Source organism: Taudactylus pleione, unplaced genomic scaffold, assembly GCF_031769625.1.
Source record: "Taudactylus pleione unplaced genomic scaffold, aTauple2 ptg000525l, whole genome shotgun sequence".
Classification (NCBI taxonomy): domain Eukaryota; kingdom Metazoa; phylum Chordata; class Amphibia; order Anura; family Myobatrachidae; genus Taudactylus; species Taudactylus pleione.
Window position 1 is genome coordinate 18,435 of NW_028284927.1, and position 144,179 is coordinate 162,613.

Consider the following 144,179-nt stretch of genomic DNA (forward strand, 5'->3'; position numbering starts at 1 on the left):
AAAAAACATACATAGTAGAGTACAATATGTACAGTATGCATACAATATAAAGAGTACATAAAACATGCATAGTAGAGTACAATATGTACAGTATACACGCAATATGTAGAGTACATAAAACATACATAGTAGAGTACAAAATGTAAAGTACACACACAATATGTAGAGTACATAAAACATGCATAGTAGAGTACAAAATGTACAGTACACACACAATATGTAGAGTTCATAAAACATACATAGTAGAGTACAAAATGTACAGTACACACACAATATGTAGAGTAAATAAAACATACATAGTAGAGTACAAAATGTACAGTACACACACAATATGTAGAGTACATAAAACATACATAGTAGAGTACAAAATGTACAGTACACACACAATATGTAGAGTACTTAAAACATACATAGTAGAGTACAAAATGTACAGTACACACACAATATGTAGAGTACATAAAACATACATAATAGAGTACAAAATGTACAGTACACACACAATATGTAGAGTAAATAAAACATACATAGAGTACAAAATGTACAGTACACACACAATATGTAGAGTACATAAAACATGCATAGTAGAGTACAAAATGTACAGTACACACACAATATGAAGAGTACATAAAACATACACAGTAGAATATAATATGTACAGTACACACACAATATGCAGAGTACATAAAACATGCATAGTAGAGTAGAATATGCACAGTACACAAACAATATTTAGAGTACATAAAACATGCATAGTAGAGTCCAATATGCACAGTACACACACAATATGTAGAGTACATAAAACATGCTTAGTATAGTACAATATGCACAGTACACATATAATATGTAGAGTACATAAAACATGCATAGTAGAATACAATATGCACTGTACATACACAACATGTAGAGTACATAAAACATGCTTAGTATAGTACAATATGCACAGTACACATATAATATGTAGAGTATATAAAACATACATAGTAGAGTACAATATGCACAGTACATCTGACATTTAGAATACATAAAACATGCATAGTAGTATAAAATTTGCACAGTACACAAACAATATGTAGAGTACATAAAATATGCATAGTAAAGTACAATATGCACAGTACACACACATATTGCAGAGTACATAAAATATTCATAGTAAAGTACAATATGCACAGTACGCACACAATATGTAGAGTACATAAAATATACATAGTAGAGTACAATATGTAAAGTACACACACAATATGTAGAGTTCATAAAACATGCATAGTACAGTACAATATGCACAGTACACACTCAATATGTAGAGTACATAAAACATGCATAGTACACTACAATATGCACATTGCACAAACAATATTTAGAGTATATAAAACATTCAGAGTAGAGTAAAATATGTACAGTACACAACAATATGTAGAATATTAAAACATACACAGTGGAATATAATATGTACAGTACACACACAATCTGCAGAGTACATAAAACATGCATCGTAGAGTAGAATATGCACAGTACACAAACAATATGTAGAGTACATAAAACATGCATAGTATAGTACAATATGCACAGTACACACACAATATGTAGAGTACATAAAACATGCTTAGTATAGTACAATATGCACAGTACACATATAATATGTAGAGTACATAAAACATGCATAGTAGAGTACAATATGCACTGTACATACACAACATGTAGAGTACATAAAACATGCTTAGTATAGTACAATATGCACAGTACACATATAATATGTAGAGTATATAAAACATACATAGTAGAGTACAATATGCACAGTACATCTGACATTTAGAATACATAAAACATGCATAGTAGTATAAAATTTGCACAGTACACAAACAATATGTAGAGTACATAAAATATGCATAGTAGAGTACAATATGCACAGTACATACACAATTTGAAAAGTACACAAAACATGCATAATAGAGTACAATATGCACAGTACACACACAAATTGCAGAGTACATAAAACATTCATAGTAAAGTACAATATGCACAGTACGCACACAATATGTAGAGTACATAAAATATACATAGTAGAGTACAATATGTAAAGTACACACACAATATGTAGAGTTCATAAAACATGCATAGTACAGTACAATATGCACAGTACACACTCAATATGTAGAGTACATAAAACATGCATAGTAGAGTAAATTATGCGCAGCACACACACACAATATGTAGAGTACATAAAACATGCATAGTACAGTACAATATGCACATTGCACAAACAATATTTAGAGTATATAAAACATTCAGAGTAGAGTAGAATATGCACAGTACACAAACAATATGTAGAGTACATAAAACATGCATAGTAGAGTCCAATATGCACAGTACACACACAATATGTAGAATATTAAAACATACACAGTAGAATATAATATGTACAGTACACACACAATCTGCAGAGTACATAAAACATGCATAGTAAAGTAGAATATGCACAGTACACAAACAATATGTAGAGTACATAAAACATGCATAGTAGAGTCCAATATGCACAGTACACACACAATATGTAGAGTACATAAAACATGCTTAGTATAGTACAATATGCACAGTACACATATAATATGTAGAGTACATAAAACATGCATAGTAGAGTACAATATGCACTGTACATACACATCATTTAGAGTACATAAAACATGCTTAGTATAGTACAATATGCACAGTACACATATAATATGTAGAGTATATAAAACATACATAGTAGAGTACAATATGCACAGTACATCTGACATTTAGAATACATAAAACATGCATAGTAGTATAAAATGTGCACAGTACACAAACAATATGTAGAGTACATAAAATATGCATAGTAGAGTACAATATGCACAGTACATCTGACATGTAGAGTACATAAATCATGCTTAGTAGAGTACAATGTGCACAGTACTCAATGTGTAGAGTAAATAAAACATGCATAGTAGAGTACAATATGCACAGTACACACACAAATTGCAGAGTACATAAAACATTCATAGTAAAGTACAATATGCACAGTACACACACAATATGGAGAGTACATAAAACATGCATAGTAGAGTACAATATGCACAGTACACACACAATATGTAGAGTACATAAAACATGCATAGTAGAGTACAATATGTAAAGTACACACACAATATGTAGAGTACATAAAACATGCATAGTAGAGTACAATATGCACAGTACACACACAAATTGCAGAGTACATAAAACATTCATAGTAAAGTACAATATGCACAGTACACACACAATATGGAGAGTACATAAAACATGCATAGTAGAGTACAATATGCACAGTACACACACAATATTTAGAGTTCATAAAACATGCACAGTAGAGCACAATATGTACAGTACACATACAATATGTAGAGTACATAAAATATGCATAGTAGAGTACAATATGTAGAGTACATAAAACATGCACAGTAGAGTACAATATGCACAGTACACACACAATATTTAGAGTTCATAAAACATGCACAGTAGAGCACAATATATACAGTACACACACAATATGTAGAGTACATAAAATATGCATAGTAGAGTACAATATGTAGAGTACATAAAACATGCACAGTAGAGTACAATATGCACAGTACACACACAATATTTAGAGTTCATAAAACATACATAGTAGAGTACAATATGCACAGTACACACACAATATTTAGAGTTCATAAAACATGCACAGTAGAGCACAATATATACAGTACACACACAATATGTAGAGTACATAAAACATGCATAGTGGAGTACAATATGCACAGTACATAAGACATGTAGAGTACATAAAACATGCATAGTAGAGTACAATATGCACAGTACACAAACAATATGTAGAGTATATAAAACATGCATAGTAGAGTACAATATGTACAGTACTCAACAATATGTAGAGTACTTAAAACATATACAGTAGAATATAATATGTACAGTACACACACAATATGCAGAGTACATAAAACATGCATAGTACAGTACAATATGCACAGTACATACACAATATGTACAGTATATAAAACATGCATAGTAGAGTTAATATGTACAGTACACACACAATATGTAGAGTACATAAAATATGCATAGTAGAGTACAATATGCACAGTACACAAACAATATTTAGAGTTCATAAAACTTGCACAGTAGAGTACAAAATGCACAGTAAATACACAATATGTAGAGTACATTAAACATTCATAGTAGAGTACAAAATGCACAGTACACACACAATATGTAGAGTACATAAAACATGCATAGTAGAGTACAATATGCACAGTACACACACAATGTGAAGAGTACATAAAACATTCATAGTAGAGTACAATATGTACAGTACACACACAATATGTAGAGTACATAAAACATACATAGTGGAGTACAATATGCACAGAACATACACAATATGTATAGTACATAAAACATGCATAGTAGAGTACAATATGCACATTGCACAAACAATATTTAGAGTATATAAAACATTCAGAGTAGAGTACAATATGCACAGTACACAAACAATATGTAGAGTATATAAAACATGCATAGTAGAGTACAATATGTACAGTACTCAACAATATGTAGAGTACTTAAAACATATACAGTAGAATATAATATGTACAGTACACACACAATATGCAGAGTACATAAAACATGCATAGTAGAGTAGAATATGCACAGTACACAAACAATATGCAGAGTACATAAAACATGCATAGTAGAGTACAATATGCTCAGTACATACACAATATGTACAGTATATAAAACATGCATAGTAGAGTAAATATGTACAGTACACACACAATATGTAGAGTACATAAAATATGCATAGTAGAGTACAATATGCACAGTACACAAACAATATTTAGAGTTCATAAAACTTGCACAGTAGAGTACAAAATGCACAGTACATACACAATATGTAGAGTACATTAAACATTCATAGTAGAGTACAAAATGCACAGTACACACACAATATGTAGAGTACATAAAACATGCATAGTAGAGTACAATATGCACAGTACACACACAATGTGAAGAGTACATAAAACATGCATAGTAGAGTACAATATGCACTGTACATACACAACATGTAGAGTACATAAAACATGCATAGTAGAGTACAATATGCACAGTACACATATAATATGTAGAGTATATATAACATACATAGTAGAGTACAATATGCACAGTACATCTGACATTTAGAATACATAAAACATGCATAGTAGTATAAAATTTGCACAGTACACAAACAATATGTAGAGTACATAAAATATGCATAGTAGAGTACAATATGCACAGTACATACACAATTTGAAAAGTACACAAAACATGCATAATAGAGTACAATATGCACAGTACACACACAAATTGCAGAGTACATAAAACATTCATAGTAAAGTACAATATGCACAGTACACACACAATATGTAGAGTACATAACATATACAAAGTAGAGTACAATATGCACAGTACACACACAATATGTAGAGTACATAAAACATGCATAGTAGAGTACAATATGCACAGTACACACACAATATGTAGAGTTCATAAAACATGCATAGTAGAATAAAATATGCACAGTACATCTGACATGTAGAGTACATAAATCATGCTTAGTAGAGTACAATATGCACAGTACACACACACAATATGTAGAGTACATAAAATATACATAGTAGAGTACAATATGTAAAGTACACACACAATATATAGAGTACATAAAACATGCATAGTAGAGTACATACCTGCACAGTACATAGAATATTCAGTATCCCCAGGAGAGACTGACTGCTGTGCAGGACGCTTGCAGAGGTACAGTGGGTCTGCAGATATAATTACAGATCAGTCATCCAGACAGAAAAAAAGAACCCAGATGTTTATGTAAATAACATTATTACACAAGGGACCTCCCTGTATATTAAAACATGAATCTTATTTTGCCATTACAGTAAGTGTGTCCCTATAACCGTAATACTGAGTCTGTGCAGGAACTGCCAGTGTGTCATTCAGTAATCAATCATTACCTATAGCTGTGACTGCCGCCTACGTCACATGACAGTTGTCACCTTTGTCACCATAGGTAGGATGGTTAAAGTCCCCTGACGGATGGATACTAGAAGATTAATGTGATAAACTGGCCAGGATTTCCACTAGGCAATGTTAGGATTACAGTGAAGTGTACTGAAGTCATGTAGAAGGTTATTACTGACATTAATGATAGGTGTATATCATACTTTTCGGGAGGGAGCTGATTGCCCGCAAACAGCAGGCGGTGTGGCTGGGCTATGACACCAAAAATAAAGGCATTGTAAAGCAGGGGGCGGGGGTTTCTAGTAGTAGTCCGGGGGGCAGGTGGCAGCCGGGAAGCTTGCCTGCCTTTCCGGGGGGTCAGGAGTGGCACCTGATATTTAGGAAGCTCCCAATCAAATCGGGAGGGTAGGCTAGCCTGGTATATATGCAGGTATGTGTATATGAATGTCTGTGTATATGTCTATGTATGTGTGTACAAGTGTGTGTTTTTGTGTGTGTGTATATATTATAAGGGCGCAGTTGGGCCCTTATATTAACCCTGAATTGAAAAAAATTGCATTCTCCTATAGAGAACTGCCAAGGGGGGGCATGGTGTTTAAGGGGCTACACCTCAAAAGCTATTGGAGGTGCCGAGCTGAAATTTGGTATGGACGGGTAGAACTGTCTCTCGGTGCTCTATGCCACATTTCAGGGCAAAAACATAATAAATGAAAGTTCCAACTGTAATTTTTTTCTGACACTGTCAGTTAGGACCACTTTTCTGCTATTATATACTATACGATAGGGCATTTTTGGGAAGGAATAACTCAGGGTAGGGGGTGAATTTAGACTTGGGGTTTGATTTATTAGGTAGCTCCTGTTCCAGGTTAGGGCCTTTTGGGGGATCAGGTAATTGAGAAAGTTACAGTTTTGAAACTATTACCTCACATTACTTGTGCCATTATACAGATAGGAAGCTTCAACTAGTTGCACAGCCTCAGTAGGTGCCTCCAGCAGAGGGGTGTACTCACTGTGGCTTCACTCGGGTGCACCAAGATGGCTGTCCTTTGTGGGTGGTAGCAGCGGTGGGACTTAGGGAGAGGAAGCGGGCGTTAGCTGCTGCCGGTACCCAGGGAAAGTAGTGGGCACTAGTTGCATTGGTGGGCACTGCAGACACTGCGAGAGGTAGCTGACGTTAGCAGCGGCGGTGCGGGCATTAGTGACAGTGCAGGTGGTGGTGGTGTGAGCTGCTGGTCACGGGGGAGGTAGCGGTCATTATCAGCAGACAGATGTAGGCTCGGATCAGGAAGATCTGTGATGTCTGCATCTGTGTATAAATAAAACACAGAAGCACAGACAGAGTCAGTCAGGTCCATCTGTGTTTCTGTTAATAAAAAAATGAAAACCTGTGTAAAAAAAAAACTCACCCCCCCCCCAAAAAAAAACAGCCATCCCGAGCTTTGAAGGCCCAGTGCTGGTTATGCTAAATACAGGGGACAAACGACATAGGGGTCCCACGTTTGCTGCAAAAATAGCACCGGGCTTTTCAGAACCAGTCCTGGTTGCCAAAATACAGAGGACAAATGATGTAGGGGTCCCCTGTGTTAAACGCAACCAGCACTGGGCTCTGAGCCCATCCTGGTTCTGGAAATGCAGGGGGAAAAAAAAAACATAAGTTTTCTCATCTATGGAATATATAAATGTGTGTGTGTGTTTGTTGTGTAGAGTTTGTATGTATGTATGTGTCTGTGTCTGTGTATTTTTGTATGTGTGTGTATATAATATATATATATATATATATATATATAAATCCCATCAAATTATGCCTTTATCTTGCGCTAGATTGATAATACTGCACCTCAAGCAGATCCCCCGGTTAGTAGGAACCAAGATACCATATAATATACAAATAGTACTTAGAGGGCACTTATAAATAAAAAGTCCTTGATCATTACACTGATTTGACACAGATGTATGACATGTCCCAGTGAAGCTTCAATGCTGGAACTTGATATAATTCTCCTTTCACTGTTGATTAATGTGAGCCTTCAATGGAGTTGATGAAAATTTTAAATCCTAAAGTATTCTAGAAAAGACCCCCTCACCAAAAGATACCCAGACAATTGGCCCAGTGGCCCACCATTAGAATCGGTAGAAAAATTTATTTTTATTAAAATTTAATTTGGCATAAAATTAATGTACCATTAAAAATTGCTTACATCATAAATTTTCCATATAGGAAGATGGTTCAAAAAATTGGTTTCGTACACGTTTCGTCCATATGGACTTCATCAGGGGTATAGAATTTCTTAAAATAGAAAAATACATACAAAATAAAACTAAATGGGGTGTACAAATTATGTATTATAAATGGTAAAAATAAGTGAATGGTCTGAGTACATAGAGAAAACACATACATCACCAGCATAGTACATACCCATCTGATAGATATAGACAGTCCAAATACAGAGTTAATACAGTTTGATCCTTAAACTGGATACAGAGTGAGCAAAGTAATGTCCTTAGACCACATTGAACCTATATATTAGCAAAATGGCTATCATATAATACAATATAAACTGAATATCTCACAAATGATCATATGTGTTTGTGTATGTATGTGTGTATGTATGTGTGTATGTATATGTATGTGTATGTATATGTATATGTGTGTGTCATACTTGTTGACTTTTGATCTGTACTTAGGGATGGACATCAGAAGCCGATGGTTAGCAACCATCGATGTCTCCAATTCGATGGAAATACTTTTTCCATGGAATACTTGGAATTTTATGGTTACCAGCCATCGGATGCAGCTTTCCGATGCCAAATCCGATGGCTGGCTGTGGAGGGAGGACACACCGTTGAGCAGCAGGTGAACAGCACATGGCATACTTATTCTCAGTGTAGGGGGAACCCAGGGGGCAGCCCAGCCTCTTGGAGAGATGCTAGGCATGCCCCCACAGTTACTTGGACAGGGGTGCCGCGAGGTTCCTTTTCACCCATAAGTATAACCATCACTATAATAAATAAAATCTATACAGGGGTTAACGTGGGCCAGAATGGGGTGGAACTGCGTTCCGTCACTTCTATTTGGAGACGGAACCAGTTCCTCCTCCGACGACCCACCTCATCCCTGCACCGCAGGGAGGCTCCATTTCCCGGGCATCCACTGAGATTTTGTTACCAGCGGGCACCCAGCTCCCTCCCAGCAGTGCCAGTGGCAGCTGGAGGCTGGAGCTCACTCCTGAGCAGTGTGCAGTGCACTATGGGAGAGACATCATGACATCTCTCCCATAGTTCAGAGGAGCAGCCAGGCAGACTGGAGGCAGCGGACGCAGGATCGGGGCTTATGGTACACAATTTTTTTGTGTAAGTGGCTACAATATAGGGGGCACTACTACTGTGGGCATTATTCAGAGGGCATTACTACTGGGGGCACTACTACAGGGAGCATTACTACAGGGGTCATTACTACTGGGGGCATAACTTTTACAGTGGAAATTACTACAGGGGTCACCACTACTGGGGGCACTACTACTGTGGCCTCTGCATAAGGAGCACTACTACTACTGGGGGGGCACTGCTTAAGGGGCAACACTACTGGGGTCACTGCATAAGGGGCACTACTTCATAAGGGGCATTACCACTACAGTGGCACTGCATAAGGGGCACTACCACTGTGGGCACTGCAGAAGGGGCACTACCACTACTAGGGGCAATGCCTAAGAGGTATTACCACTACTGGGGGCACTGCATAAGGGGCACTACTACTGTGGGCACTGCATAAGGGGCACTACTACTGGGGGCACTGCATAAGGGGCACTACTACTGTGGGCACTGCATAAGAGGCACTACCACTGTGAGCACTACATAAGGGGCACTACTACTGTGGGCATTTCATAAGGGGCACTACTACTGGGGGCACTACATAAGGGACACTGCATATGGGGTACTACTCCTGTGGGCACTGTATAAGGGGCACTAATACTGTGGGCATTATGTGTATTTAGAGGCACTACTACTGTGGGCATTGTGTGTATAAGGGGTACTACTACTGTGGGCATTATGTGTATTAGGGGCACTACTACTGTGGACATTGTGTAAAAGGGGTACTACTATTGAGGGCACTGCATAAGAGACACTGCAAAAGGGGCACTGTAAAAGGGGCACTGCTATTGTGGACATTATGTGTTTAGGGGCACTATTACTGTGGGGATTGTGTGTATTAGGGGCACTACTACTGTGGGCATTGTGTTTATTAGGGGCAATACTACTGTGGGCATTATGTGTATTAGGGGCACTACTACTGTGGGCATTGTGTAAAAGGGACACTCCTATTGAGGGCACTACATAAGGGACACCGCATAAGGGGTACTACTACTGTGGGCATTGTAAAAGGGGCACTACTACTGTGGGCATTATGTATTTAGGGGTACTACTACTGTGGGCATTATGTATATTAGGGTTACTACTACTGTGGGCATTATGTGTATTAGGGGCACTACTACTGTGGGCATTGTGTAAAAAGGGGCACTACTACTGTGGACATTGTGTGTATTAGGGGCACTACTACTGTGGGCATTGTGTAAAAGGGGCACTGCTGTGTGACATACATGAATAAGGGACACTATGTGGTGTAATATAAATTGGGAATACTATTGTGTGACCACGCCCCTTCCAGCACTTCTGTAGGACCACTTTAAGCACTGAATATATATATATATATATATATATATATATATATATATATACACACTGTATATAGGGATGGGTACACGATCCCGACTCACTGGGTATCCCGGCGGTCAAAATACCAATGCTGGCAGCCTGACAGGGTTAGTATACAGACACCTGTTGGTAGATATCCTAACTCCCCCTCTCCCTACCCCTTCCTCCCCGGGGTCTAAACCTAATCCACTCTCCCTAACCCTGCTACTTACCTTCGGGATGCTGGTGGTCAGGATGCCAGCGCGGGGATTGTGATAGTTATTCTAAGCACCAGCATCCCCTGAGCCGGGTTACTGTACGTATCATATATATATATATATATATATATATACTGTATATATGTGTGTGTGAGACCACATTTATATACTCCAGCAACCAGCAGCCCTGAGTATCAGTACATATAACTATGTGGATAGTAAATGAGGGAGGAAGTGACGGGGTGAGAGAGAATGAGGTAGAATTAATTGTCCTTTCATCTCATGACCCTGAATAACCAGTGTGCAGACATCACAGAGGGGAAATCATATATATGATTCAGACACACTGCTGGGCGATAAAGTGAAGAATATCGTTCATATCATCCAGAGTGTATGCACTGACCGATCTACGATGCGCGCTCCCGCGGGACGATGACAATATTCCCCGACGACTGAACATACAGCTCAATCTGGGGATATCGTTAGCGATGCCATGGTGCCGAATGCCGCCTGGCCCTGCTCCCCCCACCTCCGCCTTCGTTCATCGTGGCCGACATTACCAAGTGTGTATTCACTTACTGATATGGCCCCCACTGCTGTGCCCGCCGCGCATAACATCGCTCATCACACACATTGCGCAGTATGTATGAGTCTTAAGACTATTACTGATTTATACCAATATATGTGACTAATAATCAGACTGACCTACCTGGGTGCGTCCTCTCCCGTCTCTTCCCACAGGCACACTGCAGAGACACCGTGTACCTATAATCACTGGGATCTGTACTAAGGACCTCATGGACTCCACCTATCAGCCCCACAGGCTTCTCTAGTACCAGCCTCTGGGACTACATCTAACCCTGTGTATCTATCACTCAGAGCACATGAGGCCACAAGAACCTTACACTGTGCAGCTGTCCATAGATAAGGGACAAGTACAGATAGCAAGTAGCCACATGTACCTGCTACTGCGCACATGTATATTGTTAAAATAAAGTTAATTGAAACCTATTTTGGGATTTATGCACAATTAGCCAGAGTTACTTTCTCATGCTCTAACTGATCAGAGTAAAGCTGCTTTTTATTGGTTACCTGAAGAAAGGCCGCCTCGGATTTAGATTAGCCCAAAGTTTATATCAATCTTCTTTAATTATACTACAATGAACAGCAGCAAATCTATAATGGGTGTAGGCCAGAGGTTCCCAAACGCAGTCCTCAAGGCTCCCCAACAGTTCAGTTTTACAGATAGACATGGTTGAGCACAGGCGACTTAATTAGTACCTCAGTCAATTTGATTTAACCACCTGTGCTCAACCATGGAGATCTCTAAAACCTGAACTGTTGGGGAGCCTAGAGAACCGCGATGGGGAACCTCTGCTGTAAGCATTAGGGAGGAGAGGAAAAAGACATCCATGAAAAATGGATACATCACCCCCCAATCTTTGTCATGCATGTGGCATGCCCAGTGTTTCAGGGCAGTAGGGAGGTCTGTTATTGGACAAGGATTCTCAACTCCAGTCCTCAAGTACCACCAATAGGCCATGTTTTGTGGATTTCTTTAATCATGCACAGATGAGTTAATCTAATTTGCTGGTTCAGTAATTATCCCGACTGCTGCCACAGACAGAAATCCTGAAAACATGACCTGTTGGGGATAATTGAGGGTTGAGAGCCACCGGTGAAGGGTGTTCTGTACACATGGGCCCCTGAACACACCCTGCACCCATTCATTTTATCCACCTTTTACTGGGGATGTTGCGCAGTGCCACAATGATCAACGCATGCGCCAGCATGACGGGTGGTGTGTGTGTCTGTGGTGGGGTGAACAGAGATTGTATATGGCCCCCTCCTCGACCAAATGACTCAGTAATTAGCCAATCAGAGTTAATAAATTATCCTCCACTACCCCTGCTGAGAGGTAATTTCTTGCTAATATACTTTCAGTAAAGTAATTTCACTGCAGACATTCCCTAATGCTGATATATTCTAGTCTTCAGCGGCTGGATGGCAAATTAATTGTGTGTTGGGTGTAATAGATGAAACAGCCACAGAGATGCTTCTGTAATTGTATAATGCCTGCATTACAGTAGGTGCACAGTGGTCACCTATGTGTGTGGGATATTTCACTTCTCCTTAATACATTTTAGCAGAGCTCCCCCCAGTGGCTGCAGGGAAAGGTGCGCAGGGACAGTGTCTGTGTTCCTGGAAAGCAGATCCCATTTTCTATCATTTCCTAGTTTTGAGAACTTTCTTCTTTTCTCGATAAAATATCCGGGGGCCTGATTCAAAGATGGACGCAGTGCTGATATTTACTCACTTGAGCGATGTTTTCCTACTGCACATGTGCGAAAAGTCCAGGAAACCCTTTCTGCACAAATGCGAACCTAAGTGTCCTATGGCGTTCACAACTGCGTACAGAGGGCTTCATTCAGAGCCACTCGTAAGCGGCCGCTCGTTCGTTCTGACCGATGTTCGCTCATCTGCGCATGCGTACGGATTGTAATAAGCATGCGCGAACCAGTCAGTGCGGCCGAATATCGTTTGTTCGCTATATAGCGAATGCCTGCTAATTTGAGTGACAGGAGGAGGCGTATGTGGGTGGTAACAGGGGAAGGTGCTTGAAAACGGGGAGTGGAATTCAGAACGCAGGCGTGCTTAAAGGTCAAACCGGGCGATTTAAGGGTGTGCATAATTTTAACAGCAGCGTCATTGACCACGTCACTGGGTTATTTTATAGCCAGAACTGCTCGCAAATTTGTGGTAGGAAAAACCAACCACAAGAATAGCGAGCAGTTCATACCCTGGTCGATGTACTCGATTAATCTAAAAAATAGCGGACATGACGTAGGATGCGAGCGGCCAGGGGGTGTTTTTATCAAAATTTCGACCGCAAGTTTTGCTCGCTCGTTCAGACCTAGAGGCGTGAACAGACCGCAAAGAGTGAACGGTTCATTTGAATAGCCACCCCTATTTTTTGAACGACTGACCGCAATTAGCGAGCGGCTCTGAATCAGGCCAAGAATCAGTAACACTTGACAAGCGGTTTGCGATTCCTGGGTGTTTCAAGGTAGAGACTGGGAGGTGACCTAAAGTGATCGTAAAATGGGGCCGTTTCATGGGCGTGTTAGGGGAATGTCATGGGCGTGTTAGGAGAGTGTCATGGGCGTGTTATGGGCGTGTTAGGGGACTGTCATGGGCGTGTTAGGAGAGTGTCATGGGCGTGTTAGTGGAGTGTCATGGGCGTGTTAGGGGAGTGTCATGGGTGTGTTAGGAGAGTGTCATGGGCATGTTATGGGCGTGTTAGGGGAGTGTCATGGGCGTGTTAGGGGAGTGTCATGGGCGTGTTGTGGGCATGTTAGGAGAATGTCATGGACATGTTAGGGGAGTGTCATGGGCGTGTTAGGGGAGTGTTATGGGCGTGTTATGGGCGTGTTAGGGGAGTGTCATGGGCGTGTTAGGGGAGTGTCATGGGTGTGTTGTGGGTGTGTTAGGGGACTGTCATGGGCGTGTTAGGGGAGTGTCATGGGCGTGTTAGGGGAGTGTCATGGGCGTGTTATGGGCGTGTTGGGGAGTGTCATGGGCGTGTTAGGGGAGTGTCATGGGTGTGTTGTGGGCATGTTAGGAGAATGTCATGGACATGTTAGGGGAGTGTCATGGGCGTGTTAGGGGAGTGTTATGGGCATGTTAGGGGAGTGTCACAGGCATAACTGGAAATGCTGCTTCATTCCCAATCGCTAATGGAATGCTTCAGAGGTCATGTTTAGTTGGATTAGAGGAGAGTAGCTGGAGTAGACCCTAAGCTACCGCAAATGTGGATGATGCGACCAATGTTGCAGTGTTTATAACCTGCACCTTAAATGCACGGAACATGGAGCCTGGAAATTGGGCGTCTCATCGCTCGTTCACCCCATCGCACCGTCCCGTGTAAAAGGAAGGCTGAGATTAACATTTGCATATTCCTTAAACTGCTATTGTCATTCCAGGCTCATTGCATTCTCATTCTATATAAAATAACAAAGTTAATGATACAGGAGTGATGAGGATCTGTTGGTCTAGTACAAGTGTCTATAATATATTTATTCAGCTGCTGAACCCATTGAGATCATGTCACTTGTTTTTGCCATCTTGGTTTGGCTGCTGGATCCAATAAGCTCCGCTGTCAGTATTTCGGGTCATCTGTCCCAGCTGCAGAGGCTGCTCACTGCCTTACCCAAGCCAGGGGCTGGCAATGGTATCTCCATCTCCACCACCACCTAGCACAACTTGGGTCCATTGTTCCACCTCACTAAAGTATTCAGTTCATGGGCAGTCCTGTGTGAGCCCCCCAAGCGTGGGGGCCCATGGGCTACCCCTCCAGTCATCCTGGCTATTATCCAGTCCTGCTCCATCTGCTACTGTATTCTCCCAGATCTGGAGAGGTACAATGTGGCAGACACGGGATCCAACTTCGTCCATGTTACACTTCATCAAATCCTCCAACCCCTTATCTTTCTATTAAGTGCACATCAACCATCTGTCCTCTGCCCACCACATTACTGTCATTTATCACCTCCAGTTAATGTACTATAGGCAATATTATTTACATTACACAAAGCTTTTCCTGGATAAGGAGGTTCCTTTATTTTACAAGAAGTTTTAAAAACATAATTTCTTGCCTAGGTCTAGTTCGTCAGTTCATAGACATGTCTTCCTGCTCACATGTCTCCAAGCCTAGCCCTAACTACTCTCATACTAGATGAGTTCAACATTCACATTGACCGCTGTTTTGGAGAACACAAAAACTTCTCTAATTTTAGTCTCTTCAGGTGGACTTTATACCCCAACATCAGTGTGTGAAGGAGAGTTCTAGCTGCTGCAGGTGTGCCCGGTGTCTGCAGGGAAATTCCCTGCTGGCTTCCCCCGGGGGGATGGATCCTCCTGGGGATGAGTGTTCCCAATGTCCAGCCCATGGCTCGGGCTCTAAAGCAAAAACCAAAGCAAAGACTCCTGGTGTCCGGATAACTAGTGCGGCAGGCCAGTCCGGATCATCAGGAAGCAGCACGAGTGACAGTGAAGGCAATATCATCAGCCCGGCTTCTGTGCTGTTGGAGTCACAGCTTGTTCCCCCTATGTTTTAAGTGAGCACAACATGCTAATAGTCAGTGTTCTCCTCCTTCTCCCCACCGTCAGCTCTATATCGCTCTGTAATAAGTGTCTGCCTCTCAGGTCCAAATTGCCAAACACCAGAGCACGGGGGAAGACAAGGACTCCCAAAGACGTGGATCAGTTCAGCAGGTCTCTCAATGGCAATGTAAATAGTCAGTGGCTTCCTCAGTCAGCATGTTGACACTGACTATTATTGTGTTGTGTTCACTCCCTGTGCTCACAGCAGGGACACAACTAGCTGTCCCTCTGCTTCCCAGAACTTCTCTACCCCCCGGCACTTCGGTTGTTGGATTGTGGACACAGCCACAGCTATAAGTTACATAGCGGTGGATAAAAGCAAAAGGGAAAAAGAGCTGAAGAACAGCACGATCAATAAACCCTGCTAAATCAGGAGGACGTGGTAAATACTAATTTTTATACATATTTTTCATGGCCATTATTTTTTTAAAATATGTATGTACCAATATAAATGTGAATATCGCGGATGTATTATACTGACTGTTGGAACATAAATAGTCCAATACCAAGAACTTAACCTGTCTTCACAAATAAGGAACTATCTAAAGAGCTCAAAGAAACTATCCATGACTGTGGGGAGTTGTGCTGTCTAAACCACAGCAAGTAAAACTCTGCAGTGACTAAACAAACTGACACTGAAATATCTGCTTCTCTCTACAGGGTTATTAGAAAAACAAATATGACAAAATCATTGTGAAACAGAGTTTCAATTTAATTAAGTGTCTGAGGGGCCTATTCATCAACACTAAAATAACGTTTTTAAGGACATTTTCCTTAAATAACGTTATTTTGGTATTTATGTAGCCACTTAGCACAGGAGATATCACAGATATCTCCTTGCTAAGTTCCCCTGCGTTAATTTCCACACTCCCCATACATTAGTACATTAGTATGGGTACATTAGTATATGGGTACATTAGTACATTAGTATGGGTACATTAGTATATGGGTACATTAGTACATTAGTATGGGTACATTAGTATATGGGTACATTAGTACATTAGTATGGGTACATTAGTATATAGGTACATTAGTACATTAGTATGGGGATATTAGTACATTAGTACATTAGTATGGGTACATTAGTACATTAGTATTAGTACATTAGTATGGGTACATTAGTACATTAGTATATTAGTACATTAGTACATTAGTATGGGTATATTAGTACATTAGTATGGGGATATTAGTACATTAGTACATTAGTACATTAGTATGGGGATGTGGAAATTGTGGTATTCATCAAATTCCGAAAATTATCAATTTTCGGAATTTGATGCAGTTACTATTCGCCACTGTGAGGTGGCGAATAGCAGATGAAACTTACCTGTATCCGCATGTGCAGGTCCCCCGACGAGTCCCTCCGGCGCTCTGCTCCGTCCTCAGGCTCCGGAGGCTGGTCGGACATGTGTGCTCCCCAGCAGAGCACAAGAAAGTTTAGAAAAAGAAAAAAAATTTTTTTTTTCTAATCTGTCATGTGGTCTGCTGGGAAACCACATGACAGACCAGCAGGACGGAGCCGGAGGCTGCTGCGCGGACAGGTAAGTAGGGGGGGGGGGAAGGTTAGCGGAGGGTGGAGGGGGGGTACACAAACTTACCGCTTCTGTAGGCAGTGCTGCGCGTGTGCTGGTATTACAGATGTAACTGCGCATGCGCAGCACTGTTTCCAGATGCGATAAGGTAGTGTAGGCAGGAAAAGTGTCTATTTCCCGAAAAGCTGTCATCGCAAAAATGACAGGTACCGGAATAGATACTTATGGAGAGGAGGAATGATGAATTCCACCTATAATTAGCTAGAACTCCATGAGAGTTCTAAAGCTAATTATCTCCAGAGAAGTTTTATGTTTAATGAATAGGCCCCATAGTATCCAATTTTTACAACCACAGTAGTGCTTAATATCTAGATGTAACAGTCTAATATATAGGTTTTTTTTTACCTGTTTGATTAGAGTTATATGTGGCCGTGAGAATCTTGATTGTCATAATAATTTTTAATTGTATGTTTTGATTTACAACATTGGTCTATTAATATTGGTATATATGTGCTTAAGAGCTGATAATTCCTATATAAGAAAGGTATCAATAAATGTCATATTTTTACTTTTAAACTGTGTGTTAGCGCTCTCTAATCTTTTATTGTTTTAAGCACATACAACCCAGAATCAATGATAAGAAGAAAAAAAAAATGAGAAATATCTGCTACAAGTGGGAGAAATCGGTGTTAAAAGAAGTAATTGACACCGTTTCTGTGACTCTGTGAAGGGTTAAAAGTAAACTGCAAGAAAAGCGCTTGGAAAGAAAGGAAAATCACATGCAGGCAGCAGTGAAAGGGTTACCAGATCATACAAAGATCCAGCTAAAGCCGACGCCTATGGAGACAGCTGTACCAAGTATAACTGGTGATCACAGCAGGACCCCAGAGCCTGTCTGTGCAAGTGAAAGTTTAACAAACCTACAGCACCAGGTGATGTCCAGGTAACTGGGGAGATGCTGGACAAAGCAAATGATTAGATTACACAGATGTCAGAGGTGCCGACCAGAAGCCGATGGTAATGAGGTGCTTCTTACTGCACTGACTAATACCCCTTTTCCACCTAAATTCCGGGTCTGACCCGGAGTTGGAACAATGGCCCTCATTCAGAGCCACTCGTTAGCGGCAGTACGCTCGTTCTGAGCGATATTTGCACATCTGCGCATGCGTACGGTTTATAATACGCATGCGCGAACCAGTCAGTGCGGCCGAAAATCGTTTGTTCGCTATATAGCGAATGCCTGCTATTTTGAGTGACAGAATGAGGCGTATGTGGGTGGTAACAGGGGAAGGTGCTTGAAAACGGGGAGTGGAGATCAGAACGCAGGCGTGCTTAAAGGTCAAAGCGGGCGTTTTATGGGTGTGCATAATTAATACAGCAGCGTCATTGACCACGTCACTGGGTTATTTTATAGTCAGAACTGCTCGCAATATAGTGGTAGGAAAAACCAACCACAAGAATAGCGAGCAGTTCATTCGCTGTTCGATGTACTCGATTAATCTAATAAATAGTGGACATGACGTATGGTGCGAGCGGCCAGGGATCGTTTTTACCAAAAAAAAGTGCCTATGTTTTGCTCGCTCGTTCAGACTTAGAGGTGTGAACAGACCGCAATGTGTGAACGGATCATTTGAATAGCCACCCTTTGTTTTTGAACGAACGACCGCAAATAGCGAACGGCTCTGAATTAGGGCCAAAGTTCCTGTCCAGATCAGACCCGGAATTTTGCCGACTCGGGATATTCCCGAGTCAACGCCGATCACACCGCAGTCGGGTCTGCATAGACCCGGCTTTTGCGGAGTGAAAGTGGTCGCTTGGAGATGACGTCATCTCAAAGCGCCACTGAAGCCGGACCAATCGGCCGGCTAGCAGCGCACTCCAGGTCAACACCCCTGTTAAACCCTGCTAGTTACCTGGGTTGGATCACTCGACCCAGCGATCCAACCCTCTGCCCTTTTACACCAGGGAGCTGCCCGGGTTAACCCTTCAAAAACCCGGGTTTTAGCTCTGGTGTAAAAGGGGTATCAGTGTGCCAGCGATCCCTGCATAATACAGGCTGCTGTGGATGAACTGACAGAGGAGGATAAAACAATAGATTTCCAGTTACAAATGCAACTAATAAAAGCAGAATTAGCAATATCTGAGAATGAAGAAAGGATAAAGCTTAAATAGATGAATGTGAATAGTAATTCAGTAAGTGAGGAGACTGGGATGAACAATACACAAAATGTTGTTTCTAATACTGTAAATGTGACAATGCAGCTTGCACAAGGTATGCCTGTAGATAGGAGTACCTTATCTGATGGGGCAAAGGAGTGATTTAGTCTGTGTATGGGCAGACAGATGCCAGGTTATGATCTGCAGCTGAATTAATCAGCAATGAACAGAAGAGATGAGAAGGGACCAATATGACTGTGTCTAATTCTGTACATAAAACTACAAATGATAATGTGCAAACTGTCTTATGCTAATATGGTGGCAGGTCCAAGTGTGACTAGGAATGTTCCCCTGATAACAGCTGGTCCTGGTCAGGTCAGTAAAAGGAGAAACCTCTTAAGCTGCATACACACGTAATGATTTTTTTGAACGATTTGTCGGTAACGATGTCATAATCGTTCAAGCGCGCTCCCGTTTGTAGTTTGTAGCTCATCGTCCATTTCAGACTGTCCAACATAACGATTTTCATTAAGGGAAGGATCATTTTTCGTTTATCATTGTAAAAATCGCTCATTACACTTAAAAAAATCGTTCACTTTTCAAGGGAAAATTTGACAGAAAATCATTGGTTACCAAATTGTCACGTGTGTACGCACCTTTACAGTTTAAATGGGCAGGGACAGGGGAGATTCCAACTAAAGAAGGTTTTTTAGAAAAGATATTTAGGGGGGTATTCAATTTGGGTGCGAAAACCCGTTATCACTGATAATTTATCACCGATGACGTCATTTTCGCCTGTTTTAATTATCCACGTATTCAATTTCAAAGGCTATTCGCCGGGCGAAAAAAAAGTGCAGAATTGGGCTTTAGGGATGCAGACTTAAAAAAAATAGCCTGCACCCCTGGGAATGTCCCCTAAAATCAATGTGTCTAAAAATAAATAAAAAAATCTGGACACCCCAAAAATATAACTTTATTTTTGGGGGTGAAAAAAAAAAATGGGGAACAAACTTCTAAAATAGCCACAATGATTACAGAGGGGTTCCCATATATGCGACAGGTGTTTTTTTTCATTGTGGGTAGTAGCGGCAGGTGTATTTTTGAAGAATTAAAAAAAATCATTTTTGGGACTTAAAAATATGCTTGCACCCGTTTTCATGTACCCCAAATTTGATGGGCATAGTTATACCCCCCCCAAAAAAAAATAAGCTAAGTGCTATTCTTCATCACCTTCTTCCAGGTGCATTTATGCACCTGCCGTGGCTATTTAAAAACCCTGACTCCCTTCAGCAGGCAAAATGGAGGAACATTTCCTGAAAATTCCCTATTTTTTGCGATACTTATCATTCTGCCGGCTTCCGTTTTCACTGACTCCTAATTGAATATGGGGATAAAGCGGGAATGCACCCGATACTTTATCCCTGTCAAACCTCCGATGTGAATACCCCCGTTAGTCTTTTCCATGCCTCAGACCTGTATGCCTGCATCCATCCTATAAAGACACCACACTGATGTAAGCTTCTTGTCCTACCAGGGCCTACAGGTTTTTTGGGCTAAGTGGCAGGCATGCAGGTCCTCAGCACCATATAGTAGCTATAAAACAAACCTTGCTACTAAACAAGACAAAGTTAAACTAACACTCTTGGTGAGTAATGAATCAATACTTGCCCAGGACATTCTGTTCTGGTTGTCCAGATTTTGTAATGTTCAATCCAATCTAATTAAAGTTGGGTTTACAATGGGAGTCTGGGGAGGTGCTTGGTCAGCCATGGTACAGCTAAAATGTACTGATGAAGGTTTTTTACATGTGCCTTCTGCAGCTTATATTGGCCGTGATCGCGTCCAATGTTTTTACTCTGGTCTCTGGCCTCACACTTGCTTTAGATATGGAGACTTTCACCACATGAGTAGCGAGTGTAATGTCACCAAATGTACATTATGCGGGAAAATTGGACATGTGTCTAGAGATTGTAATTATGTGAAATGCAACTTTATGTGGGGAGGAAGCCACCGCTACAGCAGGTGCCCCTGGGCAAGTCACAACATAGAGAATGAGCGAGAGCAGAGGGAGGAGACCACTAGGAAAGAGAAAAGGGTCCAATGAAAGAAAAATAAATGATTGTTGTGGGAGTAAAAACCAGGGCTGCTAAGGAAGTAGATAAGGAAGATTTCCAAAAGGTGAAGAAAGGGGAGAAAAGAAAGAGGAAGGGTGATGGTGAGTAATTCATTCTCATTAATAGATTTGATGCCTTTTCCACTGATGAAGAAGAAGAGGGGAGGTGGTAAGAAATGGTGGATAGTTAACATTTGTCCCCACAAATAGTAAGAGGAAGGTAAAGCAGGGGGAAAAACATCTGTAGGTGACAAAGGTAAAAGAAGGAAATGGGTAGAACAGTCAGCGAGTGAGGAAAGTAGTGTGGAAGAGGGATTATGATGGGACCCGATGGGCACAGAGGTGATTAGAGACTTAAGGGTAAATAACAGGGATTGCCCTGTTGACAAAAAGTAGTAGAGGAAACACCACAAGTAGAGGAGGAGGAAGAGATTGATATAGACTCCTCAGGGTCAATAATCAAACCAAGTGGAGTACCTTCAGGTGATCTGTTGGAAGTTCCAGGATTGCCTCCCAGGTCTGAGTGCAATCCACCAGATCCTGAATCCTCGCTAAGGTGATGCTAATACAGGGTACCATTGGAGTGAGGGAGACCTCTCTCAAAGAGAAGGAGTCTAGAAGATCTAGGTCTTCAAATAGGGGCGCAGGGAAGGATGTAAATGAAAAGTGAGCAAGGTCTTGCTCCTACAGTATAACCCCAAAAAACATGCTTGTTTAATGGCTTTTGATTTATTCAATACAATTGAGATTGATATTATGTTTTTGCAAGAGACTAGAATATGTAGGTTGGACATCCTCCACAGGGCAAAGAGTGAGTGGAGGCATGGGCCTTCCTACTGGTCTCTTGCAGCCGAGCTGTACGGTGGGGTGGCAGCAGAGTCGTCATAATGGGGATGCGAGAGGTGCGGTCCACACCCGGGTGCCACCCACCGAGGGGTGACACCAAGGTGCAGACTCCCCTTCACTGACAGGAGCCTGGTGCTGCACTGTACCATTAATGGAGCCGTCGGCACTCCACACAGGGACCTCCTGCACCCCCCCTTCCCTCACTAAGTAATATGCACGGGAGTTCAGGCTGCAAGGTGACACCCCCTTTCCACGAGGCCACACCCCTTCCCATGTGACCACACCTCTTTTTATTGGTGCCCAGAGACTCCACGTGCACAGTGTCCCTCCCCACACCAGGTGACACCAAGGGGAGGGACACCACTGGCTGGTAGTACTTTTTACTGGTATGAAAGCTGTGCACAGGGTTATAGAATTACAGGCAGGTAGGTGTATGACTTTAGATGTCAACCTGAGGGGACATGACCTGAGACTCATTAACATCTATGGGCCGCAGTCATCATGGGACAGGAAATGTCTCTTCAGGGAGATAAAACTGTTCCTTTTTACAGCCCAGCAGATTGTCTTTGGATGTGACTTTAACACTGTTATTAGGCCAAAAGACAGGGGAGGTTCAAAGACAACCCTTTTGTCCTGATTCTAATTTTTTAGTTAGTATGGTTAGACAGGCAGGTCTGGTGGATGTGCACGTTTGCCATTTCCCAGACCTCACGGGTAACACCTATTTTAGTGGTAGTCATAGGTCTAGGATAGATAGGATTTTTGTTAAGGGGTCCTCCAAATCTTGCCTCCAGAGGTAAGGCTAGTAGAGTTCTCCGATCACGCTTTTCTCTCTGTCACTTTGCTTCAAAATACACTCAGAAAGGTCGAGGCCTATGGCGCTTGAACACTGAGCTCCTAAAGGAAGAAAGGATTAGACAATCCATTAGGGACGACTTTCAATCACAAAAAACACTTTTGGAGGCAGGTTGGAGTCAATCTGAGTGGTGGGAAGAAATTAAAAAGAACTTGATAAGACAGAATATCTATCAGAGTCTGAGAAGGAAATTAGATTTCTTGATCTCTGAGCATGGAGATAGTGGGGAAATCTCCCGGGTGAAGGCTCAGAGGAAGGAATATCAGTATAACTGGCTGACTTCCCTGGTTCTGGAGAGGAATTTTGGAATGTACCACTCACCTGATCCCTACCAGAGCTGTGAAAAATCAGGTGAAGGAGGTGAGGGGTCTTGATGATGGACAGGGTGTCTTTCATGAGGATAGGGAGGGCATCTTGAATGTTATTAGATCCTATTACTCTGATCTTTTGTCTGAGCGGCCACTCATCAGAGAAAGGATGGAAGGGGGGACGCCTGGACTTTGTAAACCGGATACCTCTATGGAAACCTTGGGTAATGATGTGACAGCAGAGGAGTTCAGCAAGGTGATTGACGAGTTAAACTTAATAAAATCTCCATGCCCAGATGGCTTAACATCTGAGATTTATAAGGTATTTGCAGACCTCTTGATTCCTCGCCTTGTAGAAGTGTTTAACGAGTGCCTGGTTGAGGGAATTCTCCCTCCTTCTATGAGGTTATCTGCTCTCATTTTATTGTCCAAGGGTAAGGATCCATCTCGTATTGAGAACTGGTGCCCCATTGCCCTTCTCAATACTGATAGAAAGATTTTGGCAAAGGTTCTATTTAATAGGTTGTCAGAATTCTCTGAGCAACTGCTTTCCCCATCTCAGCACTGCACGGTAAAGGGCCGTAGCACCTTTAGTGCTGTCCTTGGCGTCCAGGAGGCCATAGAGCGGTGCCGTGCTCGGAAGTGGGGAAAGTACTTGTTGGCATTGGATCAGGCTAAGGCTTTTGACCGAGTGAACCATGAGTACCTATGGGCCATGCTTGAAAGGTATGGTTTTCCAGTGAGGGTGGTGAATTTGTTAAGAATAATTTATAGTCAAGCCGAGAGCTTTCTGCTTGTTAATGGTTGGGTGGGTCCTACTTTTGGGGTGAGCTCTGGTGTTAATCAGGGATGTCCCTTGAGCCCCCTCCTATATGTATTCGTGATCGATTCCTTCATCAGAAGGGTAAAAAATGGTGCAGTGGGGGGGTGCAGCTGGGCACAGAGTTACCTCTAAAGGTAGTGGCCTACACAGCTGAAGTCACGATAGTCTTGTCATCGGTGGCAGAGGCACGTGACATGGAAGAGCTCATCTGTGAATATTCTGAAGCTTTGTGCTCCAGAGTAAACCGTGAAAAGTGTGAAGCTTTATGGATGGGGGAGGAGGGTGAAGAACTTTACCTTCCAGATAGCCTTCCCCGGGCCAGTTCACAGATAAAGATTCTAGTCAACTTTTTTGACCATGGCGATTATGCCACCCTAAATTGGGAGAAGAAACTGGAAAATGCTACCCGAAAAATAGAGTGCTGTAAAATAAGGAAATGTGATTTGTGCAAAACTTACCTGATCCCAATCTTTTTATATGTCAGCTAAGTGTGTTTTTTGCCTCAATCTGTATGGACCAGAATGAATTCACTGTTTTTCCTGTTATTTTGGGGAAACAGGATGAATTTAATCAAGAGAGGTATTACTTACAAATCGAGGAAGGATGTGGGGTTGGGTATGGTCAATCATGTTGTAATTTTTTGGAACCACTTTTCTAAAACTTAACCTTGGGAGTTTTTTTTAGAGACTCCCCCTCGATGTGTAAGTGGATTTGGGGTCTGGGTGTCTCCATTCCTCAGGCTCTGGTTAGATGGCGGTCAAGTGAAGAGTCCTTAAATTAGGTGTGGGTATCTTCCGATCTACGTTATCCAGTGCTTGAAAGTTACTGGAGGTGGGGGAAGTCAAAAATCTTTCCAGGAAGGAGATGGGGGAGAGGATTTTGCGAACTCACTTTTATGTTCCACTGTCACTAAGGGATTGCCCGAGCAGTGTCTCTTCAGCAGGGTTGGCTCTGATTAATTCAGAGAGAATACCGCTGAAGTTCAAAGATATTGCTTGGCTATCTTTCCATGGGATGCTTTACGTAACGGGTAACATGATGTGGAAAAATGCCAGTGATCGTGGTTGTCCATGGGAGGAATGTCTATCCTACTCCTACCTATACTACTCACACTGGTACACCCTAACACCTACCCTACTCCCACCTGTACTACTCGCACTGGTACACCCTCACACCTACCCTACTCCCACCTATCCTGGGGGCGGAGACTCTGCAGTGTGTGCTGTCTGAGCTGTGAGGAGGTTGTGTGGAGGATTGCTCTATCTGCTGCAGGTGTGTCCCGTGTCTGGGGGAGAGTGCTCCCGACGTTCAGCCCGTGGCTCGGGCTCTAAAGCAAAAGCCAAAGCAAAGACTCCTGGTGTCTGGATAACTAGTGCAACAGGCCAGTCCGGATCATCAGGACTGCATGAGCGACCGTGGAGGTAAGGATACTGAATTCTTTTTCTAACCTCTACATGCTCCTACCTATACCTTCTAAAACCTGCCTATAAACCTCTAAAATTGACGCTATTTGCGTACGCAGTCATACAGTAAATAAATGCCTTCAGACCTTGAACATGTGTTTCCAAAGCACAAAGTATGATTCAAGTAAAGTACAGATAGTTACACGCTGTGATCTAAGTACAATTTAGCGTAAAGAATTATACAGACCCAAGATAGTTATACATACGCACGCGCTCTGGGACCAGATACCAGCATCAGCAAGAAACCTCCGTCAATCAGCAATCAGCAAAAAGACTCCAGACTGGGGTCACAACACACACATTTATACCCTTACAGAAACCGACAACACAATAGAGAGGTTCGTTGTGATCCCATTGGTTCTCTGTCATAGTGCGTTTGTTACAGGACATTTAACAGGTTGATTCAAATGGACACAGAACAGTCTCTAACAGCTTGTTGCCTCTATTTCCCCTGCATGCAAATCTAGGCTGTTGGGTTCACAAAATATATTTTTGTGCTTTATATCTCTATGGTCCATAAGTTGAGAATGCATGTTGCGATCTTCACACCGATGATACCGGAAAGCTGTTGAGAAAGTGCAGATTAGTATAACACCAAACACGGCTTACTTATCACATATTAAACCTTAGATACCATATAGCCTTTATTTCACAGCATTTGTAATAAATGAATAAAACTTGGATCTTATACTTTAAAGCTACGGAACCTTTTATGTGAGTGTGCATTGTGTAAGTATTAGGGGTTTGGGTAAAGACGCTAGTTAGATTTATGTGACTTGGGGCAGATGTGCATGCATGCAGCTAATAAACAGCGTTCGCATGACGGATCTTGTGCATTCGCTAATATGCGTATTTACTGTGCAAATGGGATAAGGGGAAATATGCGTTCGCATAATGCTAATAATATGCGTTCGTACGATGTTAATTATAGCATCGCCATATGTACTTAAATGTGTTTCTCTAAAATGGCGCTGGATGGCCATTCGCAAAATGGCGTCGTGCAGATACTTATTTTTAAGATGGAGTCTGATTCTGTCTCAGCCACTAAACCAGCTTCGACAGAGGCAATATCATCAGCCCGGCTTCTGTGCAGTTGGAACCACAGCTTGTTCCCCCTATGTCTGAGGGTGCTCCTCTGTGTGATGGAACAAAGGATGAGCAGTGCTGGAAGCTACCTACCCTGTCGCTGTGGCCCAAGTGAAGAAACTGGAGTCACAGACGGATTCCCAAAAAACTCTCCCTGGGTGCTCCCTTGTGTGATGTAACACAGGGTGGAGTGACAGCAGCTACTGTCTGCCCAGGGGGTAGTAAAGTACATGGGGGGGTGAAGCCCCTTGATGCCTTGGAGAATGTTCCTGGATCCCCTGGTGATACTGGGCATGAAGAGGAAGATGAGGAGGAGGATGAGGAATCATTTGATTGCCTCTCTTTGTAATTCCTCAATAGAGAAGCAAAGCGTATACAGACCAGAATTAATGATAAGAAAAAAAAGAGAAATACCTGCTATAAATGGGAGAAACCAGTGTTAAAAGAAGTGATTGAAACCCTTTCTGTGACCCTGGAAAGGGTTAAAAATAAGCTGCAAGAAAAGCGCTTGGAAAGAAAAGAAAAGCAGATGCAAGCAGCAGTGAAAGGGTTACCAGTTCATGCAAAGGTCCAATCAAGGCCGACACCCATGGAAACAGATGTTACCAGTGTACCTGGTGATTGCAGCAGCAGCATCCCACAGCCTGTTTCTGCAACTGAAAGTGAAACAAACCTACGAGCTGATGACCAGGCAGAGAGTATACAGCTGGAGGCAGCAGTAGCTGAGTCTAATACAGCTGATGACCAGGCAGAGAGTATACAGCTGGAGGCAGCAGTAGCTGAGTATAATACAGCTGATGACCAGGCAGAGAGTATGCAGCTGGGGGCAGCAGCAGTAGCTGAGTCTAATACAGCTGATGACCAGGCAGAGAGTATACAGCTGGAGGCAGCAGCTGAGTCTAATACAGCTGATGACCAGGCAGAGAGTATGCAGCTGGGGGCAGCAGCAGTAGCTGAGTCTAATACAGCTGATGACCAGGCAGAGAGTATGCAGCTGGGGGCAGCAGCAGTAGCTGAGTCTAATACAGCTGATGACCAGGCAGAGAGTATGCAGCTGGGGGCAGCAGCAGTAGCTGAGTCTAATACAGCTGATGACCAGGCAGAGAGTATACAGCTGGAGGCAGCAGCTGAGTCTAATACAGCTGATGACCAGGCAGAGAGTATGCAGCTGGGGGCAGCAGCAGTAGCTGAGTCTAATACAGCTGATGACCAGGCAGAGAGTATGCAGCTGGGGGCAGCAGCTGAGTCTAATACAGCTGATGACCAGGCAGAGTATGCAGCTGGAGGCAGCAGCAGTAGCTGAGTCTAATACAGCTGATAACCAGGCAGAGAGTATAAAGCTGGAGGCAGCAGCTGAGTCTAATACAGCTGATGACCAGGCAGAGTATGCAGCTGGAGGCAGCAGCAGTAGCTGAGTCTAATACAGCTGATGACCAGGCAGAGAGTATACAGCTGGAGGCAGCAGCAGTAGCTGAGTCTAATACAGCTGATGTCAAGGCAGAGAGTATGCAGCTGGGGGCAGCAGCAGTAGCTGAGTCTAATACAGCTGATGTCCAGGCAGAGAGTATGCAGCTGGGGGCAGCAGCTGAGTCTAATACAACTGATGACCAGGCAGATAGTATGCAGCTGGGGGCAGTAGATGAGTCTAATACAGCTGATGACCAGGCAGAGAGTATGCAGCTGGGGGCAGTAGCTGAGTATAATACAGCTGATGACCAGGAAGAGAGTATACAGCTGGAGGCAGCAGTAGCTGAGTATAATACAGCTGATGTCCAGGCAGAGAGTATACAGCTGGGGGCAGCAGTAGCTGAGTATAATACAGCTGATGACCAGGCAGAGAGTATACAGCTGGAGGCAGCAGCAGTAGCTGAGTCTAATACAGCTGATGTCCAGGCAGAGAGTATGCAGCTGGAGGCAGCAGCTGAGTCTAATACAGCTGATGACCAGGCAGAGAGTATACAGCTGGAGGCAGCAGCAGTAGCTGAGTCTAATACAGCTGATGTCCAGGCAGAGAGTATGCAGCTGGAGGCAGCAGCTGAGTCTAATACAGCTGATGACCAGGCAGAGAGTATGCAGCTGGAGGCAGCAGCAGTAGCTGAGTGTAAGACAGCTGATGACCAGGCAGAGTATGCAGCTGGGGGTAGCAGCAGCAGCTGAGTCTAATACAGCTGATGACCAGGCAGAGAGTATGCAGCTGGAGGCAGCAGCTGAGTCTAATACAGCTGATGTCCAGGCAGAGAGTATGCAGCTGGGGGCAGCAGCAGTAGCTGAGTCTAATACAGCTGATGACCAGGCAGAGAGTATGCAGCTGGAGGCAGCAGCTGAGTCTAATACAGCTGATGACCAGGCAGAGAGTATGCAGCTGGAGGCAGCAGCAGCAGCTGAGTCTAATACAGCTGATGACCAGGCAGAGAGTATGCAGCTGGAGGCAGCAGCAGTAGCTGAGTGTAATACAGCTGATGTCCAGGCAGAGAGTATGCAGCTGGAGGCAGCAGCAGTACCTGAGTCTAATACAGCTGATGACCAGGCAGAGAGTATACAGCTGGAGGCAGCAGCAGTAGCTGAGTCTAGTACAGCTGATGACCAGGAGAGAGTATGCAGCTGGAGGCAGCAGCAGTAGCTGAGTGTAAGACAGCTGATGACCAGGCAGAGAGTATACAGCTGGAGGCAGCAGCAGTAAGTGAGTGTAATACAGCTGATGTCCAGGCAGAGAGTATGCAGCTGGAGGCAGCAGCAGTAGCTGAGTGTAATACAGCTGATGTCCAGGCAGAGAGTATGCAGCTGGAGGCAGCAGCAGTAGCTGAGTGTAAGACAACTGATGTCCAGGCAGAGAGTATGCAGCTGGAGGCAGCAGCAGTAGCTGAGTCTAATACAGCTGATGACCAGGCAGAGAGTATGCAGCTGGAGGCAGCAGCAGCAGCAGCTGAGTCTAATACAGCTGATGATGCAGTAAATATGGAGGATAAAGTTATGACAGAGGTGGTGGTGTCTGGAGCTGTGATTGCTGATTCCCAGGAGAAGTCCGTGACTGGGAACACAGTGGAGATGTCTTGCGAGCCTGAGGTGGAGGATGGTGCAGAAAAGGGCACTTTCGGTGAGATGGCTGTCCTGCAGGTGAGTAACAGTGTGCTGGGGAGAAGGCAGGTAAGAAGTGGCCGGTGATGGCTGAGCCCGATAGTGCCCGGCATGGACTGTTTCCACCTGTAGTGATGGCAGACAGTGGAGCCAGGAACACAGAGGGCATGGTATTCCAGGCTCAAATGGAGGTTGTTCTGGTGAAATTAAGGCTTGAGGAAGCTTTACTGAAAAGTGGCACTGAGGGGGATCTCCAGGTGAATCTGCAGTGGCAGGTGAATTACCTGTTGCTGGGGAGGCTCTGGGGATTGTTCCCGGAGACGTGCAGGGCGAGAAGGTTATAGGTACAAGGAGGTTTCCGCATGGTAGTGGTTTAGGAGGGAGCATAAAGGAAAGACAATTTGCACGAGGAATGCTTGCATTAGAAAAGACTGGGCTGCCGGAGGAGCAGATTAAAGTAATAGAAACTGTTTATGGAGATAAGATGCTTGTACCAGCCAGGGCTGCAGAGGCTGCCAAAATTATTTGTGATGATGTAAGAAGGAGAGAGGGTGGGGGGAGTGTGGTAACAAATGTATCGGACAAACAAACTGTTCCTAGAAGTATATCGTATGCTAAAATGGTGACAAGATCTAATGTTTTCAATATGAATGTGAATAATGCTGGTCCACAAATGCCGGGTGCAGCAGGCCAGGTTGGAAAAAGGAGAAATTTAATCCTGTTCCGATGGGCAGGAGAGGGGGAAGTTCCTACAAAGGAGACTTTCTTAAAAATTATTTTTGGTCTGGGGTTTAAACCCTCAGATTTATATGCTTGCATACACCTGGTCACATCTGCAGAGTTTGATTTGAGTTTTTTGTCCTACCAGGGACTACAAGTGTTCTGGACAAAATGGCAGGCATGTAAAATGTCAAAACCATATGATATGTACAGAGTAAATTTGGTTACAAAGCATGATAAAGTGAAGGTGCATATTCTAGTGAGGAATGAGTCCATTCCTGTACAAGATATTGCGTACTGGTTGTCCAGATATTGTGATATACAGTCTGACCTAAGCAAATCTGGATATACAATGGGGGTATGGGGGGGAGCTTGGGAGGCCCTGGTAAAGCTGCGTCATTCTGACAGAGGATTCATCCATGTACCGTCCGTTGCATACATTGGCAGGGATCGAATACAATGCTTCTACCAGGGTCAACCAAGAGCCTGCTTTAAGTGCGGGGATTTTAGGCATCTGAGCAGTGAATGTAATGTGATAAAATGTTCATTGTGTAATAAGATCGGCCATGTATCCAGAGAATGTGGGGTGGTCAAATGTAATTTATGTGGGGAAGAAGGCCACCCGTATAGCAGGTGTCCTCGGGCCAGCCATAATAGTGGGCAGGAGGATAGGCCAGAACCAAGAAGGGAGGAGGAGGAGGTGAGACAAAAAGAACCACTAGGTGTAGATGAACATGTAAAGCAGGTGCAAGGGAAACAGGTAGAGGAGACACCTTTTCAGGAGGTAAGGAGAGGAAATAAGAAAAAGAGGAAAGGTGAAGATGTGCAAGTTGTGCTAAGCAAAAAATTTGATGTATTTTCCTCTGATGAGGAGGAAGTAATGAGGAGTGGCGGAGAATTGATTTTGGTAACAGGGAAGGATAAGAAGCAAGCAAGGACAGTGACAAAGAAAGTTAATAAAATTGGAGGGGGGAGGACAGGAATAAAAGGAGGAGAAAGAGAGCAGATCAGGAGGAAGGTGATGGGGAGGGATTAGAGTGTTGCCCTGCTGGAACTCAGCTGGAAGAGGAAAATATGTGCTGTTTAGGGAGTGTGGTGGAGGAAGTGACGGTGATAGAGGAGACCCAGGGTACGGAGGAGGATAGGGTGGCTCAAGGTGTGTCCCAAGGCTCCTATGTAGGGCCGAGTCAGGTACAGGTACCTGGTACTGAGCATCAGGTTATCAAGTTTGTAACCAAACCTCCTGATCCTGGGCCTTCTCGTATGGGGGAGAAGGTCCCTGTAGACTGTCAGGGAGTAAGGGAGGAACGGGTAGTGACAGTTGTTGCTATGGAAGAGAAGGCTAGCCTGAGTAGGGTTAGCTTGTAGTTTTGTGGTGGATTTGGTGCTGGGAACTGTGCAAGGTAAAAGTAAGCAAGGTCTTGCATTTAATAATCTATACATCATGGATCCCCAACCCATACGATGTGCCACAATTAATGTGGCTTCCGTAGTTTCTGAACGTGCTCGTATAATGGCTTTTGATTTTTTTCAACACGGTTGAGGTTGATTTTTTGTTTCTGCAGGAGACTAGGATTAGTAAGTTGGATTTCCTCCACAAAGCGAACCATAAGTGCAGGAGGGGTCCTTCTTACTGGTCTCTTGCGGCCGAGCCGTACGGTGGGGTGGCAGTGCTTTTTACTGACATGGTAACTGTGTACAAGGTTATAGAGTTGCAAGCAGGTAGATGTATGATTTTGGATATCAACATGAAGGGACAGGACCTTAGGTTAATTAATATTTATGGTCCTCAGTCACAGTGGGATAGGAAATGTCTCTTCATGGAGATAAAACCTTTTCTTTTTACGGCCCAGCAAGTTATCTTTGGTGGTGATTTTAATACCATAATTAGGCCAAAAGATAGGGGAGGCTCAAAGAAAACTCTGGGCTATGACTCCAATTTTTTAGTTAGCATGATTAGACAGGCGGGTCTGGTAGATGTGCATATTTGGCATTTCCAAGACCTCACAGGTTTCACCTCTTTTAGTGGTAGTCATAGATCTAGAATAGATAGGTTTTTTGTTAAGGAATCTTCAAAGAACTCATCTTAAGGGGTGAGGTTAGTGGAGTTTTCCGATCACGCTTTTCTCTCAGTAACTTTGAATGCCTCAGAAACCCCTCAGAAAGGGCGGGGCCTGTGGCGATTGAACTCAGAGCTTCTGGAAGAAGAGAGCGTTAGACAATCCTTTAGGGTCTTCTTTCAATTTCAGGAGACACTTTTGGAGGCAGGTTGGAGTAGATCTGAGTGGTGGGAGGTGATTAAAAAGAGAATCCGAAAGTTTTTCCGTGGGTCTATTGCTAAAAAAAACTTGTTAAGACGTAACATCTACCATAGCCTGAGAAAGAAATTGATTCTCTTGATCTCTGAGGAGGGAGATAGTGGGGAAATCTCCCGGGTGAAGGCTCAGATGAAGGAGTTTCAGTACAACCAACTGGCATCCTTGGTTCTGGAGAGGGATTATGGAACATACCACTTGCCAGATCCCTACCAGAGCTGTAGGAGGTCAGTTGATGCCAATGAGATCAGGGGACTGAAGGATGGACAGGGTGTTTTTCATATTGATAAGAAGGGCATTCTGGAAGTGATTGAGTTCTATTATTCAGATCTTTTATCTGAGCATTCACTCATCAGGGAGAGGATGGAGGAATTTCTGAGGAGGACACCAGGTTTGGGTTCTCAGGTTGTTTCTTCTGAATCTTTGGAGAGTGATATAATGGCAGAGGAAGTTAAGGTAGCGATAGAGGGCTTAAACTCCAAAAAATCTCCAGGACCGGATGGTTTAACATCTGAATTCTATAAGACCTATAAGGTCTGAAAAGACCTCTTAATTCCTCGCCTTGTGGAAGTATTTAATGAGAGCCTGGATGAGGGAGTCCTCCCTCCTTCCATGAGGTTATCTGCACTTATACTACTGTCTAAAGGAAAGGATCCATCCCGTATTGAGAACTGGTGCCCCATTGCCCTTCTTAATACAGACAGGAAGGTTTTGGCAAAGGTACTGTTCAATAGGCTATCTGAATTTTCTGAGCTGTTGCTTTCCCCCTCTCAGCACTGTACGGTGAAGGGCCGTAGCACCTTTAGTGCCGTCCTAGGTGTCCGGGAGGTCATTGAGCGGTGCAGGGCTGAGAAGTGTGGAAAGTATTTACTGGCATTGGATCAATCTAAGGCTTTTGATCGGGTAAACCATGAGTACCTTTGGGCCCTACTGAAAAGGTATGGTCTTCCAGAGCTGGTGGTGAATTGGCTGCAGGCTATTTATCGTCAGGCCGAGAACTTCCCACTTGTAAATGGTTGGGTGGGTCCCACTTTTGGGGTAGGCTCTGGTGTTCGTCAGGGATGCCCCCTGAGCCCCCTCCTATATGTTTTTGTGATTGACCCCTTTGTCAGAAGGGTAGAGAGTGGAACTGTGGGTGGGGTGCAGCTGAGCCCAGAGTTTCCGCTAAAGGTGGTGGCCTACGCAGATGATGTCACGGTGGTTCTCTCCTCACGGACAGAGGCCCGTGATGTGGAACATCTTATCTGTGAATACTCTGAAGCCTCGTGCTCCAGGGTAAACCGTGAAAAGTGTGACGTTTTCTGGATGGGGGAGGAGGGTGATGAATTTTGCCTTCCGGACAGCTTCCCTCGGGCCAGTCAGCAGATTAAATTCTAGGCATAACATTTGACCATGGTGACTATGCCTTCCTAAATTGGGATAAGAAGCTGGAAGATGCTACCAAGAAGGTAGAGAGCTGGAAGAGATGGAAGTTATCTCTGAGGGAAAGGGTTGACTTGTGTAAGACTTGATTCCGATTTTTTTATATGTCAGTTATGTGTGTTTTTTGCCTCAATCTATGTGGTCCAGATTGAATTCCTTGTTTTTCCTTCTTTTGTGGGGAAACGGGGTCAATATTGTCAGGAGAAACATCACCTACAGACCGAGGAAAGACGGGGGTTTAAATATGGTAAACCCCGTTGTCTTTATTGTAACAGCCTTTTTAAAATTTAATCTTGGGAGTTTGATTTTAGATGCTCCCCCTCGGTGGGTAGAGGGATTTAGATTCTGGATGTTCCCCTTCCTCAGGTTGTGGCTAGAGGGTGGCCAGGTGAAAAGCTTTCGGATTCGGTGTGGTTACCTCCCGATCTACGTCATCCAGAGTTTGAAGGTGAAGAGGCGTTTTGGCATGGTGGTGAGTGAAGTCAAAAACTTCTCTAGAAGGGAGTTGGAGAGAAGAATTTTGCAGACTCACTTCCATGACCAGCTGTCCCTGAGGGACTGTCCGAGTGATGTCGCTTCGGCCGGTTTAGCTCTGTTAAATTCACAGAGGATACCGCAGAAGTTTAGAGACATTGCTTGGCTCTTTTTTCATGGAAGACTTTATGTTGGGGAGAATCTCAGGTGGAAGAGTGTCAATGATCGTGGTTGCCCACGGGAGGAGTGTCCAGGGGGTGGTGGAGACGATGGACCACTTTCTGCTTGAGTGTCCCTTTAATGTAAAGGTTTATGAGGAGGTGTCAAAAGCCATTGGTATTCCCTGCCTTTCGGGGCTTAGGTACCCTGAGTGGGATTATGGGGTAGTCAGAAGATACGGTGGATTTAATTTAGTCACGATTTATTTAGTTAGTTTAGCAGTTAGATTTCACACGTGGAGCGCACGGTGTCAGGTGTCCATAAGGAAAAAGGTCCTCCCCTATAGGAATGTGGTGGGTTTGATTCTTCAAGAGGTGAGAAGGATGATGGATCTGGATAGGGAGGGGTTGGATGCTGTCGGCTGGTCTCGTCGGTGGGGCCAGTTGAAACCCCCTTGAGTGGGTGGCAAACAGTCTCTCTGAATTCCAGCTTTGGGTTTTCTTTTCTCTTTTTTCACTCCCTTGTAGATGGTTTTTTGAAGTATTTTGTTTTATTTATGGAAAGGTTTGCATACATCTGCCTGTAGGTGTTGGTGATGGGTAATATAGTTTAGGGTTTGATGTATGATTTAGATAGTTTCCTTTTACTTGAGGTGGTTTCTAAATCCTTGCTTAGTTTTCCCTTGCAGGTGGTGGATTGTATATAGGTAGTAGGGTAGATAAGTGTTTGTATTAGGTTAGGAAAAGTATAATATGAAGTAATATTATGTATTTTTTTTGCCTTTTTTATTAAGTTTTTGATTTTATGTAATTATTTATTTAAATTTTATGTATTTATTATTATACGTGTTGCAAGTTTTAGTAAAACGAAGCATGACCTATACTGCTCACACTGGTACTCCCTCACACCTCCTCTACTCACACTGGTACACCCTCGCACTTCACCTACTCCCACCTATACTACTCACACTGGTACACCTCACACCTACCCTACTCCTACCTATACTACTCACACTGGTACACCCTCACACCTACCCTACCACCTATACTACTCCCACTGGTACACCCTCACACCTCCCCTACTCCCACCTATACTACTCCCACTGGTACACCCTCACACCTACCCTACCACCTATACTACTCACACCCGTACACCCTCACACCTACCCTACTCCCACCTATACTACTCACACTGGTACACCCTCACATCTATCCTACTCCCATCTATACTACTCACACTGGTACACCCTCACACCTACCCCAATCCCATCTATACTACTCACACTGGTACACCCTCACACCTACCCCACTCCTACCTATACTACTCACACTGGTACACCCTCACACCAACCCTACTCCCACCTATGCTACTCACAGTGGTACATCCTCACACCTACCCTACTCCCACCTATACTACTCACACTGGTACACCCTCACACCTACCCTACTCCCACCAATACTACTCACACTGGTACACCCTCACACCTACCCTACTCCCACCTGTACTACTCACACTGGTACACCCTCACACATCCCCCTACTCACACTGGTACACCCTCACACCTCCCCTACTCCCACCTATACTACTCACACTGGTACACCCTCACACCTACCCTACTCCCACCTATACTACTCACACTGGTACACCCTCACACCTCCCCTACTCCCACCTATATTACTCACACTGGTACAGCCTCACACCTACCCTACTCCCACCTATACTACTCACACTGGTACACCCTCACACCTCCCCTACTCCAACCTGTACTACTCACACTGGTACAGCCTCACACCTCCCCTACTCCCACCTGTACTACTCAAACTGGTACACCCTCACACCTCCCCTACTCCCACCTGTACTACTCAAACTGGTACACCCTCACACCTCCCCTACTCCCATGTTACTGCTCACACTGGTACACCCTCACACCTACACTACTCCCACCTATACTACTCACAATGGTACACCCTCACACCTCCCCTACTCCCACCTACACTACTCACACTGGTACACCCTCACACCTCCCCTACTACCTATACTACTCACACTAGTACACCCTCACACCTCCCCTACTCCCACCTGTACTACTCACACTGATACACCCTCACACCTACCCTACTCCTACCTATACTACTCACACTGGTACACCCTCACACCTCCCCTACTCCCACCTACACTACTCACACTGGTACACCCTCACACCTACCCTACTCACACTGGTACACCCTCACACCTCCCCTACTCCCATGTTACTGCTCACACTGGTACACCCTCACACCTATTCATATTATTGTATAAGGATCTCCCTGATCTTCTGTTTTATGTATATCCTTATTTCCCTTACTCTCAGGTGCTGCAAACACTGTTTCCTTACAAATCAATTAAAATAGTACTTATAATAAGAAGAACTTTATTATAGATTTATAAAGTGCTGCAGTTCTTTATGAACAGTGTATCTCTCTGTTTATTGATCTTTAATCCTATATTCATAAGTCTTGATAGAGAAATTAGCAAATTTCCCAAACAACGATGGAAGGATCCTGGTATCTGTGTTCTGGAAACCCAGTTTTTCATATAATTTGTGAGATGCCATTTGTATCATTGAGGTTTCCAGCCTCACAACCTTGTATCCACGCTGACAAGCAAAGTCTATCACTTTCAGGCACAGAGCCTTGGCGATGCCTTGGTGTCGCCAGTCCTTTGCCACGGACAAGCGCCTTAGTGTCATAACGTCACCAGAACGTGGGACTGACTGAACGGCCACCATGCCTATAATCCTGCCATTGGACTCCACCACCCAAAAGCAGGAGTTGTTGCTTGCCATGTAGTACTCTTCAATGTCAAGTAGGTCCCCTCGCTGACTCTCCTCCACATACTGATGGAACTCGGACAGCAACAGCCGCCGGCCTGCAGTGAACACAACAGCCAGACTTATCAGGGACAGCAGGTAGGACCTTGATATTAGAAGCAGGGTGATAAAAGATATAAAGAGAACAAACTGGACACGGGGAAGCTTCAGCACGTAGGCACAGGTAGCGGGAACATGCTCCATCATCCCTTCCGAAAACAACATACGAACTGCATTGTAGTCTTTGTTCTTGTAGATCCGTACGGTGTACTCAGCCATCGCCTGTACTCACAGCAGAGCCTACGGTGACATGGGAAGACAGAGATAAGTGTTGTATGTTCTATGTTACAGTCATAGTGGTATATGCAGGGGCGGAAAGGGCCGCCGGGACAGCGGGAAGGTTCCCGCTGGGCCGGTTCCATTCTCCCCCCTGCAGGGCCAGTTCACAGTACCTTGCAGGCCGTCTCACACTGCCTGCCGGCCCGGGCTCGCGGCTGTGCTTCCGGAATTTGCGTTCCAGTCTAGAGCGCATGCCGAAAGCTTCAGCCTTCCTGCCTGCCTCGCTGGACTATTGACTGGCCAGCGCAGCGGCTCCCCTTCACCCGCGGCGGCATCAGCAACAGCGCCTGGAGCTGGGTGACATCAGCAAGAGATGAGGTGGTATACTGATGGCCAGGCACTCTGTAAACCCCAATCGGGGGTATGTACCTTGCTCCAGGTGCCCTCACAGGTCGAGTTCACTCCCCTTAATACAAACAGCAAAAGATCAGCGGCACTCAGTAGTCTTCCATATTGGTGAAAAAGGTGTCTTTATTTCGGGGTTAGGTGACCCCATCTTCAGAACACGTGTGTGTTCCTGAAGACGGGGTCCCCTAACCCCGAAATGGGGTTGGAGGATCAATCCCGCCCCCTTAACAAACAACACCCCCTCAAAAGACCCCGCCTCCATTTGGGCGGCTTCCAGAAATTTCCCGGGATGGTTTTCCATCCCAATCCGCCCCTGGGTATATGTAATACGGAGTGATTTCTGCCATCATTCTGGAGAGTAAGCCTTTAGATTTTATGCAGCAATAATTTAAGAGGCAAAACCAGATCTGTTTCACTGTATAATAATAATGTAACACTGTGTATAGGGTGTGGTAATGATGGGACACTGTATAATAATAATAATGTAACACTGTAGTGTGTGGTAATGATGGGACACTGTATAATAATAATAATAATAATGTAACACTGTAGTGTGTGGTAATGATGGGACACTGTATACTAATAATAATGTAACACTGTAGTGTGTGGTAATGATGGGAAACTGTATAATAATAATAATAATGTAACACTGTAGTGTGTGGTAATGATGGGACACTGTATAATAATAATAATGTAACACTGTGTAATGTGTGATAATGATGTGACACTGTATAATAATAATAATAATGTAACATTGTGTAGTGTGTGGTAATGATGGGACACTGTATACTAATAATAATGTAACACTGTAGTGTGTGGTAATGATGGGACACTGTATAATAATAATAATAATAATGTAACACTGTAGTGTGTGGTAATGATGGGACACTGTATACTAATAATAATGTAACACTGTAGTGTGTGGTAATGATGGGAAACTGTATAATAATAATAATGTAACACTGTAGTGTGTGGTAATGATGGGACACTGTATAATAATAATAATGTAACACTGTGTAATGTGTGATAATGATGTGACACTGTATAATAATAATAATAATAATGTAACATTGTGTAGTGTGTGGTAATGATGGGACACTGTATACTAATAATAATGTAACACTGTGTAGTGTGTGGTAATGATGGGACACTGTGTACTAATAATAATGTAACATTGTGTAGTGTGTGGTAATGATGGGACACTGTATACTAATAATAATGTAACATTGTGTAGTGTGTGGTAATGATGGGACACTGTATACTAATAATAATGCAACACTGTGTAGTGTGTGGTAATGATGTGACACTGTATAATAATAATAATGTAACATTGTGTAGTGTATGGTAATGATGGGACACTGTGTACTAATAATAATGTAACACTGTGTAGTGTGTGGTAATGATGGGACACTGTATATTAATAATAATGTAACACTGTGTAGTGTGTGGTAATGATGGGACACTGTATATTAATAATAATGTAACACTGTGTAGTGTGTGGTAATGATGGGACACTGTATACTAATAATAATGTAACACTGTGTAGTGTGTGGTAATGATGGGACACTGTATAATAATAATAATGTAACATTGTGTAGTGTGTGGTAATGATGGGACACTGTATAATAATAATAATGTAACACTTTGTAGTGTGTGGTAATGATGTGACACTGTATAATAATAATAATGTAACATTGTGTAGTGTGTGGTAATGATGGGACACTGTTAATAATAATAATAATAATAATAATAATAATAATAATAATAATAATAATAATAATAATAATAATAATGTAACACTGTGTAGTGTGTGGTAATGATGGGACACTGTATAATAATAATGTAACACTGTGTAGTGTGTGGTAATGATGGGACACTGTATAATAATAATGTAACACTGTGTAGTGTGTGGTAATGATGGGACACTGTATACTAATAATAATGTAACACTGTGTAGTGTGAGGTAATGATGGGACACTGTATACTAATAATAATGTAACACTGTGTAGTGTGAGGTAATGATGGGACACTGTATACTAATAATAATGTAACACTGTGTAGTGTGTGGTAATGATGGGACACTGTATAATAATAATAATGTAACACTGTTTAGTGTGTGGTAATGAAGGGACACTGTATATTAATAATAATGTAACACTGTGTAGTGTGTGGTAATGATGGGACACTGTATACTAATAATAATGTAAGACTGTGTAGTGTGTGGTAATGAGGGGACACTGTATAATAATAATGTAACACTGTGTAGTGTGTGGTAATGATGGGACACTGTATACTAATAATAATGTAACTGTGTAGTGTGTGGTAATGATGGGACACTGTATAATAATAATAATGTAACACTGTGTAGTGTGAGGTAATGATGGGACACTGTATATTAATAATAATGTAACACTGTGTAGTGTGTGGTAATGATGGGACACTGTATACTAATAATAATGTAACACTGTGTAGTGTGTGGTAATGATGGGACACTGTATACGAATAATAATGTAACACTGTGTAGTGTGTGGTAATGATGGGACACTGTATACTAATAATAATGTAACACTGTGTAGTGTGAGGTAATGATGGGACACTGTATATTAATAATAATGTAACACTGTGTAGTGTGTGGTAATGATGGGACACTGTATACGAATAATAATGTAACACTGTGTAGTGTGTGGTAATGATGGGACACTGTATATTAATAATAATGTAACACTGTGTAGTGTGTGGTAATGATGGGACACTGTATACTAATAATAATGTAACACTGTGTAGTGTGTGGTAATGATGGGACACTGTATACTAATAATAATGTAACACTGTGTAGTGTGTGGTAATGATGGGACACTGTATAATAATAATAATGTAACACTGTGTAGTGTGTGGTAATGATGGGACACTGTATACTAATAATAATGTAACACTGTGTAGTGTGTGGTAATGATGGGACACTGTATACTAATAATAATGTAACACTGTGTGGTAATGATGGAACACTGTATACTAATAATAATGTAACACTGTGTAGTGTGTGGTAATGATGGAACACTGTATACTAATAATAATGTAACACTGTGTAGTGTGTGGTAATGATGGGACACTGTATAATAATAATAATAATGTAACACTGTGTAGTGTGTGGTAATGATGGAACACTGTATACTAATAATAATGTAACACTGTGTAGTATGTGGTAATGATGGAACACTGTATACTAATAATAATGTAACACTGTGTAGTGTGTGGTAATGATGGGACACTGTATACTAATAATAATGTAACACTGTGTAGTATGTGGTAATGATGGAACACTGTATACTAATAATTATGTAACACTGTGTAGTGTGTGATAATGATGTGACACTGTATAATAATAATGTAACACTGTGTAGTGTGTGGTAATGATGGGACACTGTATACTAATAATAATGTAACATTGTGTAGTGTGTGATAATGATGGGACACTGTATACTAATAATAATGTAACACTGTGTAGTGTGTAATAATGATGTGACACTGTATACTAATAATAATGTAACACTGTGTAGTGTGTGGTAATGATGGGACACTGTATAATAATAATGTAACACTGTGTAGTGTGTGGTAATGATGGGACACTGTATAATAATAATAATGTAACACTGTGTAATGAGGGGACACTGTGTAATAATAATGAAGCACTGTGTAGTGTGTGGTAATGATGGGACACTGTATACTAATAATAATGTAACACTGTGTAGTGTGTGATAATGATGGGACACTGTATACTAATAATAATGTAACACTGTGTAGTGTGTGGTAATAATGGGACACTGTATAATAATGTAACACTGTGTAGTGTGTGGTAATGATGTGACACTGTATAATAATAATGTAACACTATGTAGTGTGTGGTAATGATGTGACACTGTATACTAATAATAATGTAACAATGTGTAGTGTGTGGTAATGATGTGACACTGTATAATAATAATAATGTAACACTGTGTAGTGTGTGGTAATGAGGGGACACTGTATAATAATAATAATGTAACACTGTGAAGTATGTAGTAATGATGTGACACTGTATAATAATAATAATAATGTAACACTGTGTAGTGTGTGGTAATGATGGGACACTGTATACTAATAATAATGTAACACTGTGTAGTGTGTGGTAATGATGGGACACTGTATACTAATAATAATGTAACACTGTGTAGTGTGTCGTAATGATGGGACACTGTATACTAATGATAATGTAACACTGTGTAGTGTGTCGTAATGATGGGACACTGTATACTAATAATAATGTAGCACTGTAGTGTGTGGTAATGATGGGACACTGTATACTACTAATAACGTAACACTGTGTAGTGTGTGGTAGTGATGGGACACTGTATAATAATAATGTAACACTGTGTATAGGGTGTGGTAATGATGGGAAACTGTATAATAATAATAATGTAACACTGTAGTGTGTGGTAATGATGGGACACTGTATAATAATAATAATGTAACACTGTGTAATGTGTGATAATGATGTGACACTGTATAATAATAATAATGTAACACTGTGTAGTGTGTCGTAATGATGGGACACTGTATACTAATAATAATGTAACACTGTGTAGTGTGTGGTAATGATGGGACACTGTATACTAATAATAATGTAACACTGTGTAGTGTGTGGTAATGATGGGACACTGTATACTAATAATAATGTAACACTGTGTAGTGTGTGGTAATGATGTGACACTGTATAATAATAATAATAATGTAACATTGTGTAGTGTGTGGTAATGATGGGACACTGTATAATAATAATAATGTAACACTTTGTAGTGTGTGGTAATGATGTGACACTGTATAATAATAATAATGTAACATTGTGTAGTGTGTGGTAATGATGGGACACTGTATAATAATAATAATAATAATAATAATAATGTAACACTGTGTAGTGTGTGGTAATGATGGGACACTGTATAATAATAATAATAATAATAATAATAATAATAATAATAATAATAATAATAATGTAACATTGTGTAGTGTGAGGTAATGATGGGACACTGTATAATAATAATGTAACACTGTGTAGTGTGTGGTAATGATGGGACACTGTATAATAATAATAATGTAACACTGTGTGGTAATGATGGGACACTGTATACTAATAATAATGTAACACTGTGTAGTGTGTGGTAATGATGGGACACTGTATAATAATAATGTAACACTGTGTAGTGTGTGGTAATGATGGGACACTGTATAATAATAATAATAATAATGTAACACTGTGTAGTGTGTGATAATGATGGGACACTGTATACTAATAATAATGTAACACTGTGTAGTGTGTGGTATACTAATAATAATGTAACACTGTGTAGTGTGTGGTAATGATGGGACACTGTATACTAATAATAATGTAACACTGTGTAGTGTGTGGTAATGATGGGACACTGTATACTAATAATAATGTAACACTGTGTAGTGTGAGGTAATGATGGGACACTGTATACTAATAATAATGTAACACTGTGTAGTGTGTGGTAATGATGGGACACTGTATACTAATGATAATGTAACACTGTGTAGTGTGTGGTAATGATGGGACACTGTATAATAATAATAATGTAACACTGTTTAGTGTGTGGTAATGAAGGGACACTGTATATTAATAATAATGTAACACTGTGTAGTGTGTGGTAATGATGGGACACTGTATATTAATAATAATGTAACACTGTGTAGTGTGTGGTAATGATGGGACACTGTATAATAATAATAATGTAACACTGTGTAGTGTGAGGTAATGATGGGACACTGTATATTAATAATAATGTAACACTGTGTAGTGTGTGGTAATGATGGGACACTGTATACTAATAATAATGTAACACTGTGTAGTGTGTGGTAATGATGGGACACTGTATACTAATAATAATGTAACACTGTGTAGTGTGTGGTAATGATGGGACACTGTATACTAATAATAATGTAACACTGTGTGGTAATGATGGAACACTGTATACTAATAATAATGTAACACTGTGTAGTGTGTGGTAATGATGGAACACTGTATACTAATAATAATGTAACACTGTGTAGTGTGTGGTAATGATGGGACACTGTATAATAATAATAATAATGTAACACTGTGTAGTGTGTGGTAATGATGGAACACTGTATACTAATAATAATGTAACACTGTGTAGTATGTGGTAATGATGGAACACTGTATACTAATAATAATGTAACACTGTGTAGTGTGTGGTAATGATGGGACACTGTATACTAATAATAATGTAACACTGTGTAGTATGTGGTAATGATGGAACACTGTATACTAATAATTATGTAACACTGTGTAGTGTGTGATAATGATGTGACACTGTATAATAATAATGTAACACTGTGTAGTGTGTGGTAATGATGGGACACTGTATACTAATAATAATGTAACATTGTGTAGTGTGTGATAATGATGGGACACTGTATACTAATAATAATGTAACACTGTGTAGTGTGTAATAATGATGTGACACTGTATACTAATAATAATGTAACACTGTGTAGTGTGTGGTAATGATGGGACACTGTATAATAATAATGTAACACTGTGTAGTGTGTGGTAATGATGGGACACTGTATAATAATAATAATGTAACACTGTGTAATGAGGGGACACTGTGTAATAATAATGAAGCACTGTGTAGTGTGTGGTAATGATGGGACACTGTATACTAATAATAATGTAACACTGTGTAGTGTGTGATAATGATGGGACACTGTATACTAATAATAATGTAACACTGTGTAGTGTGTGGTAATAATGGGACACTGTATAATAATGTAACACTGTGTAGTGTGTGGTAATGATGTGACACTGTATAATAATAATGTAACACTATGTAGTGTGTGGTAATGATGTGACACTGTATACTAATAATAATGTAACAATGTGTAGTGTGTGGTAATGATGTGACACTGTATAATAATAATAATGTAACACTGTGTAGTGTGTGGTAATGAGGGGACACTGTATAATAATAATAATGTAACACTGTGAAGTATGTAGTAATGATGTGACACTGTATAATAATAATAATAATGTAACACTGTGTAGTGTGTGGTAATGATGGGACACTGTATACTAATAATAATGTAACACTGTGTAGTGTGTGGTAATGATGGGACACTGTATACTAATAATAATGTAACACTGTGTAGTGTGTCGTAATGATGGGACACTGTATACTAATGATAATGTAACACTGTGTAGTGTGTCGTAATGATGGGACACTGTATACTAATAATAATGTAGCACTGTAGTGTGTGGTAATGATGGGACACTGTATACTACTAATAACGTAACACTGTGTAGTGTGTGGTAGTGATGGGACACTGTATAATAATAATGTAACACTGTGTATAGGGTGTGGTAATGATGGGAAACTGTATAATAATAATAATGTAACACTGTAGTGTGTGGTAATGATGGGACACTGTATAATAATAATAATGTAACACTGTGTAATGTGTGATAATGATGTGACACTGTATAATAATAATAATGTAACACTGTGTAGTGTGTCGTAATGATGGGACACTGTATACTAATAATAATGTAACACTGTGTAGTGTGTGGTAATGATGGGACACTGTATACTAATAATAATGTAACACTGTGTAGTGTGTGGTAATGATGGGACACTGTATACTAATAATAATGTAACACTGTGTAGTGTGTGGTAATGATGTGACACTGTATAATAATAATAATAATGTAACATTGTGTAGTGTGTGGTAATGATGGGACACTGTATAATAATAATAATGTAACACTTTGTAGTGTGTGGTAATGATGTGACACTGTATAATAATAATAATGTAACATTGTGTAGTGTGTGGTAATGATGGGACACTGTATAATAATAATAATAATAATAATAATAATAATAATAATAATAATAATAATGTAACACTGTGTAGTGTGTGGTAATGATGGGACACTGTATAATAATAATAATAATAATAATAATAATAATAATAATAATAATAATAATGTAACATTGTGTAGTGTGAGGTAATGATGGGACACTGTATAATAATAATGTAACACTGTGTAGTGTGTGGTAATGATGGGACACTGTATAATAATAATAATGTAACACTGTGTGGTAATGATGGGACACTGTATACTAATAATAATGTAACACTGTGTAGTGTGTGGTAATGATGGGACACTGTATAATAATAATGTAACACTGTGTAGTGTGTGGTAATGATGGGACACTGTATAATAATAATAATAATAATGTAACACTGTGTAGTGTGTGATAATGATGGGACACTGTATACTAATAATAATGTAACACTGTGTAGTGTGTGGTAATGATGGGACACTGTATATTAATAATAATGTAACACTGTGTAGTGTGTGGTAATGATGGGACACTGTATACTAATAATAATGTAACACTGTGTAGTGTGTGGTAATGATGGGACACTGTATACTAATAATAATGTAACACTGTGTAGTGTGTGGTAATGATGGGACACTGTATACTAATGATAATGTAACACTGTGTAGTGTGTGGTAATGATGGGACACTGTATAATAATAATAATGTAACACTGTTTAGTGTGTGGTAATGAAGGGACACTGTATATTAATAATAATGTAACACTGTGTAGTGTGTGGTAATGATGGGACACTGTATATTAATAATAATGTAACACTGTGTAGTGTGTGGTAATGATGGGACACTGTATAATAATAATAATGTAACACTGTGTAGTGTGAGGTAATGATGGGACACTGTATATTAATAATAATGTAACACTGTGTAGTGTGTGGTAATGATGGGACACTGTATACTAATAATAATGTAACACTGTGTAGTGTGTGGTAATGATGGGACACTGTATACTAATAATAATGTAACACTGTGTAGTGTGTGGTAATGATGGGACACTGTATACTAATAATAATGTAACACTGTGTGGTAATGATGGAACACTGTATACTAATAATAATGTAACACTGTGTAGTGTGTGGTAATGATGGAACACTGTATACTAATAATAATGTAACACTGTGTAGTGTGTGGTAATGATGGGACACTGTATAATAATAATAATAATGTAACACTGTGTAGTGTGTGGTAATGATGGAACACTGTATACTAATAATAATGTAACACTGTGTAGTATGTGGTAATGATGGAACACTGTATACTAATAATAATGTAACACTGTGTAGTGTGTGGTAATGATGGGACACTGTATACTAATAATAATGTAACACTGTGTAGTATGTGGTAATGATGGAACACTGTATACTAATAATAATGTAACACTGTGTAGTGTGTGGTAATGATGGGACACTGTATAATAATAATAATGTAACACTGTGTGGTAATGATGGGACACTGTATACTAATAATAATGTAACACTGTGTAGTGTGTGGTAATGATGGGACACTGTATAATAATAATGTAACACTGTGTAGTGTGTGGTAATGATGGGACACTGTATAATAATAATAATAATAATGTAACACTGTGTAGTGTGTGATAATGATGGGACACTGTATACTAATAATAATGTAACACTGTGTAGTGTGTGGTAATGATGGGACACTGTATATTAATAATAATGTAACACTGTGTAGTGTGTGGTAATGATGGGACACTGTATACTAATAATAATGTAACACTGTGTAGTGTGTGGTAATGATGGGACACTGTATACTAATAATAATGTAACACTGTGTAGTGTGTGGTAATGATGGGACACTGTATACTAATGATAATGTAACACTGTGTAGTGTGTGGTAATGATGGGACACTGTATAATAATAATAATGTAACACTGTTTAGTGTGTGGTAATGAAGGGACACTGTATATTAATAATAATGTAACACTGTGTAGTGTGTGGTAATGATGGGACACTGTATATTAATAATAATGTAACACTGTGTAGTGTGTGGTAATGATGGGACACTGTATAATAATAATAATGTAACACTGTGTAGTGTGAGGTAATGATGGGACACTGTATATTAATAATAATGTAACACTGTGTAGTGTGTGGTAATGATGGGACACTGTATACTAATAATAATGTAACACTGTGTAGTGTGTGGTAATGATGGGACACTGTATACTAATAATAATGTAACACTGTGTAGTGTGTGGTAATGATGGGACACTGTATACTAATAATAATGTAACACTGTGTGGTAATGATGGAACACTGTATACTAATAATAATGTAACACTGTGTAGTGTGTGGTAATGATGGAACACTGTATACTAATAATAATGTAACACTGTGTAGTGTGTGGTAATGATGGGACACTGTATAATAATAATAATAATGTAACACTGTGTAGTGTGTGGTAATGATGGAACACTGTATACTAATAATAATGTAACACTGTGTAGTATGTGGTAATGATGGAACACTGTATACTAATAATAATGTAACACTGTGTAGTGTGTGGTAATGATGGGACACTGTATACTAATAATAATGTAACACTGTGTAGTATGTGGTAATGATGGAACACTGTATACTAATAATTATGTAACACTGTGTAGTGTGTGATAATGATGTGACACTGTATAATAATAATGTAACACTGTGTAGTGTGTGGTAATGATGGGACACTGTATACTAATAATAATGTAACATTGTGTAGTGTGTGATAATGATGGGACACTGTATACTAATAATAATGTAACACTGTGTAGTGTGTAATAATGATGTGACACTGTATACTAATAATAATGTAACACTGTGTAGTGTGTGGTAATGATGGGACACTTTATAATAATAATGTAACACTGTGTAGTGTGTGGTAATGATGGGACACTGTATAATAATAATAATGTAACACTGTGTAATGAGGGGACACTGTGTAATAATAATGAAGCACTGTGTAGTGTGTGGTAATGATGGGACACTGTATACTAATAATAATGTAACACTGTGTAGTGTGTGATAATGATGGGACACTGTATACTAATAATAATGTAACACTGTGTAGTGTGTGGTAATAATGGGACACTGTATAATAATGTAACACTGTGTAGTGTGTGGTAATGATGTGACACTGTATAATAATAATGTAACACTATGTAGTGTGTGGTAATGATGTGACACTGTATACTAATAATAATGTAACAATGTGTAGTGTGTGGTAATGATGTGACACTGTATAATAATAATAATGTAACACTGTGTAGTGTGTGGTAATGAGGGGACACTGTATAATAATAATAATGTAACACTGTGAAGTATGTAGTAATGATGTGACACTGTATAATAATAATAATAATGTAACACTGTGTAGTGTGTGGTAATGATGGGACACTGTATACTAATAATAATGTAACACTGTGTAGTGTGTGGTAATGATGGGACACTGTATACTAATAATAATGTAACACTGTGTAGTGTGTCGTAATGATGGGACACTGTATACTAATGATAATGTAACACTGTGTAGTGTGTCGTAATGATGGGACACTGTATACTAATAATAATGTAGCACTGTAGTGTGTGGTAATGATGGGACACTGTATACTACTAATAACGTAACACTGTGTAGTGTGTGGTAGTGATGGGACACTGTATAATAATAATGTAACACTGTGTATAGGGTGTGGTAATGATGGGAAACTGTATAATAATAATAATGTAACACTGTAGTGTGTGGTAATGATGGGACACTGTATAATAATAATAATGTAACACTGTGTAATGTGTGATAATGATGTGACACTGTATAATAATAATAATGTAACACTGTGTAGTGTGTCGTAATGATGGGACACTGTATACTAATAATAATGTAACACTGTGTAGTGTGTGGTAATGATGGGACACTGTATACTAATAATAATGTAACACTGTGTAGTGTGTGGTAATGATGGGACACTGTATACTAATAATAATGTAACACTGTGTAGTGTGTGGTAATGATGTGACACTGTATAATAATAATAATAATGTAACATTGTGTAGTGTGTGGTAATGATGGGACACTGTATAATAATAATAATGTAACACTTTGTAGTGTGTGGTAATGATGTGACACTGTATAATAATAATAATGTAACATTGTGTAGTGTGTGGTAATGATGGGACACTGTATAATAATAATAATAATAATAATAATAATAATAATAATAATAATAATAATGTAACACTGTGTAGTGTGTGGTAATGATGGGACACTGTATAATAATAATAATAATAATAATAATAATAATAATAATAATGTAACATTGTGTAGTGTGAGGTAATGATGGGACACTGTATAATAATAATGTAACACTGTGTAGTGTGTGGTAATGATGGGACACTGTATAATAATAATAATGTAACACTGTGTGGTAATGATGGGACACTGTATACTAATAATAATGTAACACTGTGTAGTGTGTGGTAATGATGGGACACTGTATAATAATAATGTAACACTGTGTAGTGTGTGGTAATGATGGGACACTGTATAATAATAATAATAATAATAATGTAACACTGTGTAGTGTGTGATAATGATGGGACACTGTATACTAATAATAATGTGTGTAGTGTGTGGTAATGATGGGACACTGTATACTAATAATAATGTAACACTGTGTAGTGTGTGGTAATGATGGGACACTGTATACTAATAATAATGTAACACTGTGTAGTGTGAGGTAATGATGGGACACTGTATACTAATAATAATGTAACACTGTGTAGTGTGTGGTAATGATGGGACACTGTATACTAATGATAATGTAACACTGTGTAGTGTGTGGTAATGATGGGACACTGTATAATAATAATAATGTAACACTGTTTAGTGTGTGGTAATGAAGGGACACTGTATATTAATAATAATGTAACACTGTGTAGTGTGTGGTAATGATGGGACACTGTATATTAATAATAATGTAACACTGTGTAGTGTGTGGTAATGATGGGACACTGTATAATAATAATAATGTAACACTGTGTAGTGTGAGGTAATGATGGGACACTGTATATTAATAATAATGTAACACTGTGTAGTGTGTGGTAATGATGGGACACTGTATATTAATAATAATGTAACACTGTGTAGTGTGTGGTAATGATGGGACACTGTATATTAATAATAATGTAACACTGTGTAGTGTGTGGTAATGATGGGACACTGTATAATAATAATAATGTAACACTGTGTAGTGTGAGGTAATGATGGGACACTGTATATTAATAATAATGTAACACTGTGTAGTGTGTGGTAATGATGGGACACTGTATACGAATAATAATGTAACACTGTGTAGTGTGTGGTAATGATGGGACACTGTATATTAATAATAATGTAACACTGTGTAGTGTGTGGTAATGATGGGACACTGTATACTAATAATAATGTAACACTGTGTAGTGTGTGGTAATGATGGGACACTGTATACGAATAATAATGTAACACTGTGTAGTGTGTGGTAATGATGGGACACTGTATATTAATAATAATGTAACACTGTGTAGTGTGTGGTAATGATGGGACACTGTATATTAATAATAATGTAACACTGTGTAGTGTGTGGTAATGATGGGACACTGTATACGAATAATAATGTAACACTGTGTAGTGTGTGGTAATGATGGGACACTGTATATTAATAATAATGTAACACTGTGTAGTGTGTGGTAATGAGGGGACACTGTATACTAATAATAATGTAACTGTGTAGTGTGTGGTAATGATGGGACACTGTATAATAATAATAATAATGTAACACTGTGTAGTGTGAGGTAATGATGGGACACTGTATATTAATAATAATGTAACACTGTGTAGTGTGTGGTAATGATGGGACACTGTATACTAATAATAATGTAACACTGTGTAGTGTGTGGTAATGATGGGACACTGTATATTAATAATAATGTAACACTGTGTAGTGTATGGTAATGATGGGACACTGTATACTAATAATAATGTAACACTGTGTGGTAATGATGGGACACTGTATACTAATGATAATAATGTAACACTGTGTAGTGTGTGGTAATGATGGAACACTGTATACTAATAATAATGTAACACTGTGTAGTATGTGGTAATGATGGAACACTGTATACTAATAATAATGTAACACTGTGTAGTGTGTGGTAATGATGTGACACTGTATAATAATAATAATAATAATAATAATAATAATAATAATGTAACACTGTGTAGTGTGTGGTAATGATGGAACACTGTATACTAATAATAATGTAACACTGTGTAGTATGTGGTAATGATGGAACACTGTATACTAATAATAATGTAACACTGTGTAGTGTGTGGTAATGATAAGACACTGTATACTAATAATAATGTAACACTGTGTAGTATGTGGTAATGATGGAACACTGTATACTAATAATTATGTAACACTGTGTAGTGTGTGATAATGATGTGACACTGTATAATAATAATGTAACACTGTGTAGTGTGTGGTAATGATGGGACACTGTATACTAATAATAATGTAACATTGTGTAGTGTGTGATAATGATGGGACACTGTATACTAATAATAATGTAACACTGTGTTGTGTGTAATAATGATGTGACACTGTATACTAATAATAATGTAACACTGTGTAGTGTGTGGTAATGATGGGACACTGTATAATAATAATGTAACACTGTGTAGTGTGTGGTAATGATGGGACACTGTATAATAATAATAATAATGTAACACTGTGTAATGAGGGGACACTGTGTAATAATAATGAAGCACTGTGTAGTGTGTGGTAATGATGGGACACTGTATACTAATAATAATGTAACACTGTGTAGTGTGTGGTAATAATGGGACACTGTATAATAATGTAACACTGTGTAGTATGTGGTAATGATGTGACACTGTATAATAATAATAATGTAACACTGTGTAGTGTGTGGTAATGATGTGACACTGTATACTAATAATAATGTAACACTGTGTAGTGTGTGGTAATGAGGGGACACTGTATAATAATAATAATGTAACACTGTGAAGTATGTAGTAATGATGTGACACTGTATAATAATAATAATGTAACACTGTGTAGTGTGTAGAAATGATGGGACACTGTATAATAATAATGTAACACTGTGTAATGTGTGGTAATGATGGGACACTGTATACTAATAATAATGTAACACTGTGTAGTGTGTGGTAATGATGGGACACTGTATACTAATAATGTAACACTGTGTAGTGTGTGGTAATAATAGGACACTGTATACTAATAATAATGTAACACTGTGTAATGTGTGGTAATGATGGGACACTGTATACTAATAATAATGTAACACTGTGTAGTGTGTGGTAATGATGGGACACTGTATAGTAATAATAATAATAATAATAATAATAATAATAATAATAATAATAATAATTAATAATAATGTAACACTGTGTAGTGTGTGGTAATGATGGGACACTGTATAATAATAATGTAACACTGTGTAGTGTGTGGTAATAATAGGACACTGTATACTAATAATAATGTAACACTGTGTAGTGTGTGGTAATGATGGGACACTGTATACTAATAATAATGTAACACTGTGTAGTGTGTAATAATGATGTGACACTGTATACTAATAATAATGTAACACTGTGTAGTGTGTGGTAATGATGTGACACTGTATAATAATAATGTAACACTGTGTAGTGTGTGGTAATGATGTGACACTGTATACTAATAATAATGTAACACTGTGTAGTGTGTGGTAATGATGGGACACTGTATACTAATAATAATGTAACACTGTGTAGTGTGTAATAATGATGTGACACTTAATACTAATAATAATGTAAAACTGTGTAGTGTGTGGTAATGATGTGACACTGTATACTAATAATAATGTAACACTGTATAGTGTGTGGTAATGATGGGACACTGTATAATAATGTAACTCTGTTTAGTGTGTGGTAATGATGGGACACTGTATACTAATAATAATGTAACACTGTGTAGTGTATAATAATGATGTGACACTGTATACTAATGATAATGTAACACTGTGTAGTGTGTGGTAATGATGGGACACTGTATACTAATAATAATGTAACACTGTGTAGTGTGTAATAATGATGTGACACTGTATACTAATAATAATGTAACACTGTGTAGTGTGTGGTAATGATGGGACACTATACTAATAATAATGTAACACTGTGTAGTGTGTGGTAATGATGGGACACTGTATACTAATAATAATGTAACACTGTGTAGTGTGTGGTAATGATGGGACACTGTATACTAATAATAATGTAACACTGTGTAGTGTGTGGTAATGATGTGACACTGTATAATAATAATAATGTAACATTGTGTAGTGTGTGGTAATGATGGGACACTGTATAATAATAATAATAATAATGTAACACTTTGTAGTGTGTGGTAATGATGTGACACTGTATAATAATAATAATGTAACATTGTGTAGTGTGTGGTAGTGATGGGACACTGTATACTAATAATAATGTAACACTGTGTAGTGTGTGGTAATGATGGGACACTGTATAATAATAATGTAACACTGTGTAGTGTGTGGTAATGATGGGACACTGTATAATAATAATAATAATAATGTAACACTGTGTAGTGTGTGATAATGATGGGACACTGTATACTAATAATAATGTAACACTGTGTAGTGTGTGGTAATGATGGGACACTGTATACTAATAATAATGTAACACTGTGTAGTGTGTGGTAATGATGGGACACTGTATACTAATAATAATGTAACACTGTGTAGTGTGAGGTAGTGATGGGACACTGTATACTAATAATAATGTAACACTGTGTAGTGTGTGGTAATGATGGGACACTGTATAATAATAATAATGTAACACTGTTTAGTGTGTGGTAATGAAGGGACATTGTATATTAATAATAATGTAACACTGTGTAGTGTGTGGTAATGATGGGACACTGTATATTAATAATAATGTAACACTGTGTAGTGTGTGGTAATGATGGGACACTGTATAATAATAATAATGTAACACTGTGTAGTGTGAGGTAATGATGGGACACTGTATATTAATAATAATGTAACACTGTGTAGTGTGTGGTAATGATGGGACACTGTATATTAATAATAATGTAACACTGTGTAGTGTGTGGTAATGATGGGACACTGTATATTAATAATAATGTAACACTGTGTAGTGTGTGGTAATGATGGGACACTGTATAATAATAATAATGTAACACTGTGTAGTGTGAGGTAATGATGGGACACTGTATATTAATAATAATGTAACACTGTGTAGTATGTGGTAATGATGGGACACTGTATACGAATAATAATGTAACACTGTGTAGTGTGTGGTAATGATGGGACACTGTATATTAATAATAATGTAACACTGTGTAGTGTGTGGTAATGATGGGACACTGTATACTAATAATAATGTAACACTGTGTAGTGTGTGGTAATGATGGGACACTGTATACGAATAATAATGTAACACTGTGTAGTGTGTGGTAATGATGGGACACTGTATATTAATAATAATGTAACACTGTGTAGTGTGTGGTAATGATGGGACACTGTATATTAATAATAATGTAACACTGTGTAGTGTGTGGTAATGATGGGACACTGTATACGAATAATAATGTAACACTGTGTAGTGTGTGGTAATGATGGGACACTGTATATTAATAATAATGTAACACTGTGTAGTGTGTGGTAATGAGGGGACACTGTATACTAATAATAATGTAACTGTGTAGTGTGTGGTAATGATGGGACACTGTATAATAATAATAATGTAACACTGTGTAGTGTGAGGTAATGATGGGACACTGTATATTAATAATAATGTAACACTGTGTAGTGTGTGGTAATGATGGGACACTGTATACTAATAATAATGTAACACTGTGTAGTCTGTGGTAATGATGGGACACTGTATATTAATAATAATGTAACACTGTGTAGTGTATGGTAATGATGGGACACTGTATACTAATAATAATGTAACACTGTGTGGTAATGATGGGACACTGTATACTAATGATAATAATGTAACACTGTGTAGTGTGTGGTAATGATGGAACACTGTATACTAATAATAATGTAACACTGTGTAGTATGTGGTAATGATGGAACACTGTATACTAATAATAATGTAACACTGTGTAGTGTGTGGTAATGATGGAACACTGTATACTAATATTAATGTAACACTGTGTAGTGTGTGGTAATGATGGGACACTGTATACTAATAATAATGTAACACTGTGTGGTAATGATGGGACACTGTATACTAATGCTAATAATGTAACACTGTGTAGTGTGTGGTAATGATGGAACACTGTATACTAATAATAATGTAACACTGTGTAGTATGTGGTAATGATGGAACACTGTATACTAATAATAATGTAACACTGTGTAGTGTGTGGTAATGATGTGACACTGTATAATAATAATAATAATAATAATAATAATAATAATAATAATAATAATAATAATGTAACACTGTGTAGTGTGTGGTAATGATGGAACACTGTATACTAATAATAATGTAACACTGTGTAGTATGTGGTAATGATGGAACACTGTATACTAATAATAATGTAACACTGTGTAGTGTGTGGTAATGATAGGACACTGTATACTAATAATAATGTAACACTGTGTAGTATGTGGTAATGATGGAACACTGTATACTAATAATTATGTAACACTGTGTAGTGTGTGATAATGATGGGACACTGTATACTAATAATAATGTAACATTGTGTAGTGTGTGATAATGATGGGACACTGTATACTAATAATAATGTAACACTGTGTTGTGTGTAATAATGATGTGACACTGTATACTAATAATAATGTAACACTGTGTAGTGTGTGGTAATGATGGGACACTGTATAATAATAATGTAACACTGTGTAGTGTGTGGTAATGATGGGACACTGTATAATAATAATAATGTAACACTGTGTAATGAGGGGACACTGTGTAATAATAATGAAGCACTGTGTAGTGTGTGGTAATGATGGGACACTGTATACTAATAATAATGTAACACTGTGTAGTGTGTGGTAATAATGGGACACTGTATAATAATGTAACACTGTGTAGTATGTGGTAATGATGTGACACTGTATAATAATAATGTAACACTGTGTAGTGTGTGGTAATGATGTGACACTGTATACTAATAATAATGTAACACTGTGTAGTGTGTGGTAATGAGGGGACACTGTATAATAATAATAATAATAATGTAACACTGTGAAGTATGTAGTAATGATGTGACACTGTATAATAATAATAATGTAACACTGTGTAGTGTGTAGAAATGATGGGACACTGTATAATAATAATGTAACACTGTGTAATGTGTGGTAATGATGGGACACTGTATACTATTAATAATGTAACACTGTGTAGTGTGTGGTAATGATGGGACACTGTATACTAATAATGTAACACTGTGTAGTGTGTGGTAATAATAGGACACTGTATACTAATAATAATGTAACACTGTGTAATGTGTGGTAATGATGGGACACTGTATACTAATAATAATGTAACACTGTGTAGTGTGTGGTAATGATGGGACACTGTATAGTAATAATAATAATAATAATAATAATAATAATAATAATAATAATTAATAATAATGTAACACTGTGTAGTGTGTGGTAATGATGGGACACTGTATAATAATAATGTAACACTGTGTAGTGTGTGGTAATAATAGGACACTGTATACTAATAATAATGTAACACTGTGTAGTGTGTGGTAATGATGGGACACTGTATACTAATAATAATGTAACACTGTGTAGTGTGTAATAATGATGTGACACTGTATACTAATAATAATGTAACACTGTGTAGTGTGTGGTAATGATGTGACACTGTATAATAATAATGTAACACTGTGTAGTGTGTGGTAATGATGTGACACTGTATACTAATAATAATGTAACACTGTGTAGTGTGTGGTAATGATGGGACACTGTATACTAATAATAATGTAACACTGTGTAGTGTGTAATAATGATGTGACACTTAATACTAATAATAATGTAAAACTGTGTAGTGTGTGGTAATGATGTGACACTGTATACTAATAATAATGTAACACTGTATAGTGTGTGGTAATGATGGGACACTGTATAATAATGTAACTCTGTTTAGTGTGTGGTAATGATGGGACACTGTATACTAATAATAATGTAACACTGTGTAGTGTATAATAATGATGTGACACTGTATACTAATGATAATGTAACACTGTGTAGTGTGTGGTAATGATGGGACACTGTATACTAATAATAATGTAACACTGTGTAGTGTGTAATAATGATGTGACACTGTATACTAATAATAATGTAACACTGTGTAGTGTGTGGTAATGATGGGACACTGTATACTAATAATAATGTAACACTGTGCAGTGTGTAATAATGATGTGACACTGTCTTCTAATAATAATGTAACACTGTGTAGTGTGTGGTAATGATGGGACACTATCATAATAATGTAACACTGTGTAGTGTGTGGTAATGATGGGACACTGTATAATAATAATAATGTAACACTGTGCAGTGTGTAATAATGATGTGACACTGTCTTCTAATAATAATGTAACACTGTGTAGTGTGTGGTAATGATGGGACACTATCATAATAATGTAACACTGTGTAGTGTGTAGTAATGATGGGACACTTTATACTAATAATAATGTAACACTGTGTAGTGTGTGGTAATGATGGGACACTGTATAATAATAATAATAATGTAACACTGTGTAGTGTGTAGAAATGATGGGACACTGTATAATAATAATAATGTAACACTGTGTAGTAAGTGGTAATGAGGGGACACTGTATAATATTAATGTAACACTGAGTAGTGTGTGGTAATGATGGGACACTGTATAATAATAATAATGTAACACTGTCTAGTGTGTAGAAATGATGGGACACTGTATAATAATAATAATGTAACACTGTGTAGTGTATGGTAATGATGGAACACTGTATACTAATAATAATGTAACACTGTGTAGTGTGTGGTAATGATGGAACACTGTATACTAATAATAATGTAACACTGTGTAGTGTGTGGTAATGATGGGACACTGCATACTAATAATAATGTAACACTGTGTAGTAAGTGGTAATGAGGGGACACTGTATAATGTTAATGTAACACTTTGTAGTATGTGGTAATGATGGGACACTGTATAATAATAATAATAATAATAATAATAATAATAATAATAATAATAATAATAATAATAATAATAATAATAATAATGTAACACTGTGTAGTGTGTAGAAATGATGGGACACTGTATAATAATAATAATGTAACACTGTGTAGTGTATGGTAATGATGGGACACTGTATACTAATAATAATGTAACACTGTGTAGTGTGTGGTAATGATGGAACACTGTATACTAATAATAATGTAACACTGTGTAGTGTGTAATAATGATGTGACACTGTGTAGTGTGTGGTAATGATGGGACACTGTATACTAATAATAATGTAACACTGTGTAGTGTGTGGTAATGATGGGTCACTGTATAATAATAATAATGTAACACTGTGGAGTGTGTGGTAATGATGGGACACAGTATAATAATGTAACACTGTAGTATGTGGTAATGATGTGACACTGTATAATAATAATAATGTAATACTGTGTAGTGTATGGTAATGATATATGTGGTAATGATACGACAATGTATAATAATAATGTAACACTGTGTAGTGTATGGTAATGATATATGTGGTAATGATGGGACACTGTATAATAATAATAATGTAACACTATGTAGTGTGTGGTAATGATGGGACACCGTATAATAATGTAACACTGTGTAGTGTGTGGTAATGATGTGACACTGTATACTAATAATAATGTAACACTGTGTAGTGTGTGGTAATGATGGGTCACTGTATAATAATAATAATAATGTAACACTGTGGAGTGTGTGGTAATGATGGGACACAGTATAATAATGTAACACTGTAGTATGTGGTAATGATGTGACACTGTATAATAATAATAATGTAATACTGTGTAGTGTATGGTAAAGATATTTGGTAATGATACGACAATGTATAATAATAATGTAACACTGTGTAGTGTATGGTAATGATATATGTGGTAATGATGGGACACTGTATAATAATAATAATAATAATAATGTAACACTGTGTAGTGTGTGGTAATGATGGGACACTGTATAATAATAATAATGTAACACTGTATAGTGTGTGGTAATGAGGGGACACTGTATAATAATAATAATAATAATAATAATAATAATAATAATAATAATGTAACACTGTGTAGTGTGTGGTATTGATGGGACACTGTATAATAATAACAATAATATACCACAGTGTAGTGTATAATAATGATGCGACACTGTATAATAATAATAATGTAACACTATGTAGTGTGTGGTAATGATGGGACACAGTATAAAAATGTAACACTGTAGTATGTGGTAATGATGTGACACTGTATAATAATAATAATGTAATACTGTGTAGTGTATGGTAATGATATATGTGGTAATGATACGACAATGTATAATAATAATGTAACACTGTGTAGTGTATGGTAATGATATATGTGGTAATGATGGGACACTGTATAATAATAATAATAATGTAACACTGTGTAGTGTGTAGTAATGATGGGACACTGTATAATAATAATGTAACACTGTGCATTGTGTGGTAATGATGGGACACTGTATACTAATAATAATGTAACACTGTGTAGTGTGTGATAATGATGGGACACTGTATACTAATAATAATGTAACACTGTGTAGTGTGTGGTAATAATGGGACACTGTATAATAATGTAACACTGTGTAGTATGTGGTAATGATGTGACACTGTATACTAATAATAATGTAACACTGTGAAGTATGTGGTAATGATGTGACACTGTATACTAATAATAATGTAACAATGTGTAGTGTGTGGTAATGATGTGACACTGTATACTAATAATAATGTAACACTGTGTAGTATGTGGTAATGAGGGGACACTGTATAATAATAATAATGTAACACTGTGAAGTATGTAGTAATGATGTGACACTGTATAATAATAATAATGTAACACTGTGTAGTGTGTGGTAATGATGGGACACTGTATACTAATAATGTAACACTGTGTAGTGTGTGGTAATGATGGAACACTGTATAATAATAATAATGTAACACTGTGTAGTGTGTGGTAATGATGGGACACTGTATAGTAATAATAATAATAATAATAATGTAACACTGTGTAGTGTGTGGTAATGATGGGACACTGTATAATAATGTAACACTGTGTAGTGTGTGGTAATGATAGGACACTGTATACTAATAATAATGTAACAATGTGTAGTGTGTGGTAATGATGGGACACTGTATACTAATAATAATGTAACACTGTGTAGTGTGTAATAATGATGTGACACTGTATACTAATAATAATGTAACACTATGTAGTGTGTGGTAATGATGGGACACTGTATACTAATAATAATGTAACACTGTGTAGTGTGTGGTAATGATGTGACACTGTATAATAATAATGTAACACTGTGTAGTGTGTGGTAATGATGGGACACTGTATACTAATAATAATGTAACACTGTGTACTGTGTGGTAATGATGGGACACTGTATACTAATAATAATGTAACACTGTGTAGTGTGTAATAATGATGTGACATTTAATACTAATAATAATGTAAAACTGTGTAGTGTGTGGTAATGATGTGACACTGTATAATAATGTAAGTCTGTTTAGTGTGTGGTAATGATGGGACACTGTATACTAATAATAATGTAACACTGTGTAGTGTGTGGTAATGAGGGGACACTGTATACTAATGATAATGTAACACTGTGTAGTGTGTGGTAATGATGGGACACTGTATACTAATAATAATGTAACACTGTGTAGTGTGTAATAATGATGTGACACTGTATACTAATAATAATGTAACACTGTGTAGTGTGTGGTAATGATGGGACACTGTATACTAATAATAATGTAACACTGTGTAGTGTGTGGTAATGATGGGACACTGTATACTAATAATAATGTAACACTTTGTAGTATGTGGTAATGATGGGACACTGTATACTAATGATAATGTAACACTGTGTAGTAAGTGGTAATGAGGGGACACTGTATAATGTTAATGTAACACTTTGTAGTATGTGGTAATGATGGGACACTGTATATTAATAATAATGTAACACTGTGTAGTGTGTGGTAATGATGGGACACAGTATAATAATAATAATAATGTAACACTTTGTAGTGTGTGGTAATAATGGGACACTGTATAATAATAATAATAATAATGTAACACTGTGTAGTGTGTGGTAATGATGGGACACTGAATAATAATAATAATAATAATAATAATAATAATAATAATAATGTAACACTGTGTAGTGTGTAGAAATGATGGGACACTGTATAATAATAATAATGTAACACTGTGTAGTGTGTGGTAATGATGGGACACTGTATAATAATAATAATAATAATAATAATAATAATAATAATAATAATAATAATGTAACACTGTGTAGTGTGTAGAAATGATGGGACACTGTATAATAATAATAATGTAACACTGTGTAGTGTATGGTAATGATGGGACACTGTATACTAATAATAATGTAACACTGTGTAGTGTGTGGTAATGATGGAACACTGTATACTAATAATAATGTAACACTGTGTAGTGTGTAATAATGATGTGACACTGTGTAGTGTGTGGTAATGATGGGACACTGTATACTAATAATAATGTAACACTGTGTGGTAATGATGGGACACTGTATACTAATGATAATGTAACACTGTGTAGTGTGTGGTAATGATGGAACACTGTATACTAATAATAATGTAACACTGTGTAGTGTGTAATAATGATGTGACACTGTGTAGTGTGTGGTAATGATGGGACACTGTATACTAATAATAATGTAACACTGTGTGGTAATGATGGGACACTGTATACTAATGATAATTTAACACTGTGAAGTATGTGGTAATGATGGGACACTGTATTCTAATAATAATGTAGCACTGTGTAATGTGTGGTAATGATGGGACACTGTATAATAATAATAATAATGTAATACTGTGTTGTATGTGGTAATAATGTGACACTGCATACTAATAATAATGTAACACTGTGTAGTATGTGATAATGATGGGACACTGTATAATAATAATAATAATGTAACACTGTGTAGTGTGTGGTAATGATGGGACACTGTATAATAATAATAATAATAATAATAATAATAATAATGTAACACTGTGTAGTGTGTGGTAATGATGTGACACTGTATACTAATAATAATGTAACACTGTGTAGTATGTGATAATGATGGGACACTGTATACTAATAATAATAATGTAACACTGTGTAGTGTGTGGTAATGAGGGGACACTGTATAATAATAATAATAATGTAACTAACACTGTGTAGTGTGTGGTAATGATGGGACACTGTATTCTAATGATAATGTAACACTGTGTTGTGTGTGGTAATGATGGGACACTGTATACTAATGATAATGTAACACTGTGTTGTGTGTGGTAATGATGGGAAACTGTATACTAATAATAATGTAACACTGTGTAGTATGTGGTAATGATGGGACACTGTATACTAATAATAATGTAACATTGTGTAGTGTGTGGTAATGATGGGACACAGTATACTAATAATAATGTAACATTGTGTAGTGTGTGGTAATGATGGGACACTGTATACTAATAATAATGTAACACTGTGTAGTGTGTGGTAATGATGGGACACTGTATTCTAATAATAATGTAACACTGAGTAGTGTGTGGTAATGATGGGACACTATATAATAATAATGTAACACAGTGTAGTGTGTAATAATGATGGGACACTGTATAATAATAATAATAATGTAACACTGTGTAGTGTGTAGAAATGATGGGACACTGTATAATAATAATAATGTAACACTTTGTAGTATGTGGTAATGAGGGGACACTGTATAATAATAATAATGTAACACTGTGTAGTGTGTAGAAATGAGGGGACACTGTATAATAATAATAATGTAACACTGTGAAGTATGTGGTAATGATGGGACACTGTATACTAATAATAATGTAACATTGTGTAGTGTGTGGTAATGATGGGACACAGTATACTAATAATAATGTAACATTGTGTAGTGTGTGGTAATGATGGGACACTGTATACTAATAATAATGTAACATTGTGTAGTGTGTGGTAATGATGGGACACTGTATTATAATAATAATAATAATGTAACACTGTGTAGTGTGTGGTAATGATGGGACACTGTATACTAATAATAATGTAACATTGTGTAGTGTGTGGTAATGATGGAACACAGTATACTAATAATAATGTAACATTGTGTAGTGTGTGGTAATGATGGGACACAGTATACTAATAATAATGTAACACTGTGTAGTGTGAGGTAATGATGGGACACTGTATAATAATATTAATGTAACACTGAGTAGTGTGTAGAAATGATGGGACACTGTATAATAATAATAATAATGTAACACTGTGTAGTGTGTAGAAATGATGGGACACTGTATAATAATAATAATGTAATACTGTGTAGTGTATGGTATTGATGGAACACTGTATACTAATAATAATGTAACACTGTGTAGTGTGTGGTAATGATGGAACACTGTATACTAATAATAATGTAACACTGTGTAGTGTGTGGTAATGATGGGACACTGCATACTAATAATAATGTAACACTGTGTAGTAAGTGGTAATGAGGGGACACTGTATAATGTTAATGTAACACTTTGTAGTATGTGGTAATGATGGGACACTGTATAATAATAATAATAATAATAATAATAATGTAACACTGTGTAGTGTGTAATAATGATGTGACACTGTGTAGTGTGTGGTAATGATGGGACACTGTATACTAATAATAATGTAACACTGTGTAGTGTGTCGTAATGATGGGACACTGTATTATAATAATAATGTAACACTGTGTAGTGTGTGGTAATGATGTGACACTGCATACTAATAATGTAACACTGTGTAGTGTGTGGTAATGATGGGACACTGTATACTAATAATAATGTAACACTGTGTAGTGTGTGGTAATGATGGGTCACTGTATAATAATAATAATGTAACACTGTGGAGTGTGTGGTAATGATGGGACACAGTATAATAATGTAACACTGTAGTATGTGGTAATGATGTGACACTGTATAATAATAATAATGTAATACTGTGTAGTGTATGGTAATGATATATGTGGTAATGATACGACAATGTATAATAATAATGTAACACTGTGTAGTGTATGGTAATGATATATGTGGTAATGATGGGACACTGTATAATAATAATAATGTAACACTATGTAGTGTGTGGTAATGATGGGAAACCGTATAATAATGTAACACTGTGTAGTGTGTGGTAATGATGTGACACTGTATACTAATAATAATGTAACACTGTGGAGTGTGTGGTAATGATGGGACACAGTATAATAATGTAACACTGTAGTATGTGGTAATGATGTGACACTGTATAATAATAATAATGTAATACTGTGTAGTGTATGGTAAAGATATTTGGTAATGATACGACAATGTATAATAATAATGTAACACTGTGTAGTGTATGGTAATGATATATGTGGTAATGATGGGACACTGTATAATAATAATAATAATAATAATGTAACACTGTGTAGTGTGTGGTAATGATGGGACACTGTATAATAATAATAATGTAACACTGTATAGTGTGTGGTAATGAGGGGACACTGTATAATAATAATAATAATAATAATAATAATAATAATAATAATAATAATGTAACACTGTGTAGTGTGTGGTATTGATGGGACACTGTATAATAATAACAATAATATACCACAGTGTAGTGTATAATAATGATGCGACACTGTATAATAATAATAATGTAACACTATGTAGTGTGTGGTAATGATGGGACACAGTATAAAAATGTAACACTGTAGTATGTGGTAATGATGTGACACTGTATAATAATAATAATGTAACACTGTGTAGTGTATGGTAATGATATATGTGGTAATGATGGGACACTGTATAATAATAATAATAATGTAACACTGTGTAGTGTGTGGTAATGATGGGACACTGTATAATAATAATGTAACACTGTGCATTGTGTGGTAATGATGGGACACTGTATACTAATAATAATGTAACACTGTGTAGTGTGTGATAATGATGGGACACTGTATACTAATAATAATGTAACACTGTGTAGTGTGTGGTAATAATGGGACACTGTATAATAATGTAACACTGTGTAGTATGTGGTAATGATGTGACACTGTATACTAATAATAATGTAACACTGTGAACTATGTGGTAATGATGTGACACTGTATACTAATAATAATGTAACAATGTGTAGTGTGTGGTAATGATGTGACACTGTATACTAATAATAATGTAACACTGTGTAGTATGTGGTAATGAGGGGACACTGTATAATAATAATAATGTAACACTGTGAAGTATGTAGTAATGATGTGACACTGTATAATAATAATAATGTAACACTGTGTAGTGTGTGGTAATGATGGGACACTGTATACTAATAATGTAACACTGTGTAGTGTGTGGTAATGATGGAACACTGTATAATAATAATAATGTAACACTGTGTAGTGTGTGGTAATGATGGGACACTGTATAGTAATAATAATAATAATAATAATAATGTAACACTGTGTAGTGTGTGGTAATGATGTGACACTGTATAATAATGTAACACTGTGTAGTGTGTGGTAATGATAGGACACTGTATACTAATAATAATGTAACACTGTGTAGTGTGTGGTAATGATGGGACACTGTATACTAATAATAATGTAACACTGTGTAGTGTGTAATAATGATGTGACACTGTATACTAATAATAATGTAACACTGTGTAGTGTGTGGTAATGATGGGACACTGTATACTAATAATAATGTAACACTGTGTAGTGTGTGGTAATGATGTGACACTGTATAATAATAATGTAACACTGTGTAGTGTGTGGTAATGATGGGACACTGTATACTAATAATAATGTAACACTGTGTACTGTGTGGTAATGATGGGACACTGTATACTAATAATAATGTAACACTGTGTAGTGTGTAATAATGATGTGACATTTAATACTAATAATAATGTAAAACTGTGTAGTGTGTGGTAATGATGTGACACTGTATAATAATGTAAGTCTGTTTAGTGTGTGGTAATGATGGGACACTGTATACTAATAATAATGTAACACTGTGTAGTGTGTGGTAATGATGGGACACTGTATATTAATAATAATGTAACACTGTGTAGTGTGTGGTAATGATGGGACACTGTATACTAATAATAATGTAACACTGTGTAGTGTGTGGTAATAATGGGACACTGTATAATAATAATAATAATAATAATAATAATAATAATAATAATGTAACACTGTGTAGTGTGTGGTAATGATGGGACACTGTATAATAATAATAATAATAATAATAATAATAATAATAATAATAATAATAATAATGTAACACTGTGTAGTGTGTAGAAATGATGGGACACTGTATAATAATAATAATGTAACACTGTGTAGTGTATGGTAATGAGGGGACACTGTATAATGTTAATGTAACACTTTGTAGTATGTGGTAATGATGGGACACTGTATATTAATAATAATGTAACACTGTGTAGTGTGTGGTAATGATGGGACACAGTATAATACTAATAATGTAACACTTTGTAGTGTGTGGTAATAATGGGACACTGTATAATAATAATAATAATAATAATAATAATAATAATAATAATGTAACACTGTGTAGTGTGTGGTAATGATGGGACACTGTATAATAATAATAATAATAATAATAATAATAATAATAATAATGTAACACTGTGTAGTGTGTAGAAATGATGGGACACTGTATAATAATAATAATGTAACACTGTGTAGTGTGTGGTAATGATGGGACACTGTATAATAATAATAATAATAATAATAATAATAATAATAATAATAATAATAATAATAATAATAATAATAATGTAACACTGTGTAGTGTGTAGAAATGATGGGACACTGTATAATAATAATAATGTAACACTGTGTAGTGTATGGTAATGATGGGACACTGTATACTAATAATAATGTAACACTGTGTAGTGTGTGGTAATGATGGAACACTGTATACTAATAATAATGTAACACTGTGTAGTGTGTAATAATGATGTGACACTGTGTAGTGTGTGGTAATGATGGGACACTGTATACTAATAATAATGTAACACTGTGTGGTAATGATGGGACACTGTATACTAATGATAATGTAACACTGTGTAGTGTGTGGTAATGATGGAACACTGTATACTAATAATAATGTAACACTGTGTAGTGTGTAATAATGATGTGACACTGTGTAGTGTGTGGTAATGATGGGACACTGTATACTAATAATAATGTAACACTGTGTGGTAATGATGGGACACTGTATACTAATGATAATGTAACACTGTGAAGTATGTGGTAATGATGGGACACTGTATTCTAATAATAATGTAGCACTGTGTAATGTGTGGTAATGATGGGACACTGTATAATAATAATAATAATAATAATAATAATGTAATACTGTGTTGTATGTGGTAATAATGTGACACTGTATACTAATAATAATGTAACACTGTGTAGTATGTGATAATGATGGGACACTGTATAATAATAATAATGTAACACTGTGTAGTGTGTGGTAATGATGGGACACTGTATAATAATAATAATAATAATAATAATAATAATAATAATAATAATGTAACACTGTGTAGTGTGTGGTAATGATGTGACACTGTATACTAATAATAATGTAACACTGTGTAGTATGTGATAATGATGGGACACTGTATACTAATAATAATAATGTAACACTGTGTAGTGTGTGGTAATGAGGGGACACTGTATAATAATAATAATAATGTAACTAACACTGTGTAGTTTGTGGTAATGATGGGACACTGTATTCTAATGATAATGTAACACTGTGTTGTGTGTGGTAATGATGGGACACTGTATACTAATGATAATGTAACACTGTGTTGTGTGTGGTAATGATGGGACACTGTATACTAATGATAATGTAACACTGTGTTGTGTGTGGTAATGATGGGAAACTGTATACTAATAATAATGTAACACTGTGTAGTATGTGGTAATGATGGGACACTGTATACTAATAATAATGTAACATTGTGTAGTGTGTGGTAATGATGGGACACAGTATACTAATAATAATGTAACATTGTGTAGTGTGTGGTAATGATGGGACACTGTATTCTAATAATAATGTAACACTGAGTAGTGTGTGGTAATGATGGGACACTATATAATAATAATGTAACACAGTGTAGTGTGTAATAATGATGTGACACTGTATACTAATAATAATGTAACACTGTGTAGTGTTTGGTAATGATGGGACACTGTATAATAATATTAATGTAACACTGAGTAGTGTGTAGAAATGATGGGACACTGTATAATAATATTAATGTAACACTGTGTAGTGTGTAGAAATGATGGGACACTGTATAATAATAATAATGTAACACTGTGTAGTGTGTAATAATGATGTGACACTGTATACTAATAATAATGTAACACTGTGTAGTGTGTGGTAATGATGGGACACTGTATACTAATAATAATGTAACACTGTGTAGTGTGTGGTAATGATGGGACACTGTATAATAATATTAATGTAACACTGAGTAGTGTGTAGAAATGATGGGACACTGTATAATAATAATAATAATGTAACACTGTGTAGTGTGTAGAAATGATGGGACACTGTATAATAATAATAATGTAACACTTTGTAGTATGTGGTAATGAGGGGACACTGTATAATAATAATAATGTAACACTGTGTAGTGTGTAGAAATGAGGGGACACTGTATAATAATAATAATGTAACACTGTGAAGTATGTGGTAATGATGGGACACTGTATACTAATAATAATGTAACATTGTGTAGTGTGTGGTAATGATGGGACACAGTATTCTAATAATAATGTAACATTGTGTAGTGTGTGGTAATGATGGGACACTGTATACTAATAATAATGTAACATTGTGTAGTGTGTGGTAATGATGGGACACTGTATTATAATAATAATAATGTAACACTGTGTAGTGTGTGGTAATGATGGGACACTGTATACTAATAATAATGTAACATTGTGTAGTGTGTGGTAATGATGGGACACAGTATACTAATAATAATGTAACATTGTGTAGTGTGTGGTAATGATGGGACACAGTATACTAATAATAATGTAACACTGTGTAGTGTGAGGTAATGATGGGACACTGTATACTAATAATAATGTAACATTGTGTAGTGTGTGGTAATGATGGGACACAGTATACTAATAATAATGTAACATTGTGTAGTGTGTGGTAATGATGGGACACTGTATACTAATAATAATGTAACACTGTGTAGTGTGTGGTAATGATGGGACACTGTATACTAATAATAATGTAACATTGTGTAGTGTGTGGTAATGATGGGACACTGTATTATAATAATAATAATGTAACACTGTGTAGTGTGTGGTAATGATGGGACACTGTATACTAATAATAATGTAACATTGTGTAGTGTGTGGTAATGATGGGACACAGTATACAAATAATAATGTAACATTGTGTAGTGTGTGGTAATGATGGGACACAGTATACTAATAATAATGTAACACTGTGTAGTGTGAGGTAATGATGGGACACTGTATACTAATGATAATGTAACACTGTGTAGTGTGAGGTAATGATGGGACACTGTATACTAATAATAATGTAACATTGTGTAGTGTGTGGTAATGATGGGACACAGTATACTAATAATAATGTAACATTGTGTAGTGTGTGGTAATGATGGGACACTGTATACTAATAATAATGTAACACTGTGTAGTGTGAGGTAATGATGGGACACTGTATACTAATGATAATGTAACACTGTGTAGTGTGAGGTAATGATGGGACACTGTATACTAATAATAATGTAACATTGTGTAGTGTGTGGTAATGATGGGACACAGTATACTAATAATAATGTAACATTGTGTAGTGTGTGGTAATGATGGGACACTGTATACTAATAAAAATGTAACACTGTGTAGTGTGTGGTAATGATGGGACACTGTATACTAATAATAATGTAACACTGTGTAGTGTGTGGTAATGATGGGACACTGTATACTAATAATAATGTAACACTGTGTAGTATGTGGTAAAGATGTGATACTGTATTATACTAATAATTATGTAACACTCTGTAGTGTGTGGTAATGATGGGACACTGTATAATAATAATAATGTAACACTGTGTAGTGTGTGGTAAAGATGTGACACTGTATACTAATAATAATGTAACACTGTGTAGTATGTGGTAATGATGTGATACTGTATTATAATAATAATAATGTAATACTGTGTAGTGTGTGGTAATGATGTGACACTGTATACTAATAATTATGTAACACTGTGTAGTGTGTGGTAATGATGGGACACTGTATAATAATAATAATGTAACACTGTGTAGTGTGTGGTAAAGATGTGACACTGTATACTAATAATAATGTAACACTGTGTAGTGTGTGGTAAAGTTGTGACACTGTATACTAATAATAATGTAACACTGTGTAGTGTGTGGTAATGATGGGACACTGTATTATAATAATAATAATGTAACACTGTGTAGAGTGTGGTAATGATGTGACACTGTATACTAATAATTATGTAACAATGTGTAGTGTGTGGTAAAGATGGGACACTGTATACTAATAATAATGTAACACTGTGTAGTGTGTGGTAATGATGGGACACTGTGTACTAATAATAATGTAACACTGTGTAGTGTGTGGTAATGAGGGGACACTGTATAATAATAATGTAACACTGTGTAGTGTGTAGTAAAGATGGGATACTGTATAATAATAATAATTTAACACAGTGTAGTGTGTAGTAATGATGTGACACTGTATAATAATAATAATAATGTAACACTGTGTAGTGTGTGGTAATTATGGGACACTGTATACTAATAATAATGTAACACTGTGTAGTGTGTGGTAATGATGGGACACTGTTTACTAATAATAATGTAACACTGTGTAGTGTGTGGTAATGATGGGACACTGTATACTAATGATAATGTAACACTGTGTAGTGTGTGGTAATGATAGGACACTGTATACTAATAATAATGTAACACTGTGTAGTGTGTGGTAATGATGGGTCACTGTATAATAATAATGTAACACTGTGTAGTGTGTGGTAATGATGGGACACTGGCCCTCATTCAGAGCCGTTCGCTATTTGCGGTCGTTCGTTTAAAAACAAGGGGTGGCTATTCAAATGATCCGTACGCACATTGCAGTCTGTTCACACCTCTAAGTCTGAACGAACGAGCAAAACATACGCTCGTTTATTTGTTAAAAACGCTCCCTGGCCGCTCGAACCATACGTCATGTCCGCTATTTATTAGATTAATCGAGTACATCGACCAGCGTATGAACTGCTCGCTATTCTTGTGGTTGGTGTTTGCTACCTCAAATTTGCGAGCAGTTCTGGCTATAAAATAACCCAGTGACGTGGACAATGACGCTGCTGTTTTAAATATACACACCCATAAAACGCCCGTTTTAACCTTTAAGCACGCCTGCGTTCGGATCTCCACTCCCCATTTTCAAGCACCTTCCCCTGTTACCACCCACATACGCCTCATTCTGTCACTCAAAATAGCAGGCACTCGCAATATAGCGTACAAACGATTTTCGGCCGCACTGACTGGTTCGCGCATGAGTACTAAAAACCGTACGCATGCGCAGATGTGCAAACATCGCTCGGAACGAGCGTACTGCCGCTAACGAGCGGCTCTGAATGAGGGCCACTGTTTGCTAATAATAATGTAACACTGTGTAGTGTGTGGTAATGATGGGACATTGTATACTAATGATAATGTAACACTGTGTAGTGTGAGGTAATGATGGGACACTGTATACTAATAATAATGTAACATTGTGTAGTGTGTGGTAATGATGGGACACAGTATACTAATAATCATGTAGCACAGTGTAGTGTGTGGTAATGATGGGACACTGTTTACTAATAATAATGTAACACTGTGTAGTGTGTGGTAATGATGGGACACTGTATACTAATAATAATGTAACACTGTGTAGTGTGTGGTAATGATGTATGTGGTAATGATGGGACACTGTATACTAATGATAATGTAACACTGTGTAGTGTGTGGTAATGATGGGATACTGTTTACTAATAATAATGTAACACTGTGTAGTATGTGGTAATGATGGGACACTGTATACTAATGATAATGTAACACTGTGTAGTGTGTGGTAATGATGTGACACTGTATACTAATAATAATGTAACACTGTGTAGTGTGTGGTAATGATGGGACACTGTATACTAATGATAATGTAATACTGCGTAGTGTGTGGTAATGATGGGACACTGTTTGCTAATAATAATGTAACACTGTGAAGTGTGTGGTAATGATGGGACACTGTATAATAATAATGTAACACTGTGTAGTGTGTGGTAATGATGGGACACTGTTTGCTAATAATAATGTAACACTGTGTAGTGTGTGGTAATGATGGGACATTGTATACTAATGATAATGTAACACTGTGTTGTGTGTGTTAATGATGGGACATTGTATACTAATAATAATGTAACACTGTGTAGTGTGTGGTAATGATGGGACACTGTATAATAATAATGTAACACTGTGTAGTGTGTGGTAATAATGGGACACTGTATAAAAATAATAATGTAACACTGTGTAGTGTGTGGTAAAGATGTGACACTGTATACTAATAATAATGTAACACTGTGTAGTGTGTGGTAAAGATGTGACACTGTATACTAATAATAATGTAACACTGTGTAGTGTGTGGTAATGATGGGACACTGTATTCTAATAATAATGGAGCACTGTGTAGTGTGTGGTAATGATGGGACACTGTATACTAATAATGTAACACTGTGTAGTGTGTGGTAATGATGGGACACTGTATACTAACGATAATGTAACACTGTGGACTGTGTGGTAATGATGGGACACTGTATACTAATAATAATGTAACACTGTGTAGTGTGTGGTAATGATGGGACACTGTATACTAATAATGTAACACTGTGTAGTGTGTGGTAATGATGGGACACTGTATACTAACGATAATGTAACACTGTGGACTGTGTGGTAATGATGGGACACTGTATACTAATAATAATGTAACACTGTGTAGTGTGTGGTAATGATGGGTCACTGTATACTAATAATGTAACACTGTGTAGTGTGTGGTAATGATGGGACACTGTATACTAATAATAATGTAACACTGTGTAGTGTGTGGTAATGATGGGATACTGTATACTAATAATAATGTAACACTGTGTAGTGTGTGGTAATTATGGGACACTTTATACTAATAATAATGTAAAACTGTGTTGTGTGTGGTAATGATGGGAAACTGTATACTAATAATAATGTAACACTGTGTAGTGTGTGGTAATGATGGGAAACTGTATACTAATAATAATGTAGCACTGTGTAGTGTGTGGTAATGATGGGAAACTGTATAATAATAATGTAACACTGTGAAGTATGTGGTAATGATGTGACACTGTATACTAATAATAATGTAACACTGTGTAGTGTGTGGTAATGATGGGACACGGTATACTAATAATAATGTAACACTGTGAAGTATGTGGTAATGATGTGACACTGTATACTAATAATAATGTAACACTGTGTAGTGTGTGGTAATGATGGGACACTGTATACTAATGATAATGTAACAGTGTGTAGTGTGTGGTAATGATGGGACACTGTATAATAATAATGTAACACTGTGAAGTATGTGGTAATGATGGGACACTGTATACTAATGATAATGTAACACTGTGTAGTGTGTGGTAATGATGGGACACTGTATACTAATAATAATGTAACACTGTGTGGTAATGATGGGACACTGTATACTAATAATAATGTAACACTGTGTAGTGTATGGTAATGATGGGACACTGTATACTAATAATAATGTAACTGTGTAGTGTGTGGTAATGATGGGTCACTGTATAATAATAATGTAACACTGTGTAGTGTGTGGTAATGATGGGACACTGTATAATAATAATAATGTAACAGTGTGTAGTGTGTGGTAATGATGGGACACTGTATAATAATAATAATGTAACACTGTGTACTGTGTGGTTATGATGGGACACTGTATACTAATAATAATGTAACACTGTGTAGTGTGTGGTAATGATGGGACACTGTATACTAATAATAATGTAACAATGTGTACTGTGTGGTTATGATGGGACACTGTATACTAATAATAATGTAACAGTGTGTACTGTGTGGTTATGATGGGACACTGTATAATAATAATAATGTAACACTGTGTAGTGTGTGGTAATGATGGGACACTGTATACTAATAATAATGTAACACTGTGTAGTGTGTGGTAATGATGGGACACTGTATAATAATAATAATGTAACACTGTGTAGTGTGTGGTTATGATGGGACAATGTATACTAATAATAATGTAACAGTGTGTACTGTGTGGTTATGATGGGACACTGTATACTAATAATAATGTAACAGTGTGTACTGTGTGGTTATGATGGGAAACTGTATAATAATAATAATGTAACACTGTGTACTGTGTGGTTATGATGGGACACTGTATACTAATGATAATGTAACACTGTGTAGTGTGTGGTAATGAGGGGACACTGTATACTAATAATAATGTAACTGTGTAGTGTGTGGTAATGATGGGACACTGTATAATAATAATAATGTCACAGTGTGTAGTGTGTGGTAATGATGGGACACTGTATACTAATAATAATGTAACAGTGTGTAGTGTGTGGTAATGATGGGACACTGTATACTAATAATAATGTAACACTGTGGACTGTGTGGTAATGATGGGACACTGTATAATAATAATGTAACACTGTGAAGTATGTGGTAATGATGTGACACTGTATAGTAATGATAATGTAACACTGTGTAGTGTGTGGTAATGATGGGACACGGTACACTAATAATAATGTAACACTGTGAAGTATGTGGTAATGATGTGACACTGTATACTAATGATAATGTAACACTGTGTAGTGTGTGGTAATGATGGGACACTGTATAATAATAATGTAACACTGTGAAGTATGTGGTAATGATGGGACACTGTATAATAATAATGTAACACTGTGAAGTATGTGGTAATGATGTGACACTGTACACTAATGATAATGTAACACTGTGTAGTGTGTGGTAATGATGGGACACTGTATACTAATGATAATGTAACACTGTGTAGTGTGTGGTAATAATGTGACACTGTATAATAATAATAATGTAACACTGTGTAATAGTGGTAATGATGGGAAACTGTATAATAATAATGTAACACTGTGAAGTATGTGGTAATGATGTGACACTGTATAATAATAATAATGTAACACTGTGTAATGTGTGATAATGATGTGACACTGTATAATAATAATAATGTAACACTGTGAAGTATGTGGTAATGATGTGACACTGTATACTAATGATAATGTAACACTGTGTAGTGTGTGGTAATGATGGGACACGGTATACTAATAATAATGTAACACTGTGAAGTATGTGGTAATGATGTGACACTGTATACTAATGATAATGTAACACTGTGTAGTGTGTGGTAATGATGGGACACGGTATACTAATAATAATGTAACACTGTGAAGTATGTGGTAATGATGTGACACTGTATACTAATGATAATGTAACACTGTGTAGTGTGTGGTAATGATGGGACACGGTATACTAATGATAATGTAACACTGTGTAGTGTGTGGTAATGATGGGACACGGTATACGAATGATAATGTAACACTGTGTAGTGTGTGGTAATGATGGGACACGGTATACTAATGATAATGTAACAGTGTGTAGTGTGTGGTAATGATGGGACACTGTACACTAATGATAATGTAACAGTGTGTAGTGTGTGGTAATGATGGGACACTGTATACTAATAATAATGTAACACTGGACTGTGTGGTAATGATGGGACACTGTATACTAATGATAATGTAACACTGTGTAGTGTGTGGTAATGATGGGACACTGTATACTAATGATAATGTAACACTGTGTAGTGTGTGGTAATGATGTGACACTGCATACTAATAATGTAACACTGTGTAGTGTGTGGTAATGATGGGACACTGTATACTAATAATAATGTAACACTGTGGACTGTGTGGTAATGATGGGACACTGTATAATAATAATGTAACACTGTGAAGTATGTGGTAATGATGTGACACTGTATACTAATGATAATGTAACACCGTGTAGTGTGTGGTAATGATGTGACACTGTATACTAATAATAATGTAACACTGTGTAGTGTGTGATAATGATGGGACACTGTATACTAATATTAATGTAACACTGTGTAGTGTGTGGTAATAATGTGACACTGTATACTAATGATAATGTAACACTGTGTAGTGTGTGGTAATGATGGGAAACTGTATAATAATAATAATGTAACACTGTGTAGTGTGTGGTAAAGATGGGTCACTGTATAATAATAATGTAAAACTGTGTTGTGTGTGGTAATGATGGGAAACTGTATAATAATAATAATGTAACACTGTGTAGTGTGTGGTAATGATGAGTCACTGTATAATAATAATGTAACACTGTGTAGTGTGTGGTAATGATGGGTCACTGTATAATAATAATGTAACACTGTAAAGTATGTGGTAATGATGTGACACTGTATACTAATGATAATGTAACACTGTGTAGTGTGTGGTAATGATGGGACACGGTATACTAATAATAATGTAACACTGTGTAGTGTGTGGTAATGATAGGACACTGTATACTAATAATAATGTAACACTGTGAAGTATGTGGTAATGATGTGACACTGTATACTAATGATAATGTAACACTGTGTAGTGTGTGGTAATGATGGGACACTGTATACTAATGATAATGTAACATTGTGAAGTGTGTGGTAATGATGGGACACTGTATAATAATAATGTAACACTGTGAAGTATGTGGTAATGATGGGACACTGTATAATAATAATGTAACACTGTGAAGTGTGTGGTAATGATGTGACACTGTATACTAATGATAATGTAACACTGTGTAGTGTGTGGTAATGATGGGACACTGTATACTAATGATAATGTAACACTGTGTAGTGTGTGGTAATGATGGGACACTGTATACTAATGATAATGTAACACTGTGTAGTGTGTGGTAATGATGGGACACTGTATTCTAATAATAATGTAACACTGTGTAGTGTGTGGTAATGATGGGACACTATATAATAATAATAATGTAATACTGCGTAGTGTGTGGTAATGATGGGACACTGTATACTAATGATAATGTAACACTGTGTAGTGTGTGGTAATGATGGGACACTGTATAATAATAATAATGTAACACTGTGTAGTGTGTGGTAATAATGTGACACTGTATAATAATAATAATGTAACACTGTGTAGTATGTGGTAATGATGGGACACTGTATAATAATAATAATAATAATAATAATAATAATAATAATAATAATAATAATAATAATAATAATAATAATAATGTAACACTGTGTAGTGTGTGGTAATGATGGGATACTGTATACTAATAATAATTTAACACTGTGTAGTGTGTGGTAATGAAGGGATACTGTATACTAATAATAATGTAACACTGTGTAGTGTGTGGTAATGATGGGACACTGTATACTAATAATAATGTAACACTGTGTAGTGTGTGGTAATGATGGGACACTGTATACTAATAATAATGTAACAATGTGTAATGTCTGATAATGATGTGACACTGTATACTAATAATAATGTAACAATGTGTAGTGTGTGATAATGATGGGACACTGTATACTAATAATAATGTAACACTGTGTAGTGTGAGGTAATGATGGGACACTGTATACTAATAATAATGTAGCACTGTGTAGTGTGTGATAATGATGGGACACTGTATACTAATAATAATGTAACACTGTAGTATCTGGTAATGATGGGACACTGTATAATAATAATAATGTAACACTGTGTAGTGTGAGGTAATGATGGGACACTGTACACTAATGATAATGTAACACTGTGTAGTGTGTGGTAATGATGGGACACTGTATACTAATAATCAACGTAACATTGTGTAGTGTGTGATAATGATGGGACACTGTATACTAATATTAATGTAACACTGTAGTATCTGGTAATGATGGGACACTGTATAATAATAATAATGTAACACTGTGAAGTGTGTGGTAATGATGGGACACTGTATACTAATGATAATGTAACACTGTGTAGTGTGTGGTAATGATGGGACACTGTATTATAATAATAATAATAATGTAACACTGTGTAGTGTGTGGTAATGATGGGACACTGTATACTAATAATAATGTAAAACTGTGTAGTGTGTGGTAATGATGGGACACTGTATAATAATGATAATGTAACACTGTGTAGTGTGTGGTAATGATGGGACACTGTATAATAATAATGTAACACTGTGTTGTGTGTGGTAATGATGTGACACTGTATACTAATGATAATGTAACACTGTGTAGTGTGTGGTAATGATGGGACACTGTATACTAATGATAATGTAACACTGTGTAGTGTGTGGTAATGATGGGACACTGTATTCTAATAATAATGTAGCACTGTGTAGTGTGTGGTAATGATGGGACACTATATAATAATATTAATGTAATACTGCGTAGTGTGTGGTAATGATGGGACACTGTATACTAATAATAATGTAACACTGTGAAGTGTGTGGTAATGATGGGACACTGTATACTAATGATAATGTAACACTGTGTAGTGTGTGGTAATGATGGGACACTGTATACTAATGATAATGTAACACTGTGTAGTGTGTGGTAATGATGGGACACTGTATTCTAATAATAATGTAGCACTGTGTAGTGTGTGGTAATGATGGGACACTATATAATAATATTAATGTAATACTGCGTAGTGTGTGGTAATGATGGGACACTGTATACTAATAATAATGTAACACTGTGGAGTGTGTGGTAATGATGGGACACTGTATAATAATAATGTAACACTGTGAAGTATGTAATAATGATGTGACACTGTATACTAATGATAATGTAACACTGTGTAGTGTGTGGTAATGATGGGACACTGTATAATAATAATAATGTAACACTGTGTAGTGTGTGGTAATAATGTGACACTGTATAATAATAATAATGTAACACTGTGTAGTATGTGGTAATGATGGGACACTGTATAATAATAATAATAATAATAATAATAATAATAATAATAATAATAATAATAATGTAACACTGTGTAGAGTGTGGTAATGATGGGATACTGTATACTAATAATAATGTAACACTGTGTAGTGTGTGGTAATGATGGGACACTGTATACTAATAATAATGTAACACTGTGTAGTGTGTGGTAATGATGGGACACTGTATACTAATAATAATGTAACACTGTGTAGTGTATGGTAATGATGGGACACTGTATACTAATAATAATGTAACACTGTGTAGTGTATGGTAATGATGGGACACTGTATACTAATAATAATGTAACACTGTGTAGTGTATGGTAATGATGGGACACTGTATACTAATAATAATGTAACACTGTGTAGTGTGTGGTAATGATGGGATACTGTATACTAATAATAATGTAACACTGTGTAGTGTGTGGTAATGATGGGATACTGTATACTAATAATAATGTAACACTGTGTAGTGTATGGTAATGATGGGACACTGTATACTAATAATAATGTAACACTGTGTAGTGTGTGGTAATGATGGGACACTGTTTACTAATATTAATGTAACACTGTGTAGTGTGTGATAATGATGGGACACTGTATACTAATATTAATGTAACACTGTAGTATCTGGTAATGATGGGACACTGCATAATAATAATAATGTAACACTGTGTAGTGTGTGGTAATGATGGGACACTGTATACTAATAATAATGTAACACTGTGTAATGTGTGATAATGATGTGACACTGTATACTAATAATAATATAACACTGTGTAGTGTGTGATAATGATGGGACACTGTATACTAATATTAATGTAACACTGTAGTATCTGGTAATGATGGGACACTGTATAATAATAATAATGTAACACTGTGAAGTATGTGTTAATGATGGGACACTGTATACTAATGATAATGTAACACTGTGTAGTGTGTGGTAATGATGGGACACTGTATAATAATAATAATGTAACACTGTGTAGTGTGTGGTAATGATGGGACACTGTATACTAATGATAATGAAACACTGTGTAGTGTGTGGTAGTGATGGGACACTGTATAATAATAATGTAACACTGTGTAGTGTGTGGTAATGATGGGACACTTTATACTAATAATAATGTAAAACTGTGTAGTATGTGGTAATGATGGGACACTGTATACTAATAATAATGTAAAACTGTGTAGTGTGTGGTAATAATGTGACACTGTATAATAATAATAATAATAATGTAACACTGTGTAGTGTGTGGTAATGATGGGACACTGTATACTAATAATAATGTAACACTGTGTAGTGTGTAGTAATGATGGGACACTTTATACTAATAATAATGTAAAACTGTGTAGTATGTGGTAATGATGGGACACTGTATACTAATAATAATGTAAAACTGTGTAGTATGTGGTAATGATGGGACACTGTATACTAATAATAATGTAACACTGTGTAGTGTGTGGTAATGATGGGACACTTTATACTAATAATAATGTAAAACTGTGTAGTATGTGGTAATGATGGGACACTGTATACTAATAATAATGTAAAACTGTGTAGTGTGTGGTAATAATGTGACACTGTATAATAATAATAATAATAATAATGTAACACTGTGTAGTGTGTGGTAATGATGGGACACTGTATACTAATAATAATGTAACACTGTGTAGTGTGTAGTAATGATGGGACACTTTATACTAATAATAATGTAAAACTGTGTAGTATGTGGTAATGATGGGACACTGTATACTAATAATAATGTAAAACTGTGTAGTGTGTGGTAATGATGGGACACTGTATACTAATGATAATGTAACACTGTGTAGTGTGTGGTAGTGATGGGACACTGTATACTAATAATAATGTAACACTGTGTAGTGTGTGGTAGTGATGGGACACTGTATACTAATAATAATGTAACAGTGTGTAGTGTGTGGTAATGATGTGTCACTGTGTTCTAATAATAATGTAACACTGTGTAGTGTGTGGTAATGATGGGACACTGTATAATAATAATAATGTAACACTGTAGTGTGTGGTAATGATGTGACACTGTATACTAATAATAATGTAGCACTGTGTAGTATGTGGTAATGATGGGACACTGTATACTAATAATAATGTAACAGTGTGTAGTGTGTGGTAATGATGTGTCACTGTGTTCTAATAATAATGTAACACTGTGTAGTGTGTGGTAATGATGGGACACTGTATAGTAATAATAATAATAATAATAATAATGTAACACTGTGTAGTGTGTGGTAATGATGGGACACTGTATAATAATGTAACACTGTGTAGTGTGTGGTAATGATAGGACACTGTATACTAATAATAATGTAACACTGTGTAGTGTGTGGTAATGATGGGACACTGTATACTAATAATAATGTAACACTGTGTAGTGTGTAATAATGATGTGACACTGTATACTAATAATAATGTAACACTGTGTAGTGTGTAATAATGATGTGACACTGTATACTAATAATAATGTAGCACTCTGTAGTGTGTGGTAATGATGTGACAATGTGTAATAAATATAATGTAACACTTTGTAGGGTGTGGTAATGATGTGACACTATATAATAACAATGTAGCACTGTGTAGTGTGTGGTAATGTGACACTGTATAATAATAATAATAATAATAATAATAATAATAATAATGAAGCACTGTTTAGTGTATGGTAATGATGTGACACTGTATAATAATAATAATGAAACACTGTACAGTGTGTGATATAATGTGACACTGTATAATAATAATAATAATAATAATAATAATAAAAAAAATGTAACACTGTAGCGTGTGGTAATCGTGTGATACTGTATAATAATAATAATAATAATTTAGCACTGTGTTGTGTGTCGTAATGATGTGACACTGTATAATAATAATAATAATAATAATAATAATAATAATAATAATTTAGCACTGTGTAGTGTGTGGTAATGTTACACTGTATAATAATGTAGCACTGTGTAATAAAAATGTAACACTGTGTAGTGTGTGGTAATGATGTGACACTGTATAGTAATAATGTATCACTGTATAATAGTAATGTAACAGTGTTTAGTGTATGGTAATGAAGTGACATTGTATAATAATAATGTAACACTGTGTAGTGTGTGGTAATAATGTGACACTGTTTAATAATAATAATTATAATAATAATAATGTAGCACTGTGTAGTGTGTAGTAATTATTATGTGACACTGTATAATAATAATAATAATAATAATAATAATAATAATAATAATAATGTAACACTGTGTAGTGTGTGGTAATGATGTGACAGTGTATACTAATAATAATAATGTAGCACTGTATAATAATAAAAATGTAGCACTGTGTAGTGTGTGGTAATGATTTGACACTGAATAATAATAATGTAGCACTGTGTAGTGTGTGGTAATGATGGGACACTGTACAATAATAATGTAGCACTGTGTAGTGTGTGATAACGTGACTGTATAATAATAATAATAATAATAATAATTAATAATAATGTAGCCCTGTATAGTAATAAAATTGATGCACTGTCTAGTGTGTGGTAATGATTTGACACTGTATAATACTAATGTAGCACTGTGTAGTGTGTGGTAATGATGGGACACTGTACAATAATAATGTAGCACTGTATAGTGTGTGATAACGTGACTGTATAATAATAATAATAATAATTAATAATAATGTAGCCCTGTATAATAATAAATATGTAGCACTGTGTAGTGTGTGGTAATGATGTGACATTGTATAATAATAATGTAGCACTGTGTAGTGTGTGGTAATGATGGGACACTGTATAATAATAATGTAGCACTGCGTAGTGTGTGATAATGTGACTGTATAATAATAATAATAATAATGTAGCACCATGTAGTGCGTGGTAATGATGTCACACTGTAAAATAATAATGCAGCACTATGTAGTGTGTGGTAATGATATGACAGTGTATACCAATAATAATAATGTAGCACTGTATAATAATAAAAATGTAGCACTGTGTAGTGTGTGGTAATGATGTGACATTGTATAATAGTAATGTAGCACTGTGTAGTGTATTGTAATGATGTGACTTTGTATAATAGTAATGTAGCACTGTGTAGTGTGTGATAACATGACTGTATAATAATAATAATAATAATAATAATAATAATAATAATAATAATAATAATAATAATAATGTAGCCCTGTATAATAATACTAATGTAGCACTGTGTAGTGTGTGGTAATGATGTGACAATGTATAATAATTATAATGTAACACTTTGTTGGGTGTGGTAATGATGTGACACTATATAATAACAATGTAACACTGTGTAGTATGTGGTAATGTGACACTGTATAATAATAATAATAATAATGAAGCACTGTGTAGTGTGTGGTAATGTGACACTGTATAATAATAATAATAATAATAATAATAATAATAATAATAATGAAGCACTGTGTAGTGTGTGGTAATGATGTGACACTGTATAATAATAATAATAATAATAATAATAATAATAATAATTTAACACTGTGTAGTGTGTGGTAATGATGTGACACTTTGTAAATAATAATAATGTAGCACTTTGTAGTGTGTAGTAATTATGTGACACTGTATAATAATAATAATAATAATAATAATAATAATAATAATAATAATAATGTAGCACTGTGTAGTGTGTAGTAATTATGTGACACTGTATAATAATAATAATAATAATAATAATAATAATAATAATGTAGCACTGTGTAGTGTGTAGTAATTATGTGACACTGTATAATAATAATAATAATAATAATAATAATAATGTATCACTGTGTAGTGTGCGGTAATGATGGGACACTGTATAATAATAATAATAATAATAATAATAATAATTTAACACTGTGTAGTGTGTGGTAATGATGTGACACTTTGTAAATAATAATAATGTAGCACTTTGTAGTGTGTAGTAATTATGTGACACTGTATAATAATAATAATAATAATAATAATAATAATAATAATGTAGCACTGTGTAGTGTGTAGTAATTATGTGACACTGTATAATAATAATAATAATAATAATAATAATAATAATGTAGCACTGTGTAGTGTGTAGTAATTATGTGACACTGTATAATAATAATAATAATAATAATAATAATAATGTATCACTGTGTAGTGTGCGGTAATGATGTGACACTGTCTAATAATAAAAATGTAACACTGTGTAGTATGTGGTAATGATGTGACACTGTATTATAATAATAATAATAATAATAATAATAATAATAATAATAATAATATGTAGCACTGTGTAGTGTGCTGTAATGATGTGACACTGTCTAATAATAAAAATGTATCACTGTGTAGTATGTGGTAATGATGTGACACTGTATAATAATAATAATAATAATAATAATAATAATAATAATGTAGCACTGTGTAGTGTGTGGTAATGATGTAACACTGTATAATAATAATAATGTAGCTGTCACACTGGGAGGCAGGTCTTTGAAAGCCGAGGCCTGAAGCTGCGGGAAGAAACAAAGGCAACGGGCCTGGATGTACGATCTCCGCATCCACGGGTCTTGGTCGTTGGTGAGACTTAGTCAAAGGTGCTTGATCTAACTCACGGGGTGGTGTTCGCCAGTGACTCCCCCCCAAGCGGGATACGGGCTTCAGCTGCACCCCGTAAGCAGGTAGCAGTCCTTTGACTAGGTAACCAAGCCCCGTGGGAAACGGAGAAACAAACACCTGTGGCCCAAGGGCAAGTGCCAGTAGGAGGCTTGTAGGAACTGGGGTGGAACCCCTGGTTTGGGATTTTGTACTTGAGGTACAAGGGAGTGTGCACTGCGGAGTGTGGCTGCGCACACACCCTACCGGGTTGCCAGTTGGAAGGAATGCACCACAGTGTAATACCATGTGAAACGGGTAGCAACCACGGGTCCAGTAACGAGATGGGTAGCGGTATTGGACCCGGACTGTGGTGGTAAGCACTAGAGAGGTGGATACGTACAACTGCACTCAGGCTGTGATTGTAAGCACTGGTGAGGTGGATACATATAGCTGAACTCAAGCTGTGAGATGGATGGTATAACACACACAGGCTGCGGTGGTAAAGCACTGGTGAGATGGATGGCATAACGCACACAGGCTGCGGTGGTAAAGCACTGTTGCTCATGGAATACTGACACACTGGGATTAGCTCAGTGGAAGCAAGGGAACCTGGAACGAGAAACCACTAGTAACACTAGCAGCGACAATGGTTGTTCAGGCACTTACCTGATACACAGGAGCCGGATGTATACCCCTGGAAGCCTGCTGATTGGTCCACAGCGTCAGCTGACCAGCCAGACTGTCAGGGAAGGAAGTCACTAGGGGAAGTGTCATGGCAGCACCATTGACGGAGACTCTGATCCCCATGCACCAGGCCGCCCGACACACCAGCATCAGGGAGATTGCTCCGCACCTCCCACGTCGCCGCACTGGCCACCCGACTGCCCGGGAAGTCAGAGGAAGCCGGAGGGATGGTAAGGAATGGCCGATCCCCAGCTGAACTCTGACAGTACCCCCCCCCTTTCAGGGTGGACACCGGACACCCACCGGACTTACCAGGAAATTTAATATGGATGGCTCGAACCATTTGAGGCACGAGAACATCTGTGGCTCTGATCCATGCCCTTTCCTCAGGGCAATACCCCTTCCAATCAATGAGATACTGGAGGTTGTTAGACCTAAACAGAGAGTCTAGGACCTTCCCCACCTCGAACTCTGTACCTTGTTAGGTTTGCACTTGAGGTAGCTTGGGAGCAGAAGTCTGAAAATGATTCAACACTAGAGGATGTAGCAGAGAAATATGAAAGGTATTGGATATTCTTAGTTGAGGAGGAAGTTCCAATTTATACACAACTGGGTTGATGACTTGGTGAACATGGTAGGGACCAATGAAGCATGGGGCTAGCCTCATACTGGGTACTTTTAATCGTATGTTCCTGGAGGACACCCAGACTTTATCTCCAACTCTCAGCAGTGGAACAGCGACACGTCGTCTATCTGCAAATTTTTTATAATTCCTAGAAGATTGCTTCAAAGAATGAACCCTCCTCCAAATGGTTGCAAAAGATTCTACCAAATTAGAAACTGCAGGAACCTCTACTGTGGGTAAATTTTGAAAGTCTGGGACTTGAGGTCCGTGAAAAAAGGACTGGCTTTGGAGGAAGTGTGGTATTTGAAGTTGTGTGAAAATTCGGCCCAAGGTAGCAGATCCACCCAGTTGTCCTGTGAGGAAGAAACAAAGTCTTATAAAGGTCTCCAGTTCTTGGTTAACTTTTTCGGTTTGCCCCTTAGTTTGTGGATGATAGGCAGATGAAAATTTTAACTTAGTTCCTCAAGTACTACACAAGGTCCTCAAGAATTTAGCTACAAATTGGACTCCGCGGTCAGAAATGATCTCTTTTGGAAGCCCATGTAACCTGAATATCTCTTTAACAAAAATGTTGACCAACTGAGGAGCAGAAGGGAGACCTCTCAATGGAATAAAGTGTGCCATTTTTGAAAAACAATCTACCACTACCCCTATGGTATTGTATCCTTTGGAGCATGGGAGTTCAGAGATGAAATCCATGGATATATGGGTCCAAGGAGCATCCAGAATGGATAGGGGTCGTAGGAGACCTGCTACTTTCTTACGGGGACCTTCTACTGAGAGCATTTCACACAAGATAGTATGAATTCTCGAATGTCCCCTTTCATTGTGGGCCACCAATAAGAATGCTGAAGGAATTTATAAGTCTTGAGGATACCTAAATGACCGGCGAACAAAGAGGTATGAGCCCAGGTTAACAATTTCTTCCGTGATTCAGGGGTCAGAAAAATTGTCCCCGGAGGAGGAGTCAGAATTTGAGTGGAGGCGAAGACCATAGTAGCTAGAATTGGTCGGGAACGATGATGATCCTCTTCTTGAGTGTCAAATAAAAAGGACCGTGAGAGGGCATCAGCCTTATTGTTTAGACTGCCTGGACAAAATTGAAGTTTCAAATTGAACCTTGAAAAGAACAAGGACCAGCGGGCCTGTCTAGCGTTTAAACGGTGAGCCGTTTGGAGATAGATTACATTTTTATGATCCATAACAACGGTAACTGGAAAGTTGGCAACTTCTAACAAATGCCGCCATTCCATTAAGGCCAACTGCATTGCCACTAACTCTTGATCGCCAATTGCATAGTTGTTTTCGGCAGAGGAAAATTTACGAGAAAAATATTCACAGGGATGGTTCTTTCCATCACTTGAGACAGAACTCCCCCTACTCCTACCAAAGAGGCGACCACCTCAACTGTAAATGGTTTGTCCAATTGAGGTTGGCACAGAACAGGTGCAGTGGAGAAGGCTTTTTTTAATTTTTGAAAAGCTTGTATGGCAGTATCCGGCCAAAGAGAGGGGTTGGCACCCTTTTTTGTGAGACTAGTAATAGGTGACACAAGCATGGAGAAATTCGGTATAAACCGTCTCTAATAGTTTGAAAATCCTAAAAAGCGTTGAGTAGCTTTCAAGGATTTGGGTAGCGGCCAATCTGAAATGGCTTTTAACTTCTCCGGATCCATCCGGAGGGTCTTCCCAGAAATTATATGTTCTAAGAAAGGAACCAAGGTTTGCTCAAAGAGGCACTTGGATATTTTTCCATAGAGACGGTGCTTCCAGAGATGAAACAAGACTTCACAAACATGCTGGCGGTGGACTTGAAGATTCTTAGAGAAAATTAAGATGTCATCCAAGTAGACAATGACAAAACTGTAGAGAATGTCCCGAAAGATTTCGTTCACATAACCTTGGAATATCGCTGGGGTGTTGCAGAGTCCAAAGGGCATTACAAGACATTCGAAATGGCCGTCCCTGGTATTAAAAGTGGTCTTCCACTTCATCTCCAGCTTTAATACGTATTAGGTTGCATGCCCCCCGTAGATCTAGTTTGTTGAAAAATTGTGCCCCGCGAACCTTGTCAAAAACCTCTGGAATTAAAGGCAGTGGGTATCGATTCTTTACCGTAATCTGGTTTAGACCACAGTAGTCAATACAGGGCCAGAGCCCAAACCCGCCCCTGCTGGGGAGGTAGAGGGCTGGATAAATCCCTTAGCTAATTTTTCTTTTATGTATGCTGCCATAGCAGCTGTTTCAGGAACTGACAAGCGGTAGGTCCGACCCCGAGGAGGGTTTATCTGGCAGGAGTTCAATACCACAGTCCCAGGCACGATGAGGTGGGAGTTTGTCCGCAGCCTGCTCGCAGAATACATCAGCAAAGTCTTGATAAGCTGCCGGTATACTGGACATAGAGGAGTTTTTTGGTTTGTCAGACGAGGAGGAATTTCCACTTCCACTGGGGAGAACGGCGTGGGTGCGGACAGGGAGTACTTGGGTGAGACATCCACGGAAACAACTTGGAGACCATGATAAAATTTGCATGCTGGACCACTCCAAAGTAGGATTGTGCTTTCTTAACCAGGGAAGGCCTAGAACTAGCTCATAAGCTGAGTTAGGGAGTACAAAAAATTCAATTGTTTCTCGGTGCAGACATCCAACCTGGAGGGACACAGGCAGGGATTTCGAGGAAATAGATTCCCCTAGCACGGTTTTGCCATCCACACCAGAGAGCAGTCATTTGTTTAGCAATGGAACCACCGGAATGCCTAGAGTCTGAACCAGTGGTTTAGAAATAAAATTGCCGGCAGCCCCGGAATCTACAAGGGCTTTAATTGTCCTTGTCCTGGACTGGTAGGAGAGTGACACGAGCAATAAACTGTCAGTTATCTGGGAGGATTCTGAAATAACCCCTAATTGAATGCTCCCAACATCAACAAGGGTTTCGCATTTCCCACCAGTAAAGGACAATTCCTTAATATGTGCTCATGAGCAGCACAATACAAGCACAGCTTATTTTGAAAATGCCGATTACGTTCGGCTGTAGTTAACCTGGATCTGTTTATCTGCATTTGCTCCTCGCTGCTAGAGGGAGAAGGAAAGGAATGACTTCCCAAGGATGGGCGATCCCGAGAACGATCTCCACGCCCCTTATTTCCCCACCGCTCTCTGTGGTGAAGATCGATCTTTATGCAGAGAGATATAATATCTGAAAAGGAGGTAGGTCCCTTGACGCCAATTCGTCCTTCATCCTCTCAGATAAGCCATGTAGGAAGGCTGCCTTAAGCGCTTCCTCGTTCCACTTCAATTCAGAAGCAAGGGTTTCAAATTGTACTACATATTGTCCGACGGACTGGGTACCCTGGCGGACATGAAGCTAATCTGAAGAAGCAGAGACAGATCTTCCGGGTTCATCGAAAATCCTTTTGAAGGCTGCTACGAAGTCTTCATATCTAGACACCACCGGCTCCGCTCGTTCCCACAATGGGGAGACCCAGTCCAGGGCTGCCCCAGTTAGTAGTGAGATTACGTAAGCCACTTTTGACCGGGAGGTAGGAAAGTTCTGGGGGAGGCATTCGAACTGGATTCACACTGGTTTATGAAACCACGGCACCTCTGAGGACTACCATCGTACCTTTCGGGAGTAGCCAGGTGCAAACAAGACTTTTGTGGAATGATCCCAGAAGGTAATGCTGGAGAAACTGCGGGAGCGACAGAAGGTGGAGCGGGAGACATGGATGTCAGGGTATTCTGGATGGCCATGAGCTGACCGGATAGCTCTTGTAGGTACTGGGCCACGTGTTGCTGTGCCGCCTCTTGGTTATCCATGCAAGTCGTTAGCTCCTGGAGAGTCCCAGTACCTGGGGAGCCTGCGGCTTCCATTGGGCCTGACCAAACTGTCACTCTGGGAGGTGGGTCTTTGAAAGCCGAAGCCTGAGGTTGCAGGAAGAAATGAAGGCGAGGGGCCTGGACGTACGATCTCCGCATCCACGGGTCTTGGTCGTTGGTGAGACCTAGTCAAAGTGTGGAATCTAACCCACAGGGTGGTTTCACCAGCAACCCCCCAAGCAGGATATGGGCTTGAGCTGCACCCCGTAAGCAGGTAGCAGTCCTTTTGACTAGGTGACTAAGCCCCGCGGGAAAAGGAGAAACAAACACCTGTGGCCCAAGGGCAAGGTGCCAATAGGAGGCACGTAGGAACTGGGGTGGAACCCCCGGTTTGGGATATTGTACTTGAGGTACAAGGTAGTGTGCACTGTGGAGTGTGACTGCGCACACACCCTACTGGGTTGCCGGTTGGAAGGAATGCACCACAGTGCAATACCGTGTGAAACAGGTAGCGACCACGGAGTCCAGTAACAAGGTGGGTAGCGGTATTGGACCCAGACTGTGGTGGTAAGCACTGGAGAGGTGGATACGTACAACTGCACTCGGGCTGTGATGGTAAGCACTGGAGAGGTGGATACGTATAGCTGCACAAAGGCTGTGATGGTAAAGCACTGGTAAGATGGATGGTATACTGTACTCAGGCTGTGGTGGTAAAGCACTGGTGAGATGGATGGTATAATGCACATAAGCTGCGGTGGTAAAGCACTGTTGCTTGTGGAATACTGACATGCTGGGATTAACTCACTGGAAGCAAGGGAACCTAGAATGAGAGACCACTAGTAACACTAGCAGCGACAATGGTTGTTCAGGCACTTACCTGATACACAGGAGCCGGATGTATACCCCAGGTAGCCTGCTGATTGGTCCACAGTGTCAGCTGACCGGCCAGACTATCAGGGACGGAAGGCAAGTCAAAAGGGGAAGTGTCATGGCGGTACCCATGATGGAGACTCCGATCCCCGCGTGCCAGGCCGCCCGACACACCAGCATCAGGGAGAGTGCTCAGCACTTCCCATGTTGCCGAACCAGAAGCCGACTGCCCGGGAAGTCAGAGGAAGCCGGCAGGACGGAAAGGAATGCATGATCCCCGGCTGAACTCTGACAGTAGCACTCTGTAGTGTGTGGTAATGATGTTATACTGTATAATAATAATAATAATGTAACACTATGTAGTGTGTGGTAGTGATGTGACTTTGTATAATAATAATGTAGCACTGTATAATAATGTAACACTGTGTAGTGTGAGGTAATGATGTTACACTGTATAATAATAATAATAATAATAATAATAATAATAATAATAATAATAATGTAACACTGTGTAGTGTGTGGTAATGATGTGACACTGTATACTAATAATAATGTAGCACTGTGTAGTGTGTGGTAATGATGTGTCTGTATAATAAAGTATCACTGCATAATAGTAATGCAACACTGTGTAGTGTGGGGTAATTATGTGACACTGTAAAATAATAATGTAACACTGTAGTGTGTGGTAATGATGTGACACTGTATAATAATAATAATAATTATAATAATAATAATGTAGCACTGTATAATAATAATGTAACACAGTGTAGTGTGTGGTAATGATGTGACACTGTATAATAATAATAATAATTATAATAATAATAATGTAGCACTGTATAATAATAATGTAACACAGTGTAGTGTGTGGTAATGATGTGACACTGTATAATAATTATAATGTAACACTGTGTAGTGTGTGGTAATGATTTGACACTGTATAATAATAATAATAATAATAATAATAATAATAATAATAATAATAATAATAATGTAGCACTGTGTAGTGGATGGTAATGATGTGACACTGTATAATAATTATAATGTAGCACTATGTGGTGTGTGGTAATGTGACACTGTATAATAATGTAGCACTGTATAATAATAATAATGTAACACTGTGTAGTGTGTGGTAATGTGACACTGTATAATAATAATAATAATAATAATAATAATAATAATAATGTAGCACTGTGTAGCGTGTGGTGATGAAGTGACACTGTATAATATTGTAGCACTGTATAATAATAATGTAACAATCTAGTGTATGTTAATGATGTGATACTGTATAATAATGTAACACTGTGTAGAGTGTGGTAATGATGTGACACTGTATAGTAATAATAATAATAATAATAATAATAATAATAATAATGTAGCACTGTGTAGCGTGTGGTGATGAAGTGACACTGTATAATATTGTAGCACTGTATAATAATAATGTAACAATCTAGTGTATGTTAAAGATGTGATACTGTATAATAATGTAACACTGTGTAGAGTGTGGTAATGATGGGACACTGTATAATAATAATAATACTGTGTAGTGTGTAGTAATGATGTGACACTGTATAATAATATTGTAACACTGCATAATAATGAAACATTGTAGTGTGTGGTAATGATGTGACATTGTGCAATAATAATACGAATGAAGCACTGTGTAGTGTGTGTTAATGATGTGACACTGTATAATAATAATATTGTAACACTGTAGTGTGTGGTAATGTTATGACACTGTATAATAATGTACCACTGGTAAGTAATAATGTAACACTGTGTATTGTGTGGTAATGATGTGACACTGTATAATAATAATAATAATAATAATAATAATAATAATAATAATGAAGTGTGTGGTAATGTGTCACTGTATAATATTAATGTATCCCTGTATTATAGTAATGTAGCACTGTGTAGTGTGTGGTAATGATATTATTATTATTATTATTATTATTTTTATTATTATTATTATTATACAGTGTCACATCATTACCACACACTACACATTGTTACATTATAATTATACAGTTTTACATTATTATTATTATTATACAGTGTTACATCATTACCACACAATACACAGTGTTACATTATTACTATACAGTGTCACATCATTACCACACACTACACAGTGTTACATTATTATTATTATTATTATTATTATTATTATTATTATTATTATTATTATTATTAATGTAACACTGTGTAGTGTGTGGTAATGATGTGACACTGTATAATAATAATGTAAAACTGTATAATCATAATGTAACAATCTGTAGTGTGTGATAATGATGTGACTGTATAATAATAAAAATATTAATAATATAGCACTGTGTAGTGTGTGGTAATCATGTGACACTGTATAATAATATTATACCACTGTAAAAATAATATAATGTAACACTGTAGTGTGTGGTAATGATGTGACACTTATTATTATTATTATTATTATTATTATTATTATTATTATACAGTGTCTCATCATTACCACACACTACAGTGTTACATTATATTATTTATACAGTGGTATAATATTATTATACAGTGTCACATGATTACCACACACAACACAGTGCTACATTATTTTCATACAGTGCTACATTATTATTATTATACAGTGTCACATCATTACCACACAATACACAGTGTAACATTATTATTATTATTATTATTATTAATAATAATGTAACACTGTGTATTGTGTGATAATGATGTGACACTGTATAATAATAATAATGTAACACTGTGTATTGTGTGATAATGATGTGACACTGTATAATAATAATAATGTAACACTGTGTATTGTGTGATAATGATGTGACACTGTATAATAATGTATCACTGTATAATAGTAAAGTAATACTGTGTAGTGTGTGGCAATAATGTGACACTGTACAATACTAATAATAATAATGTAGCACTGTGTAGTGTGTGGTAATGATGTGACACAGTAAAATAATAATAATAATAATAATAATAATAATAATAATAATAATAATAATAATAATGTAGCACTGTGTAGTGTGTGGTAATGATGTGACACAGTAAAATAATAATAATAATAATAATAATAATAATAATAATAATAATAATGTAGCACTGTGTAGTGTGTGGTAATGATGTGACACTGTATAATAATGTATCACTGTATAATAGTAAAGTAATACTGTGTAGTGTGTGGCAATAATGTGACACTGTACAATACTAATAATAATAATGTAGCACTGTGTAGTGTGTGGTAATGATGTGACACAGTAAAATAATAATAATAATAATAATAATAATAATAATAATAATAATAATAATAATGTAGCACTGTGTAGTGTGTGGTAATGATGTTACACAGTAAAATAATAATAATAATAATAATAATAATAATAATAATAATAATAATGTAGCACTGTGTAGTGTGTGGTAATGATGTGACACTGTATAATAATGTATCACTGTATAATAGTAAAGTAATACTGTGTAGTGTGTGGCAATAATGTGACACTGTACAATACTAATAATAATAATGTAGCACTGTGTAGTGTGTGGTAATGATGTGACACAGTAAAATAATAATAATAATAATAATAATAATAATAATAATGTAGCACTGTGTAGTGTGTGGTAATGATGTGACACAGTAAAATAATAATAATAATAATAATAATAATAATAATAATAATGTAGCACTGTGTAGTGTGTGGTAATGATGTGATACATTATTATTATACAGTAGCGCTGTGTAGTGTTTGGTAATGATGTAGCACTATATAATAACACTAATGTAACACATTACAGTATATGGTAATGATGTAATTATACCTGGGTTACTGTCCGTGGATGAACTCTCCTTGTAGAGACCATAGAAGCCTAGTCTGCTGTGTTACCCACAATCCCCTGCAGTGAGATTAGGAGTCCGAGCAGTGAGTCCGCCCTCCTCACAGTTTCCATATAAAGCTGTGTATGATGGAGACAGCACAGGGGAATGCAGCCCTCCCCCCTCTCTGATCTCACAGACAATCCCTCTGATCCCCTCCACAGCTCTCTGGCAAAGCATGATGGGATTTGTAGTTCCACCTCAGCTTGGGAGACTGTTAGCTGCAGCTATGTGTTGTGTAGTATAATGCTGTCACGCTGCAGCTGATGACATCACACACATATACTGTATATAGAGCTGTCTGGTGGAGGTAGAAATAGGGGTTATTACACTGTAATATGATGCTGCATGAACTCCATGTCCTGTGTATACAGCACTACTGTAACCTTATATCCAGGTCGCTGGCATCAGTCATTTCATAATGAACATTAAGGTGTTTAAAATTGTAAATAGTGTAACAATGGGATCAATGACCTTTACACGGTATCCTCCACAGTCTGCTCTGACCACCTATAACGGGTGCACATACTAATCAGTCAGAGGGCCTCATTGGCAGTATTTGTTTGAAGGGCCACAATAAAACACCCTGCGCAATGGCAAACGCTGTTTGCCTTCCCGCCGCTGCATGCCACACAGTACACGACACCCTCAGCCACACTGTGGGCCTCATTCAGTGCTGGACATTGATGCCACGGTGACTTCTTATGCATCTTTATGCTAATGCCGCAGCGGATGTGTAGTGATGAATACCGCTGCAGTAATAATCCGCCGTTTACGTATTAAGATGCACCATCAGTCGCACAATCGAACATTTTACCAGCCCTACGGAGGTGCAGGATTTCTGTCTGAACATGACCACTGGAATCAGTGCAAATGTAGAAAAACTCGCAGTCACTAACTACTAGTCTGCGCCACGCTCACATTTGCCCAGCCACCCCCCATTATCACCCAGAAACACTCACTGAAAGCCCACCTCACTACGTCCAGATTCGCTTAGTGGTTCCCCCAGTGGTAACATTATGGACACATGCGAAGTCTGGCTGAAGACTGAAAACATTGATTCCTTGCGTCCGACACTGCAGCCAGCTCTGAATAAGATCCCTCAGCAATACTCCGGGCTGAGGGACTTATTTCCTTTAGTGCCCCCCCCCCCAAAAAAAAAACCTAAAGAGGACTCTCTTCTGCACGCTCTGGAGGTGGGAGCGCTACCAAAAAGGGGCATGTTTTCATGACATGCCCCCTTTTCATCACTCTAGGGCACTTACCCTAAAGAAAGATGGCATGGAGAGGCAATGGGTGATAGAAGAGAGGCAGACAGGGTGAGACAGTGGGTGACTGCATCTTCCTGTCATCAACTGACTACCCAGCAAAGAGTGACAGTGGAAGGCAGAGGGAGACTGCGGAAGGCAGAGGGAGACAGTGAGACGGTGGTAGGAAGAGACAATGAGTAACGGGATAGGCGAGGGTGACAGAAGGCAGAGAGTGACAGGGAGACATTGGCAGGAATAGGCAATGGGTGACAGGGGAAGGCAGAGGGACACAGGAATGGACAGTGGGTGACAGGGGAGAGGCAGTTGGTGACCGGGGAGAGGCAGTTGGTGACAGGGGAAAGCAGAGTGTGACAAGAATAGGCAGAAGGTAGCAGGGAGTGGTTATCACGTTACACTATGTCATACCTCCCAACCGTATTTCTGGGACTGTCCCGCTGTCCCGCCCGCAGGCCGCAGTGTCCCTCGGTGGGGGGGGGAAGTTGGGGAAATCACAAACCGCTGCCCTGTATAGCAGAGCAGTGGGTATGCTGGAGGAGAACAGATGCTGTGCACATGCGCACGGCATCTGTTCTCTCATGTACGGAGAGCCTGGGGGCCGCCCAGCATCTCGGAGAGTGCTGGGCACGCCCCCAAAGTGACAAAAACGGGGGAAGCGGTGAGGCTCTGCCCCATTTTCCATAAGCTCCACCCCTTTTACTTAAGCCATGCTCCCTTTTCGGATGCGTGCGCCGGAGGCGCGCGACCTGTCCCTACTTTCCAACCTCAAATGTTGGGAGGTATGCTATGTCAGCCTTAGACTACCTGTATCCCTCCAGCTGATGTGAGACTGGCAGAGTCCCAACATTTCCTCCCCAGCACCAGCTCTTACCTTCTGCTGTGTAGTTCCTGCTGCCGCCGCTTCGTGCTCTGAGTCCAGACTCTAGGGGTCTAGTTACTAAGCAGTGTTAGGAGACAAAGTGAAATGAGATAAGGTACCAGCCAATCAGCTCCCAACTGTCAGTTTTCAAACACAGCCTGTGAGATAGCAGCTGGGAGCTGATTGGCTGGTACCTTATATCATTTCACCTTGTCTCCTAACACTGCTTAGTAAATAGACCCCTTAGTCCAGCCTTCAGCCTCTCCAGCACTTCCTCTCTCCTGTGCAGGCTGCAGGCGACATGAATAGGGAAGTTGAGGCTGCGGTATACGGGGTTTGTGGGAGAGTGGAGCTGCTTCCTGTGTCCTGCTGTGCTGCTGCAGAACAGATTATCAGCATGGCGATGGTGGCTGGCACGGGCGGGCGCCATCAAATTAGATGGTACCAATGGAGTGACTGCGGCTGCACTCCCAGGTCGCAGCACCCCTGGCGACTGCCCTGCTTGCCTACCCCTAGAACCGCCACTGGCCCCACTGTGTGTAAGGGAGCCATGGATGGATCATCATTGTATATCTCGTCTCCAGTGTCATGTGGCCTTCAATGCAATTTACTGGTGGGTTTAGTAAGTGCAGTGGAATTGCCTTCATGTGCAAGGATAGCTCAGGAATCAGGAGATTGCAGCGGCCATTAGCATTACCAACTCTGTTTGCACATAAGCCTCAAGATAGCACAAGTCATGCTCAGGTAGCTGACACTGTGGCCGATCACAGAGATGGGGAATCTGAGTGTGAGCCTGATACAGATAGGTGCGCAATGCCGAAATGTACTCCATAGAGCGATTATCGTACGACTGTGCATGCGTCTTAGCCTCCATGCGCGACAAATTTAATTGTGATCAAATGTGACTCCGATTGTAATGAGGTTTTATTCGCAAGTGATTGCCAGACAGAGGCCATTTTGTGGGAAGTAACAGGGAACAGCAGCGAGAATGCGGGCGTGTGGTGACCGTTATCAGGGCGTGTATCTGCCTATATCTGTGACCCCGTATGCAGAAAACATGGAGCCAACGTCTTAGTTCCCGCGGTCATTCTGTGCGACCATCGGATTACTCAGATGGGCGATTGTCAAAGGATCCGTGACCACCGCTTGGTGTTTGTACGCTTTGATTTGTGCGGCCGCCAGTGGGCGTCTCAGGACATTTCAATGTGGCTATAGCATTAGGATATTTTCACACAATAGCTGCGGACGGCATCGGAGCTGCGATTGCATTAATGCTCACATCTGAATCAGATGCAGCGTTAGGATAATTGTGACAGATGTACAAGTCTCTCATTTTAAATCAGCAAAGTTCTGCAGCACTGACAAAGTTCTTGGTGCACTGTGGTAAAGTTTCTTGTAATCATTAGAATTAGAGCCATTCTACCATCCGGTTCTCAGTTATTGATAAGTGTGTTTAATAGTATGTGAGTGATCTCCACAGGAATATATATATATATATATATATATATATATATATATATATATATTTTATATTACAGTTTTCCTATTCTGTTGTATTTCCAAATTGCTTCCTTTGGTGGGAAAGTTGCTACAGGGAATATAGGAGAATGTGTTGCTACATGGTTGGCCATACCCCTGGGCTGCCAAGAGCCGTGCCAGGACCGGAAAAAGAGGGGCGTGGCCTAACCACAGGTAAAAAAGAAAAGCATTGTTGAAGCGCCGCGCACTGGGGAGGGGGGCGCTATGAGCCCCTCAGCCCAGCGCATATCCAGGGGAGGGGGGGCAGTCTCTCTTTGCAGCCCAGCGCACAGCAATGACAGGGAGAAGGAGGGCAGTGTCGGTCCTGGGCCCCTCCAGCAAGCCCGTGCCTGGGTAATTAGTACCCACTCCCTCCCTCTTGGCACCCCTGGCGGTGGCACACAGCTGCGATGTGGAAGAGCACACACCTGTCCCCATAGGACATTATAAATACATTTATTATAAAAAAAATTATCATTTGAGTTCTTAGAGTGTGCACCTGCATCTCCCTTTTTTTCTGCTATAGAACTACAGGTCTCAGCATGGTAGCACCTATTATTATGTTTAATAATAAGTACACAGATGCTGAACCCGTATTGATACACACATTTATACGGGACCTCCAATATGACATTCCTAGCTGCTGCTCCTCGAATGCCACCGGATCAGTGGGGGCACCTGCTGCCCGGACCCCTCTTCTCTGTCATTTCCCCATGTAGATTCCAGTCTCATTGCTAGCAGACAGCACTGGGAGGGAGCTTCACCAGCACCCAGCTGCCAGGGGGCGAGCAAGTTCAGAATCTTATATATGCAATATGTGACGTGTCCCTTCATATGTGTTGCCAGCAGCCTAATGCTATTTTGCTTTGTACATAATAACAATGGCCCTCATTCAGAGCCGTACGCTCTGAATGAGGGCCGGCCTCCATTTTCATGGAGCGTCCTCCTGGACGCTCGTATAGCTGTGGATCACCACCCACAGGCTATACGAGTGTGCATTGTGATGGTCGCGATGGTGGTCTCCGAATTTGCGAGCCGGAGCCTGCGGTTGAGGTTTTCAACCGCAAGCTCCGGAGTGATTTTGGCTCTATCAGAGCCAAAATCACTGCCACTGACATCACTAGTGATGTCAGTGGGCCGACCTCTGACGGGAGGCGTTCCCGTGGGAACGCCCCCGTCAGGGAGGCACGCCCACCAAAGGGGGCGTGCTGTCAATCAACATTGACAGCACGCCCCCTTTGATCGGACACAACGAGCGAAGGACTTTCCTTCGCTCGTCGCATCTGGCGCATGCGCACGACGGAGCTCCCTCCGTCGTGCGCATGCTCAGTCCATAACATCGACCCACTTGCGAGCGGACAGCCGCTCGCGAGTGGGTCTGAATCAGGCCCAATATCACTAATTGGTTCTCTGCTGAAGTATGAATATAATGGGGTTTTATTCCATTTGTCTTCCTGTATGATTGTAAAGCACAAGCTCCCCAGCTACCTGTCCACCATACTTGCCTACTTTTGAAAAAGCATGTCAGGGAGATTGTAAAGGCAACACCTATGAGCGTGCGGTAAAGTGGGCGTGTACTTCTACATCTGAGGGGCGTGTCATACATCTGAGGGGCGTGTACTGCTACATCTGAGGGGCGTGTCATACATCTGAGGGGCGTGTACTGCTACATCTGAGGGGCGTGTCATACATCTGAGGGGCGTGTACTGCTACATCTGAGGGGCGTGTCATACATCTGAGAGGCGTGTCATACATCTGAGGGGCATGTACTGCTACATCTGAGGGGCGTGTACTGCTACATCTGAGAGGTGTGTCATACATCTGAGGGGCGTGTACTGCTACATCTGAGGGGCGTGTCATACATCTGAGAGGCGTGTCATACATCTGAGGGGCATGTACTGCTACATCTGAGGGGCGTGTCATACATCTGAGGGGCATGTACTGCTACATCTGAGGGGCGTGTACTGCTACATCTGAGGGGCGTGTACTGCTACATCTGAGGGGCGTGTACTGCTACATCTGAGGGGCGTGTCATACATCTGAGGGGCATGTACTGCTACATCTGAGGGGCATGTCATACATCTGAGTGGTGTGTACTGCTACATCTGAGAGGCGTGTCATACATCTGAGGGGCGTGTACTGCTACATCTGAGAGGCGTGTCATACATCTGAGGGGCGTGTACTGCTACATCTGAGAGGCGTGTCATACATCTGAGGGGCATGTCATACATCTGAGGGGCGTGTCATACATCTGAGGGGCGTGTACTGCTACATCTGAGGGGCGTGTCATACATCTGAGGGGCATGTACTGCTACATCTGAGAGGCGTGTCATACATCTGAGGGGCATGTCATACATCTGAGGGGCGTGTCATACATCTGAGGGGCGTGTACTGCTAAATCTGAGAGGCGTGTCATACATCTGAGGGGCATGTACTGCTACATCTGAGAGGCGTGTCATACATCTGAGGGGCATGTCATACATCTGAGGGGCATGTCATACATCTGAGGGGCGTGTACTGCTACATCTGAGGGGCGTGTCATACATCTGACGGGCGTGTCATACATCTGAGGGGCATGTACTTCTACATCTGAGGGGCGTGTACTGCTACATCTGAGAGGTGTGTCATACATCTGAGGGGTGTGTACTGCTACATCTGAGAGGCGTGTCATACATCTGAGGGGCGTGTACTGCTACATCTGAGAGGTGTGTCATACATCTGAGGGGCATGTACTTCTACATCTGAGAGGTGTGTCATACATCTGACGGGCGTGTCATACATCTGAGGGGCGTGTACTGCTACATCTGAGAGGTGTGTCATACATCTGAGGGGCATGTACTTCTACATCTGAGAGGCGTGTCATACATCTGAGGGGCGTGTACTGCTACATCTGAGAGGCGTGTCATACATCTGAGGGGCATGTACTTCTACATCTGAGAGGCATGTCATACATCTGAGGGGCGTGTCATACATCTGACGGGCGTGTCATACATCTGACGGGCGTGTCATACATCTGAGGGGCATGTACTTCTACATCTGAGAGGCGTGTCATACATCTGAGGGGCATGTACTTCTACATCTGAGAGGCATGTCATACATCTGAGAGGCGTGTCATACATCTGAGAGGCGTGTCATACATCTGAGGGGCATGTACTTCTACATCTGAGAGGCCTGTCATACATCTGAGGGGTGTGTCATACATCTGAGGGGTGTGTCATACATCTGAGAGGCATGTCATACATCTGAGGGGCATGTCATACATCTGAGGGGCGTGTACTTCTTTATCTGAGGGGCGTGTCATACATCTGAGGGGCATGTACTTCTACATCTGAGAGGCATGTCATACATCTGAGAGGCGTGTCATACATCTGAGGGGCGTGTCATACATCTGAGAGGTGTGTCATACATCTGAGGGGCATGTCATACATCTGAGAGGCGTGTCATACATCTGAGAGGCGTGTCATACATCTGAGGGGCATGTCATACATCTGAGGGGCGTGTCATACATCTGAGGGGCATGTACTTCTACATCTGAGAGGCGTGTCATACATCTGAGGGGCGTGTCATACATCTGAGAGGCGTGTCATACATCTGAGGGGCGTGTCATACATCTGAGGGGCATGTACTTCTACATCTGAGAGGTGTGTCATACATCTGAGGGGCATGTACTTCTACATCTGAGAGGCATGTCATACATCTGAGAGGCATGTCATACATCTGAGAGGCGTGTCATACATCTGAGAGGCGTGTCATACATCTGAGGGGCATGTACTTCTACATCTGAGAGGCCTGTCATACATCTGAGGGGTGTGTCATACATCTGAGGGGTGTGTCATACATCTGAGAGGCATGTCATACATCTGAGGGGCATGTCATACATCTGAGGGGCGTGTACTTCTTTATCTGAGGGGCGTGTCATACATCTGAGGGGCATGTACTTCTACATCTGAGAGGCATGTCATACTTCTGAGGGGCGTGTCATACATCTGAGAGGTGTGTCATACATCTGAGAGGCATGTCATACATCTGAGGGGTGTGTCATACATCTGAGAGGTGTGTCATACATCTGAGGGGCGTGTCATACATCTGAGAGGTGTGTCATACATCTGAGGGGCATGTCATACATCTGAGAGGCGTGTCATACATCTGAGGGGCGTGTCATAAAATTGCCTAACAGCCAAATGAAAATGAGTCCTAAAGCAGTTAGTACAATCTATTTGTTGATGGAAACACACTGATAAGGTGCATACACATGGCCAGATGTGTCAGATGAACGATTTGAATGCTTTTACCAACGATTTGAATGATTTCTGAATGCATTAAAATGAATGGAATCATCCGAATCTGGCTGCAAACACATCAGATGTCAGATATCTCCATCTGACAAATGGGAACGCGCATCGTTCATCGTTCATCTGACAAACATGTCAGATTTTCCTTTAGATATGAACGATTGAACTATTTTTAAAATCGTTATTGTACAGATCTGAAGGAAAATCTGACCGTGTGTATGTACCAATACTTTGCAGAAAATACATGTAGCCATAGGGATCATTGTGCCTTATACCCAATGCAGGGAAATTATACTGATGGTTCCATTTGATTGTATATATCGGTGATGTTTTTTATATAACAGCTACATAATGGGGGTAAGGTGCAATCAGGGAGATCACCAGACTCTTCAGGAAGTCAGGGAAATTGCTGCTATTCCAGGGAGTCTCCCTGACAATAAGGGAGGGTTGGCCAGTGTGCTGACCATGCAGGCTCAAGGTTACAGCCTCTAGCTAGGATACCGTCATCTAGGGTTCAAATTCCAACAGTGCTGAATATTTCTGTAAATGTTTAATTGAATATTAATTTGGTTTATTATGTTACCATGATGACTCTAAAAGAAGCCGCATCCATTTTATCTATGATTCTTTTATTGCTTCACCCTGCCATTGACTACCAATGTGCCATGGGTGGGGGAGAAGGTTAGTGGGCGCTCTGTTACCACAGCTCTGCATGATGAATGACGTGTGCTCCCCAACAGCGGGAAGTAGAGACGGAGCAATGTGTATTGAACCGTATATAGTATCTAAATAACTATACTTTAAATATACAGCAGCTATTTAATAAATCTCAAGCAATTAAAAAAAAAAAAAAAATCAATGAGCATCTAAAAATTCTATAGGTGAACTATCAGTCATATACATTTCTAGGTTTTTTTCAGCTATTGATATGTGACACTGCAGACACGCTCCTGGGGACGGATTGCATTGTGATCTATGCTCTCATCATTTTATTCACCTATATAACTTTTATATGCTCATTCATTTTTATTTTAATTGCTTGAATATTTACACTATGGTCAATTGATGCATCTAACGTATATTATCTAGGTACTACTTATGGTTCAATACACTGCACTGTCCAGAGCAGCTAGGAAGCCCCCAGCCTCTCCCAACACTGGGGTAAATGGGGATCAGTATGAAAGACCGCCGGACCTATGTCCAGCGGTACAAATCCTGACACCGGAAGACCGGCAGCAGTGAAGATTCTGATAGGTAAGTATAATAACAATACTTAACCCTCTCTCCCTCCTAACCCTAACCCCTCCCCCTAGTCCCTAACCCCCCCACCCCCTAAGTGCCTAAACCTAATCCCCCTGTCCCCGCAGCCTAAACCTGACCCTCCTGGGGGGGTGTCTAACCCTAACCTCCTCCCGTAGGTGCCTAACCCTAACCCCACCTTCCCCAGGCCTAAGTCCCCGGCGGGAACCCCTAACCTAACCCCACCCCCCACCCCGCGGCTGTCCGCACACGCCGCCGGCTTACCTTCAGTCAGTATGTCGGGCTCCGGCATAGGGATAATGATAGGCGTTAGGATTTCGACGCCCTTCATTAGTCCCCTGTTGGGATTGCACAGTCAGGAAGCCGGCGGTTGGCATTTTGATCATCGGCTTCCTGACTACATACCGGGTACATGGAATGGATGATGCGCTGCACCATCCGGGGTGGTGACACCAGAAGAGCGGAGCAGCTATGCTATTTTGGTGTCACCCCCTCGTATGGTGTCAGCCAGTGCGGGCCGCACCCCCCCCTAGTGACGTCACTGATTTAAAGTCCTAAAGCCGACACGGATACAAAGTTTACATCACATTAGTACCCTGCCGGGGGCGACATAACTCTGTCCTCCTCTATTACTGTATATATTCTGAATGTCAATAACTCTACAACATCCCCAATAAGGATACAACTGATTATTATAGACAAGCACCTCTGCTCTGATCCATTAGATAACTGGTGCCAGACATTATGGAATATGTAGTGTTACACCGCTGATTGCTGTGCCCAGGAAAGCAGTGTGCCAGGAATCTGTGCCAACCAAAGCACATCCTGGCCCAGTGCGGGATTGGTCTTACGGTTACCATCCAGGTAACCACTCGCAGAGTACGTTCCTCTCTGCATTGTATGAACCCAGGGTGCTGACGCCAGGATACAAGGTAAACGTTCAGTTTTGGGGCCACACTGCCCATATTTCCTAATAATAATCTCCAGGTACAGTAACCAGATAAAGCAGGTGATTAGATTTTATTTATAACTGAGCAATTGGTGTCCAGTCCGTGTGTATGGCCATAGAGAGATGCTGTGAGACTACATTAAACAAAACTCCAACATGCTTCAGAACTGCAGATTGTAGGAAGAGTCACTTACATGGAATATCTCTCAGATCGTCTCACATTTAATAGAAAAACTCTTAGGTGGGACATCTGGAGACATTTTAATGAGTAAATGAAATAGCACAAAAGTACTTTGCTCCATGATGTGCATCTATAACATGGAAACTAAAGCGACCAATCAGCTTTTATCTGTCTAGTGTAGGTAAGACAGTGAGAGCTGCTGCCTGATTGGACTTTATGGTGTTAGTAAATAACAGTGCTGACAGGTTCAAATCTGCACTAACAGTCTGATCTTATAATAAACAGCGACTTCCCTTATAGGCTGAAATTGGGCGTAATTCATATTGTCAAATTTTTAGGTTCCTGAGATTCCCAGTGTGCAGCGACCACAGACTCTCGTACCTACAGTATATAATGCCGTGTATGTCACATTCTTGTAGCATAAATAAATATTATTCAAGCACAAGAAATGTTGGAGAGCAATTTGCTTGTTTCTTACAGCGATACAAACATTTGTTATACATCTGAAATGGAGACATAAGGGCTGATTCTGAGCTACAGACCATGCGATTGTTAACCCTGCGTGTGGTACTTAGCCGGGAGTTACTCAGTTACCTCTGCACATGCCGCTGAGTGGCCATAACTAGGCAGCAATGGGACATATGCATGTAGGCTAAAGTGAGTGAGAGCGCAATATGGTCAATATCCTGACCGCAAGGTTTCCGGCAGTCAGGATGCCGCAGCTGGAACCCCGACACCTGGCAGAATCCCAAAGCTAAGTAGCGGGGTTAGGGGGAGCATTAGGGGTTAGGGTTAGGCACTAAGGAGGGACGGTTAGGTTTAGGGTCCAGGAGGGGGAGGGTTAGCGTTAGGGGTTAGGCACTAAGGAGGGGCAGTTAGGTTTAGGGTGGGGGAGGTTAGGTTCAGGCACCAGGAAGAGATGGTTAGGGTAGGGAGTGGGTTAGGATAACTACTGAGAGGTGTCGATATGGTAACCCGGTCGGGATGCCAGCATCAGGATTCTGAATGCAGGGATCCCGAGCGCTGGCATCCTGTACCCATCCTGCGAGGGCGTGTCAAGGGCTGTGCATTGGATCTCTTGCACAAGGTATCTGCGTGTGCGCACTGATGGGGTGGGGTATGCGATGCCAACTTTTGGGATCCCAGCAGTTAAAATACCGACACCGGCATCCCAACAGTGTTAGGATTACTGGTAGGTATCCTAACCCTCCAGCTCTCGCTACCCCCCTGCCCAGCAGCCTAAATCTAACCCTCCCCCCATAGTGCCTAAACCTAGCCCTCTCTCCTCACAGCCTAATCCTAAACTCCTCCCCCCTGCAGCCTGACCCTCCCTCCTCACAACCTAATCCTAACCTCCTACCCCCTGCAGCCTAACCCTCCCTCCTCACAACCTAATCCTAACCTCCTACCCCCTGCAGCTTAACCCTCCCTCCTCACAACCTAATCCTAACCTCCTCCCCCCTGCAGCCTAACCCTCCCTCCTCACAGCCTAATCCTAACCTCTTCCCCCTGCAGCCTAACCCTCCCTCCTCACAACCTTATCCTAACCTCTTCCCCCCCTGCAGCCTAACCCTCCCTCCTCACAACCTAATCCTAACTTCCTCCCCCCTGCAGCCTAACCCTCCCTCCTCACAGCCTAATCCTATCCTCTTCCCCCTGCAGCCTAACCCTCCCTCTTCACAACCTTATCCTAACCTCCTCCCCCCTGCAGCCTAACCCTCCCTCCTCACAACCTAATCCTAACCTCCTCCCCCCTGCAGCCTAACCCTCCCTCCTCACAGCCTAATCCTAACCTCTTCCCCCTGCAGCCTAACCCTCCCTCCTCACAGCCTAATCCTAACCTCTTCCCCCTGCAGCCTAACCCTCCCTCCTCACAACCTTATCCTAACCTCTTCCCCCCCTGCAGCCTAACCCTCCCTTCTCACAACCTTATCCTAACCTCTTCCCCCCCCCTGCAGCCTAACCCTCCCTCCTCACAACCTAATCCTAACTTCCTCCCCCCTGCAGCCTAACCCTCCCTCCTCACAGCCTAATCCTATCCTCTTCCCCCTGCAGCCTAACCCTCCCTCTTCACAACCTTATCCTAACCTCCTCCCCCCTGCAGCCTAACCCTCCCTCCTCACAACCTAATCCTAACCTCCTCCCCCCTGTAGCCTAACCCTCCCTCCTCACAACCTAATCCTAACCTCTTCCCCCTGCAGCCTAACCCTCCCTCCTCACAGCCTAATCCTAACCTCTTCCCCCTGCAGCCTAACCCTCCCTTCTCACAACCTTATCCTAACCTCTTCCCCCCTGCAGCCTAACCCTCCCTCCTCAAAGCCTAATCCTAACCTCCTCCCCCCTGCAGCCTAACCCTCCCTCCTCACAACCTAATCCTAACCTCTTCCCCCACTGCAGCTTAACCCTCCCTCCTCACAACTTAATCCTAACCTCCTACCCCCTGCAGCCTAACCCTCCCTCCTCACAACCTAATCCTAACCTCCTACCCCCTGCAGCCTAACCCTCCCTCCTCACAACCTAATCCTAACCTCCTACCCCCTGCAGCCTAACCCTCCCTCCTCACAACCTAATCCTAACCTCCTACCCCCTGCAGCCTAACCCTCCCTCCTCACAACCTAATCCTAACCTCTCCCCCCCCCCCTGCAGCATAACCCTCCCTCCTCACAACCTAATCCTAACCTCCTACCCCCTGCAGCCTAACCCTCCCTCTTTACAACCTTATCCTAACCTCCTCCCCCCTGCAGCCTAACCCTCCCTCCTCACAACCTAATCCTAACCTCCTCCCCCCTGCAGCCTAACCCTCCCTCCTCACAGCCTAATCCTAACCTCTTCCCCCTGCAGCCTAACCCTCCCTCCTCACAACCTTATCCTAACCTCTTCCCCCCTGCAGCCCAACCCTCCCTTCTCACAACCTTATCCTAACCTCTTCCCCCCTGCAGCCTAACCCTCCCTCCTCAAAGCCTAATCCTAACCTCCTCCCCCCTGCAGCCTAACCCTCCCTCCTCACAACCTAATCCTAACCTCTTCCCCCACTGCAGCTTAACCCTCCCTCCTCACAACCTTATCCTAACCTCCTACCCCCTGCAGCCTAACCCTCCCTCCTCACAACCTAATCCTAACCTCCTACCCCCTGCAGCCTAACCCTCCCTCCTCACAACCTAATCCTAACCTCCTACCCCCTGCAGCCTAACCCTCCCTCCTCACAACCTAATCCTAACCTCCTACCCCCTGCAGCCTAACCCTCCCTCCTCACAACCTAATCCTAACCTCTCCCCCCCCCCCCTGCAGCATAACCCTCCCTCCTCACAACCTAATCCTAACCTCCTACCCCCTGCAGCCTAACCCTCCCTCTTCACAACCTTATCCTAACCTCCTCCCCCCTGCAGCCTAACCCTCCCTCCTCACAACCTAATCCTAACCTCCTCCCCCCTGCAGCCTAACCCTCCCTCCTCACAGCCTAATCCTAACCTCTTCCCCCTGCAGCCTAACCCTCCCTCCTCACAACCTTATCCTAACCTCTTCCCCCCTGCAGCCCAACCCTCCCTTCTCACAACCTTATCCTAACCTCTTCCCCCCTGCAGCCTAACCCTCCCTCCTCAAAGCCTAATCCTAACCTCCTCCCCCCTGCAGCCTAACCCTCCCTCCTCACAACCTAATCCTAAAATCTTCCCCCCTGCAGCCTAACCCTCCCTCCTCACAACCTAATCCTAACCTCCTCCCCCCTGCAGCCTAACCCTCGCCCAAGTGCTTAACCCTAACCACCCCCCAGCCCTCCCCCTAACACCACTACTTACCATCAGGATTCTGGCACCGGTATTCTAAATGCCGGAATGCCATGTGCCGGGATTATGACGGCATCCCCACTGATGATGACGGCAGCTAATGGATGGATGTGTGTAACTATATGGGTGATTTTCCGTATTTAGCATTGTGTACACCGTGTGAGGGCAATTACGGACAATTTGCCTGCAACTCTGAACGACCCCCATAAATTTACCCTTTGACTGTACAGAAGACAGCTCACAGATGGGGCCATAGATTCTCATTAGGGCATTATTCTCCCAGTGTTGGAATGTTGTACTTATAGAAAAGGAACTTAAAGTCTACAAGTTTTGCCAACGGATGTTTCAGAAAAGTTGAATGTTGCCACTTGAAGCCCATACTCAGGTACAATCCATGAGCCGCCCGATGACCCAATGTTGTCTCCAAGATTACCGCACTGCAACCGCGATCACGGGCAAAGTCAATGACTGTCCTGCAGAGGGCTTTGGCGATTCCTCTGCCTCTGTGACTTTTGGTCACCGACATCCTCCTTAGTTCAGTATGGTTGTCTCCCCCAGGGTGTGATGACGGCAGAGCCACCACCATTCCCACTACTTCTCCAGCTGACTCGGCCACCCAGAAGCAGTAGCCATCTCTCTGCAGGTAGAACTTCTGGATATCCAACATGTCGTCGGTGAGAGCGTGTCTGACATAGGAATCGTAGAGGTCTCTTGTGCCCAACCAGAGGATTAGGAAGGCTGAGAACACAAGTACAAAGGAGAAGGCGATGGACCCAATGGTGAGAAGAGGAAAGAGGAAGGCAACTAATAGCAGTGACCAAATACGTGGCAGGGAAAGGGCATGCTCAAAGGCTACTTGAGTGTGTTCTAGGGTGCCCTGGGCAAACAAGTCCCTCACCGTCTCATAGTCGGAGTCCTTGTACAGCCGGATGTTGTAATCAGACATGTTGTATCCTGTAGATTAGAGATGAGTTACAGTTATATATCTGAGGTTGTATCACCTGAGCTTATAATGTCCATATCTCTACCTGAAGCTGCCAAGATATTCCAAAGACATTCAATACACACATGTACCAGGGCCGCATTGCTGCATGGGTGGTCCTGCTCTGCACGTGTGAATGAGTGTCCATGTCACATCTATACAAAGTGTATACACGGTACATACGCTGTATTTGGAATCTGTTTTATCACCCATGTTAATAAGTTCATGTCACTTTGTTCTGATTTATACAGTATATAAAAGTGATTTCACAGCTTGTTCAGTGATCTTTGTAGCAATTTATCCTGATCAGAAGACCGCCGCTGTCTGCGCTGACAAATGCCGCCTCTCAATTCGCTGATAAGGTGGCAGAGTGACATTCTTTAGTGTTGGGCCCCCTCATACTGTAGATTGGGGTGGTTTAATAGTGACTTCGAGGGTGAACAAATTGATGATAGTTTAAATAAAATTATGTAGAGACTGTTTCATTGAGCGGAAATAGGTACAAAATGTAACTTAAAGAACAGCTATTTACATCCCTGTGAGGCCTATTTATCAAATAATATGTGCAGGATTATCCTCTGAAAACACCTCTTGTCAGGGGTTCCCTGCAAATATTAAGGATCCCCTGGATGTACCTTGGAGGGACGATGCTAGATATCACCAATAACTGCTGCCGTCCTTCCATTGCCCGCAGCAGAAACAGCCTCCATGGCTTTCTATAGGGGCCTGCAAGGCTGTCAGATTTACCACACCATCTTACATGGCCCCTGTTCTAGCGACGCAGTGATAATACATTACACCGAATAAGGATCCTTGTTATTAGAGGCACACCGCATTTCTTAATAAATATGCCCCTGGGAGAGATAAGTAGTGCTCTGGATGTGCTTTAGTAGTGGGGCTGTTCAGCTGGCGACCTGCGGGCGTGGGACCTGTCTGCAATCCCCACTTCTTGTCCTGTGAGCAGGTAACGGAGACATACTATGGCTGTGACTATGGCTGATGCCAACACTTTACTTCTGGGTCTCAGCTACGCCCCACATACAAATTCCTGGATAAGTGTAATGGTGGCGCTCTGCTGCCACAGGAACCCGGGGGGGGAATGGTGGGCTGGAGCTGTGTATAATGGTAACAGCGGGCTCTGGGGCTATGAAGCGCACTTTATTCCATTTCCAGCTCAGAATTTTGGAGGCAGTCTGCCCGAGAGAAGGCTATCGGGGGAGGTTACCTGCCGGGCATTGCCAGGTGCAGAAGCTACACAATACTTAGCTTTGCAGAAGAGATGGAAAGACAAGCTATGTCACCGTTTTGCTTCCTTCTTTTGAAGGTACTATGTGGCCCTGAGAATAACTAAAGTTACAGCAAATCAAATGTCCATTTAGCAATGTTTGCTTACACTATTCCTGTTACACAATTGCACATGCTATAAAGTTCTTAATATCAGATTGTCAGTGTTGAACATTTATTTAAAGGGCCTAGTTATGCCTTATTCCAGCAATCAATTGTCTTCTCATACGTTATTACATATACTTATTACTCACTCGTAGCATCTCATAATATACACCATATTTGCCTACTTTTGAAAAAGAATTTCAGGGAGAGTGTGAAAGCACCAGCTATGAGCGCGGTGGTAAAGTGGGCGTGTACTGCTACATCTGAGAGGCGTGTCATACATCTGAGGGGCGTGTACTGCTACATCTGAGAGGCGTGTCATACATCTGAGGGGCGTGTACTGCTACATCTGAGAGGTGTGTCATACATCTGAGGGGCATGTACTGCTACATCTGAGAGGCGTGTCATACATCTGAGGGGCATGTACTGCTACATCTGAGAGGCGTGTTATACAGCTGAGGGGCGTGTACTGCTCCATTTGAGGGGCGTGTCATACATCTGAGAGGTGTGTCATACATCTGAGGGGCGTGTACTGCTACATCTGAGAGGCATGTCATACATCTGAGGGGCGTGTACTGCTACATCTGAGAGGCGTGTTATACAGCTGAGGGGCGTGTACTGCTCCATTTTAGGGGCGTGTCATAAAATTGACTTACATCCAATTGTAAACCAGCCCCAAAGCAGTTAGTAAGATCTATGTGTTGATGAAAACACACTGATACATGACAGAAAATACATGTAGCCATAGGAATCATTGTGCATTATACCCAATGCAGGGAAATGATACTAATGATCCCATATATTTTTTTTAATATAACTGCTTCATAATGGGGCTAAGGTGCAATCAGGGAGATTGCTGAACTCGTCAGGGAGACAGGGAGATTGCTACTATTTCAGGGAGTCTCCATGACAATGAGGGAGAGTTGGCCAGTGTGCTGTACATAAACACAAGAATACAAATCAGTGTGTATTAGCCCCTAAGTGCTGAACATCTCAAGCTATGCTGTAACTGAATACATCCCTGCAAATAAGCTTTAAGGTAACTTCATGTTGATGAGACATTACGTGCTCAGTGTGTGCTTAGTGCGGGGTCAGTGTGTGCTCAGTGCGGGGTCAGTGTGTGCTCAGTGCGGGGTCAGTGTGTTCTCAGTGCGGGGTCAGTGTGTGCTCAGGGCCTGATTCAGAGGCGCTCGCTTTTTTTAAAACCCGGCCTCCTGGCCGCTTGCTAAGCTGTGGGTGACCTCCCACAGCTTTAGCGGGCAGCCAGATGATGGTCGCGACCATCGGGCTTGCAACGAGACGCTTGTGGTAGGGTCTCGTTCCCGCAAGCCCCAGAGAGGTTCCTGCTCTAATAGAGCAGGAAGCTCACTACTGACATCACGAGTGCGGGGTCAGTGTGGGGTCAGTGTGTGCTTAGTGCGGGGTCAGTGTGTGCTCAGTGCGGGGTCAGTGCGTGGTCAGTGTGTGCTTAGTGTGGGGTCAGTGTGTGCTCAGTGTGGGGTCAGTGTGTGCTCAGTGCGGGGTCAGTGTGTGCTCAGTGCGGGGTCAGTGAGTGCTCAGTGCGGGGTCAGTGTGTGATTAGTGCGGGGTCAGTGTGTGCTCAGTGCGGGGTCAGTGTGTGCTCAGTGTGGGGTCAGTGCACTCACCCATCACTGTTCCTCTTGCTGACTCTTCATCTTCTCTCCACTCTGACAGGTGGCTGCAGCTTTGCGACGTCATCTAGCAGCTGCTGGGAGCACAGCATATCCGGAGGGCCCCTTATCGGTAAGGGCACTTTAGTCCTGCATCCCTATGATGACGGACCTTCCCGGCAACATGGCAGACATGAAATAGGACACTGCGATGCTGCCGGGAGCTGGCCAGGAAGGGGACAGAGTGGTGCAAGTTGGGACAATGGTTTCTGCAGTGTGGAAGCCCCTAATGTATGGGGGCCCTTGGATGACTGCCCCGTGTGCACTGCCTATAATCCGGCCCTGGTGCTCAGTATGTGCTCATTGCATGCTCAGTGTATTCAAAGCCCCACTGGTGACACAGGGTACTAGTTACTAAGCCTTTGCTGGAGATAAAGTATCAACCAACCAGCTCAAATTGTAATTTTTCAAACACAACCTGCGACATTGCAGTTAGGAGCTGATTGCTTGGTACTTTATCTCCGTTCACTTTATCTCCATCCAAGGCTTTGTAAACAGACCTTTATGTGCTAAGGCTTAGAGAGAGAGAAAGTGGATGTAGATAAAGCACCAACCAATCAGCTCCTAACTGTCATTTTTCAAACATAGCCTCTAAAGTGACAGGAGCTGATTGGCTGGTACTTTATCTCCATTCACTTTATCTCCATCCTAGGCTTAGTACATAGACCCCACAGTCACATACAATAGGCTGTAATCCCTCACTGATAAACTATGCAATGTGCACATATCCCCTACACTGCATATAGTGATAATATACTTCATTTGTAACATTGTCTGTCTTTCTATACTGTACTGTGCATCCTAGTATAGCTTATAGTTCACATACTACTGTACCTGGATTGTGTGAGAAATCCCCACGTGTGCAGCTTTTACTGACTCCTGTATCCTGTACACGTTTAATATGTCATGTACGTTCCTGCTCTCACTCTGTGGTGTCATGTGACTGCAGAGCTGGGAGAAATGTTACAGTGTAACCTGGGTGTCATGTGACTGCAGAGCTGGGATGAGAGTTACAGTGTAACCAGGATGTCATGTGACTGAAGATCTGGGATGAGAGTTACAGTGTAACCTGGGTGTCATGTGACTGCAGAGCTCGGATGAGAGTTACAGGTTAACCCGGGTGTCATGTGACTGCAGAGCTCGGATGAGAGTTACAGGTTAACCCGGGTGTCATGTGACTGCAGTGCTGGGATGAGAATTACAGTGTAACCTGGGTGTCATGTGACTGCAGAGCTGGGATGAGAGTTGCAGTGTAACCTGGATGTCATGTGACTGCAGTGCTGGGAGCAGTGATACAGTATAACCTGGGTGTCATGTGACTGCAGTGCTGGGAGAAGTGATACAGTATAACCTGGGTGTCATGTGACTGCAGTGCTGGGAGAAGTGATACAGTATAACCTGGGTGTCATGTGACTACAGAGCTGGGATGAGAGTTACAGTGTAACCTGGGGTGTCATGTGACTGAAGAGCTGGGATGAGAGTTACAGTGTAACCTGGGGTGTCATGTGACTGAAGAGCTGGGATGAGAGTTACAGTGTAACCTGGGTGTCATGTGACTGCAGAGCTCGGATGAGAGTTACAGGTTAACCCGGGTGTCATGTGACTGCAGAGCTCGGATGAGAATTACAGTGTAACCTGGGTGTCATGTGACTGCAGAGCTGGGATGAGAGTTACAGTGTAACCTGTGGTGTCATGTGACTGCAGAGCTGGGAGAAATGTTACAGTGTAACCAGGATGTCATGTGACTGCAGAGCTGGGATGAGAGTTACAGTGTAACCTGGGTGTCATGTGACTGCAGAGCTGGGATGAGAGTTACAGTGTAACCTGGGGTGTCATGTGACTGAAGAGCTGGGATGAGAGTTACAGTGTAACCTGGGGTGTCATGTGACTGAAGAGCTGGGATGAGAGTTACAGTGTAACCTGGGTGTCATGTGACTGCAGAGCTCGGATGAGAGTTACAGGTTAACCCGGGTGTCATGTGACTGCAGAGCTCGGATGAGAATTACAGTGTAACCTGGGTGTCATGTGACTGCAGAGCTGGGATGAGAGTTACAGTGTAACCTGTGGTGTCATGTGACTGCAGAGCTGGGAGAAATGTTACAGTGTAACCAGGATGTCATGTGACTGCAGAGCTGGGATGAGAGTTACAGTGTAACCTGGGTGTCATGTGACTGCAGAGCTGGGATGAGAGTTACAGTGTAACCTGTGGTGTCATGTGACTGCAGAGCTGAGAGAAATGTTACAGTGTAACCTGGGTGCCATGTGACTGCAGAGCTGGGATGAGAGTTACAGTGTAACCTGTGGTGTCATGTGACTGCAGAGCTGGGAGAAATGTTACAGTGTAACCAGGATGTCATGTGACTGCAGAGCTGGGATGAGAGTTACAGTGTAACCTGGGGTGTCATGTGACTGAAGAGCTGGGATGAGAGTTACAGTGTAACCTGGGTGTCATGTGACTGCAGAGCTCGGATGAGAGTTACAGGTTAACCCGGGTGTCATGTGACTGCAGAGCTCGGATGAGAGTTACAGGTTAACCCGGGTGTCATGTGACTGCAGTGCTGGGATGAGAATTACAGTGTAACCTGGGTGTCATGTGACTGCAGAGCTGGGATGAGAGTTGCAGTGTAACCTGGATGTCATGTGACTGCAGTGCTGGGAGCAGTGATACAGTATAACCTGGGTGTCATGTGACTGCAGTGCTGGGAGAAGTGATACAGTATAACCTGGGTGTCATGTGACTGCAGTGCTGGGAGCAGTGATACAGTATAACCTGGGTGTCATGTGACTGCAGTGCTGGGAGAAGTGATACAGTATAACCTGGGTGTCATGTGACTGCAGTGCTGGGAGAAGTGATACAGTATAACCTGGGTGTCATGTGACTACAGAGCTGGGATGAGAGTTACAGTGTAACCTGGGGTGTCATGTGACTGAAGAGCTGGGATGAGAGTTACAGTGTAACCTGGGTGCCATGTGACTGCAGAGCTGGGATGAGAGTTACAGTGTAACCTGTGGTGTCATGTGACTGCAGAGCTGGGAGAAATGTTACAGTGTAACCAGGATGTCATGTGACTGCAGAGCTGGGATGAGAGTTACAGTGTAACCTGGGGTGTCATGTGACTGAAGAGCTGGGATGAGAGTTACAGTGTAACCTGGGTGTCATGTGACTGCAGAGCTCGGATGAGAGTTACAGGTTAACCCGGGTGTCATGTGACTGCAGAGCTCGGATGAGAGTTACAGGTTAACCCGGGTGTCATGTGACTGCAGTGCTGGGATGAGAATTACAGTGTAACCTGGGTGTCATGTGACTGCAGAGCTGGGATGAGAGTTGCAGTGTAACCTGGATGTCATGTGACTGCAGTGCTGGGAGCAGTGATACAGTATAACCTGGGTGTCATGTGACTGCAGTGCTGGGAGAAGTGATACAGTATAACCTGGGTGTCATGTGACTGCAGTGCTGGGAGAAGTGATACAGTATAACCTGGGTGTCATGTGACTACAGAGCTGGGATGAGAGTTACAGTGTAACCTGGGGTGTCATGTGACTGAAGAGCTGGGATGAGAGTTACAGTGTAACCTGGGGTGTCATGTGACTGAAGAGCTGGGATGAGAGTTACAGTGTAACCTGGGTGTCATGTGACTGCAGAGCTCGGATGAGAGTTACAGGTTAACCCGGGTGTCATGTGACTGCAGAGCTCGGATGAGAATTACAGTGTAACCTGGGTGTCATGTGACTGCAGAGCTGGGATGAGAGTTACAGTGTAACCTGTGGTGTCATGTGACTGCAGAGCTGGGAGAAATGTTACAGTGTAACCAGGATGTCATGTGACTGCAGAGCTGGGATGAGAGTTACAGTGTAACCTGGGTGTCATGTGACTGCAGAGCTGGGATGAGAGTTACAGTGTAACCTGTGGTGTCATGTGACTGCAGAGCTGAGAGAAATGTTACAGTGTAACCTGGGTGTCATGTGACTGCAGAGCTGGGATGAGAGTTACAGTGTAACCTGTGGTGTCATGTGACTGCAGAGCTGGGAGAAATGTTACAGTGTAACCAGGATGTCATGTGACTGAAGAGCTGGGATGAGAGTTACAGTGTAACCTGGGTGTCATGTGACTGCAGAGCTCGGATGAGAGTTACAGGTTAACCCGGGTGTCATGTGACTGCAGAGCTCGGATGAGAGTTACAGGTTAACCCGGGTGTCATGTGACTGCAGTGCTGGGATGAGAATTACAGTGTAACCTGGGTGTCATGTGACTGCAGAGCTGGGATGAGAGTTGCAGTGTAACCTGGATGTCATGTGACTGCAGTGCTGGGAGCAGTGATACAGTATAACCTGGGTGTCATGTGACTGCAGTGCTGGGAGAAGTGATACAGTATAACCTGGGTGTCATGTGACTGCAGTGCTGGGAGCAGTGATACAGTATAACCTGGGTGTCATGTGACTGCAGTGCTGGGAGAAGTGATACAGTATAACCTGGGTGTCATGTGACTGCAGTGCTGGGAGAAGTGATACAGTATAACCTGGGTGTCATGTGACTACAGAGCTGGGATGAGAGTTACAGTGTAACCTGGGGTGTCATGTGACTGAAGAGCTGGGATGAGAGTTACAGTGTAACCTGGGTGCCATGTGACTGCAGAGCTGGGATGAGAGTTACAGTGTAACCTGTGGTGTCATGTGACTGCAGATCTGGGAGAAATGTTACAGTGTAACCAGGATGTCATGTGACTGCAGAGCTGGGATGAGAGTTACAGTGTAACCTGGGGTGTCATGTGACTGAAGAGCTGGGATGAGAGTTACAGTGTAACCTGGGTGTCATGTGACTGCAGAGCTCGGATGAGAGTTACAGGTTAACCCGGGTGTCATGTGACTGCAGAGCTCGGATGAGAATTACAGTGTAACCTGGGTGTCATGTGACTGCAGAGCTGGGATGAGAATTACAGTGTAACCTGTGGTGTCATGTGACTGCAGAGCTGGGAGAAATGTTACAGTGTAACCAGGATGTCATGTGACTGAAGAGCTGGGATGAGAGTTACAGTGTAACCTGGGTGTCATGTGACTGCAGAGCTCGGATGAGAGTTACAGGTTAACCCGGGTGTCATGTGACTGCAGAGCTCGGATGAGAGTTACAGGTTAACCCGGGTGTCATGTGACTGCAGTGCTGGGATGAGAATTACAGTGTAACCTGGGTGTCATGTGACTGCAGAGCTGGGATGAGAGTTGCAGTGTAACCTGGATGTCATGTGACTGCAGTGCTGGGAGCAGTGATACAGTATAACCTGGGTGTCATGTGACTGTAGTGCTGGGAGAAGTGATACAGTATAACCTGGGTGTCATGTGACTGCAGTGCTGGGAGAAGTGATACAGTATAACCTGGGTGTCATGTGACTACAGAGCTGGGATGAGAGTTACAGTGTAACCTAGGGTGTCATGTGACTGAAGAGCTGGGATGAGAGTTACAGTGTAACCTGGGTGCCATGTGACTGCAGAGCTGGGATGAGAGTTACAGTGTAACCTGTGGTGTCATGTGACTGCAGAGCTGGGAGAAATGTTACAGTGTAACCAGGATGTCATGTGACTGCAGAGCTGGGATGAGAGTTACAGTGTAACCTGGGGTGTCATGTGACTGAAGAGCTGGGATGAGAGTTACAGTGTAACCTGGGTGTCATGTGACTGCAGAGCTCGGATGAGAGTTACAGGTTAACCCGGGTGTCATGTGACTGCAGAGCTCGGATGAGAGTTACAGGTTAACCCGGGTGTCATGTGACTGCAGTGCTGGGATGAGAATTACAGTGTAACCTAGGTGTCATGTGACTGCAGAGCTGGGATGAGAGTTGCAGTGTAACCTGGATGTCATGTGACTGCAGTGCTGGGAGCAGTGATACAGTATAACCTGGGTGTCATGTGACTGCAGTGCTGGGAGAAGTGATACAGTATAACCTGGGTGTCATGTGACTGCAGTGCTGGGAGAAGTGATACAGTATAACCTGGGTGTCATGTGACTACAGAGCTGGGAGAAGTGATACAATGTAACCTGGGTGTCATGTGACTGCAGTGCTGGGAGAAGTGATACAATGTAACCTTGGTGTCATGTGACTGCAGAGCTCGGATGAGAGTTACAGTTTAACCTGGGTGTCATCTGACTGCAGAGCTGGGATGACAGTTACAGAGTAACCTGGGTGTCATGTGACTGCAGTGATGGGATGAGAGTTACAGTGTAACCTGGGTGTCATGTGACTACAGAGCTGGGATGAGAGTACAGTGTAACCTGGGTGTCATGTGACTACAGAATTGGGATGAGAGTTACAGTGTTACCTGGGTGTCATGTGACTACAGAGCTGGGAGAAGTGATACAATGTAACCTGGGTGTCATGTGACTGCAGTGCTAGGAGAAATGTTACAGTGTAACCCAGGGTGTCACATACCTCCCAAGTTTTCATCCACTCAAGGAGGGACTGGTCGCGCACTTTCGGCGCACGCGACAGAAAATGGGGTGTGGCTTGCACCAATGGAGCCTTCTGAAAATGCATGCGCATGGCATCTGTCCTCCTCCTGCACACCTGCTGCTCTGCTATGCAGAGCAGCTGTTTGTGCTCTCCCCAACTTCCCCTCCCACCGCGGGACACTGCGGCCTGTGGGTGGGACAGCGGGACAGCCCCCCAAAAATGGCACTGTCCCGCTGGAAGCAGGACAGTTGGGAGGTATGTGACTGCAGAGTTGGGATGAGAGTTACAGTGTAACCTGGGGTGTCTTGTGAGTGCAGTGCTGGGATGAGAGTTACAGTGTAACCTTGGGGACATGTGACTGCAGAGCTGGGATGAGAGTTACAGTGTAACCTGGGTGTCATGTGACTGCAGTGCTGGGATGAGAGTTACAGTGTAACCTGGTTGTCATGTGACTGCAGAGCTGGGATGAGAGTTACAGTGTTACCTGGGTTTCATGTGACTGCAGAGCTGGTATGAGAGTTACAGTATAACCTGGGTGACATGTGACTGCAGAGCTGGGATGAGAGTTACAGTGTAACCTGGGTGTCATGTGACTGCAGTGCTGGGATGAGAATCACAGTGTAACCCGGGTGTCATGTGACTGCAGTGCTGGGATGGGTGTTACAGTGTAACCTGGGTGTCATTGACTGCAGTGCTGGGATGAGAGTTACAGTGTAACCTGGGTGTCATGTGACTGCAGTGCTGGGATGAGAGTTACAGTGTAACCTGGGTGTCATTTGACGGCAGTGCTGGGATGAGAGTTACAATGTAACCTGGGTGTCATGTGACTGCAGTGCTGGGATGAGAGTTACAGTGTAACCTGGGTGTCATGTGACTGCAGTGCTGGGATGAGAGTTACAGTGTAACCCTGGTGTCATGTGACTGCAGAGCTGGGATGAGAGTTACAGCGTAACCTGGGTGTCATGTGACTGCAGAGCTGGGATGAGAGTTACAGTGTAACCTGGGTGTCGTGACTGTAGATCTGGGATGAGAGTTACAGTGTAACCTGGGTGTCATCTGACTACAGAGCTGGGATGAGAGTACAGTGTATCCTGTGGTGTCATGTGACTGCAGTGATGGAATGAGAGTTACAGTGTAACCTGGGTGTCATGTGACTACAGAGCTGGGATGAGAGTACAGTGTATCCTGTGGTGTCATGTGACTGCAGTGATGGAATGAGAGTTACAGTGTAACCTGGGTGTCATGTGACTACAGAGCTGGGATGGGAGTTACAGTGTAACCTGGGTGTCATGTGACTACAGAGCTGGGATGGGAGTTACAGTGTAACCTGGGTGTCATGTGACTGCAGTGCTGGGATGGGAGTTACAGTGTAACCTGGGTGTCATGTGACTGCAGAGCTGGGATTGGAGTTACAGTGTAACCTGGGTGTCATGTGACTGCAGAGCTGGGATGAGAGTTGCAGTGTAACCTGGATGTCATGTCTCTGCAGTGCTGGGAGAAGTGATACAGTGTAACCTGGGTGTCATGTGACTGCAGTGCTGGGAGAAGTGATACAGTATAACCTGGGTGTCATGTGACTGCAGTGCTGGGAGAAGTGATACAGTATAACCTGGGTGTCATGTGACTGCAGTGCTGGGAGAAGTGATACAGTATAACCTGGGTGTCATGTGACTACAGAGCTGGGAGAAGTGATACAATGTAACCTGGGTATCATGTGACTGCAGTGCTGGGAGAAGTGATACAATGTAACCTGGGTGTCATGTGACTGCAGAGCTCGGATGAGAGTTACAGTTTAACCTGGGTGTCATGTGACTGCAGAGCTGGGATGAGAGTTACAGCGTAACCTGGGTGTCATGTGACTGCAGAGCTGGGATGAGAGTTACAGTGTAACCTGGGTGTCGTGACTGTAGATCTGGGATGAGAGTTACAGTGTAACCTGGGTGTCATCTGACTACAGAGCTGGGATGAGAGTACAGTGTATCCTGTGGTGTCATGTGACTGCAGTGCTGGGATGAGAGTTACAGTGTAACCTGGGTGTCATTTGACGGCAGTGCTGGGATGAGAGTTACAATGTAACCTGGGTGTCATGTGACTGCAGTGCTGGGATGAGAGTTACAGTGTAACCTGGGTGTCATGTGACTGCAGTGCTGGGATGAGAGTTACAGTGTAACCCTGGTGTCATGTGACTGCAGAGCTGGGATGAGAGTTACAGCATAACCTGGGTGTCATGTGACTGCAGAGCTGGGATGAGAGTTACAATGTAACCTGGGTGTCGTGACTGTAGATCTGGGATGAGAGTTACAGTGTAACCTGGGTGTCATCTGACTACAGAGCTGGGATGAGAGTACAGTGTATCCTGTGGTGTCATGTGACTGCAGTGATGGAATGAGAGTTACAGTGTAACCTGGGTGTCATGTGACTACAGAGCTGGGATGAGAGTACAGTGTATCCTGTGGTGTCATGTGACTGCAGTGATGGAATGAGAGTTACAGTGTAACCTGGGTGTCATGTGACTACAGAGCTGGGATGGGAGTTACAGTGTAACCTGGGTGTCATGTGACTACAGAGCTGGGATGGGAGTTACAGTGTAACCTGGGTGTCATGTGACTGCAGTGCTGGGATGGGAGTTACAGTGTAACCTGGGTGTCATGTGACTGCAGAGCTGGGATGAGAGTTACAGTGTAACCTGGGTGTCATTTGACGGCAGTGCTGGGATGAGAGTTACAATGTAACCTGGGTGTCATGTGACTGCAGTGCTGGGATGAGAGTTACAGTGTAACCTGGGTGTCATGTGACTGCAGTGCTGGGATGAGAGTTACAGTGTAACCCTGGTGTCATGTGACTGCAGAGCTGGGATGAGAGTTACAGCGTAACCTGGGTGTCATGTGACTGCAGAGCTGGGATGAGAGTTACAATGTAACCTGGGTGTCGTGACTGTAGATCTGGGATGAGAGTTACAGTGTAACCTGGGTGTCATCTGACTACAGAGCTGGGATGAGAGTACAGTGTATCCTGTGGTGTCATGTGACTGCAGTGATGGAATGAGAGTTACAGTGTAACCTGGGTGTCATGTGACTACAGAGCTGGGATGGGAGTTACAGTGTAACCTGGGTGTCATGTGACTACAGAGCTGGGATGGGAGTTACAGTGTAACCTGGGTGTCATGTGACTGCAGTGCTGGGATGGGAGTTACAGTGTAACCTGGGTGTCATGTGACTGCAGAGCTGGGATTGGAGTTACAGTGTAACCTGGGTGTCATGTGACTGCAGAGCTGGGATGAGAGTTGCAATGTAACCTGGATGTCATGTCTCTGCAGTGCTGGGAGAAGTGATACAGTGTAACCTGGGTGTCATGTGACTGCAGTGCTGGGAGAAGTGATACAGTATAACCTGGGTGTCATGTGACTGCAGTGCTGGGAGAAGTGATACAGTATAACCTGGGTGTCATGTGACTGCAGTGCTGGGAGAAGTGATACAGTATAACCTGGGTGTCATGTGACTACAGAGCTGGGAGAAGTGATACAATGTAACCTGGGTATCATGTGACTGCAGTGCTGGGAGAAGTGATACAATGTAACCTGGGTGTCATGTGACTGCAGAGCTCGGATGAGAGTTACAGTTTAACCTGAGTGTCATCTGACTGCAGAGCTGGGATGCGAGTTACAGAGTAACCTGGGTGTCATGTGACTGCAGTGATGGGATGAGAGTTACAGTGTAACCTGGGTGTCATGTGACTACAGAGCTGGGATGAGAGTACAGTGTAACCTGGGTGTCATGTGACTACAGAATTGGGATGAGAGTTACAGTGTTACCTGGGTATCATGTGACTACAGAGCTGGGAGAAGTGATACAATGTAACCTGGGTGTCATGTGACTGCAGTGCTAGGAGAAATGTTACAGTGTAACCCAGGGTGTCACATACCTCCCAAGTTTTCATCCACTCAAGGAGGGACTGGTCGCGCACTTTCGGCGCACGCGACAGAAAATGGGGTGTGGCTTGCACCAATGGAGCCTTCTGAAAATGCATGCGCATGGCATCTGTCCTCCTCCTGCACACCTGCTGCTCTGCTATGCAGAGCAGCTGTTTGTGCTCTCCCCAACTTCCCCAACCACCGCGGGACACTGCGGCCTGTGGGTGGGACAGCGGGCCAGCCCCCCAAAAATGGCACTGTCCCGCTGGAAGCAGGACAGTTGGGAGGTATGTGACTGCAGAGTTGGGATGAGAGTTACAGTGTAACCTGGGGTGTCTTGTGAGTGCAGTGCTGGGATGAGAGTTACAGTGTAACCTTGGGGACATGTGACTGCAGAGCTGGGATGAGAGTTACAGTGTAACCTGGGTGTCATGTGACTGCAGAGCTGGGATGAGAGTTGCAGTGTAACCTGGATGTCATGTGACTGCAGTGCTGGGAGCAGTGATACAGTATAACCTGGGTGTCATGTGACTGCAGTGCTGGGAGAAGTGATACAGTATAACCTGGGTGTCATGTGACTGCAGTGCTGGGAGAAGTGATACAGTATAACCTGGGTGTCATGTGACTACAGAGCTGGGATGAGAGTTACAGTGTAACCTGGGGTGTCATGTGACTGAAGAGCTGGGATGAGAGTTACAGTGTAACCTGGGTGTCATGTGACTGCAGAGCTGGGAGAAATGTTACAGTGTAACCAGGATGTCATGTGACTGCAGAGCTGGGATGAGAGTTACAGTGTAACCTGGGTGTCATGTGACTGCAGAGCTGGGATGAGAGTTACAGTGTAACCTGTGGTGTCATGTGACTGCAGAGCTGACAGAAATGTTACAGTGTAACCTGGGTGTCATGTGACTGCAGTGCTGGGATGAGAGTTACAGTGTAACCCTGGTGTCATGTGACTGCAGAGCTGGGATGAGAGTTACAGCGTAACCTGGGTGTCATGTGACTGCAGAGCTGGGATGAGAGTTACAGTGTAACCTGGGTGTCGTGACTGTAGATCTGGGATGAGAGTTACAGTGTAACCTGGGTGTCATCTGACTACAGAGCTGGGATGAGAGTACAGTGTATCCTGTGGTGTCATGTGACTGCAGTGCTGGGATGAGAGTTACAGTGTAACCTGGGTGTCATTTGACGGCAGTGCTGGGATGAGAGTTACAATGTAACCTGGGTGTCATGTGACTGCAGTGCTGGGATGAGAGTTACAGTGTAACCTGGGTGTCATGTGACTGCAGTGCTGGGATGAGAGTTACAGTGTAACCCTGGTGTCATGTGACTGCAGAGCTGGGATGAGAGTTACAGCGTAACCTGGGTGTCATGTGACTGCAGAGCTGGGATGAGAGTTACAGTGTAACCTGGGTGTCGTGACTGTAGATCTGGGATGAGAGTTACAGTGTAACCTGGGTGTCATCTGACTACAGAGCTGGGATGAGAGTACAGTGTATCCTGTGGTGTCATGTGACTGCAGTGATGGAATGAGAGTTACAGTGTAACCTGGGTGTCATGTGACTACAGAGCTGGGATGAGAGTACAGTGTATCCTGTGGTGTCATGTGACTGCAGTGATGGAATGAGAGTTACAGTGTAACCTGGGTGTCATGTGACTACAGAGCTTGGATGGGAGTTACAGTGTAACCTGGGTGTCATGTGACTACAGAGCTGGGATGGGAGTTACAGTGTAACCTGGGTGTCATGTGACTGCAGTGCTGGGATGGGAGTTACAGTGTAACCTGGGTGTCATGTGACTGCAGAGCTGGGATTGGAGTTACAGTGTAACCTGGGTGTCATGTGACTGCAGAGCTGGGATGAGAGTTGCAGTGTAACCTGGATGTCATGTCTCTGCAGTGCTGGGAGAAGTGATACAGTGTAACCTGGGTGTCATGTGACTGCAGTGCTGGGAGAAGTGATACAGTATAACCTGAGTGTCATGTGACTGCAGTGCTGGGAGAAGTGATACAGTATAACCTGGGTGTCATGTGACTGCAGTGCTGGGAGAAGTGATACAGTATAACCTGGGTGTCATGTGACTACAGAGCTGGGAGAAGTGATACAATGTAACCTGGGTGTCATGTGACTGCAGAGCTCGGATGAGAGTTACAGTTTAACCTGAGTGTCATCTGACTGCAGAGCTGGGATGCGAGTTACAGAGTAACCTGGGTGTCATGTGACTGCAGTGATGGGATGAGAGTTACAGTGTAACCTGGGTGTCATGTGACTACAGAGCTGGGATGAGAGTACAGTGTAACCTGGGTGTCATGTGACTACAGAATTGGGATGAGAGTTACAGTGTTACCTGGGTATCATGTGACTACAGAGCTGGGAGAAGTGATACAATGTAACCTGGGTGTCATGTGACTGCAGTGCTAGGAGAAATGTTACAGTGTAACCCAGGGTGTCACATACCTCCCAAGTTTTCATCCACTCAAGGAGGGACTGGTCGCGCACTTTCGGCGCACGCGACAGAAAATGGGGTGTGGCTTGCACCAATGGAGCCTTCTGAAAATGCATGCGCATGGCATCTGTCCTCCTCCTGCACACCTGCTGCTCTGCTATGCAGAGCAGCTGTTTGTGCTCTCCCCAACTTCCCCAACCACCGCGGGACACTGCGGCCTGTGGGTGGGACAGCGGGCCAGCCCCCCAAAAATGGCACTGTCCCGCTGGAAGCAGGACAGTTGGGAGGTATGTGACTGCAGAGTTGGGATGAGAGTTACAGTGTAACCTGGGGTGTCTTGTGAGTGCAGTGCTGGGATGAGAGTTACAGTGTAACCTTGGGGACATGTGACTGCAGAGCTGGGATGAGAGTTACAGTGTAACCTGGGTGTCATGTGACTGCAGAGCTGGGATGAGAGTTGCAGTGTAACCTGGATGTCATGTGACTGCAGTGCTGGGAGCAGTGATACAGTATAACCTGGGTGTCATGTGACTGCAGTGCTGGGAGAAGTGATACAGTATAACCTGGGTGTCATGTGACTGCAGTGCTGGGAGAAGTGATACAGTATAACCTGGGTGTCATGTGACTACAGAGCTGGGATGAGAGTTACAGTGTAACCTGGGGTGTCATGTGACTGAAGAGCTGGGATGAGAGTTACAGTGTAACCTGGGGTGTCATGTGACTGAAGAGCTGGGATGAGAGTTACAGTGTAACCTGGGTGTCATGTGACTGCAGAGCTCGGATGAGAGTTACAGGTTAACCCGGGTGTCATGTGACTGCAGAGCTCGGATGAGAATTACAGTGTAACCTGGGTGTCATGTGACTGCAGAGCTGGGATGAGAGTTACAGTGTAACCTGTGGTGTCATGTGACTGCAGAGCTGGGAGAAATGTTACAGTGTAACCAGGATGTCATGTGACTGCAGAGCTGGGATGAGAGTTACAGTGTAACCTGGGTGTCATGTGACTGCAGAGCTGGGATGAGAGTTACAGTGTAACCTGTGGTGTCATGTGACTGCAGAGCTGAGAGAAATGTTACAGTGTAACCTGGGTGTCATGTGACTGCAGAGCTGGGATGAGAGTTACAGTGTAACCTGTGGTGTCATGTGACTGCAGAGCTGGGAGAAATGTTACAGTGTAACCAGGATGTCATGTGACTGAAGAGCTGGGATGAGAGTTACAGTGTAACCTGGGTGTCATGTGACTGCAGAGCTCGGATGAGAGTTACAGGTTAACCCGGGTGTCATGTGACTGCAGAGCTCGGATGAGAGTTACAGGTTAACCCGGGTGTCATGTGACTGCAGTGCTGGGATGAGAATTACAGTGTAACCTGGGTGTCATGTGACTGCAGAGCTGGGATGAGAGTTGCAGTGTAACCTGGATGTCATGTGACTGCAGTGCTGGGAGCAGTGATACAGTATAACCTGGGTGTCATGTGACTGCAGTGCTGGGAGAAGTGATACAGTATAACCTGGGTGTCATGTGACTGCAGTGCTGGGAGCAGTGATACAGTATAACCTGGGTGTCATGTGACTGCAGTGCTGGGAGAAGTGATACAGTATAACCTGGGTGTCATGTGACTGCAGTGCTGGGAGAAGTGATACAGTATAACCTGGGTGTCATGTGACTACAGAGCTGGGATGAGAGTTACAGTGTAACCTGGGGTGTCATGTGACTGAAGAGCTGGGATGAGAGTTACAGTGTAACCTGGGTGCCATGTGACTGCAGAGCTGGGATGAGAGTTACAGTGTAACCTGTGGTGTCATGTGACTGCAGAGCTGGGAGAAATGTTACAGTGTAACCAGGATGTCATGTGACTGCAGAGCTGGGATGAGAGTTACAGTGTAACCTGGGGTGTCATGTGACTGAAGAGCTGGGATGAGAGTTACAGTGTAACCTGGGTGTCATGTGACTGCAGAGCTCGGATGAGAATTACAGTGTAACCTGGGTGTCATGTGACTGCAGAGCTGGGATGAGAGTTACAGTGTAACCTGTGGTGTCATGTGACTGCAGAGCTGGGAGAAATGTTACAGTGTAACCAGGATGTCATGTGACTGAAGAGCTGGGATGAGAGTTACAGTGTAACCTGGGTGTCATGTGACTGCAGAGCTCGGATGAGAGTTACAGGTTAACCCGGGTGTCATGTGACTGCAGAGCTCGGATGAGAGTTACAGTGTAACCTGGGGTGTCATGTGACTGAAGAGCTGGGATGAGAGTTACAGTGTAACCTGGGTGCCATGTGACTGCAGAGCTGGGATGAGAGTTACAGTGTAACCTGTGGTGTCATGTGACTGCAGAGCTGGGAGAAATGTTACAGTGTAACCAGGATGTCATGTGACTGCAGAGCTGGGATGAGAGTTACAGTGTAACCTGGGGTGTCATGTGACTGAAGAGCTGGGATGAGAGTTACAGTGTAACCTGGGTGTCATGTGACTGCAGAGCTCGGATGAGAGTTACAGGTTAACCCGGGTGTCATGTGACTGCAGAGCTCGGATGAGAGTTACAGGTTAACCCGGGTGTCATGTGACTGCAGTGCTGGGATGAGAATTACAGTGTAACCTGGGTGTCATGTGACTGCAGAGCTGGGATGAGAGTTGCAGTGTAACCTGGATGTCATGTGACTGCAGTGCTGGGAGCAGTGATACAGTATAACCTGGGTGTCATGTGACTGCAGTGCTGGGAGAAGTGATACAGTATAACCTGGGTGTCATGTGACTGCAGTGCTGGGAGAAATGTTACAGTGTAACCAGGATGTCATGTGACTGAAGAGCTGGGATGAGAGTTACAGTGTAACCTGGGTGTCATGTGACTGCAGAGCTCGGATGAGAGTTACAGGTTAACCCGAGTGTCATGTGACTGCAGAGCTCGGATGAGAGTTACAGGTTAACCCGGGTGTCATGTGACTGCAGTGCTGGGATGAGAATTACAGTGTAACCTGGGTGTCATGTGACTGCAGTGCTGGGAGAAGTGATACAGTATAACCTGGGTGTCATGTGACTGCAGTGCTGGGAGAAGTGATACAATGTAACCTGGGTGTCATGTGACTGCAGAGCTCGGATGAGAGTTACAGTTTAACCTGAGTGTCATCTGACTGCAGAGCTGGGATGAGAGTTACAGAGTAACCTGGGTGTCATGTGACTGCAGTGATGGGATGAGAGTTACAGTGTAACCTGGGTGTCATGTGACTACAGAGCTGGGATGAGAGTACAGTGTAACCTGGGTGTCATGTGACTACAGAATTGGGATGAGAGTTACAGTGTTACCTGGGTGTCATGTGACTACAGAGCTGGGAGAAGTGATACAATGTAACCTGGGTGTCATGTGACTGCAGTGCTAGGAGAAATGTTACAGTGTAACCCAGGGTGTCACATACCTCCCAAGTTTTCATCCACTCAAGGAGGGACTGGTCGCGCACTTTCGGCGCACGCGACAGAAAATGGGGTGTGGCTTGCACCAATGGAGCCTTCTGAAAATGCATGCGCATGGCATCTGTCCTCCTCCTGCACACCTGCTGCTCTGCTATGCAGAGCAGCTGTTTGTGCTCTCCCCAACTTCCCCAACCACCGCGGGACACTGCGGCCTGTGGGTGGGACAGCGGGACAGCCCCCAAAAAATGGCACTGTCCCGCTGGAAGCAGGACAGTTGGGAGGTATGTGACTGCAGAGTTGGGATGAGAGTTACAGTGTAACCTGGGGTGTCTTGTGAGTGCAGTGCTGGGATGAGAGTTACAGTGTAACCTTGGGGACATGTGACTGCAGAGCTGGGATGAGAGTTACAGTGTAACCTGGGTGTCATGTGACTGCAGAGATGGGATGAGAGTTGCAGTGTAACCTGGATGTCATGTGACTGCAGTGCTGGGAGCAGTGATACAGTATAACCTGGGTGTCATGTGACTGCAGTGCTGGGAGAAGTGATACAGTATAACCTGGGTGTCATGTGACTGCAGTGCTGGGAGAAGTGATACAGTATAACCTGGGTGTCATGTGACTACAGAGCTGGGATGAGAGTTACAGTGTAACCTGGGGTGTCATGTGACTGAAGAGCTGGGATGAGAGTTACAGTGTAACCTGGGGTGTCATGTGACTGAAGAGCTGCGATGAGAGTTACAGTGTAACCTGGGTGTCATGTGACTGCAGAGCTCGGATGAGAGTTACAGGTTAACCCGGGTGTCATGTGACTGCAGAGCTCGGATGAGAATTACAGTGTAACCTGGGTGTCATGTGACTGCAGAGCTGGGATGAGAGTTACAGTGTAACCTGTGGTGTCATGTGACTGCAGAGCTGGGAGAAATGTTACAGTGTAACCAGGATGTCATGTGACTGCAGAGCTGGGATGAGAGTTACAGTGTAACCTGGGTGTCATGTGACTGCAGAGCTGGGATGAGAGTTACAGTGTAACCTGTGGTGTCATGTGACTGCAGAGCTGAGAGAAATGTTACAGTGTAACCTGGGTGTCATGTGACTGCAGAGCTGGGATGAGAGTTACAGTGTAACCTGTGGTGTCATGTGACTGCAGAGCTGGGAGAAATGTTACAGTGTAACCAGGATGTCATGTGACTGAAGAGCTGGGATGAGAGTTACAGTGTAACCTGGGTGTCATGTGACTGCAGAGCTCGGATGAGAGTTACAGGTTAACCCGGGTGTCATGTGACTGCAGAGCTCGGATGAGAGTTACAGGTTAACCCGGGTGTCATGTGACTGCAGTGCTGGGATGAGAATTACAGTGTAACCTGGGTGTCATGTGACTGCAGAGCTGGGATGAGAGTTGCAGTGTAACCTGGATGTCATGTGACTGCAGTGCTGGGAGCAGTGATACAGTATAACCTGGGTGTCATGTGACTGCAGTGCTGGGAGAAGTGATACAGTATAACCTGGGTGTCATGTGACTGCAGAGCTCGGATGAGAGTTACAGTTTAACCTGGGTGTCATCTGACTGCAGAGCTGGGATGAGAGTTACAGAGTAACCTGGGTGTCATGTGACTGCAGTGATGGGATGAGAGTTACAGTGTAACCTGGGTGTCATGTGACTACAGAGCTGGGATGAGAGTACAGTGTAACCTGGGTGTCATGTGACTACAGAATTGGGATGAGAGTTACAGTGTTACCTGGGTGTCATGTGACTACAGAGCTGGGAGAAGTGATACAATGTAACCTGGGTGTCATGTGACTGCAGTGCTAGGAGAAATGTTACAGTGTAACCCAGGGTGTCACATACCTCCCAAGTTTTCATCCACTCAAGGAGGGACTGGTCGCGCACTTTCGGCGCACGCGACAGAAAATGGGGTGTGGCTTGCACCAATGGAGCCTTCTGAAAATGCATGCGCATGGCATCTGTCCTCCTCCTGCACACCTGCTGCTCTGCTATGCAGAGCAGCTGTTTGTGCTCTCCCCAACTTCCCCTCCCACCGCGGGACACTGCGGCCTGTGGGTGGGACAGCGGGACAGCCCCCCAAAAATGGCACTGTCCCGCTGGAAGCAGGACAGTTGGGAGGTATGTGACTGCAGAGTTGGGATGAGAGTTACAGTGTAACCTGGGGTGTCTTGTGAGTGCAGTGCTGGGATGAGAGTTACAGTGTAACCTTGGGGACATGTGACTGCAGAGCTGGGATGAGAGTTACAGTGTAACCTGGGTGTCATGTGACTGCAGTGCTGGGATGAGAGTTACAGTGTAACCTGGGTGTCATGTGACTGCAGTGCTGGGATGAGAGTTACAGTGTACCCTGGGTGTCATGTGACTGCAGTGCTGGGATGAGAGTTACAGTGTAAACTGGTTGTCATGTGACTGCAGAGCTGGGATGAGAGTTACAGTGTTACCTGGGTTTCATGTGACTGCAGAGCTGGTATGAGAGTTACAGTGTAACCTGGGTGACATGTGACTGCAGAGCTGGGATGAGAGTTACAGTGTAACCTGCGTGTCATGTGACTGCAGTGCTGGGATGAGAATCACAGTGTAACCCGGGTGTCATGTGACTGCAGTGCTGGGATGGGTGTTACAGTGTAACCTGGGTGTCATTGACTGCAGTGCTGGGATGAGAGTTACAGTGTAACCTGGGTGTCATGTGACTGCAGTGCTGGGATGAGAGTTACAGTGTAACCTGGGTGTCATTTGACGGCAGTGCTGGGATGAGAGTTACAATGTAACCTGGGTGTCATGTGACTGCAGTGCTGGGATGAGAGTTACAGTGTAACCTGGGTGTCATGTGACTGCAGTGCTGGGATGAGAGTTAAAGTGTAACCCTGGTGTCATGTGACTGCAGAGCTGGGATGAGAGTTACAGCGTAACCTGGGTGTCATGTGACTGCAGAGCTGGGATGAGAGTTACAGTGTAACCTGGGTGTCGTGACTGTAGATCTGGGATGAGAGTTACAGTGTAACCTGGGTGTCATCTGACTACAGAGCTGGGATGAGAGTACAGTGTATCCTGTGGTGTCATGTGACTGCAGTGATGGAATGAGAGTTACAGTGTAACCTGGGTGTCATGTGACTACAGAGCTGGGATGAGAGTACAGTGTATCCTGTGGTGTCATGTGACTGCAGTGATGGAATGAGAGTTACAGTGTAACCTGGGTGTCATGTGACTACAGAGCTGGGATGGGAGTTACAGTGTAACCTGGGTGTCATGTGACTGCAGTGCTGGGATGGGAGTTACAGTGTAACCTGGGTGTCATGTGACTGCAGAGCTGGGATTGGAGTTACAGTGTAACCTGGGTGTCATGTGACTGCAGAGCTGGGATGAGAGTTGCAGTGTAACCTGGATGTCATGTCTCTGCAGTGCTGGGAGAAGTGATACAGTGTAACCTGGGTGTCATGTGACTGCAGTGCTGGGAGAAGTGATACAGTATAACCTGGGTGTCATGTGACTGCAGTGCTGGGAGAAGTGATACAGTATAACCTGGGTGTCATGTGACTGCAGTGCTGGGAGAAGTGATACAGTATAACCTGGGTGTCATGTGACTACAGAGCTGGGAGAAGTGATACAATGTAACCTGGGTATCATGTGACTGCAGTGCTGGGAGAAGTGATACAATGTAACCTGGGTGTCATGTGACTGCAGAGCTCGGATGAGAGTTACAGTTTAACCTGAGTGTCATCTGACTGCAGAGCTGGGATGAGAGTTACAGAGTAACCTGGGTGTCATGTGACTGCAGTGATGGGATGAGAGTTACAGTGTAACCTGGGTGTCATGTGACTACAGAGCTGGGATGAGAGTACAGTGTAACCTGGGTGTCATGTGACTACAGAATTGGGATGAGAGTTACAGTGTTACCTGGGTGTCATGTGACTACAGAGCTGGGAGAAGTGATACAATGTAACCTGGGTGTCATGTGACTGCAGTGCTAGGAGAAATGTTACAGTGTAACCCAGGGTGTCACATACCTCCCAAGTTTTCATCCACTCAAGGAGGGACTGGTCGCGCACTTTCGGCGCACGCGACAGAAAATGGGGTGTGGCTTGCACCAATGGAGCCTTCTGAAAATGCATGCGCATGGCATCTGTCCTCCTCCTGCACACCTGCTGCTCTGCTATGCAGAGCAGCTGTTTGTGCTCTCCCCAACTTCCCCAACCACCGCGGGACACTGCGGCCTGTGGGTGGGACAGCGGGACAGCCCCCAAAAAATGGCACTGTCCCGCTGGAAGCAGGACAGTTGGGAGGTATGTGACTGCAGAGTTGGGATGAGAGTTACAGTGTAACCTGGGGTGTCTTGTGAGTGCAGTGCTGGGATGAGAGTTACAGTGTAACCTTGGGGACATGTGACTGCAGAGCTGGGATGAGAGTTACAGTGTAACCTGGGTGTCATGTGACTGCAGTGCTGGGATGAGAGTTACAGTGTAACCTGGGTGTCATGTGACTGCAGTGCTGGGATGAGAGTTACAGTGTACCCTCGGTGTCATGTGACTGCAGTGCTGGGATGAGAGTTACAGTGTAAACTGGTTGTCATGTGACTGCAGAGCTGGGATGAGAGTTACAGTGTTACCTGGGTTTCATGTGACTGCAGAGCTGGTATGAGAGTTACAGTGTAACCTGGGTGACATGTGACTGCAGAGCTGGGATGAGAGTTACAGTGTAACCTGGGTGTCATGTGACTGCAGTGCTGGGATGAGAATCACAGTGTAACCCAGGTGTCATGTGACTGCAGTGCTGGGATGGGTGTTACAGTGTAACCTGGGTGTCATTGACTGCAGTGCTGGGATGAGAGTTACAGTGTAACCTGGGTGTCATGTGACTGCAGTGCTGGGATGAGAGTTACAGTGTAACCTGGGTGTCATTTGACGGCAGTGCTGGGATGAGAGTTACAATGTAACCTGGGTGTCATGTGACTGCAGTGCTGGGATGAGAGTTACAGTGTAACCTGGGTGTCATGTGACTGCAGTGCTGGGATGAGAGTTACAGTGTAACCCTGGTGTCATGTGACTGCAGAGCTGGGATGAGAGTTACAGTGTTACCTGGGTGTCATGTGACTGTAGAGCTCGGATGAGAGTTACAGTGTAACCTGGGTGTCATGTGACTGCAGTGCTGGGATGAGAGTTACAGTGTAACCTGGGTGTCGTGACTGTAGATCTGGGATGAGAGTTACAGTGTAACCTTGGTGTCATCTGACTACAGAGCTGGGATGAGAGTACAGTGTATCCTGTGGTGTCATGTGACTGCAGTGATGGAATGAGAGTTACAGTGTAACCTGGGTGTCATGTGACTACAGAGCTGGGATGGGAGTTACAGTGTAACCTGGGTGTCATGTGACTACAGAGCTGGGATGGGAGTTACAGTGTAACCTGGGTGTCATTTGACGGCAGTGCTGGGATGAGAGTTACAATGTAACCTGGGTGTCATGTGACTGCAGTGCTGGGATGAGAGTTACAGTGTTACCTGGGTGTCATGTGACTGCAGTGCTGGGATGAGAGTTACAGTGTAACCCTGGTGTCATGTGACTGCAGAGCTGGGATGAGAGTTACAGTGTAACCTGGGTGTCATGTGACTGTAGAGCTCGGATGAGAGTTACAGTGTAACCTGGGTGTCATGTGACTGCAGTGCTGGGATGAGAGTTACAGTGTAACCTGGGTGTCGTGACTGTAGATCTGGGATGAGAGTTACAGTGTAACCTGGGTGTCATCTGACTACAGAGCTGGGATGAGAGTACAGTGTATCCTGTGGTGTCATGTGACTGCAGTGATGGAATGAGAGTTACAGTGTAACCTGGGTGTCATGTGACTACAGAGCTGGGATGGGAGTTACAGTGTAACCTGGGTGTCATGTGACTACAGAGCTGGGATGGGAGTTACAGTGTAACCTGGGTGTCATGTGACTACAGAGCTGGGATGAGAGATACAGAGTAACCTGGGAGTCATGTGACTGCAGAGCTGGGAGAATTGATACTGTGTAAGCCGTTTGTCATGTGACTGCAATGCTGGGAGAAGTGATACAGTGTACCCTGGGTGTCATGTGACTGCAGTGCTGGGATGAGAGTTACAGTGTAACCCTGGTGTCATGTGACTGCAGAGCTGGGAGAAGTGATACAGTATAACTTGGGTGTCATGTGACTGCAGAGCTGGGAGACGTGATACAGTGGAACCTGGGTGTCATGTGACTGCAGTGCTGGGATGAGAGTTACAGTGTAACCTGGGTGTCATCTGACTGCAGAGCTGGGATGAGAGTTACAGTGTAACCTGGGTGTCATGTGATTGTAGTGCTTGGATGAGTGTTACAGTATAACCTGTGGTTTCATGTGACTACAGAGCTGGGATGAGAGTTATAGTGTAACCTGGGTGTCATGTGACTGCAGAGCTGGGATGAGAGTTACAGTGTAACCTGGGTGTCATGTGACTGCAGTGCTGGGATGAGAGTTACTTTGTAACCTGGGTGTCATGTGACTGCAGTGCTGGGATGAGAGTTACAGTATAACCTGGGTGTCATGTGACTGCAGTGCTTTGATGAGAGTTACGGTGTATGTTTCACTTCCTGTGTTGAATGTATGTATACACTGAATATATGTCACTCACCACCATTGCTAAGGGGACTTGGAGAACCTGATTGACTGTTGGTATCCTGAAAGTTTATTACAGTTTTCACCTTCATTTGTGTCACCAGTTTCCCCTCCTTACCTGGCTCCTTTAGCGTCACCCTCCTCTGTTTGCATTCTTACAGTCTGCACAGTTTGTTTCTTGAGTTTTTGGGCCTTGTAGTTTGTGTGGTGTTAAATTAAGGGATTGTTTTTGGTCTTACAGGTAGTATTGGGTTCTTGGATGGAAGATGGTTTGTGGGACATTCTCTTATTTATTGGGCTTAACTTCATCACTCTGCTCAGGATGAAGGAAGAAGTGTGGAACCCTAAACCTTTGCACTGAACAGTAAAGTCTTCCATGATCTCTGGTAGTTACTAAGGATACTGGATTTTAACCTCTATACGCTCCTGCCTATACCTTCTAAACGCTGCCTATAAACCTCTAAAATTGACGCTATTTGCGTACGCAGTCATACAGTAAAATAAAGACTTTAGACCTTGAACATGTGTTTCCAAAGCACAAAGTATTATTCAAGTAAAGTACAGTCAGTTACACGCTGTGATCTAAGTACAATTTAGCGCAAAGAATTATACAGACCCACGATACAGTTTATAGATACGCACGCGCTCTGGACCAGATACCGGCATCAGCAAGAAACCTCCGTCAATCAGCAATCAGCAAGAAGACTCCAGACTGGGGTCACAACACACATATTTTTACCCCCACAGAAATAGACTACACAAGAGAGGTTTGTTGCGATTCCATTGGTTCCCCATCACAGTGCTTCTGTTACAGTGCATTTAACAAGTTGATTCAAATGGACACAGACCAGCCTCCGACAGCTGGTTACCTTCATTTTCCCTCCTCATGGAAATCTTGGCTGTTGGTTTTACAATGTACATTTTGGTGCTTTAAGTCTCTACTGTCCACAAGTTGCGAATGCATGTTGCGATCTTCACACCGATGATACTGGGAAGCTGTTGAGAAAGTGCAGATCAGTACAATATCAAACACGGCTTACTTATCACGTATTAAACCTTAGTTACCAAAATAGTCTTTATTTCACAGCATTTGTAATAAATGAATAAAACTTGGATCTTATACTTTCAAGCTATGGAACCTTTTATGTGAGTGTGCACTATGTAAGTATTAGGGATTTGGGAAAAGATGCTAGTTAACTTCGGACAGATGCGTGTGCATTAAGCTAATAAACAACGTTTTCATACTGGGCCTTATGCATTCGCTAATATGCGACATGTTAACAGCGCCACTGTGTGTATTAATGTATGTATGGGGTATGGTAAAAGATGTGGTCACCTAATACTAATTTTAGCCTCGCCATATGTACTTAAGTGAGTTTAGCTAAAATGTCGCTGAGCGGCCATTCGCATAATGGTGTCTTGCCGATCTCATCTATAAAATGGTGTCTTGCAGCCATTCGCAAGATGGCGTCGTTTTGATCTTATTTTAAGCTGATCTTGTCTCAGCCAATTATCCAGCTTTGACAGTCCACCCTTTGATAGCGAACAACATGCTATCACACTCTGATTTAAAATTAATTTAGGCGTACATTTATATATTACTTAATGTTATTATGGCACAAGGTGGCTCTCATTAAATAATCTGTTTCTAGGAGGGGACATAAAAACTACCATTATATGCACACCGCAGACCTTGGGAGATCATGTGAAAGATGTGGGGATGCACCAGTCCTATAAATGAAGTTTTGATGGGGAATAGAGACTTACATCATCTAAGATGTTTGAATGAGAAAAATAACACTTCAATAATACCTTTTATGCACATCTAAATACAATACACTATATGATGGTATTCCCAAGTTCAGGGTTGTAATGCAGTTCTATATTTACCTCAGTATTCATATTGTCATTACTGACCACCATCATAATTTTGTTCCTTCATTTTACCTTATTCTTACATTTCCACACTTCAACACAATAGGAGCACACCGGACACATATGCCAATTACTATGATGATGACCAGTGTAAGGATTAGGAAGTTACCTACGCTTGCGATCATTTCCTGGGCCCATTTCCCTAGGCCTGAGAACCATTTCACGGGGTTCAACCATGACACCCATTCCTCTACTTCAGCCACTGAAGCATTATGGTTCTTCCGAAATTCCCATTTCAGCTGCAGAATTTCATCCATATTTCGATCTATTACCTCCTTGGGATCGCTGGTATCATTGGTGTCATAGGTGCAACACTTCACACCAAATTGGGTGGCCAAAGTTACGCAATATCCTCCAGTGACAATGGTTAAATAATTTAACACTAGTCTGTGTTGCACCAGTTCTTTCTTGTACGCTTGCAATTCTCTACCTGTATACCTGAAAGTGTCATCTTACATCTCGGTGATATTATCTATTAATTTAGCAAGATCCTGAATATATCTAAAATTTAGTGTACCCTGAGCAATCCTGGTGGGATGCAATGCTACTAAAACTTGAAAGCCAGTTGTCTCACTAATTAACTGAGTAGCTTTATGTAAGTCACCAGGTATCATATTTCTTTTGTCTCTGTGTTCATACTGTGTGTGAAGATATGGTGATGGTGTGTTTTTATGAATACCGAGCATTTCAACATGTGTGAGGGTCATAACCTCTGGGACTACTCTTCCCAGGTAACACAAACCTTTGGAACTCGGGGAAAGCCACTTATACGCTTTTCTTCCACATATAAAATATACATTATCGAGGAGAACATAAGGGATAGTATGCATCATTATCATTAAACACATTTCCCTTGCAAATAATCCTATTTCAGGTTCTTCCATCTGGTACATGCAAGTTTCTGGTTGTATTATCTTAGCACAATATCCATCTGGTACCTTACCAATAGTTTCTTTGGTGGAACTCAATGTGTACCGATACCTAAAGTTTCACCCATTAGATTTAATTGAGCATAACAGATCATGATTCATAGTCTCATTATCAGCTCTCTGTGAGAAGGTCATCGTCTGATTATTCCCCGTCACTTCCCAACTCCCTGGTTTATTGGGGTTGGTTATGTTTAAACATAAAAGTGATCTATCTGCTTGGAATTGATATAGTTTGAAATTAGGTGGTTTGGATGAGAGCAATTTTCTATCCAAGGTTTTCCCTTTTTGTAATTCTAAAATTTCCGTGATATTCAGCGGAACTGGCACCAACCCTACATTATGTTGATCCTGTGGCACATGTGAGCACACCCAACAATCAATTTGATTTAAAACTTTGCCTACCATGCTATGATAATCCTCTAAAGGATACCCACCCCAGTGTGGGTTATATTTAGGTTGGCACCATTGGATACAGTTCTCATCAACTAGGGACCCACAAAACTCACAAATACAGGAATCTTCAGACAATAAACCTCCACACCATTCCTGAGTATCCGAAATAACAGTTCTCTTAACAATTACAGTACTAAGATTGGTCAAACACTCCCCTGATTGGCATAGCACTCCTCCTGACTGAAATCAGCTCCCATCTCCTCTATCGGTCCCCCGACACACAAACCGGACATTCCCAAACCAACCAGGATGGCGAACACTCTAGAAGAGAATATGAAAATGAATACAGCAGGCCAGTCCATTGCCACAACAAAGACCTGCAAATTTCCTTTAGTTCAGGTATCTCACTACGACCTTTTCAATCCTCCCGGAACAAGCTCGTGATCGACAGGTCAACGTTATCAGCCTTATCTCCGACTTGTTTCTCCACCGGTTGGTTGACCTTTTTGCAGTGAGTGGAATGGACCCAGGTATCTCTCTCAGCCACCTTCAAAGATGTAGTACTTGTCAGCAGCACCTGGTATGGACCTTCCCACCGATCAGTCAAACAACCTGAAAGCAAGAAATTTCTGCTCATAACATATTCTCCTGGTTCAACATCATGACAGTTAGTTTCAGGTATATCATGGGACAACAATTTCAGTTTCTGCTGTTGCTGTTTTAACTGTTTACTCATTGATATAAGATACTTTACAGTTACCTCATTGTTACCCTTCAAGTCTTCCTGTGGACTTATAATCAAATGAGGTTGTCTACCAAACAGTGTTTCAAAGGGGGAAAGATTTAGAGGGGGGTCTAGGAGTGGTCCTTATGCTATGCAGGACCAACTGTAATGCTTCTGCCAACCTAGTCCAGTCTCTGCCATGATTTTACTTAACTTATTTTTAATAGTCCCGTTCATCCTCTCTGCCGTGGCGCTGGCCTGCGGTCGATAGGGGATGTGAAGTCGACTATTAATACTCATCAGTTTACACATATTTTGAAAAACATCACCTGTGAAATGGGTAGCCCTGTCACTCTCGATAATTATAGGGATACCGTATCTGCATACAAAGTCCTGTACAATTTTCTTGGCAGTAAATGCAGCAGTATTAGTGGCCGCTGGGTAGGCCTCAACCCAGTTGGAAAATATGTCAGTACACACGAATACATACTTGAGATTCCTGCAGGGTGGTAATTGGTTGAAATCAATTTGTTTCACCTGGAAATGTCCGACAGTCGGTGGAATGTGGGATGGTTCAGTAGAGATCGCTTTCCCTATGTTCTTCCTCAAGTAGGTCAGACATGACTCTCTTTTCTGCTTGTGAAGAAAAACCCGGTGAGCACCAATATGCTCTCACCAATTTACACATACCTTGCTTTCCCAGATGAGTCAGACCATGTGCTGCCTCAGCTAGGCTGGGGTAATATGCTTTGGGGGCTACTGGCTTACCTTGTCCATCCCTCCAGAGCTCAGAGGACTCTTGCCCACATCCCTTGGACTTCCAGATGGACTTTTCCTGGATTGAACACAAATTTTGCATCTCAATTAGTTTCAGCATATCAATTGTTTGGAAAGACATAATTTCTGTTGGTAAAAACATTTTTAACCCTGATGCCCATTTTGCAGCTTCATCGGCTCTGTTGTTGCCCAGTGACACCGGGTCACTCTTACATGTATGGGCTTTGCACTTAATTACTGCCACCATTTTGGGCAGTTGGATTGCTTTTAGTAATTGTTTTATGTGTCTGGAATGTGCAATTGGTGTGCCTGCTGCTGTCATAAAATTTCTCAGACGCCATAGAGCTCCAAAATCGTGCACAACTCCGAACGCATACCTAGAGTCAGTGTAAATGTTAGCAGATTTGCCTGCTGCCAATTCACACGATCTTTTTAGTGCTACTAACTCTGCCACCTGGGCTGAGTGAGGAGGACCAAGGGGTTCAGCTTCTATGATGTCTGTGTCATTTACAACAGCATAACCTGTACATAATTCACCTGTATCTGTTTGTCTATGACAACTCCCGTCCGTGCAACATGTCACATCCACATTCTCTAAAGGTGTGTCACTTATGTCAGGTCTAGCAGTAAAGGTCTGATTCAGATATTCCATACAATTGTGTGTATCATTTTGTCCGCTGAACTCACTTCCCACCAGCAACTCGTCTCCATCCACCCTTTGTACATCATGTTGTACATATGGTAAATACTTTGCTGGATTCAGCGTACTACATTGTTTAACAGTGATGTTTGCAGGTGCAATTAGAGCTAGTTCCCATTTGGTAAACCTAGCTGAAGAGACATGTCTGGTTTCGGCAGAGTTCAGCAGAGCAGATACAGCGTGGGGAGTGTAGACAATCACATCATGGCCCAATACTACATCCTCACTTTTACTCACCAATAGAGCTGTCACTGCTACACTTCTCAAACACGTTGGGAGTGATCTTGCTACAGTGTCCAATTGGGCACTGTAGTATGCTACAGGCCTACTGGCATCACCATGTTTTTGTGTGAGGACACCTGCAGCACAACCATCGGCTTCCGTACAATACAAATCAAAGGGTTTTTCATAATCAGGTATTCCCAATGCAGGTGCTTTTGTCAGACTATCCTTAAGATTAAGAAAAACCTGCTCTGATTCCTCTGTGTGTATGACATGATCGGGCTTTGAGGAAGAGACTAAGGACCTCATTCAGAGGTGGTCAAAGCTGCTGCACGGTCGTACGCCACCGATGTTTGCTAAACTGCGCATTCGTAAAGTTCGCAATGCGCATGCGCACACTAGCTGCTACGATCA

General features: G+C 41.4%; 2 protein-coding genes across 3 annotated transcripts; both read right to left on the reverse strand.

Moving 5' to 3' along the window:
* Positions 1 to 37,875: 37,875 nt before the first annotated feature.
* Positions 37,876 to 97,129, reverse strand: LOC148501209 (putative N-acetyltransferase camello). The gene is made up of 2 exons (XM_088450803.1): positions 97,049 to 97,129; positions 37,876 to 38,630 (listed from the first exon to the last, which is right to left on the reverse strand). The coding sequence occupies exon 2, from the start codon at positions 38,607 to 38,609 to the stop codon at positions 37,947 to 37,949; it is 663 nt and encodes a 220-aa protein (XP_088306929.1). The 5' UTR covers positions 38,610 to 38,630; positions 97,049 to 97,129; the 3' UTR covers positions 37,876 to 37,946.
* A 14,172-nt stretch (positions 97,130 to 111,301) lies between these two features.
* LOC148501210 (N-acetyltransferase 8B-like) lies at positions 111,302 to 116,194 on the reverse strand. 2 transcript variants are annotated; one of them, XM_088450802.1, is made up of 2 exons: positions 116,109 to 116,194; positions 111,302 to 112,166 (listed from the first exon to the last, which is right to left on the reverse strand). In XM_088450802.1, exon 2 carries the CDS (start codon positions 112,156 to 112,158, stop codon positions 111,484 to 111,486), a length of 675 nt encoding a protein of 224 aa, XP_088306928.1. In that variant the 5' UTR covers positions 112,159 to 112,166; positions 116,109 to 116,194; the 3' UTR covers positions 111,302 to 111,483. The 2 variants fall into 2 exon arrangements, with proteins under 2 accessions (XP_088306928.1, XP_088306927.1); XM_088450801.1 differs by lacking the exon at positions 116,109 to 116,194 and adding an exon at positions 115,230 to 115,278.
* Positions 116,195 to 144,179: the final 27,985 nt, after the last annotated feature.

Bases quoted from the DNA above. Each gene is read 5' to 3' on its own strand.
- LOC148501209 (XM_088450803.1), bottom strand. From the start codon at position 38,609: ATGGCTGAGTACACCGTACGGATCTACAAGAACAAAGACTACAATGCA.